A 144,179-nucleotide genomic window follows, 5' to 3' on the forward strand; every position below is an offset into this window, starting at 1 on the left:
ATCCACTTGCACGAAAAGTAAGGAAGCCTTCTAGCACGAAATTCTCCTTTAACAGGAAAATAAATTGCTGCCATTGATGAGGGCCAAAATTAAATGGCGGAAACACCAAGACTACTGTAGATGTTCTAGTCTTGTGATTCCAAAATCATAGACATAGAGACAAACATCATGTTGTGTCAGGTTCTCCAGTCTCTCCACGACTCCTATCAGGACCACAAGCCCTCAAGGCTTTTTGTCTTAACCTTTTAGCATTATTGTATAACTGTACCTCTGTACTTTTTGCAAACTGTATTTAATCAATCGGGCTGTTTTGTCATGCTGGGAATGCTTGATGTCTGGCACACTTGCATGGAGAGACCACTTCTGTTTCTCAGCAGTGTGTCCCTGTCATAACAGAAAGGCCACACGTGGAGCTCATAAAAATGCATAAAATCAACAACACTAAAATAACCATAAAGCTACAATGTCTGAGAGGAGCACAGCTCAGCAGAGTGTGTCGCCATCTTGATCTTGACAGACAATCTTGAGTATTGAGTAAAAAGAATATAGTACAGTATGGTTATCTATACTCCGGGACAAATTACCCATTGGGCCAGTGGGGCCGTGGCACAGGGGCCCTTGGCTCTCAGGGGCCCTTCGGGGAAATTGGACCGTGAGGTACTAGGTTTGACGCCCTGAAAAGGCCCTTCATTGGCTGTTCATTTTGTTAAACTTAGGTTAACACGAAAATGTCACACGCACGCACGGTATGGGGACCCTGCAAATATTACCGGCCCGCAGGGGCCCTCATAGGGGTTAATCCGTCCCTGTCTATACTGTGTACAATTTGCAACAGTGACGAGAAGCATGGCAACAGAACAATTTTGCAAACTTGACGACACTGCCTACTCTGAAAAAAAGTTTGCTCTTTAACTTTCACAAGTGAGTAATTTCACCTTTATCTCTTCTACATTGGTTTCTTGCCTTACATTATTTTTATGTTTCTTTGGTCTCAATCTTTAGAACTCTTTCCGCCGATAGCAGTACAATTAACTTCACTCTCAAATTCAATCACTTAACCTAATCATCCTGGTTGATTGCTGCTGCACATATATTTAGCTTAATGTGTAATTATAATTAATTAGGATTTAGCATACTGATTTGTGGAATGTCATGGTTAGGGTCTATTCTTGAGGAAAACTTGACTCGCTCACTGTATAACGAAATGAAGTAAAAACTTCTATAGACTGAGACTTAGGGAAACATTTTTCCTTTTATTTTATCATGCTCATAAAGTGCTCTGTGCTCAAAGTGCAATTAAAAAGCAAATGTTTTGGTCCTAAGACCTTCGTCAGTGCTATATGGGTCTATTCTTGGGAATGCATTAGCTGGTTAGTATTACATTTCTCTGTTCATCACATACTTCCAAAACCTCCATGTTATTTCGCAGTCACCCAGCCATACTGACTCAATGAAGAGGAATGGTATGGACCAAGGCATCTCCACGGCTGGTATACAGTATATCTGATTGCTTGATAGGAGCTGTTTCCGTCACTCCCGGTTCCTAACAGCTATACAAGGGACATGGCCTGATTATGTCACGCTGGTAGATAGGTAGGTGTTGCCTATTTCAATTCCTTTTCAGGTTGAATCTACTCCTTTGAGACTCCCCCTCTCCCCACCCCACTTCCAGCTGCTACCTGTTCCAGCCCCCTCTATCAGGAAGATGACAGCCCATTTAAAAGCATTTCCCCCACAACAATCAAAATATTAAACTCCCTGGGGAGTCCGCTCCCAGGGACTGTCCCTAATGAACTGTGTAGTCATCAAGTGCAGCACTGATTGATGGTGCAGGTCGTGTGTTCTACTGTAAGGGTGGGATATTGATGTGTCTGATATCGATGTGTCTGGTCTTTTTTGTTTTGTTACCGCTGCTATATGCTGGCAACAACCACAGACTCAGGTGTCATTCATTCTTTTAGACTTTGTCAAATAACAATTTCATAGGCCTGGGTGATTGGGGAGCGGCAAGCACCTGCTGGACAAATGTTTTTTACCAGACAGACAGAGAGAAAGACAGCACAGAGATCATGCCATAACAAGGAAGAGAAGATGTGACCGTTTGTAATGTATCATTCACTGCACTTTGGAAAGTAAATGACAATTGAACCTGTGGACAATACTGTATGTTGCTTATGTCTGCGTACATCCATAATCTCTGAGTGCATCAGTGGGTTTTTGGCTAAGGTAGAAATGTTCGGAACCAACAAAATGGCCACAACATAGTAAAAACCAGGTCCTATTGTATTTAGATGTTGGAATATTGGTTTTCAAAGTAACTAAGAGGACTCGAACCAGGAATTATGGGACAAGGAAAAAGGATTGAAACAACAAACTCAATGGAAGTGGACGCAACAGCAACTCATCAATTTTAGTAGCCTGGTATGTAGTGGACACCAAATTTAAAAGCTATATAGGAAAACAGCATTAACTATTGGAGTTATTTTATTTTTGTGTTTTTCCACTGCTTAACTTTTATTGGTGACTTGTTTGCTGGCCATTGCTGCACTGACGTACATTATGATTGTTTTCATCACTGCTGGACTTTTATTAGTGACACGCCTGTTTTGCACTGCCTTATTTATTTGATCTTTCGCTATTTTGCACTGCACTGGACACTGAACTGAAGTTTACTCTGCACTGCACTTTACGTGTGGAAAAGGGGAATTGAAATGTCAGACTCAGATGTCACGAGAGCAGTGGGCGATGGTGCGCTACAACCTGTAGAAGACTGGTGGGAAGACCCTCCAGAGCTCAGTCGAAAGGAAATTTAAATTATCGTGAAAAAGTGGATGGCACGAGAGATGGAGAATCTGAGGGAGCACAGAAGAAGCAGTTTGGCCACATATGACGTGGTGGGAGAAGATACAACCCCAGGAGAGGATGGCAGAGAGACGTGGCATGAAGGAGAGGAGGTGACCAGTGTCTCCGAGCCGAAGATCCCTCAGGCTCTGGAGGAGAACGTTCTAGAGCTGAAAGATTTCCAACAGGAACAGCTGACTGACCCTGCAGAAGAGGACGGAGAGATGGCTGTGGAGACGGGCGGCTCCTCAGCTCTCGACGTCACATCTGAAGCTGGATATGGCTATGGACGGATGTCTGAGGGAGAAGAAACCGGCAAGCAGGATGCCATGATCAGCAGTGCCAGTTTGGTTGAATCAGCTGTAACGAAGAGGCTGAACAGAGTGGTGAAAGAGCCACTCAGTGGTGAAAGAGCCACTCAGTGGAGAAAGGCATCCTTCCCCATCACAGAAAACCAGTGGTGGAAGAAAAAATGGCACTATAAAGAAAACTGAAAAATCTGACCATGAACAACAAGGTGGCAAGAAAGAGCCACTGAAGAAGAAAGGAAGATGGCATAGGAACCGAAAGAAAAGGAACAAAAGGCAGCCTGCCCAGGAGAATAGGGAACAGGAGGAGAAAGAGGAGGATGCTGTGCCAAAGGAAAGGGACAAACACCTGCTTTGCTTCCTGTGGTGGCTTGAGGGCTACATCAAGACTTCTCCAGACCACTGAGAGCTTTTCTTTTTTCCCATCTTTCCCTTTCTTTCTTTTTTGCAGTTTGACCAAAAGAAGATTCAGTCAAGCCTAAATACAACACGCATACCACATACCTTTGAATAATGTTTTTTGTGTTTGGCTTCTTTTAAATGTATTTTATAATTGTGCCCATACTGTGCACAATTATGGGGGAGTGTAGAAGCCATCCTCACTGTTTTGTATGTCTATTTATTATTATTATTATCACAATTGTTGTAGCCATTTGGCATTAGTGGGCATTGGGTTATTATAAGTTAATTATTGTTTGGACAACAGGGGCATGCCTCCCCAGGCCTAATTGCTTGACAGTCTGAAAACCCACCTTTTCAGACTCCATCATGATTCATGGCCCATAGAACTTATGGGCCCCACCCCCTTAGATAGCATTTCTGTAGACTTAGATAGCATTTGATACAGACTTATAGCATGTTATGTAGACAGCACTATAATTGCATTGTATGTAGTCATACAGTAGCACGTCATAGTACGTATAGCATAGTAGTATAGATGTATAGTTTATATGTATAGCTTCATTATATAGATATTCCACTGTTACTTTCTTAGCTTACGCATGTTTCTTGATAAATGTTTTTATGTGATGTATTCCCATGCTTTTTTTGTTCTTGCTTAATGTAAATCGCTCTGGATTAAAGGAGAATTCCATACTAAATGGTAAATGGTGCATTTATATAGCGCCTTTATCCAAGGCGCTTTACATAGATTGTGCATTACATTCACCCATTCATACACCGATGGCAGCGGAAACCATGCAAGGCACCAACTAGCACATCGGGAGCAATTAGGGGTTCAGTGTCTTGCTCAAGGACACTTCGACAGTAACTCTGGGGGAGCCCGGGTTCGAACTGGCAACCTTGCGGTTCCCATCCAGGCACTCTACCCCTGAGCCACCGCCGCCCCGCCGCCCCGATTGGGTCAATCTGGATACTAAAAGGCTTTCTTACCTTTCTTTGTAGTTGTTACGTACCCACCAAAGAGGTCCAGATGTTATTTTGTGCAAAAGCTCCTTATTGGCGATTTCCCTACCATAAGCCCTAAATGAATTGCATTGAATTGAATGGGAATTGAATGGGGCTATGGGGTGTTGTGCTAATTCGCTTATTTCCATCGCTCAAAATTATAATTTCTTTGTTTATATCCTCTCTTCATAATGTAAATAATATCCCAAGCGGCACACTTTACTACTTCTTTCGATGGAAATAAGCTAATTAGCATAACCCATAGCCCCATTCAATTCCCATTCAATGCAATGCAATTCATTGAGGGCTTATGGTAGGGAAAATAGCCAATAAGGAGTTTTTGCACAAATAACACTTTGGTGGGGACGTAACGACTACAAAGAAAGGTAAGAAAGACAAGAAAGCATTCTAGCATGGAATTCTCCTTTAAGAGCGTCTGCTAAATGCCTAAATTGTAAATTGACAGAGGGTATAGGCCTGGGTAATTGGGGAGCGGCAAGCACCTGGTGGACAAATGTTTTTTACCAGACAGACAGACAGACAGACAGACAGAGAGAAAGACAGCACAGAGATCATGCCATAACAAGGAAGAGAAGATGTGACTGTTTGTAATGTATCATTCACTGCACTTTGGAAAGTAAATGCAAACCAAAATGACATTGAACCTGTGGACAATCTGTTTCTTATGTCTGCGTACATCAATAATCCCTGAGTGCATCAGTGGGTTTGTTGGCTAAGGTAGAAATGTTTGGAACCAACAAAATGGCCACAACAGTAACCATTTATGACCCACTTATAGCAGCTTGACACAGACATTATGCAACACCTGCCTGACATCCAATTATCTAATGCCTGATTTATACTTGGTTGCATACCACCGAAAACAGCAGATCGGAAGATGCGTTGTGGGTTTGTAAATTGGCAATTTAATTGCACGAATTACATACAAAATACAAATCACGTAAATATGTCAGTGAGCAGCTCAACGAATGGCCTGGGGTTGAATCTGTGGAAGTCTTATTCTATTTGATGTTCATCCACTAAAAGCACACAGCCTGGGGCTAAATTAAATATAATACAATTCTAATTCCAGGTCTTATTCTGTATCCAAAATAAAACATTGGAATGAAAATGTTGCCTTGGGGCCAAAGTGGAGGATAGCTTTAATGCATGTCTTATGCCTCCCTAGATACAAAGTCAATTTGTTCATAATGTCATAAGAAAGTTTGAAGAAGATAATATCACTGAATCTTCCCCTTTGGCTCAGGATATTGAGGATTTGTTTGTCAATTGAATTAATCTAGGTTACATAATCAATCTGGACGCAGGAAGATAGAGATGCTTGATTATACCTTTGGTAATTAAAGTAGGGAAAAAAATGAAAGACTGAGCTCTAAGCTCTCTGACACTGCATTACAACACCTGCCTCTATCTGTTGGACAGAACCCAGTGAGACATTGTGATTACTAGCTGCAGGACAGCAACGATTGCAAGTGTCTATTGGTATACTTCTTTGCCGCAGGAGGAAAGTGATAAGCATTGATATTCTAGCACATTTAATCCCTTTTAATTTGTTCGTATTTTACAATTAAGCCTCTTTTAAACTTTATTATAGGCCTGTAATCTCAAGAGGTGTGTAAAAGCCAAACGGTATATGCCATTTCTAAATATAAACAGTTGATACATTATTTTGTCGTAGCTATGCAACTAACAGCAAATCAAATTATTGAGACATTCATTGGTCCTTGGGGGAATGAACGTTTAGTTATCCGTGAGCAGATTGACATGTTCAATACTTTGTTTACTTTAATTTCCTCTGTGACCTTTTCAATGGACATCACATCACACTCTACGAGAAGCTTCGATAATAAAGCAAGTGAAATTGACAATGAATGTGCTTTTTTTAGTCTTCATTATGTTAATTTTCCGAACTCTCAGTTTAGTCTGCTATTTAGACAATTAATTAAAGTAAGATTATTTAATGGACCAAAAGCTCCAAAACAAGATCTTGGGCGTCATGTGTGTGATTTTACTGTGAGTTGTCAACCCATTTTGGGCATCAGTAGATGTTTAATTTACTACCTTTTACTCCACTACACAAGCACAGCATTTGTCATTTGTCAAAATAAATCACACTCAAGTGAAGTGAGGGGTGCTCCCTCAAAAATGTTCTATGACAAATAATAAAAACGGCCAACCTGCAAGACTTGTACATCTGCTATTTCACTATTCTATTTTCACTGATAATGACATTCCCAAAAAAGGGATACAAGTTTGAAAGCTGCTTAGGTGCTCATCCTCTGGAGAGCATGAATGCGCTCAACACATTTCATTTTGAGAATTTTGTTGAGCAAGCTGGAATTATGGGATATCAGCTGGGTTTGTCCTCCAGGGAGCATGAAGGTGCACAGTGTACTTATTGGGATATCTTGTTTGGGTCTAAAGTGTTGGACAGACAGAAAACACAACAGACAACGCAATCCCCACTGCTAGCTAGCAGGGTTAAAAGCTCACTGTAGAGAAAGCATTCGCCGCATATCAGCAAACTCCTCCACTCTCCTTATCCTCACTGTGCAGGAGTTTGTACGGACAGTTGGTGGTCGGCAAAGTGCTCTGCCTTCTGGTGCCAGCAAATTGTTTAATTAGCCATTGCTAATAACACATAACCAAGGATAACCTGTGGCACATTTCCACCCAGACACCATCCGTCATCCTGGGCAGCTTAGCCAGGCCTTGGAGGAGGTCACACACGTTAACACTGTCTGCTGGGAAACTAATGCCTGCTGAAAATACTGCTTTCCCCAGGTATTGTGCACAAAGTAGAAGGACGTAAGAGAAATCACAGTCACCCAAGTGCACTTGGAGCCAATCCACGCTACATTGGCACAATAAGGACATAATTCAAGTGCTGGATAGAAGTGAGCTGCTGATTTTTCGCTCCCTTGCACTTAATCACTTCAAAGCAGAATCTTTAATTTGGGAAACAGAAACCTTGGTCAGACAATCACTTCAAAGCAGAATCTTTAATTTGGGAAACAGAAACCTTGGTCAGACAAACACCAAAACACGTTAACTTCCTTCTGGGAATGGGATCAACCAAATCCACATCAGACATCATGACAAACAACAGGTCTGTGAAAGCTCCTCTCCTGCAGGCTACTTTTAGTAGACAAAGCGTCAAGATAAATCCAACTATTTTAAGTATACACATATGAATGTTACTATACTTGCTACTTGATGATACTAGCCAATCGCAGAGCAATCTGAATCATCCTTCCAGGCTATTCTGAATCATCCTTCCAGGCTATGGTACAGTATTATCCTGATAACTGACCCTGTCTTATCATTATTTTGATACCAGGGCAGGTCTTTCAAATGAAAAGCCCTCCAGCCTTTCAGATAGTCCAATCCTATATAGGTTTTGACCTGGTCTTTGGGGACAGAGAAACAAAGAGGAAATCAATCAGAGATGTTGAAAAGTAAACAACTGCTGAGTGAACCTATGGCCACGTCATAACAACTCACAGCAGCACTCTCAGACAGTATTAATCACAGTAAAGCCCCTGCCAGGCACAGTCATCATCATCATCAGAATGTGACAGTAATACTAGTCAGAGTTGAAAGGCATTTCTGGTGCACACTATTAGAGAATAAAATAAAATGCTGTGCACACCGTTCCATAATAGGGACAGTTTTATTTCAGTCACGTACAGAGGCAGGCATCATGCTGACAGCTGTCAGTAGCCCTTTTTCCTAATCTAATAGAGGCCTGTAACTTTGCAATACCCACTTTGATGAGCAACAAGATTCATTACATCCATGAGTGTTTGGCCAAGATTAAACTATAGGCCTATTTGAAAGAATATTCAACTCTTTCATTGTAATTAGCTAGTCCTTACCCGTTCTAATATATGAACATTATATGTGTATTGATTGGGAGGGAATTGTTAACGGATGAGTTTGAGAAGGCCACAAAGTTAATTTAGGCAAGTGGTGACTCATTCCCGGGGGGGGGGGGTGTATTCCTTGGACTGACATAAATGTGTCTATGTGGCTGAGACATGCACGCACACACACACGGCACATGTCCCAGAGTTGGTTTTGACACAACACACAGCAGCGCCCTGCACAGTACAGACAGGCGGGGGATTGTGAAGGATGCGCGGATTGCGCGTGCGACCTATCGTGAGACAGATCATCAAGGCGATGTTTTTTTTACATTCGGTGCAGTAGGCTATTGTAACATATTGTCCTTGGCTTTTAACTACTTCAGACAGGACATGGCCATCTGCCTGTCTGCCACAGTGCCACGCACTCCCCAGCAGGATGCCTGTGCTGTTTCAGGCTTGGAAGTTGGTACAGACATATCAGACGAACATGCTCTGTGCTGTCCGTGTTTCATGGCCGCCTCAATGCTTTTCCAATGGAAGTCAGTGAAGTCACGTGGTATGACCAAACAGTTGTGTGTGATGGGGGGAGGGGAGGCAATCAAACACAAGTGTTTGGTGAAACCACGTGACATTCATTGAAAAAGCATTGGGGCAGCCATGAAACACAGGCAGAGCACAGCACAGTTGTTCTTTATGTGTGTACGAAGCCTCACCCACGTTTGGTTGAAGTGATATCGAGTGACGGTCGACCATTGCAAAGTTGTCACTATGATATGGGGAGGAAGCTAGAATGAATCCATGTTACTTATCAATAATATCAATATACACTGATATATATTGACAATATACTTATCAATATATGGCTAAAGGCAGCTAGGCTGGAAGCTTGGGGACTGAAGGTGTGTTCAAAGCTGAAGATATATAATAATTATGTTTCCAGTTGGTTCAGTCACATCAGTGTGGTCGCACACAGGTCAGCGTTTGTTAGCAGGCAACAGTGCAGCACTATCTCTCTCTGTTTCTGGCACAACAGCACCACTTCTGCCCCTACTGCTACTCATAGTCGCATACATAGTCACATAGGTTAACACGGACATTGCTTTTCCTGAGTGGTTGCACCACTCAAAAAAAGAAGGAAAAAAAAGTCCATTCGCACCAGTTCACTCGATCGTTTCCATGCAAGAGCCGTCTTCCCCCTCCCTCAAGTGAATAGGCAATTATCAACATATTAGGATACAACAGATATAGAATTATATAAAGTACACAGTAATAACCAAATGTCCCCACACGTGGTCGCAATTGTGGAATGTTACAATTCTGGCCACCGAGTGCAGCAGATGAAATAGGGGCATCACAGACAGGGCGGGGGGTGGAATGTTTAATGCACTAATAAATTAAGTATTCATTCATAATTTGTAAAATTGAAAAAAGGGCTTCGTTAAGACCTCCGTAATATTTTGGTCAATGCCTGTGTGAAAAGCCAGTGAGGAGCTACGGCAGTGTTTCAGACATTCATTCAGACATTGAGTGAATTATAGTTAGAGATACTGTATATCCCCATGAAAGACTAACAGGGGGTGGGTGGGGCCCGTGGGGGTGCGCAGCGTGTTCAAATACGGAGCATGTCAAACAGAGCCACTAAACATGGTGCGCACACAATGTCCTCTCTAATATGGCACAGAAAGAAACATAAAAGACATTATCTAGGCTACACACACTGTATGCATCTATGGCAAGGCGCTGATTATCAAAGCGCAGCGCAGCACAGCACAGCACAACGGCCCGCTCCAACCATATGAACACAATACCTTGTGTTGTGTTCACAATAAAAGATATAGGTCATACGTATAATTAACTTTATAGCAGCCAGCAGCAGTTTGGCACATCATCAGAATACAATTTGCTGTTACCTTCCACGTTCACGATGCAAAGGGAAATAATGACTTATTTTTATTTCTTAATTTTTATCCCACGATTTTGTAACCCATTTTTCACCCCTGTGTCAATGTGATCCTGGGCTCTACACACCCTCCGCCAACCTAGTCCCCAACTCCCCATATATGGAGACATGGGGAGAGCAACGGAATTGAACTCATGCTTCCTTCATGCCTGGTGTCCAAGTTGCTCCTTTACACCTGACAGGGGGTAGTTTCCCTGGTTGGACGTATAGCACATGAAGGAACACGTTATTCCAACCAGAATACCTTTCCCCTCAGGCGCCCCGGCTGGATTAAAGGGGAGGCAGTTTAGAGACCAGGATTACTGCATGTTTTTTGTGAGAGTACCTACCCTAGCCTAGGGGACATGGGGAGAACATGCAAACTAAAAAACGTCACATAGGTCACAGGTGAACAGGACATTGCTGTTCCTTGGAGTGGTTGCACCACTTAAAAAAAGTTTGAGATAGAACGCTAGCTCCACCTATGGTATGGTGGAGTGACAACCTCGTCGATACTTCCAGAGGAAAATGTGTGCGCAGCTCTGCTCGATCAGCGCGCGCTGCTCTCAAGCAGTCACTGTGCTGTGCGCGTCTCACCAAAAGCGCCTCTTCTCCATCACAGCCAGCACAGCAGTGCCAAAAGGCGATTTTATTTTTGTATTATTAGGATGTTTAATTTGTTAGGTCTATATGGAACACAGATTTGTTCCTCGTATCGACGATGTAGCTTCATAATGGGAAGGACTATTGGGAATATTCACACGGAAGGAAAACTCACACATACTGTTGCACTTCGCGCTCCGACTGGAGACAACTAGCTATAGCCTACTACTGCATCGGTTTGAGGCTAAATGCTTTTTTTCATTATCATAACTTATAAATAGCCATTCTTCTGAAACAGCTGAAGTTCTTCAGTAGATCGCTTCAAGACAAGTTGGAGGTAAGGAACGTCAGGCTACAGCCTGCCTATACACAATGATACTCCGATACTTCAGCCTGCATGAACAGATCGATTCTTCACATGGATCACATGCAAAAAGTTTGGTCAAATACATAATAACGAATCTATAGTGTGAATCTAAACGTTCTAGTTTACGATTCGTGTCCAATTGTTTTCCTCCTCAGATAAGTTATAGGGCCTAATTTATTATGCTATTAAATTCAGTTTATTTCACACACAATTTTAACGCAAATGGCTGTGCCACCTATAAATTGTTTGCGCACAGAATTGATGACACACCGTTCTGTGATTGTTTCCATGTCAGCAGAGGAAATCTTGAAAAACAAGAAAGTGGCCGCACACACCAATATAGCCAGAGTGCCAATATTGTATTTAGGACGTAGCATGTAAGACAAATGAAATTGTTTCCATGTCAAACATACTTGATCAGACAAGGCGGACGAAAACATTTTAATCTTTTCACCACCTATCACGGGCTTTTCGTTTAAAGCAATTGGGCGTAAAAGCTGAATTTACAATTTAAACCGAAATTCTAAGATAATTCAACAGGCTATTGATTAGCCCTAGAGAACACCGCATCATTGAATTTTAATGGCCATGAAATTCTGTGGGTTAGTCGAGAGGGAACCTGTTGAACAGCAAATCAATAGGCTACTATCCCTTGAATATGTAATATGGCTACCACACAAATATTTAATAACAGGAATACAATAATGTTAATACCAATATTTACTCACGCACTGTTGATTTGTGATTGAGTCCATTCCTATATCATTTAGGCTGTTGGGGTCCTGTTTTCCATAGTCGATGATAATCTGAAAGATACAAAAAAAGGAGGAAAAAAACAACTTATCAGCTTTGTTTCAACCAGCCTGGCTCATAATACCCAAAGCCTAAGGCATTATCTGGCTCTATCAAAACAAAACTGCAGGCGGTGCCCATCATGACCTTTATACCATGGAAAGTAGGCCTAATGACAAATGGACATAATAAAAATGTCTTAATGATATCAGCATTGTAGCAGCATATGGTTGTCAAAGAAGCATCCCTTGCCTCTTGTGTGTTGGCAAGGACAAGCACTTCAGCTGATCCGCTATACAATCAAGTCCCACTGATTTGAATTTCAACCCTGTCATTCAATTATACTTAGGCTATAGGTTTGAATTTACACTGCACTGTACCCAGCCCTCAATACATTGTGAACATTTAAGAATAATGATAGTTCCACGGTTACTTTACATGCAGCATTCAGATCTAGCCATATGCTAGAGGCAAAAAGGCATAAATTAACATTTTCAACTGAAAAATAAAACGTTTTGTCCCCCCATTTGAAAATGTTGTTTTATGTCGAGTAACAGCCACACTTAGTCGCTGAATTAGCTGCTGCATTGTCTGAAAGAAGGCAAACAAAAAATGTAGTTTTACTCTTATGTAGCCTACCTGTACACAAGATGTAACAATAAAGTACAACCTTGAACCTGAAGCATAAATCAGGCGTTATTGCCACTGTACAAAGAAACAGCCAACCCACAACTACATCAGGCTATACTTGGGTGTAACAGAGCCCACACAGCCCATATTAATCTCAGTTAATACGTAATGAGAACCATTTGGCGTTATATGGAACAGCTTGTGCTGCTGTGAAAGGATATGATGATAAACCTTTGTGTTGAGGCACTTATTATTGTACTGCATATCGCATTCAATCAATCAACTGTAGCCTACTTTTGTAAAATTACAAAAACACACGCGTTCGAGTCAGATCAATTAAGGTGACACGCAATAAACGCCGCTGCCTAAATGGGAGTAGTTATAACTCATTCAATATCAAACAATCATTACCACAAGTCTGTCAGGGTTGGACTACAATGCAGAGGATCGATGGTATCCAGGGTGGGGTTTTGTCCAGCGACATCCGTTATCCTGCTGACAGTGTAGTTCACACCAGGCACTATTAACGTCATTTAACAACCGTGCAGTATTGATATTATCCTTTCAATGTGTGTATAGGTGGGATGCCATAGTTCATATCACAGAGGCAGAGAGAGAGACTGAGGCGGCATCATGGATCCCTGGATCTTCCCCTCATCGCCCCCAAACCTGACAGAGCCCCTCATGTATGACAGCTTCGTGCCGGGCACGAACGACTCCGAACCGAACGGGAACTACACGGACGGCACATTCAACCGGACCAGCACGGCGGTCATCACCTGCCTGTACTTCCTGGTGTGCGCCGTGGGGCTCGGCGGCAACGCGCTGGTCATCTACGTGATCCTGCGCTACGCCAAGATGAAGACTGTCACCAACATCTACATCCTCAACCTGGCCGTGGCCGACGTGCTCTTCATGCTGGGCCTGCCCTTCATCGCCATCCAGCTGGCGCTGGTGCACTGGCCGTTCGGCGCCGCGCTGTGCCGCGTGGTGATGACCGTCGACTCCCTCAACCAGTTCACCTCCATCTTCTGCCTGACGGTGATGAGCGTGGACCGCTACCTGGCCGTGGTGCACCCCATACGCTCCACGCGGTGGCGCCGGCCGCGCACCGCCAAGACCGTCAACCTGGCGGTGTGGGGCTTGTCGCTCCTGGTCAACCTGCCCATTGTCGTCTACAGCGGCCTGATCACCAAGCACGACGGCTGCTTCTGCACCATCGTGTGGCCGGAGCCGGAGGAGGCCTACTACACCGCCTTCATGTTCTACACCTTCGTCCTGGGCTTCTTCCTGCCCCTCGTGGTCATCTGCCTGTGCTACCTGCTCATCGTCGTCAAGGTGAAGTCGTCGGGCCTCCGCGTGGGCTCCAGCAAGCGGAAGCGCTCGGAGCGGAAGGTGACGCGCATGGTGTCCATCGTGGTGGCGGTGTTCGTCTTCTGCTGGCTGCCCTTCTACGTGTTCAACGTCACCTCGGTGACGGGCAGCATCAGCACCACGCCCGTGCTGAGGAGCACGTTTGCCTTCGTGGTGGTGCTGGGCTACGCCAACAGCTGCGCCAACCCCATCCTCTACGCCTTCCTGTCGGAGAACTTCAAGAAAAGCTTCCAGAACGTGCTGTGTCTGAAGAAGGTGGGCGGGCTGGACGAGGTTGAGCGCACCGACAGCCGCCAGGATAAGTCTCGCATGATGAGCGACCCCACAGAGACTCAAAGTACTCAGATTAACGGGGACTTGCAGACCAGCATCTGAAACAGTCTTTTCAGAATTCATTCACACGCACACACGACGACTGGAAGCGGTGTTTGCCTGGAAGTGGTGTCCATCCCGACACGAAGTGCATGTTATGTATCCGTCTTCATTTTCAATTACACATTGTTGTGTTGCGCTGCTTGTGCACACATCTATTGTTAACATATTCATACAGATGTGTGTTGTGCTTGCCTAGAAAACTGTACAGGCTGTTCTCAGTGTATTGACAGACAGACAGTGAAAGGACACTACAGTTAACTGCACACTCTGGACTCGGAGATATGGACTTTTCAAGGACTATATACACAAACAGTGTGTATGGAGTGTGTACAAAGTTGACACAGGTCTGTATAGTCTCTCATGTGGAATTAAATGAGAACATTGTGTGTTAAAATATCATGCAACAATAACATTGTAGATACAACCCTGGTATTGTTGTATTAATGCAGCCCAAAAGGTTGATTTATACTTTGCTGTCTGATGTTGCGTGCCAACGCATTGTGCTGCAACCTGTTGTTGAGCTTGTAGATCTGCTACTTCAGGTGACGTGACACCATTAACATACTCTTCATCAAGTAGAGACACTCTTAAGTAGAAAGGAACATCTAACAACTAAGATGTTCAATTATCACCCTTGTGGCCCCTGAAAAAAAAAAGGGAAAAAAACTTTTTTTTAGGGCTAAGGAAAGTTACAGGTATGGTGTGTGTGATATGAATCAGTAATCATTAATCATATTCCATCATATTCAAGGGCTTTTGGAGAGAAATGAGAAAGACAGCTTAGTCACTTAGTTTAGACGTTAGACTATAGAGCACTGCAGTGGGCAGGTAGGTGTGTGTGTGTGTGTGTGTGTGTGTGGGGGTGTGTGTGTGCGCGCGTGTGTGTCTGTCCGTCCAGCTGGTGCTCGTTGACACCCGTTTATGTCAAGGCAATTATGTTTATGCACTGCAGGTCTACATCTATTCTAAGGTAGCAAATGTCTATAGACATATATTATCCTGCTCATTATTGTGCACAAATGTATTACCGGTATATATACATACATCTTTTTGAGCACAAAATGCATTTTGAGAAACCACAAACTTCCCAGGTGTGCGGCCCCCCACACAGTTGTGGCCCCCTGCCTAATCCAGTTGAATACCCCTGATGTAAAGACTGTTGAATGACTGGGTTTCTGTAATAGAGCTGCATTTCTGTGAATAAGCACTGCTTGGTTTCATGTAAGAGTTAAATGTGAATTAGATTTCCATTTGGATCACTTTTAGCCTTTCGTCAAACTTTCCAAGAGTTCAGTCAGAAATAAATACATTATATTACATTACAAAATACATTGCATTTCAAAAATACAGTACAAATTACACTGATGTTAAAAGACAACAGTGTGTCAAGTATTACAGCGTAACAAAAGTACCTATACCTCTAATCCTCAGTCTACTCATACATCCGCACACCCCCCCTGCCTTTAGACATACAGTACATACACCCATCTATAGTGGACTATGCATGGCAGGGTCGTCCTCTTCCCTGAGCCAGCTGAAAACCTGACCGCATACCAACACAGAAACTAAAACAAAAAAAACAAAGCTAAACATGGTAATGAATTAATAAAAGCAATCCCAGCTATGACGAGTTCCATAATTTAACTGCCCTAAAAATAAAAGATCGGCTTCCCATACTCGTTTTTATTTTTGGTAGAACATGATTGTCTTTGTGTCTTGATCTTGTGTTGATCTGATGTTTCTCGCGAACTTTAATGTTAATTTATTCTCTATGTTTAGGTTTATTAGATGTTTTTATTTCAGAAATCAATGCAAGAGACTGTTTTCTTATGCACTCAAGTGCTGTGGGCCATCCCATTCTGTTATGCAGTTCACCTGTGCCTATTTCATACCCACATCTTAAGACCATTCTATAGCTGCCTTGTTTAGAGTGATCTGCAGTCCTCTCATATCGGTCTGAGCTGCGTTGCCCCACACTGCACAGCAATAGTTTACGTGACTATAAATCAGACTACGGGATATTAGCCTCAATGTCTCTTCAGATAGAAGCCCTGAAATTCGCCCAACCATTCCTGCCATTTGCATTACCTAATTGGTGGTATGAGCTGTCCATGATAATATTTTTTGCATTTTAATTCCTAGTAGTTTGACTTCCGTGACCTCATTTATCTGTACCCCTCCATAAGATAAGTTCCATGGCCCTAACCTATTCCTTGTTCTGTAGGTGCATATGAGTCATGACCATATTCTCAGTGTTCAGTACTAATTTGTTATTCTCTACCCATTTAACAACGCATTTAAAATCATTCGCCAGTTTGTGATTCAGCTACTGCAGTGATTGTGTCGTCAGCAAACGTGTGAATAACATTCAACTTTTAAAAGATATTAATGTGTCAATACTGTACGTTAAAGCATAATATTTAGTCCCATGCTACATTTTATGTTCAGAGTTATGTTCTGAACTGTATTATTTTTGTATTAACCAAAAATGCTGCTAAAATGTAAATCTTGATGTAATTTATATTGGGTTGAGGTACATTTTCGTTTATAATGTTCAAGATAGATAAGGAAAGCTATATAATGTGAGATTACTGGATATCTGTTTTCTATTGTTGGTTTTATTGAACTGCTGCAGAACATGTGCTATTATAATGCTGTAATTTACATGTAAATGTGCTTGGCTGCAAAACACTCAATAATTCAACAGCAAAGTGCATGCAGAGTTGTGCTTTAGAATAATACTGTGTGTCACGAGATGACATAATTATAAATATACTGTATATCATATACTGTATAGTGTCTGTGGGGGGGAAAAACAGATAGTTTATGTTTTGACGAAATAATGGTGAGTGTGTTTCCGTTTCTTAACCACCCAGGTTTGAACCACTACGGTAACATGGTTCACATATACTCTTAAGATTTAACTAGACAATTGTGCGCCTATAAAGAGACCAAAGCTCATTATGCTATGAATGTTTTGTCTGCTCCGCTGTCTTAAAGGTGAATATTTGAGAAGGGCTAGAACACTGACCCCCAAATCCCTGAGGTACTCTAGTGTTCCTTATACTGATCAACACAGTCACCGTCTCCACACATAATCCTCAAATGGCACTTGGTTGATTAATGTATGCACTTTGTCACTTCCCACGTTCAACGATTACACCATGCTGGTGAGATACAGTATAGAACGTTTAATGTGTTCTAGTAATACGACACCCTTGTCCACACCTATATTATATTGTATAGTCATTTACTTGGGCTTTGTCCAGGTTGCCTGCACCAGACAGTTCTTAAGTTGCTCATGCAACATCAAGCATGGGCATCAAGCCCATACTTCAAACTCCATTTTACACATCCCTGGCCGATATTGGCCTAATCTAATGTGTGGACGTGCCATGATTTTGTTTGTTTTTTTCACTTTTTTAAAACTTGTTTTCTTAAAACAAAAGAAAGCTAAAAAAAATAATGTAAAATGAGAAAAATATTAAATGGAAATATTTGGTGCGCTCAGGTCACCACTCCAGTTCTATATGAGATCAAGTACATGTTCCTTTTTAGAGTGGTACACGACTACACGTGTCATCCCTGCATGCTCCTTTGGTTATGTAGCGTTAACCCTGCACAACATGAACACTTTAGTTCAGTCAGTTCATGTGATTCGCCTCCAGTCACCCTATATTTGCATAGCAACAATGACCCAGAGACTTGGTCCAAATGAAAGACTGGTTAGCAGCCACTGATTAATACAGTGCCCTCTCTGGATTATGAATTATGCTTCTGGTTGGTGAATACTAAAATCACCTCTCCACTGAGCTGTGAAATCAAGTACATCTTTTGCATTTTGTCGTTGCTTCACAAAGGGAAATTTAGGCTGCAGACAGTTTACAATAAATTCAAGCTTAAAGAGGTTTTTATCTCACTTTCAAAACATTGTTGGGTCATTTCATCATACTCAGGCTTTTGTTAACACCCCAGACAGTTTTGAAGTTGCTTGATTCAGTAATTTGATATTTATTTTGCTGCCTTTCTCCCTTCCTATACAAACCCATTGTAACAAATCAGCAGCTACTGCTGTTTGAATTCCAACCTTGCTTCAGAACATCCCACTCCACGGACACATGCACACTACATTCAACACTGTAAATCATTCAATTCTCCTGGACAAGCTGAAGGTGATCGGTTTTGATAGTGCATCATTAAACTGGATGAAATCCTACCTGGAGGGAAGAGGACAAGTGGTTGACAAAGGAACCAAGTCCTCTCCCAACCCAGTGCACAAAAGTGCAGGGGTGCAGAGGTTCTCAAACATCCCTATGACACTAAAGACCAAGCTACAAACCTCCCAAAACAAAACTAATTAGACTACTCCTTGGTCTGGGGCCCATGACCCATCTTTTTGCAACCCATTTTGATAGGGTCAGGGGATCTCCGGTATAGAAAACAGAGTTAAGCAATTGAAATTGGGACATTTAAAATTGTAAATGCAGCTTTGCCCTCTATGCCCTACCTGACAAACTACCTAAAAAAAGTGAGCGACTCCCACAGCCACAATACAAGAGGAAGCGAGAACAACGATCTGGTACCACCCACTTTCAAAACAAACATGGGCCAATTCTACCTTCTACAGCACTGCCACCCAAGTGTGGAGTGCCCCGACTCCCTCCCTCAAAAAATGCTAATCCTTGGCGTCCTTTAAAACAGGCCTGAAAATCCAACTTTCAGCATGCCAAAGAGAGAGGAAATCATTACCCCCCCCCCCCCCGTCTAGTGACTACCCCCACCTCCTTATAACCCCTTCTTTGTTCCTCAACCTGTACATATGTTTGGAATTTTGACCTTATATGAAGATATGATTTGTTGTTATTTTTCATGTCATGATTATGAATTGAATACCCAGGACCTGAATGGAAACAAGACAGCAAGGACTTTTTTCGGTGATCCCAGTGTGTTTGACTGTACCCTGTACTGATTACATTTCTGTTTGACTGTACCCTGTACCGAGTACATTTCTGCCAATAAAGTATTCAAATTTCAATCAATCAACTTCAAACTCCATTAGGAGATTATATAGCTTGATTGAATGAATAAACATTTAAAAACAAAATCCACATTTATAGAATTGTTCCAAAGAGTATATTTTTTTTAGTAACAGCATCTATTTAAACGTTTATTGGTGTGTCTTGTTTCAGTGTTCTATAGTAGGCTATTTGTTGTGTTTGACAATGAATATTCCATACAAGATATCAGACTTTATTTGTTCGCTTTACGTGGAAATACTTTTGCCGGTTTCATTAAAATGCATCGTGTTCTCTGTGTGTTATCCTCAATTTCCTCCGGGGATGTTTATGCAAAGACATGCAAGGAGCTAAACAATCCAGAACTGACAGAATAAATAATGAGTCACATTAATCTCTTTGTGCAGAAGCAGAAGAGTGGCCTTTTATGTGCAAAGTTTAAAACATTTCACTAAATGGAATTTGTGGGGATTGATGAAACATCTGGCTTTTTCTTGCACAGTCTAATTTAGAATTGCACACACACACACACACACACACACACACGCACACACACACACACACACACACACACACACACACACAGGTTGTGTTAAGTGGCTTGTATTCCTTCATTGTGCGTTCTAGTTTGACCCACATGGTGGCGCCACAGTGACATCCAAAAGCCATGACAGCTAAATGTCAGAAGAGAAGACGATGTATTGACAAGCAGGGTACTATAATAAAATGCTTGGGGTGTCATTTTTTATAATAAAAAAATCACACTCCGACTTAAATTAACATTGGGTTTTACAGTATATTTGCTATAATTCCAATAATGACCATTATGGACAAATTCAAGGTACGGTAATCGTTTCCCTTCCAAGCATGCATACAATAGCCTGCCCTAACACATGGAATTGAGGAGGCCAGTACACGATTTTAAAAACCATTTATAGATCCATACGGTGGAAGGGGCTCGGGGTAGTTCAAATATCGTATTGCTTGTACCGTCTCGATGTAACAGGATCGGAAGGTCCGCAGGGGGTTTGCCTGGAAAGCCACGTACGGGATGAGGAGATTGCGGAAATCTGAGATGGGACTGTGAGAGAGATGACCTCAAGAGTGTCTACAGTAAAATCAGTCCTGCTGTATAGAGATGTGACCACATAAAGTACAGCAGGAAAAAGGCCCTGGATGGCGTCTAAATAAGAACGCAACGAATGGTACTTGATGTCACATGGGCGGACTACATCAGAAACGAAGGGCCTCCTGTGAGTCAAGGACAAGGTCAGGGAGAGAAGGATGAGGCCGGCTGGGCAGTGGGCACTGTGTCAGGAGCCCACAGACAGTGGGAGCCAAGCCAAGGAACAGCTAAGAGGGGAAGGAGTCCTCAACTCTTGCATTCCAAGTGCTTATCAGGGTGTGTGTGTGTGTGTGTGTGTGTGTGGGGGGGGGGGGGGGGGGGGGGGGGGGGGGGTTCAAAATTAAATATGATTATTTTGGGGGTGCTGATTTATCAATCAGCATCAATGTCTTCATCTTTCGTGTATCATTCTCAAATGTTCAACTCAATCAATATATTGTTTTGAACAATTGCAACAATAGCTTGTAGAATGGCCATTTTTGCTGTGCAAGAGGTAAAAACTGAGAAAAGACAATCCAGTAGAAACGGACAATGATTCAGCTGCTTCCCTGAATGTCCACCACGGTACATCAAAGCCTCGGTGCGATCATTCCAAATGTGTGATTTATTTTCTTTTCATATATTCTATGGTTCCAACCCCACTATTATTGCCCTGTGGCTCAGGGTTCAAGAGGTTCAGCAGCAGACCGCCAGATGATATGTATGCATGTTTGTTTTCAATTTCGGAGCAACCGGGTTGTAATTAGCCTAATATCATTTTTACAAGCACAACCAGTGATATTCCAACATAAAACAGACCACAACACCCTGGTATGTATGTGTATTATCTAGAATCAAATTGTAGACAGCATACTGATTGAACAGAGGTTTACTGCACTGCAGAGGCGACAAACACCACGAGCCACACAGTTGCCATGGAGAAGTTAACACTGATGGATTCAGAGGCAAGCGGTGGCCACATACGTGCAAATTATTTTGCCCTCAAGTGTTTAATTTCAAGTGTTGTGCATTAATAACAAGGTGTCTAACCTTTGCTACAGTTTCAAATTGTGTTGCTACATTCGAGTAGCCCATCTGTGACTGTGCTAAATGTGAGTTGATATGGAAATGTGTGCGTGTGAAGCCATAATTGGGAGCAAATCTCAGATCTAACCCAACCCCAACTCTAACAGAGAGTGAACATGGAGTTGAGGGAAGATAAGGTGCTTGATTGATTGCATTGAGCAAACTTCTAAGAGCACATTCAGCAGAATTGTAATACACTAAGGAATATAATGTATTTGTGTGTGTGATAAGTTGATAACTGAAAGAATAGTTTATTTGCACCCATGAAGGTCAAGGTCAATGTAGCCTTCCTTACCGCCCAATTCAGAGTAGCACCCCAAAAAACTGCTCCCTCACTTGGAGTCGTGTTCCACGCTCACCGAAGGCCAGTTAGCCATGGTACTTCATTCAGAACACAGTTTATTGCTCAGTCACTATAAGTGGCACCAAAGCCAACTCCTAGCTAATCACTTCTGTTGGCACTTTTTACCTACCAAGCCTCCAGGGCCGACAGAAGTGCAGAGCTGAGTCACCGGACCTCCAGGTTAATCCTTAACCTCATCGTTGAGACCAATCTGGCATCTGGATTCTGGAAAGAGCACCAAGTATTCCGGAGGGAAGATTGCAGGAACAAGACTGACACCTCGACTTGTACACCACAGACGGCCCTCGCTTGTAGCCAGAGCAGATTTCTGTAAGACATCTGGGGGCGGCCAGAGGAGGAAGTTATTGCAAAATGTGAAGGTTGCAGCTTGTTCATGTTCAGCATTCCATATCCCAAATCATCCAGAATTGTTTAAAATTCATACATGAATACAATATAAGGTAATTCAATTATAACATCTGATAAAAGTTGTAATACGAGGTACCACCAAGTAGTAATTAAAGTAGATTCAACTAAAGTGTGTAACAGGTGTAGGGAAAAAAGCATCATTGGACAGACATTGATTGTAGCACGATTTGTCGGAAGCATCTGATCTTCCTCTTGATGGGTCCTGCTGGGATGGTGCTACTTGGCATAGTAGGGGCAGTGGGCCGGCCTGTCTGCAGATGGGGCTCTTCTGGCTGTACAGCGCATCCAGGGAGTTAGCTGTGTCAGTCCAGCACCTGGACTGTAATCTCACAGATGGTGAAGTCTTGCTCACTGGTAAGATACAGCATGTGATAGACTTGTCCTTTAACTTAACAATACCATAACAACTGAAGCCATTTCTTTTCAATACAAAAAATGAATGTTAACAGAACCCCTCACATGCTCCTTTGACGATGCCTGTGTGTGTGTGTGTGTGTGTGTGTAGCTCTCACTCTCAATGAATACACACTGCACTGTATAGCAGATCTATAAGCTCACAGTAAAAACAGGAACATGTTGCATAAACCTCGGTGGAATCACCACCACTCCACTGAACTGTGAGGTCAAGTAGACACTCCCCCCTCCCCAATGCCGTTTATCAAATGAAAGGTGTGCTGTCAGGTTTTGCACACTATCAATTTGAATAAACCACTAGTAGTGGTTGTTAGGACTATGAAATGGGTCTGAATGATTTACGGCTTAGGGCTATATGGAAAGTCATTTCTGCTAAAACAAAGTAAATACACAAAAATCCTGAAGGTTCATTCAACTCTGAAAACATACAAATGGACCATTTCTCCCACTCTCTCATTTCCTGCTTTGCCCCACTTGGTGGCGCCACAGTTAAATGCAGAATCCACAATCACTCAGAAGTTAAGTACAGTAGTGTGTACAATGACTGCTTTCACTCACGAGTAGGGATTCACCAATGTATCGGCCACATCGGTATTGGCTGATATTTGCCATTAACGGTCAATATCAGTATCTGCAAATAAAGGGACATTAACCGATATTCATCTGTTAGTAAGCATACATTTTGTGTTGTTTATGTTGGTTATCTGCATCCCTACTCAGGACAAGGAGCGGACAGATGTTAATTTAACTCCTGTTAACCAAATCCAATAACGATTACGGGTATATACAGTGAAATGAAACCGAGAACATATACTACCAAACTACCAAAAAAAAAAAAAAAAAGAGAAGACGCAGAAAACACATTCAGTTTTGTTCTGAGTTTAATCACTGAAACGGACAATGAAGCCGTCCTCTTTCTTTTAGTTTCAGCTGCATCCCTGAATGTCCACCACAGTACATCAAAGCCTCGGTGCAACCATTCCAAGTGTGTGATTTTTTTTTTTTCTTCTTTTAATATTCTATGGTTCCAACCCCACCATTATTTCCCTGTGGCTCAGGGTTCAAGAGGTTCAGCAGCAGACCCCACAGAGGATATGCATGTTTGTTTTCAATTACAGAGCAGCTAAACAACCGGGTGTTGCGGCATTACTTTGTGATGGGTAAAGGCCCTCTCATTTTATACATGAGTAGAATAGATTTAGTTTTTTCCATTAGTTCTTTTAATCCTTTTTTTTTGTATACATACACAACCAGTGATATTCAAACATAAAACAGACCACAACACCCTGGTATGCATGTGTATTATCTATAATCAAACTGTAGACAGCATACTGTCTTGAACAGAGGTTTACTGCACTGCAGAGAGAGGCGACAAACACCACGAGCCACACTGGTCTCTCCGCCAGCCACACAGTTGCCATGGAGAAGTTAACACTGATGGATTCAGAGGCAAGCGGTGGCCACACAGTGCCCACATACGTGCAAATTGTTTTGCCCTCTTCAATACCTCACCCCTTGACCTCCCCCAATGTTTGTTCCCTCAGAAGAGTAACGGGCCGTCTACAGTCAGTCCACACCAAGCACGATAACTATGAATATATCATTTTAAAACTCAAGCGGATGTTCACATAATTATCGTTATAGTGCTTGGTCTGGGCGGCCGTTTACGAATAGATAAACTAAGACTGAGGACTTTACTGTGGCTCAGTACCAAAAATCACGGTCAATGGGAAAAACCGTGAAGCCCAATTAATATTTCATCAAGCGACACGGTCATATATCGAAATATGAATTGGGCTTAAGACGGAAACCATGGCCTCTTCTGGAAGCCTGAAGGCATTACTGAGGGTGAGTAAGATTCATGGGGGTCTGTCACATGCTATGTTGTTATGGGGGGCTTCAATTTGCACAGAGCATTCAAGGTGTTTTTTTTATTTTTATTTATGAGAATGGTCTGCAGCGTTCTCACAGTACAGGACCTTTATCCTAAAGCCTGAGTAATACTCGAGTTGTGTGCCAGTGTCGTGCACCAACAACAGCAGATCTACAAGCTCAATGTGTTGCACTGTGACACACACGTGAGCTTTAAGATAGTCTATTTTCGATGCGGGCCGACACTCAAGTATAACTCAGCCTTAAAGGCCATGCATACAGTGTGTTTTGCCAGAATGCCCCTAGGAAGCCCGCAGCTCACAACAGTTCATCAACAGCTAAAGAGTGAGAGCCAATTTTTATAACCATATTATCTTTATACTGACAATTTCACAAGAATGCAAGAATAATACGCCGCGCCCCCCACCCCCCCTCCCCCCCAAGAAAACAAAAACAAAAATCCTTTTTCTGTACCAGGACAACACAAAGGGACATTATGAATGCACTGCAACAAAAAGAAAACAAAATATAGGACATGTGGACACCGAAAGTAACGGTAACCAAAATTCAAAATCTTGCTAAAAAAATAGAAATTCCCTGCCCTCTCGACTCAGACGTAAAAAACAAAAAAAACAAAAGACAATAATGGAACACGGGCACGCTCAGGTCCAAGTCCGTTTAGTTACCATGGCAGCGCTTCCCCGGCAACTGGCATAGATAGACGTATCCAAGCTCTCCCATGTGTCCTTGTCCTCTTAAAAAATAGATGTATACTAGATTCATACAGTATTTCATAACTAAATTCACAAATGATAAGAATCATAAATCATACCTGTTACAAAAAAAAATGTCCTTTCAAAGTTTATAACACCTTGATTTCGTCTTTTTCTTCTTTTTCTTTTTTTTTTCTTCTTTTGCATTCAGTTCCGTATGCATATGACGACCAACAGTCCCCCCCATCATGATAAGTTAAATGCTTGGTCATTTGAAACAAGAGCACCATGGGAGAGAAATGTGTGAGAGAGAGTGTTTATGCATGTCTGTGTTTATGCATGCGCGCGTGTGTGTGTGTGTGTGTGTGTGAGTGTGCGCGAGCCACGCGTGCGTGTAGGGAGAGGGGCAGAAACAAAGATCAGAATACTGTCAAAATCCAGATGTGCCCAATCCAGAGGACCGTCAGTCATACGCTTAGAACCCGCCCCCCTGCAGCAGACGGAGAGAGATATACAGGTAGAAAGAGAGAGAAAGAGAGAGAGTGAAAGGGAACCCCTCTCACACACACACCACACTGTACATGCCTGGAACTGAACACGTCCAACTCTTTCTCTTTCCCTCTTCCTCATGTTCAGTTTTGTCAAGTAGATGCCGAGAAGTAGCTCAGTGCTTCGTTGTCGTTTGTTTTGAAAGGTTGCATGATTTCACCAGTCTGTTTTATTCTCATCGACTCACCGTCCTGAGGTGGGTGGGTGGGTGGGTGGGCAGAGACTGACTGAGGGGTCAGACCGGTGTAAGTCAAAGAGAGTTTCAAGTAGGTTTGTGTGTTTTGTCGTCTCGTCCCGAGTCGCTTGGGATTCTTTCTCGCGATGAGCGTTGGGTTATCTGCGGTCACCGGTTGCTGGGTAAGGCTACTCGTATTCAAGAAACTGTTTGTGATAGAATAACAGATACCTACAAAGAACAGGAAGAAGAAGAAAAGCCACTTAGAATCGTTTTTTTTATGGTCAATCGTTAATATAATTTGTCTCTTCCCCCATGCAGTCCCCATGTGATGCCAACAGCTGCCCGCCCGCGTCTTTCCATCTGACAGAGAGGCGTTTCATCAAGAGGACATAACACAAGTGGAGGAACATGCTATCCTAACCAACTCTGCTCCCTGCCGAACAGGCAGCATGACCAATCCCAAACCGCCATCACCCGAATTTTTTTATTATTTGTATATTTTCAGGCGACGATCCCCCGCCCACTTTTCGCTATCGCTGGTAGTCGCCGGTCCATAGACAAATAATGCACTTCCAGAAAATTCATCTGGCTGTCGCCCGCTATTAAAACATGTAAAGGGTTCCATTTGTACACCGTCAGAGTTATGGGGGGTCCTTGAAATTAAAAAGTTTGAGAACCACTGTAATCTAAATGGAACAGAGCCTTAATTTGTATCATCAGTAACACCTGTGAAGGAAGTAGGGAAGCGAGGAGGGGATCTTCCGGGGATTCCGTCGTTCTTCCGGGTTCTTGGAAACGCCCCCAGCCACTGCGTTTAGTTTTTACTGAGGTTAGGTTTAGGTATAGTTTTACTGAGGTTAGGTTTAGGTGTAGGCTGTCAATCACAGCGACTGGCCAGTCACAGCGGACCCTCTACGTCACTCTGTACTCAACCAGAGGAAGGAACCATGCTCGCAGTAGGGAAGGGGCCCGGAAGTAAGAAGAGTTATTCTGTGTGCGTAGAGCTCATTGTGTTCATTTCCAGCCAGGCTGGATGCAGCGTGGAAGATTCAAACCACAGTCTCTACAGTGACAGAGGTAACTTTACCCTAGCACCACCCAGTTGCCTTTTATTATCCCTCAACATCAACTGTCAACTGTTTCATATCTCCGTGTCTGGTCATCTTACCCTTCGCTATCCAGGACGTCCTTGATACTGGCCTTGGTGATGATGGCGTCATCACATTTGAACCACTGGTCCTTGTGCTGGCGGATGAAGCTGGTGTAGTGGCCACTTTCCAGTGTGCCTTGATGGTTCACCACCGCAAACAAGGAATACCTGGCAATGCAACATCATGGAGGGTGATTGGGGTTTGGTTTACACGAGAAGAGCTCAAAAACAATTTAACCCATTCTGACCTGAGATCAGATTCTAACAATGTCTGTTTGAAAATGACAGTTTTCTGAAAAAGCTATGTTTGTCAGTCGTTCTTCGATTTTTCAAAAATAGCAGACCTAGAAGCTCGTAGCACGCCACTCGGTGGCGCGCTATGAGCTTATAGATCTGCTATTTTTCAATAGCTAAAGCATAACATAATGATAACACAAAATGGGGTTCCCGCCCAAAATGGGTTAAACACAATGTAATACAACAATAACAATCCTGGACTTATTTCAACCATTGCCACAATCCACAAGTGAGGTTCAAAAGTCCACACAGAGGAGAGGGGGAAGAATGCTATAGTAAAAAATCACATGATGCCAAGTAAAAGGCAAGTCTTGTCAAAATGACACAAATGGGCCAATGCCATGGGCAAAGAAATTACCAATGTTATTAGACTGCAAAGCCCTGGTAAATGTCCTGGAAAATGAAAGCTATTGTAAAAGTGCCCCGTTGGAGGAGAAACCAAGCAGCTTTTAATGCGCTTTAAATTGATTTCATTTGGGGAAAATCACAGCAGGATTGCTCCAGGTCATTAGTGGGTGCAAAAATGGAAACAATTATTAAAGAATCAATCAAGAAGAGTGTTATTACTGTGATGGCTTAATGGCTGACAATGATATTATCACCACATTATCATGATCACTAACGGATGTGTCTAAAAGGTACTTACTTATTGTCGTTGTTTAGAACATCTACCGTCTGTTGATACTGCCCATTCATTCTGCTCTCTTTACTGTGGGAGACAAGATTGGAAAAATAAAACCACACGACGTAAACCAACCCATTGCAATTGCTGAATGGCTATGCAGGCACATTACTGCACCACAAGGTGGCAGGAGTGTATCGTCTCTGACACCTGTACAGGCAGGCCCATGGAGGCCAATGGATGCTACATGCAGGGGTGGGTGGGGCAGCACTGCTGCTCGCTCAACCCACAGCAAATATTTGGTGTGCGTTTGGTTACTCCAGTGAAGAGCATCATCTCTCATGCTCATACTGTATTATGCACAAAACATGGGGAAATCATGCAGAGCCACATTTATACTGGCCAACCGAATACTAGGATTAGAAGTTAAATGGCGAAATATTCGTCATCAGATGGACTTTGAACGTAGCTTTATGTGATGTAGCCGCTGGATAGGAAGAAAAACCAACATTTAACATCCGTCATCGATAGCTCACCTGGAGGCCATGAAGGGGGTCATGTCCAACTCTAGAGGGAAGGAGACGTAGGTAGTGATCTTCCGCCGCAGTTTAGCAGAGTGCTCAAAACGCTGGAGACAGAGAGCATTACACACCTTTAGTTGTACATAATTTCTCACGTTTTCTCGTGCCAATAATTTGTGGCAGAACAACACTTATTCTTGTCATTTTACTCATGTAAAAAAATACTTCATGGGAGTCATCAATCGGATTTATCTTCTTACAGAATTAAAACAAACTAGGCTCATGTTGATTTCACCTCCTTAACGCTGCAATGTTGTGTGTACAGAGAGTGAAAGGGATAGTTAGGCAGGGTAGCTACCCTCAGGCCAGGCCACTGTCCAGCACTGTATTTTCGTCCGAGTGCAGTTTGATTATATGAGGGAGGCATGTTCAAGCTAAAAAGGGGGATATTAAATATGCACTTCACGATGTCCTTACTGTGTCGCCTTTCAAATAACAATAAAGGATGGAGAGAAAAAGCGGCGATGCACCTCGTTGACCCTCGTCGTCAACTCACACATTCAGACAGTGAAAGACAAGACGCTAACAGGCACGGATCAATCTAAAGACGATGCGCTCACAGCCTGTTCCCATGAATATCATTAATAGATTATAGGAAGGATCGCAATACCGAATGCTAAATAAAACATGGGGCAACGGAGGAGGACTGCGCAACGCGCTACCATCCCATCGCCGGGGCTCATGAGAGGCGTGGAGGAGAAGGGACTGTAGTAATCCTTGCACCAGCAAAGGGAATTATGCATGCATGTCGTGACTGATGGGCAAAACCTTGCACGTCCAAACCGGTTTATTTTGCAGGAAATGGAAAGAAATAATAACCTGTTGTTCCGATGGATCAAATTATTCAATCACAAGCTCTTGTTAATACTTTTGGTTCAATATTTATAAAGACACAGGCTGCGCCACTTTCACACAGAAAAACTAAAAACAAATTGCCATTCTACAAGCACACAAATGGCGACACGGTGTGAGCTTGTAGATCGGCTATGTTTGCTACTTTGGTGTGACACTGTTGTAGTATGACAAAATAGAGCATTTATTTACGAAAACGAAATATGGATATACAAGGTTTCTGCCCGAAAGCAGGTGTGTGTGTGTGTGTGTGTGTGTGCACATGCATACACATCTTCTTGGAGCATCAAAGTGTAGCTGTCTGCGGGGCCAATCATGTGAACCAGCAGCGTGGGTGTGACTCACTCACTTTTAGATGGAAACACGCTACGATGGGGAGCTTCTTCATAGTCAGCTGTTTGGTGGACTCCTGGTAACTATGGCAACCACCGCATTTGATTTTGGCACTGCTGCCTAGATGCTCAGGCCGTGTAAACCTGCAGCGCGAGGGGAGAGAGGAGGGAGGGAGAGAGAGAGAGCATTAGTGAGGGAGGTGGGACATAAGAGGGCAGAAGCACACCAAAAATAACCGATAGACAAGCTCACAGCGTGTCGTGGTGTGAAGCGCCGCAAGCTATAGATATTCTATTTTTGGCGTGCGACACAGTCATAGGGCGGATTATAAATGAAGCGTTCCTCGTATAGAGGGAAAGAGCCAAGTGTAAACATTAAATAAAGAGACAAAATGAATTCATGTTCATGTGTATAAGAGCAACACGCCAGTGTGACACGAGTAAGTGTTAGAATGTAATCAGAAGCAACAGTCTGAGCCTGCCTGACGAGTGCTTTCTGGTGCACTCACTCACTCACTCACACGGTCCGTTTGTCTCTCAGTGCGCCCAACCAACCCACAGACATGCTGGTGATACCAGTGCCTCTATCTCCACGGCAACAGCACCCATCAGTCCTGCCTGTGCCTTTAAGAGACGTGCGCTGCAGCAACTAAGGGGTGTGCGAGGGGGCTGCAGCAAAAAAGAAAAAAAGTATGGAGGAAAAGGGAGGTGGACTGGAAAGTGAGGGCACCGGGGTAGGGGTAGGGTGGGGTGCTGCCGGGACGTAGAGTGGGGATGGAGAGGGAATGAAATGAAATGAGAAGGACGAAAAGGAAAGAGATTGTGAACACGAAGAGGTGGAGGCAGAAAGCGGGAGAGGTCACACCTGCATCTTCCCACCCGAGGATGTTAGGAGAGGAGATCCAGGGATAACAGAAAAGAATGGAGGCATAGAATACATTCAACCAGAGAAGAGGCCGATCAAGGTTGGAGAGGTAGAGAGAGAGATACCAGATAGAGGGAATTGACAGAGCGTGGGGACCCCTTTGTCCCAACATACAACAGTGACGGCCAAGATGATTCCCATTCATACAGCCAGCACAATCCAATTACTAATGGTGGTTCTCAATGCATGGCTCAGGGGGATCCCCAGCTAAAGGACAGTCGTTAATCTTCACCAACATTACATGCACAACTAAAACGTCATCATATAAGATAAGGTACTTAGAGTTTTAATAATAGTTTTAATACCGTCCTAAAATACATACATAAGTAAAGGAATTCTCGACCACATGACTGACCATGTTGGACCTCGCTACACGGTGTACCATTCTGCCCCAAGATGGGTCACTGGTGACCGTTACGGTACCCATTATTGTACTCTATGGGAATGCAGGCTTATCTTCTGTCCGAGAGGCGTGAGAAGCACTGGTATTTATTAATTTTCAAAGCCATCTCAGGAATGGTCCCCCCCGTTACATTTGCTCTATGTTGGATCAGAATCCAAGACAGTACCTATCAAACCCGTTCTAGTGACTTCCTCTCCAGAAGTCCTTAAAAATCACATCAATGTTTTCCGATTTGTACATTTAAGAGTGCTGTTGTAAAATGCTGATTTGAATATTGCGAATTTGTGTTCTGTATTCGGCTACATTGAGAATGAGGGCCTGCCGCTCAATTGTACTCCAAATTGAAATAAAGGTTATGATGATGACCTAATCATGTCTAACTATAAAAATCACACCCGTGTGAAGTGATCATACATCATAATCTAACAAGTGATTTGCTCAGACACATATGACGAAGATCTACACTAATACTAATAGCTGAATATAGGAGGGGCTAGTGCCCCTCAAAAATGTTTGTAGATTTGGGTCCTAGAGATAAATATTTTATGAAATGGGGATCCGTATTCCGTGACCCAATGCATATCAAATTGGAGATCTGTGAATTGCTTGTCACATTGATTGATACTACATAAAACACATTGGGTTTTGGCAGAGGCAAAGAGACAGACCGAAACCAGGAGATATAAGTGGAGATCGAGACTTGAGGAGATACACAACATTTTAGATTACCGTAATGGCCTTTTTATTGTAATTTCCCAAAACGACTGTTGGAAAGCTCCAGCTCATCCAAAGTGCTGCAGCCAGAGTACTTACTGAGACAAGAACGGCTGAACAAATTAATCCCACACTTGGCTCCCTGTACCATACAGAATTTGTCATGCATTTATTAGCACTACTTACTATTTACAAGGCTTTACATGGTCTAACTAATCTGATCTAAATCTGCAGTAGCCGGGGTTTTTTTTCTCGTTTTTTTTTTACTGAATTCTGATGATAATGCATGATCCACTGTTAGTGGTGGGAAAAAAATAAATAATATACTGTGTGTGTATATATATATATATATATATATATGTATGTGTGTATATAGAGTGATCTACAACAGATTTAAACAAAAATCACTGAGGAACAAAACACAACATTCTTCAACAAGCTCTAAGAGATGGAGGGAATTTGGTTTCTTTATTAACCCATTTTGGGCGGGAACCCTTTTTCGTGTCTTAAACATTATGTTATAATTTAGCTATTGAAAAATAGCAGAGCTACGAGCTTGTAGGTCTGCTATTTTTGAAAAATCGTAAAAATGTGGCGCAAATCGATATATATATTCTTTCAAAGTGAATGTTCAGGTCTAAATGGGTTAAACCAAAACAAAAAGGAAAAAAAAGACAGCAATGCTTTCCCCGGCCTGAAGGGGTGGTTAGTTACCTGCGCAGGCAGTCTGAGCGTGGTTGGGGTGGTTAGTTACCTGCGCAGGCAGTCTTTGAGTGTGGTTGGGGTGGTTAGTTACCTGCGCAGGCAGTCCGAGTGTGGTTGGGGTGGTTAGTTACCTGCGCAGGCAGTCTGGGAGTGTGGTTGGGGTGGTTAGTTACCTGCGCAGGCAGTCTGTGAGTGTGGTGGACCCAGAGAGGTGGCTCTCTCCGTTGACCGTGCTGCCGTCCCCTCCGGGGCTGAGCGGCCAGAAGGGTGTGGACGAGCCCGGCAGGTCCAGGCTGATATCCCAAAACGGGTCTATCGTCGTGGAAACGCCACTAGAGAAAGGGGGGAGGGTAAAAAAAAGAAAACAAGGTTTTCAAAAGGCGCACAGCCACACACACACACACACACACACACACACACACGCACACACACGATCATCATGCTCCCATTGTTATTTATTATATTGTTTGACATTGGGTGACATTTCGAGCGCCTAGTCCTTCCCCAGACGCTGGCAAGAAGCATGGCTATGTGGTAGAAATAGACTAGCGTGCATGCTTGCTCGTGTGTCACGCATTAGCAATCATGAAGAAAGGATGATGACAGAGGTAGCAATACATAGGATTAAATGCATACTGGTCCCTCTGCATTCAGATGGTGTTTATGTTTGAGTCGGAACAGAAAGAGTGTGCGTTTGCACATAATACACACCGTTCTGCAATTTGCAATTCAATGAAGAGCTCTCATGCAACACTAGCTTGGATTAGATCAGTGGCTCTTAAACGTTTTCATGTCATGGACATGAACATTTTCATTGTATTTTCATGTATTTGGCCGCGGACCACCGGCAGGAAATATTTTTGCGCCAGGGACCCCCTATACAAGATTTGAGTTGTTAAAATGTTTCAAAAATATCAAACCATTTCTTCGTAAATGACTGTGTGAGCTTGTAGATCAGCCATTTATATAGGTTTAAAGTGGTTAAACTGATGCCATATGAAGTCATTTTACAGAGGACCACCGGAAACCATTTAAGGATGCCCGGACCCCACTTTGAGAACCACTGGATAGGAGGAGTCATGCTACTACAGTTCCTACAGCTACCAGCAAGTGGCCAATAAGGAACGGTACTGTAGATGTCGGGAGAGCCAGCCCTGCTGTATTGACCTTAAGAGTATATATATGAATAGAGATGGCACCCGGAGGAAACCCAGAGACGAAATGGACATAGTGGCCGAATTTGGTATTGCAATGCTGGCCCAAACACATGAACGTGCTGGTCCGTTGACCATCATTGCGCACGTTCATGATGACGCCGTTTCACATGTGAACGAACGTGAACGTGTGCAATGATAGTCAACGGCAGCGCGTTCATGTGTTTGGGCCCAATCCATCCCAGAATGCGAACGAGTGAAATCGCCTCACGCGCTTTAGAGCAACGTAATGCAAGTGGATGGGAGGAGAAATGCGGTGGCGTCTCTATTCATATATACTCTAAGGTATTGACCCAGTGTGAGCTGTTCTCAGGAAGGACCTGTGGGATGACTACTCCATCTTCCACCAGGCTTGACCCTTACATATCCTGCAGCCAACATCAATTATGTATAGTCTTGATTCACTATTCCACACTGGTACGATCCGTGTGCGGTAGACAGGCCCACAGGCTGAAATCCTCAGCGTTCATTTATCCGTTTGTAACTCATCCAAAGCAAAATGTGCCTTTAAGGTTGATGTAAGACCTTCTCCCAGAATCCTACAGTTAAATCCTCACTGCTCATTTATCCATTCGTAACTCTGAGAGGCCACACATGTAACCAAATGGACCCTTATGGTTACATTTGTGAATTCTAAAACGGAGGATTTGACTGTGAACTGCGAACAACCCTCCGCATTATAGCTCGCTGTCTGCATTAGGGTTGTGTGCCACATAGGAAAGAAGATGATAAGTGATTATTGGGTTTGCCAGGTAGCGCTAGTCAGGGCGAGATGCTTTTTCAGTTCAGTGCAGCGTGCTAGTGCTAATATGACAGGACAGCTCTACGGGGCAGGGCAGGCTGCCGTCTAGACAACCCCCCCTTCCAGCGGTTCCATGGGGACCAGCCCTTTAACCCATTTAGGACTGAGTCCAGATTCTACAAAATGTCTTCTAAATCATGACACTTTTCAGAAAAACCTATGTTTCTATGTCAGGGTTCTCAAAAGTGTGCAAAAGATTTGCACACCTTTTCACTATTTTTCAAAAATAGCACAGAGTGCCGCACTACGAGCTTGTAGACCTGCTATTTTTTCAAAGTTTAAAATAATGGTTAAAGTGGGTTCAACGCTAAAGCGACACAGATGCGTTCCCGTCCTAAATGGATTAAATAAGGGAGCGCTTGGAGAAGACGCGGGCAGTGGCTCCGGTCCACAGACTCTGGGAGGAGGGGTGGTGACCACACCGATCAACTCCACCGCAGCACAACGACCAGAGGACCAGGGGAGTGGTGGAGGAATGGTTAGAAGAGAGAGAGAGAGAGAGGGAACGCAAACTAGGGCACGGGGAAGTGCTTCTGTGCTGCTCACTCGGTCAAGCTTAATAGGCATCCAATATAAAATGAGCTGAATAGGCATCAAATATAAAATATGGCCCTTTATTTCAGCCACCCCAGGCATTTCTACTCGCTATAGGACACACACACACACACACACACACACACACACACACACACACACGTGACATCTGATTGCCACAAACACTTACTGGCAAACTTGACAAGTGACATCTGATTGCAGGCCCCCAGTGAAGATTTGGTCAATGATGCAGTTACAGTGGTTTGGATTGTTGGCCTTCTTCCCGTTGTCGTCTCCTGGCGAGCAGAGAGAAATACACACCAATAACACACTCAATTAAACAGACCTCGTTAGCGCCTCTGTTAAGACTCTCTCATCTCTTTCTCACTTTCCACAATTCCCTTTCACAATTTCCCCCGCAGTGGAGGAGTCTGTCTGGCACTTCTACACTGGCCCGGACCTTCTCATCCAATCAGTTCAAGTCTTACTGCAGGGGCTGAGGGTGAGTCAGCCTGCTCCCGCGCTGCTGCGGCAGGGCCAATGCCAATTGACATTCCCCACACTGCTTGCATTGCTGTCCCCTTGGTATATGCTTTTGTCAGTCTCCTTCAGTGTTGTCTCCAAGCTGATGTAATGGTGCTGTGCACTATGCGCAGGTGTGTGTGTGTGTGTGTGTGTGTGTGTGTGTGTGTGGAGGAGGGGGGGTACAAGCATACAAGTTCCATGTATCCAATCAAATCTGGCGTGTGTCACCATGATACATCTTCTAGGTTTCCCTTGCAATTCGTTAGTCATGTGGAGGACACACAATTCAATCAATGAAAATATAGATTACATTTATATACTTAGTGTGTATACTGTATACATACACATGGAATATATACACACAGACTCAGAGTGTACTATAGAGGGTATGGGCATGCATAAAGTGAGTGGCAAATACAGTGGCAAAGTGAGTTTAACGTTGTTTAATGCAATCAGATAGGACTTTTCTGTTTGGATGTATTGGCTGTCAAGGCCAGAAAGTAGTTTTGTCCTTCATAACTTCAGTGTATGATGCCGATGTCATGTGCATACCCCGCATGGAATTATTTATTTTTGTGTTTAGACACCAGCTAAGGCTCTTTTTAGCTTAGGGAAAAGACTTGCTCCTCCGACAGACAGTGACACACTCATATTAGGTTGTGGGACTTGTCACGGTGTCAACTTCCTGAAGATGACAGAGCCTCTGCCAACAGTTTTGTTGGACAAATATGAGAAGGTGCTCTGGACAAAAGTAAATTAATATTGCACATCCTCCATCAACCTCTCCCTAGTGCGATGTGGCTTGACTTCCTTCAATACTGGAGGACATTATCTTTTATAATTTTTATCCCACGATTTTTCACCCAGTGTCAATTATCGAATGTAATCCTGGGCGCTACACTTCCTCTGCCAACCTGGGGGGGGGGGGGAGGGGAGGAGCGGACTGCCCTCATGCTTCCTTCTATACATGAGGAGTCCAAGCTGCCTCTTTTCACCTGACAGGGGAGAGTTTCCCCGGCCGGACATAGCACGTGGAAGGAACACGTTATTCCGACCAGTTCCTTTCCCCTCCATCAGGCGCTGGCCAGATTATAAAGAATATTGCAAGAAAATCATATTAAATTATTATTTCATTAAATTAACTATAGCGTCCGTATTTGAGAGGTTTTGTGTAGAGGGAATAAAGGAGGAGACGTCTGGGGTACCCCAGTCAATGTGCATATAGGGTTTAAGTGGAACTTGCTGTGATTGTGGGAGCGGACGGTCCGCTGCTATGTGCTTCCAAGAGAAATTATGGCTTTAAGCTTGCGCCTACGATTGGTCAGCACTGCACAAGCACGCTATGGACTTTTCTGATGGGGTAAATGCGGGAGGAGGTTGAAGAGGTGAAGCTTACGGGTGGTGTCCCCTTTGCAGTGCCGATGCAGCACGTCCAGCGCTGCGATGAGGAACTCGTGGGCGTCCTGCTGCTCGTAGCCGGCTAGGTGGCGTGCGTGGGTCCACACCAGGTGCAGCAGCCGGAAGGGAATGTGGGGCGAACGGTGGCCCGAGTAGAACTGGAGGGAAACAAGCGAGGGAGAGAGAAAGAGAGAGAGAGAGAGAAAGGGGTGAATGGTAGAACAGGACGATGATGAGAGGAGGTGGGTTAGCCTATTTTCCCCCCCAGGTGTTACTGGTGGTAACGGTGGCTTTCTATATTGCCGTCAGAATCACAGATGGAGCTTTATTCGTCACTTTATCCGCTACAACACAACGCCTGAACCTTAACCGCTGACGTTTATTACACAACTCCTTTTCTACTATGCCCAGAGTGTGTTCCTTCCACCCAAAGAAAGCTGATCCATGAGCTCAACTCTTGCTTGCAGGCTATTTTGGGCACAGGACACTATCGTATAAACCAAGTATAAATCAGGCTATAAACCCGCTAAAGGCTCGTTTATACTTCAAGTCACTTGCCCAAAAACCTGCGATTTTCGTAGGAGAATGCAAAGTGAAATGCGAAGGGAATGGAGCGAGAGCATCCATCTGTGGCGCCTGAAGAGTATTGGGGTTGCCATGGAGATGAGAATGAGTGACAATTCAGGTCAGGGTCGGGAGATGTGCAGAGGAGACAAGCAGAGTGCAGGAGCTGGGCGGGTGCTGATGCTCCTGCGCAGCCGCCAGCCAGCCACGGGCCATTAGCGGGAGAGCACGTTCAATTCTGTCACCCTTGAGCGCAGGAATGTGCAATCGCATGTTGCGCGCACACACACACACCACACACCTTTAATCACCGCCATTCTCTGCCAAGTTTGATAGTTAGGAAAACCCACATTGACTGTCAATCCTGGAGCTTACAGACTCTTTGGTCTTGTGCAAGGATGACATACCAAAGACACTGCAAGACGGGGATAGGAGGGGAGAGCGTCGCTGATCAAAGTGGGACACACCTCATCCGCCATGAAAGAGGGGTGTGTGCGGGCGTTTGTGTGCGTGTGTGCCCGCGCACTTGTATTGCTATACTTGTGAGGGCCAAATGTCCCCACAAGTATAGCAGAATCTGAGAAATAGACAGGGTGGGATTAGGGTTAGTCATTTAGAAGTTAGGTTTAGGGGTTTGGTTGTAGTTATGCTTGATTCATACTTAGTTGTGCACGCACACACTGTGTCTCTGTGGACACAGACGCGTGGAGCAGGGCACCATAAACAGTTTAAGAAGACGTAATGTATGGGATCACAAACAAGCCATGCCATTAGAACGGGTACTCTAACAGAGTGTGTTGGCAAACACGGCATAGCGCTGTGTGGACGGGCTCTGCAATTAAAACAAAGGTTGTGTCTCGTTTGAGGAGGCAGATTTGCCAACGTATTTTCTGCAAAGACTTTTTGATCGTTGTCCTAGGAATGACCCCAACATTGTCCACCCCAGTCAAGAGCTGAACACTCAATAAAATGACTGCCTGCTTGGATGATGAAGGGTAAATTACTGCGGCTCAGCCAGTTGAGACAGGAGTGGAGCCCCGTGAGGTGACTGATCAGTGTGAGCTCAGGCTATCATTGATGTTTCAACACATTACTGCACAACACGTCTATCTATCTCTCTATAGATATATATTATATATAGGGGTGCAGTCAGGCAGAAATCTTATATCGCCATGTTTTGTTTTTGTCGTTTGGAAATGAATGCCCATCTTCATCATACAAGAGTGTCACACAAAAGGTACTGGAAATAGCCAATCTACAATCGAAACATATTGTGAGCTTATAGATCAGCTATTTTCACTATTTTATTGAATGATTTATTTTTATAACAATAAAAAGGCAACTGTAACAGATTTCCTGTACTCACAGGGAGCTGTCAGTGGGCTGTATAAGAGGCTCCGTTTGAGGAGGTCTTATAGTATCTTGCCTTATAGGCGTTGGGGGGGGGAGGGAGTTGGGAATAGTTAGTAACTTGAGCCCAGTGTTTTAGCTAGGTACCTCCTTCTTATTATTCCAAATACTTACTCACAATATAGGATACTTACTGTATGATATATTTACCTGTAGTATTATTATATTCTTAACCCATTCTGACCGGGAACCCATTTTGGTGATATCATCATGTCATGCTTTAGCTATTGAAAAATAGCAGATCTACAAGCTCATAGCGCGCCACCGAGTGGCGCACTACGAGCTTGTAGGTCTGCTATTTTTGAAAAATCGAAGAACTACTGTGACATTTTTTTAATCTGATCTCAGGTCAGAATGGGTTAATCAGACCAGTGTGTGTCCAGTGGAAACCTCGTATGAATCTGATCTCAGGTCAGAATGGGTTAATCATCTGTGTGCCATACTTTATAGGGTGACGTGACGACGTGACTTAACGTCACGCCGTCGACCGTTTCCGTGACAACAGAACGGTTTCCGCCCAGACAACGACAATATTTAGGTATTGTGTGTGTGTGTGTGTGTGTGTGTGTGTGTGTGTGTGTGTGTACACGGAAACGAGAAGGTAAGAGAGGAAAGAAAGCGAGGCAGTGTGGGAGTAGTAAAAAGGCACCAAGGCAGCCATTACATAATATTCAGGACCAAGAAGGAGTTTGTTGCATTTAAAATGTCTTTACCGAGGAGAGTGTGGAGAAAGCGATTGAGAAGAGGAAAGTGGTCAAATAGAATCAATTACACTCCCACATACATGAACTGGCATAGGACATGAGGTCAAGAGGCCCTTAGATTCCAATACCAACCGAAATGCCTGATTGTTGCATTATGCTCTAAATTGACCTGATTCTAGTTCAACAAAGAATATAAAATCTTGTCATTTATCCATTCTTTCCTTCCAGGTATATTTTTATATTTTTTCTTATTCTCGCTCCCTGCCCTAGACTCGACAAAAGAGCGCAATAGTGACTCAGCCTTCTGCAGTGGGTTACATTCTATATTTTATTGAGGGGAAATCTGACAAATGTTGGCAGAACATGCATTGGGTTATAACCGGAGCCACATGCTTCCCCTTTGTGTGTGGATGTATGGGGTCCATTTGTGTATATTTGTACACGCTCAGAGTTAAATTAACAGTCGTGATTTTACTGTGTATATCCGCAAACACAGACACCCAGATGGTTTCAAATTGTTTTACAACCCATATGAACATTCCAATCATATGATCTGTCTCCTGTCCTGGTTATAACATTTTAAGTAATGTTAGGTTAGCTAGCGAGCTAGCTATCTATGTATAGAAGATAGAACATATACTGTACATGTATCATGCTGACAAAAACAGAACCAGGAAAATGCATGTTTATGGCCTCCGTCTCCCCGACCCAATACATTGTATAGCTATTATGTTAAACTGGTTGATGATAGCAAACACAGTTAGCCTGATGCCAATCTGAGAACCCATCATCACAAAATAAAGGAAAAACAGCACCCTCTTTTCCTTTGAATATTGACAGAATCAAACAGTCTGTCTCGAGAGACTAGCTTGAGTGTTTTTGGGTGTTTTGGGTCGTCTTGTAGCAACATCAGACCGTTTGGAATGAAAGCACCTAAACAGCAGCCTATGGAGTACGCAGGCCGTGCATCTTACCTCCTGAAATAACTGCGACATCTCACACACCAGACAGGAGTTTGATTGCATTTCGCACTTGTGTCTGTCAGAGAGGAAGAAGTCTCGCAGCAGCGGCGTGTGTGTGAGGGCCTGGACGATGCAGTTCATGAAACACGTGTTGCCCAGGTTTATCAACCCCCGTAAACCTGCCAGAAGGACAAGAGAATATACAGCAGAGAGAGAGAGAGAGAGAGAGAAGGACCACATGTCAAATGGTATAAATCAAGACATTGGTCCTGATTTGCACAACTGATGCTGATTGAATGGAAAGGAGGAAATCGTCCACTGAAGATATTGGCTAATCTCACTCGTTTCCCAGACCAGTAGGGGCTTTAGCTGTAGCTATTAGCCAACCTGCTTATTAGCAACTGAAAGAGTGACATATATCGTTCACTTAAAATTGATTCAAAAATAGAAAGTGTCACACTATGGCATGACACTATAGTATGACGAAGTAGGGCATTAATGTACGGAAAAACATAAAACGTTGAAATATGGAGATTCAAGGTTTCTTGCCCGACAGCAACAATGTGAATTTAAAGGAAGCGTAGTGCAGACCAACGTGGTTTGTTTGACAGTTGCGTCTTCCAATCAGTCAGAGTGTCTGCGACCTAGAGCAAAAAAACGAAGCTGTGAATTGATTTGGGGGTGTCAGATGGAAAAGGACAGGATTTCTGTGGCTATTTCGGTGATTATGAGGACCAGTGAACCGTACGAGGAGTCGTCAACATGATCCTGGGTCACTTCCAATGGGAACAGGTTCCGTTCCATGGTGGAAGGAAGAGAGGCGTCAGCTGGGGCTTAAACGCTCCCTACTGTAAAAACAGCACAACAGCTGCCATCAACCGGTCTGCTGCTAAACAGTCAAGGCTACGGACCAAGACAGAAGGGGATTGGTTGGGATTGAATGACAAATCGTTGGACTGGGGGACAGACGAAGACGAAAAAGTGAAAAGCTTATATATACACACAGAGACACGATCAGACACAGAGGGCATTGGAAACAAAAATGACAGACCACGGAAAGTCAAGTGAAGGAAAGAATAAGATGTGCAGAGAGAAAGAGACAGACGCGCTGTGGTGCTGATCTCCCCCCTCTGCGTATGCTTGGTCTGTGGGGGGGCGGCCCGCTGCTGTTGACCTCTGCTACTCTACTTCACCGCATGAGTGACCCCGGCCAGACACACACACACACACACACACACACACACACACACACACACACACGAACGATAGGATGTGATCACCAACCTATGGTACAGTTTGTAGTGATTTTCCTCCGCTTTGGATTGTGCCGTAGTAATTCTAGCTCCTTCTTGGTTGGCTCCCATGTTGTGAATTTCTCTCCTATGCCTGTGGACGCACACAAGACACACATCACAAACCTTTAACCCATTCTGACCTGAGATCAGATTCATACGAGGTTTCCACTGGACACACACTGGTCTGATGAACCCATTCTGACCTGAGATCAGATTCTAAAAATGTCAGTCGTTCTTCGAATTTTTCAAAAATAGCAGACCTACAAGCTCGTATCGCGCCACTCGGTGGCGCGATATGAGCTTGTAGATCTGCTATTTTTCAATAGCTAAAGCATAACATGATGCAAACACCAAAATGGGTGCCCGGTCAGAATGGGTTAAGGAGGCCCTGAAATACGAGGCAGCCGTACAGTGGAATGTGACGTATTGAAACGAAACAAAGGCGAACGTATTGTACCTTGCAGTTTCCAGGCTTTCCTCTGTTCTTCTTTGGCAATCTGCTCCATGTCTTTGTCGTATATGTAGTCTTGACAAACAAAACAATATATTCCACCGTATAATAAGTCTATCGCTGCAGAGAGAGAAAGAGGAGGGGAGGGGGGGGGGAGAGAGAAAACGCGAACGCACAATAATTACAAATGGATTTTTCAACTGCGATGCAATACACCTAGGGTTTTACTTCACTGTGCCACGTCATTGGTGCCTCCCGCCCGCCCTGGCCGGCCTCCAGACGGCCTTCTCTGCCCTGCATTTTCCACTCACAGATCTATCGATCGGGGACCTTTTATTATGTTTTTTGTGTTTCCATCTCGACACCTCATATTGTTCAAAATCACAAGAAGCCACAAGGCAAGCAGCAGGAACCGGCTGATGCGTGTCCTCCTTCACCTCCACCCACTCCGCTCTATCAACTGGGATTTATACTTGGTTGTGCATCGCGTTGCGCACCACAAATGGCTCATCTACAAGCTCACACCGTGTAGCGGCACAGTGCGTTGTGAGCTTCTAGATCGGCTATTTTCGGCATGAGACACTGGCACGCAACCATGTATAAATCAGGCTTCATTCTCTGAGGTCCACACGGCGGCAACAATACCTGGCTTCTGTTGCCATAACAACCTGTTTTTAGTGGTACCGGTCATTCATTAGTCGTTTTTTTTTGTTTTCTGGCAATTGTCAGATTGTTTTTGCCGTTGCCCGTGCTCAGAATGATGAAATCACACTAGGGAGTATGGATGGATGTGGATGAGAGTGTTTGCCGTACATGGGTCTTTAAATTCACCGGTATTATTATTATGCGTGTGTGCCTGGACTAACATGTTGGCAGAGCAGAAATAGTGTATGGGAGAATAAATTTGCTTCATACAGGAGTGTGATAATGTCTCATGGTCATTTCATGTCATCTTTATCTGCAACAACCATGGCCACCATTCATTAACAGCCAGATAGCAGGCAGCATGCAGAGAGAAGGCGACACAGACCGAGTATGTGGTCCGCTGGTTCTCAACATGGGGTCTACCATGGGTTAGTCTCTCGTAGCCAGACAACTATTCCACAATCTTCGAATGCTATATAGAGCGTCGCAGTCCCGCCCCCTACCAGGGCCCAGGAAATTATTCTCTTATTTATTTAAAGACGTTTACACCACGGACAAAGCCAACTCTTGTCGTGACAAATCATGACAACAAACAAAAAAAATTGGGCCGAACAAATAATTAGAAAGAAGAAATGAACGGCAGGTTACAACACTTTTTTGTTGTCGTTTTTCTTCTTTGGTCCAAAATATTATGTTTGTTGTCCTGATTTGTCACGACTCGAGTTGGCTTTGTCCGCGGCGTAACAGTCTTTAAATAAATACCTTTTAAAATGTCTATGGGAAAAATGCATTGGGAATCATTTCCTGGGCCTGGCGTCGTCATGAAAGGGGGTGGGACTGCGACGCTCTATAGTCTATATAGTCTGGAACTACACCTCCCGAAATCCGAGTAAGGAAGCTGCCATTTCCGTTCATGAAAATATATTTTAAAATATCTTTAATTTAAAAATGTTATTTCCTTTTCTGCTAAACAACAATCTAAATACGCTTAGATGATTTCTGTTTATATTAGGATACATTTGCACGACTGTAAAGACGAAACGGAAGTCGGGAGGAGGCCCCACTTACGCTTTATACTTTACTCATGATAGAACTTCCGTTGCTCCAGAATGTATGACGGAAGCATTTGGAAACTGCGAGAGGCAACAGTCTGGCAACGCGAGACTAACCATGGGCCCCAGGTAAAGTAATAGTTAACCCATTCTGACCTGAGATCAGATTCATACGAGGTTTCCACTGGACACACACTGGTCTGATGAACCCATTCTGACCTGAGAACAGATTCTAAAAAATGTCAGTCGTTCTTCGATTTTTCAAAAATAGCAGACCTACAAGCTCGTATCGCGCCACTCGGTGGCGTGATATGAGCTTGTAGATCTGCTATTTTTCAATAGCTAAAGCATAACATGATGCCAACACCAAAATGGGTGCCCGGTCAGAATGGGTTAAGAACCAAATGGACCCTTAATAGCCTGTAACTCTGAGTGTACAACTACAAATGTAACCACATTTGGCAACATCTGTTGTACACTCTCAGTCTGTGGTCGCATTCATTTAACAGTGTAAAATGGGGTCGAAGGGATAAGAATTGTATCAAACAGGTGTCCGCCCATAACCTATTGCATATCAAACTGGGGGTCCTTGAAATTAACTGGAAAACCATGTGGATCTCAGGGTCCACATATAGAAACAGCGTGGCTCCGATGTGGATCTGGGAATTCATGTGACCAGCATGACATCTAGGACGACGTCTCTATGACATATGACACTCCAAATGGTTGCAAGGTTTCAGTTTGATCAGTCGCGTATTTACTTCCCATTTCAAATGTTAACATTTGTGGTGGCACTGCTGTGGCCTACTGGCAGCATGGCAAGTTTAGTGCTGATCGGTCCAGCTGTTTGCGAGATTAGCTCCGGTGAGATACAGACGGACAGATGCGATGTCACTGGCTTGTTGAGCCGAGTGGGGATTAATTTGATTACAGGTGGAGAGGAACAAGAGCTCGAATGCCAACAAGGCTCTGGTGGAAAAGCTCCGGGCTAATTAAACACCATGAAGTCCTGCATACCCACTTGAGAAAGAAACAAGAACGCCTCACACATGAACATGTGCACAGGCAGAGGGTAACATGAGAATTACCTGTGTGATGTGATGCTTCTGAGAGCCCATCAACCCCCCACCCCTCCTTACATAAGATGATTAGCATTAGCCAACATCTTTATTGTCTCTCTTTTTTCCTCTAGTCCCTTTATCCTTCATGGGATAATATCACAATCACATATTAGTTCCTTTGTGAAATGTTTGGGGGCTGTAATTAGGGTTATGTGGGTTGGGCTTTTTCTCCATAGCAGCTGTGGATTTAGGAGGCATCAAAACTACCGCTGTTTGAAGGGACTCCCCTTCAAACAGCAGTAGTTTTGATGCGGCTTAAACCACGACATTTCGGCTGGCTACGGTGCTCCCAGTAAAATGGTAATGCACGGTGAGGTTGAGTCACTATAAAAGCTAAGAGAGGTAGAGGGGGCGAGCGCTACAAAAGTAATGCTGTAATCCCTTCCTGATGATGGCTCATGGCTGATACGGCAGAAGCCAGTGAACTGTCCCAAGTCAACATGAAGCCGTTGTAATAGTAATATTGGATCCCCAGTTTGATATACCATTACACATTACGTCACATGCCATGTAGAGTGTTAGAGAAACAGTGATGTGCAATTGTGCATACACCAATGTTGACAATTCGGTCTCCAACTTAAACAGGGGACTACTTTGTGGGTTCTTAAGGTTCTTAAGCATAGCTGGAGTGACGCAAACTCTTTCTAGGCTGCTGTACAGGCTCAGTCACGGCTCACCCGTTCATAGGAGGTTTTGGTGCTAGGCGAGGATGGCAGAACTTACCTAGGTTGTGTCGCTTGTTTTTGGCGTGCTCGTGGATGTGCTTCTTGGTGAAACATCCAAAGAAGACGCAGTAAAGACAGGAGTGGAGTCGGTTCAGGTGGGCGCCGCACATGTGACAAATACACGACTTGGCCTAGAGAGGTGGACAGAGCCAGAGAGGAGAAGGGAGATTGAGGGAGACAGGGAGGGTGCGGGGAGAGAGGAACGCAATCAGTATGTAATATATATATATATATATATAGGCTACTGCAGCAGGACCAAGCAGAGCATTTAGAGGGACATAGCTAGCTATAGTAGGGCAGAGCGATTTCTCTGCCTGCATGCTGGGACTCATCATCCAGTCAGTCACAGAGTCACAGCAGTTTGAGGGCGTGGTGTTCTATTAGGACTGATGGAACGGCAGACAAGTAGATCAACCCCATGGGGTCCAACAGAAACAGCATGTCACCCTTTTCTCTCACTTACATACATGTGTGCGTGCGTGTGCACACACACAGACAGTCACACACACACAGTCACACACTCAGATAGGATTTCATGCATGGGAGGGTAACTGAGGAAGGCAGGGTGAGTCACACACACACGAATGTTAATGTAATGTATGTGAATTTGTTCGAATGCAGCAGTCAGAGCGACTGGAGGATTTGCAAATTAGAAAGCCTCTCGTGTGTTGCAAACTAAGCTACTAAAAATGAGCTCTGAACAGGCATTCACAGAAGAGAGTGATGCAGGTGGTGCGTAACAGTGAAATGGAAAAGCAGAAAGTGTGTGTATATTCTTCATGTCTCATCTTTAAAGCTTATATGTCCGTGTATGTATTGTACATATGAGCGGTAGAAGGAGATGGAAGAGGAAAGGGATCTTTTGTAGATGGGGGAAAGCTCATTATATTATACTAAGGTCAATGTGAAAATTCACTCCACACAATATCACGATAGGTGGCTTGGAGAGGAGTAGCCCATTTGACACGATCATGTGAAGAGAAGAAGGTAGGCAGATGAACGGCGACATCTCTCATAGGACGAACAAGGTTAACAGCAAACAAGCTTACATTCCTGGAGAGGAATGCAATATGGCTGTTGTGTGTGTGTGTGTGTGTGTGTGTGTGTGTGTGTGTGTGTGTGTGTGTGTATGTGTGTATGTGTGTGTGTCTCTCTCTCACATGTGCAAGAATGGCCTGTGTTTGCTTATGTCATACATGGAGGCTCCAAGAACAAGAGATATGAATAGACCATAGGACCTCTGGTCCCACTATAAAACCGACCCACGTGCTGCACCTACTCTCTCTCTCTCTCTCTCGCTCTCTACAACACAAATCCAATTCCCCCTGCATCTAGCAGGTTGTCACTGCAAAAGCATCCAGCAGGCACTCGGGTTAATGAATGCAGCAGCACGTGGCGGATGGGCGAGCTGGCAGGCAGGCTAGCAGGGGCCGTCTGCTAAAGACCACTCGAGGTACTGGACAGCCGGCTGCTGCTGAACTCGGAGCCTTTAATTACCACAGAGGCTTTGGGAGGCCGTCCTTCAGAGCATCGACTGATGAGTTGTCGGGGTGGTGGTGAACACTGACTGTGGGGTTCCACAGCTCTAACGGTTAAGAAAAAAGAAATTGTGACTGGGAAGCATGTGGATGGTTATGTCTATGTAACCATAGATATATATAATGAATATATCTAGAGGGCAGATAACCCTACGAGACCTACAGACATACATGCGGATGTCACCAACAGGAAGTGGAAGCCTATTGCTGGCAGCCAACAAACATTGCCTGCTGTAACTACATCTGCTTCTACTTGTGGTATTATCTTCTGCTCTGCCTCCAACCTACACATTATACTATAGACACCATTTATTATACTGTAGATACTGTATGCCAAATATCTTTTTTTTTTCATCTCACACACACACTAGTGCTGCCAGAATTGGCCAAAAATCACCATGTGGGTTTGGATTGATTAGAACGGCTCGAATGTCGAATTTATACATTTTTTATATAAAATATTGCAGCCCAATATGCAGTAAAACATTCTCTTTTCTATCTCTATATGCATTTGTTTTTTGTTTAAATCAAATTAAGGTAGGCTACAAGATAATTGTGTCACAGTCACAGAGGGAGCTTCACCGCAAGAGGCAAGAATCCCTGCATTGTTTTTACATGGCGTTGTCATCGAGTCTCACTGTAAAGTGTCTGCTTTGAGTGCTTCACGACGAGATTTCAGCTCGACCCTGTTTAACAGGTGGTGACGATCAGAAATCAGCAGAGAGTGAGCGACGTTTGCGCCACTATGTATGCCGAATTGAAGTCCCTTTTTTCCCTCCCTGGAAATTATAAAACGTCTGGGTTTAAGAGGTTAATATTTTATAACCAACACACAGAAGTAAAGGCAAAGGGTGTTCAATAGCACTGTTTTATGCAATAAACAACACAAATCTAAAACCTCAAATTTAGTTAAGTGGTTTCCTCCCAACAGAAACGATATACATAGATCGTATTACTACTAATGCAATATAAACATACATTTAGTTTATTTTTTCTTATTACTATGCAAGATACACTTAGTGTTGTCAGTGTAGTGAGTGAGCAAACGTTATGTTATTGACACAGGTTGCTGTTGTCTTTCCAGCATGTGTGTGTCAATTCCTGGATGAATGTGCACACAGGCTTTCATGTAAAGTTGCAGCATGCAGCATCATGACCTGAACAACAAAATCACATCAAAAGGATGTAAATCACATCAAAAGGATTTCTCTCCTTCTGACATCATGCACATTTTACACTATTGTTTGGTCCAGAGGCAACAGCAACAACGTGGTTACAGGGGTTATTTATATTTGAATGTATATCATTATTATTTCAGTAGTCATCCTCTGGAAAGACATGTTTTGTGCACATTATAGCAGTAACTGATTCACTTTTTCAGCTCTACCCCCACTGGGTGGGGGGGCTTTAACTGCCAGGACAAGTTGCTTTAAATGCTTTTCTCTGTGCAAGCACTTTGATGTTGTCCGTTTAAAGCCACAGTAGTTTCCCACATTTTGAATGTAGTAATGTTCAGCAACTACAGGCTGACAATAACCATTAAATCGTGATCTCAATTCTTGTGGAGGGAAATCGAGATTCACATTTGAGCAAGAATCGTGCAGCACTACCCCGGGCCCCGGCAGTGAGACGTTTGACAGGGAGGACTTAAATTCTTCCAAGTTGAGCTCTCCAACAGGTGTCCATACTAGGGCTGGGTGCAATAACCGCCAATTGTGTTTATTGGGATGCCCGACCAAGCGACAGGAGGATTGGAAGCTCTAATCTCTGCGGTGGTGGGCAGAAACTTCCCTGTGCCACCCCGAGTGCCTTATTCTTCATGAGAACTTATGTGGAACATTGTGAACACGACATCTGATCTCATCCGATCATTTTAATTAGTGCTCACTGTTCATAATTAAATACTTCATGGGAGTCGTCAACCGGATTGATTTCATTCAGAATGAAAAGAAAATAGGCTCATGTTGTCACTGCTTTCAATGTGTGTGCATAGTGAGTTCAAGGCAGGTTAAGCTGAACTTTAAGCATCCCTTAGCTTAACTGGCCTGTTGGTTCCGAGGCAGTGGGCACCGTTGAACATACAAACATGCGAGAGCTGTCCCTCTACAGCAGGGGTGCCCAAAAGGTAGATCGGGTGCCCAAAAGGTAGATCATGATCTACCAGTAGATCACAAAGGCTGTGCAAGTAATCACATGATGCCCCTAAAAATATACAATTTAAATTTAAAACAGGCATCTGCCACTTGAAATAAGGCGACTTGACTTTTGACATAAAAAAGGGCCTCTCAGCTCAAGCCTACAATGCAAGATCTATGTGTTTTTTTAAGTGTTGCGCACAAACCTCAGTAGCATACAAAGTTATATAGGCCTACTATAAAAAAAACCAATTCCATTTTCACCCTTCTATATGCGACATCAACGCCATGCCACTATTCCAAAAGGTAATTTTTTTTTAAACTATTTTCAGCAAGATAGCATTTTTTGGGTGGGTAGATCTAATTTAGCTGGGCATTTTGAAGGTAGCTCTCAAGTCAAAAAAGTATGGGCGCCCCTGCTCTACAGTCTACACACAGTAAACTCCTCAGTGTTAAGAGTGGTCTGGTCTAATCCAAGCCCACTGGGTGTGCAGGCCTGTCATGATGACTCACCCAGTGGGCAGGAAGAGTGAGAGGCGCAGGGGAGGTGGTGTGAAGCAGTGTGAAAGAGACTTGAAGTGGGAAAACTATAGCCAGCTTTGCCAAATGTATCCATTTTCAATCCCCATTATACTGGGTGAAAACTGAGTCAGTGCACACCATAAGGAAGACGTCGAGAGACACAGACACACACAGTTATGAACCCAGCAACCCTGTACAAGTACCGTGTCTACCTATAGACATCTGGTGCCTAGGAACCTAGGGATACAATGCCAGAAGAATATAACACCACTGGGACAACAATGCTGAAGCCTTTTGTGCGACTAACAGAAGAATTTTAGCCGCTCAGTTTCACATTTGGTGTAGAGGGAGAAGGCAGGGGACCTAGACGCGCCCTGGGGGACTTTGGTCAATTGTGCAGTTACAAAAAAAATAAAAAACAGGAGATACCAGATACAGTCCTGCGTAACCACCAGATACAGTCCTACGTAACTCCTTCACGATACTACTGATACGCACAGAGACAACGTATAGGGCTAAAACTAGTGATAGATATTCATGTATGATCGATATTCAATTCATGCATCGGATTCGGTATCGGTGCTAAAAACTAATAATCGGAAAGAAACGACCGATTATTATATTTCTCATAAATGCGCAAACATGGTGAAACAACCACTTTCATTGAAAATCCGGTTTTGATCAACTAGAACGGTGCCAGTAGGGCCTCTACAGCCCATTGGGCACTGACCTACTTGGTACGATGCAAGTTGTAAATGAATGCCCCACCCAGATATTATGTCTGTCTCGCTTTTATGCCCATATATGGAGTTCTTTCACTTCTTTGTAAGGCATGTCCAAATAGGGAGTATATGCAGCCAGCTTGTGGAGTTCTGTCAGGTCCAAATATGGAGTGCTGTGAGGTCAGAACAGGCCAGCTCCATATATGGACGCTGGGCATGGGCCCGGTCCAGAGCCCGGGCAGAGGCCTTTATGGCACGGTTCTGGACAATTACACACACACACACACACACACACACACTTGGTGCATTCATGTTTGCACTGTAGCAAAAAAAGGTGCAATTGATGGAGGGGGGGGAAGTGTTACTGAAACGATGTTGGTGCTTCTTGCACCAACAAAAAATAATTTAACTTGAATTAATCGGCTCATAATATCGGCTATCTGCTTTTTGATTGTCCACTAATCGGTGATCGGATATATCGGCCATAAACCATATCGGTCGATCACTAGCTAAAACTGGAACTTGGAAAAAAAACGTAGGGTGATTGGTTTCCAAAGCAATATGGGTTAGGTAGGTTTGTTAGAAGCCGCTCTTGTCGCAGTTCTAGTCCACACTGAAAGCATTGTAGATTCTGACATATCAGTAGGTGGAGATCCCTGAACTTCTGGCTATGTGAGATTGGATTTATGTAGCAATTGTCTGCAGTGTCTGCACTGTCTCTGCACATATCAAAACGAATAGTTCCACTTGGAAAGAAGAATGCATCATTCTAGCAGCGATAAAGGTATCTATACTATACAAGTCAAGACCACACGGAGCAGCAGACACATGCTACTGTAAAACACACACACAGCCAGTCCCACACACAGACTGTTTTGGCTGGGCTTTTGTTGGCCATGGGTGGATTGTGATGACAGTGCAGTATAGAGGACATTCATAGCTGCAGACACTAAGCTTTGTTTTCATTTAAACTGACCTGTTGGCAAGCCAACCGTGTGTGTGTGTGTGTGTGTGTGTGCAGACTGTCTCAAGCCCTTTTTTGGGGTTCCATTTTTAGGCCCTCTCAAGTGTAAAATTCAGTATACTACGTTGCACTGCGTTGTCGCTCTTTGAAAATATCAGATTTTCAAGATGACACAAGCTCAGAAGTTGTCTTTAAAATCTGTTATTTCAGATGGTTACATTTAATGATGAAGCATAAATCCATTAATTCACCCCAAAGGAGAGATTGTGTTGTTTCTCCTGCAATGCACCAGGACGCCTGAATCAAAAACAAGAGGGCATGCCAATACCACGCCTTGCTCGAGCCTCCACCCCTTCTCCAGGGTAGGAAATCCATCTCTCCCCCAATATCCCTCTGGTTCCCATGCTCTCTATTCTTCCTCAATGTCAGCAGTCCTTCGTCTCCCCGCCCGGGGCTTTTAATGTACCATTAGATCACCTATTGATCAGCCCACTGGCTCAGATGACTGGAACAAGTGTCAGATAGGTAAGCGCTAGCCAGCTATGGTGCTGGTCTGGGCTGCCCCGTGTCCATCTGGGATGGACTTGCTGCCAGGCGGGCAAGGTCAGGCTTCCCTTTCTCTGCCCGGGACAGTGACCCCCAGATGATGGTGGTAGAGGTCCTGACGAGTGATGACACATTAGCGCACTCGGTGTGTCCCCTATATGCAATATTGTGTGGCGGGTCGCCACAGTAATAAATTCGTTGCCAACAAATAATATCATCGCTTTTATCGGCAACTAATCGCGGGTGTTTGAGGGGCGCTAGGCCCTCCTATGCCCAGCTTTTTGTGTTTGATTGGCTGAGCAAAGTACCGGTACATATTGAGGATAAAAAGTGAGGACAGAAAAGTGAAGACGGAAATTGCGATGGGCCGGAATGAGATGATGTATGATGATAAGAGTGTTTTTTTTGTGACCCATCACAGCTGTTTTTCCACTTGTTTTACAGCCCTAGCAGTGGCTAAACTAGCTTAGTGTGTGTGAACCCTTTTGTTTCCCTTACAATCTGCAGTTGTGTGTTCATGTGAGGTAAACAAAGATGGCAGCGCCCTGTTAGGCTGTGGCAAGATCAGTACTCACGGCTGTCACTTGCAATGCCAATGCAGTTAAGAAATGATTATCTGCAATATCTGTACAATGGACTTCACTAGGCTTTGGTTAAGTTCCACAGTGTAATGCGGAAGCATTTGAAGAGCAGGGATGCAGTTGCATTATCCAGCGGACCTCGTTATGGTTATGGCCTTGTTAGCTTTTAGCTCGCTAGGAGTGAAATAAAATAAAAATCACACCTGTGTGAACCGAGTGGTGCAACTCATGTATACCTCCTCTGCTCATCATTCAGACATGCATTCATATTATTCAGACAGAGCTGAATTAGCAGATTTGAATGCCATCAATGCATTGAAAAGGGACAAAAATCACGTTTAATCAGAGCATTGAATGCTGCAGTAGACAGACGCGTCTACTAACCTACCGCAACACAAAACGTTATATTGTTGAAGTTTTGGGTCAATTTAGTAGGCTGCATTCTGTGCGTTGGTTGATCATGGCTACAGTTGACAGAGAACACGCGTGTTGTCCGACATTACTAACCCCAACACTAAATCTAACCTGAACTCTAATCCTATCCTCAGTCTTAACAGGGCCACGCAAGTCCCCTAACCTCAAATCAGTTTTAACCAGACACGCAAGTCAACCCCAACCTCATATCAGTTTTAACCGGCCCTAACCGCATATCAGTCTTAACTGGCCACGTAGTCAGTTGACTACGAGCAATATCGCAGTCAAAACAGTAGCCGTGATCAACCACACAGCCTATCGAGATCTTGGTAGGTCAGCACTCAGCAGACGGCTACAGAGAGTCCGAGACCATTCGATGCTCCGATTAAAAGTGATTGATGGCATTGGAAACAGGCGGCTGATTGGTGATGTGTCTGGGCATGACTGAGTAGAGTCTGTGGTGGTGGTGGTGATGGTGATGTGGACAGAGGACTACCTTCACCGTGTGCACTGTGCAGTCCAGCTGCTGCAAAGGACCGACCGTAAACTGAAAGCAGAGTTAATGCGGAGACTCCATTTCTTTACTCAAGTAAAAATATCAATACTGCAATGTAGTCACAGCTGGGTGAGATCCGAGCCTCACATGTAGTGTATGCTGTGCACACACACGCACTTTGTCGACACTGGCATCATCTAGTATGGATGGGGCGGTTAACAAAAAATAAACCAATAAATATCAATTTAAATATTATGCAGAATTCTAACTCGCACAGTACTGCGCTGCTTTGGCAGTGCCACACGCTCACTCACTCAGTCTCTTTTTCAAAGTGACTGCCAGCAGATCTCAGAACCAAGCACATCTAGGTGCTGTCAACCGCAAGTGTGTACACATTTTCAAATAAATGCCCAAATGCCATCTCTAGCAGTCAGACATGCATGAACAGACAAGCCCCACAATCCTCATTCTTCATTTATGACCAGCATACTTGCCTGTACAATCACATGTAGGACTGGGCGATAAGACTTCAAAACAATAGCACAATTATTTCAAACTTTTGCTTAGATTACGATTAAATACAAGATTTATATATTCATTTATATACACACTCGTCTCATCTCCTCTACATTCCTCCCTTGCTCCCTGATGCTTGCCCGATCATCATCATCCATAGTCTCACTGTCTGAGCAAGCGCTGACAAGACACCCTAAATACGATACGGTTTTCTTTCTGGGCTCTTCAGATCTCCTTCCTCCATCAACACCATCGATACAGATCTCATACAGCAGACAAACGCATGACATGTAGTGTACAGTGTACATATACGGTCTTCATATTCCGACCTTGTCCCAGTGATGTGTGGGGAAAGGAGGGGGTGCGGGGGTGTGGAGCGCGTATAAACGTGACCCCATACTGTCACGGCAGAGTGCTACGATGACCCCATGGGCTGCACTGGAGCGTGTGCCTCAGCCGGTGGGATCTAGCGACACACACTCCCCACGGCGCCCACACACACACTCCAGGAATGGAGATAAAAGAGAATAGAATGTGCATAGGGTGGATATACATAGATGCTCAGAGAGGTCGCTTTGATGCTGTGATCAAATGGGGTGCGTGATGCTCCTTAGGAGAGAGGAAAATCTGAGGAAAAAACAGTCATTAGAGAGACGTTGGGCTACAGATCAGAGGACCATGGCAGTAGAGTAGTAGAGCGCAAAAGAAGAGCAAAAGGGCTTCAATTTGATTACTGAATATGGAGAATTAAGACAAAATTCTTAATTCACCATAAATACCTTGTGGCCAATTTGCTCATACTCGGTGAGAGCAAAATGACCAAAACGAATAGTGCAAAGCAAAGAAAAAGCACACAGCTGCAGTATATTCCAGCTACCTCCAGCATCACAAGTGTGGCTGATGGAGTTTCTTTCCTTTCTCTTTATTTTAATTTGATTTATTTACTGATTGATCGACTTTTCACTTTCACATGTAAATGAGCCAGAATTAAGGCTAATTTCCATCTGTAGTCCCTGAGCAGGCTGTTAAAAGTGGTAATATAACTATGAACTCAAAAACAGACATATCAAGACAAGACATCGAGACAAGTAAGCATAGTACATGTCAGAGTCAGGAGATACCAGTGACAAATAGCTGATAATTGCTTAAGGTTGAATTTGAAAGTCATAATTGGTGGTCTCTTTCATTTCCACACATACACCATGGTGACTTGACTTCATTTTAAATAAAACACAGCAGGTTTTCTACTATTGTATTCAATATGACCGCAACTCATGCAAAGCTTTGCCAAAGGACTTGCTACCTGCTACAACAAGCATGCACAGTATTACACAATACCGCCATAATTAACAATATATGGCCAAAGCTGTGATCAAAGTAAACAATGTTTGCTGCCACTGCTATTATGACAATGGTGCGGTTTTGCATTCAGAAGACGCATGAATCTGAAGCAGACTTGCTAAGCACACTTATGACATCACTGTTGAATCCTTGGTATCATTGTTCTAGCAGGCACGCATGTCACTCAACACCACCAAACCTACATTTATCCAATTCACCAGTGGGCGGAATTAAAGAGCAGCACGCCACATTCACAAGGACTGGGAGGAGGAAAATGCAGCAAAACAAAAACAAGCATAAACCCCGACAACAAACAAGTAGGGAGAGGGGGCTGATCAGGCAGAGCGGGCAGCATATCATTTATTGTGTGTGTACTGTGTACACGCAGATGGTTAACAGTCCCACTTCAGCACAACAAAAGGCTGCATGATCACTTTTCAAGTCTCACAGCTACCAGATGCCCTCAACCACAGCCTCTCCGGTGAATGAAAACACACACAGATGCACGCACACACAGAAGACCAGGACTACCGACAGGACTATAGGCCCCATCCCATCCCCCTGGGCCCAAATCTCCTGGCCTATCAGATCACACGCAGGCCACTTGTTTTATATCCCCATGACACTCAGAGTCCACAGACAGAGCCCAAAACCAAAGCAAATTAGCCACAGGAAAATCTATAAGCGCCAACTATTGGTAGATTCTAGATGGGCCATTAGTGCAGCAAGGGGCCTGTAGCACTAGAGCTAGGCCTAATTAATTCTCCCAACCTGGGTGAAAAAAGCAATGATCTTCACCTTTTTCACAGGGGTAGAGAAAAAGCTAGCAAGATTGCCGCTTAAGCCTTGGATTTGAACAATGGGGAGTAATTGAGTGTCCACACTATAAGTGATTGATTGCCGCTTGGTTTTGGGCCCTGTTCGCCCCTGGAGAGTGATTGACATCTCATTAGCCAGATGGTAGAACTAAAGGAGGGCTGGACTGGGGAACAGTCCGATTGGCTGGCTGCAGCTGTGACTAGCATGCCATGCAGCGGTGACGTCTGCCCAGGGCCTTAAGGACAGGCACATTTAAAGTACTCACATTTGAACAGGCAATACTGGAGAGATGGCTTGAGAGATTGTGGTTGGGGAGGGGCCGGGGGGGGGGGGGGGGGGTGATTCGATGCAAGTCAGGGCGTGAATTTGACCACTGACCAGTTAGGATAAGCTTATCCTAAACTAAATATAAACATCTGAACGAACATTATCTGGACCATCTTCCCACAATCCCTTCTTCATACAAAACAAGAAAGGGAAAGCCATGCCAAGCTAATTTTACCAGGGTGGACTTCCTTGATGGGTGACATCACTATACTGAATGTGAATACGGTCAGGGCTGATTTAGATTTTCCAACATTCAGAAAACAGATTTTTATAGATAAATACGGTTTTCTACATTTATGTGAATTTCCAGAATTTTAAATCATCTGTTGCCCGGCCTCGTTGACCCCAGAGCTTTCTCCTTCTCCTTCAACACCAAATCTCTTCGCCAAAATTTGCCAATCTACAAGCTCAACACCTAGACAAAAAGGGGGGGGGGAAATCACACCCTTGTGAAGTGAGTGGTGCAATTCCATGTGGGGGTTCCCGGGGGGGAGGTCCAGACCCACAGGAACGGACCCAGGGTGCCGGCCCGGTTCCGGCGAGCCGCCCCGCGTCCGGAACGGTAGAGAAATGACAGTTACCATGTGGGGGTTCAATTTGTGCCAATTTCTTATCTCCTTGACTAGTGCCGGTCCACAGTAATAGAAGACCTCTACACAGCATGGCTGTTGGACAAAGCCCTGGGCCTGTGCCAAACAGCACTTTTCCTTAAAAATGCCTAGTCTCCTTTTGTCTTCGCCGACCTGAAAAGGACAGGACACCATGGCGGATCGCATCCTCTACGCCGGCCAGCAGCTAAATCAGAGGGAATGTCAAGTGCATTTCACCACCATTCTGTGTCATTAAAGTTAGGAGAGATATGAGGCCTGGGAATTCCAAACAAGCACACGCACAAACAATGCTACAGAGTTGACTATGGAACGGAGATGTTTGGTTTATGAGAGGCTGAGGTCACTATCATTGTGAGAGGGAGCTCACAGGGTGACAATGACATGGCAGGCCTGACATTACAATGGGACAAGGAGATTGCACACAAAAAATCCTCAGTGTAACTGACAAATGGACCCTTGGTTAAATTTAACCAAATGGACCCTAATGGGTCCAAATGGACCATTTGGGTGCAGTTCTGTCGAGTTAATTAACACTGAGGATTTTCCTGTGGACCCGTTCCCATTTCTTTAGCCTGAATCACTGGGGGCTGAGTCACGCTGACAGATAGCCTGAGAGCCACATCAGACAGCGCCGGAGAATGAGTGAGAACGAGCACGGCAGGAGTGGGTGGGGGAAGGAGGGCTGGCTGCGGGCCAGAAGCCAACGCCTGACATCACCCAGCCCACTGAGTGGTGTGCACGGAGGCAGTGCCGGGATGAGGGAAGGGAGGAGGGGGCCAGGGGTGGTAGTGGGAAGATGGGAGAATGGGAGGATTAGACATGTGCCTGTGTATCACATGGGAGCTTACAATGCTATTTGAATGACTATAAAACTGCTATGATATTATAATAGAGTGTGAATCACACTCTGCCTTCTGTGCATAAATTGGAAAGAGGGTCACATTTGTTTTTTCATAAGTAATGGGTTATGCATTTCATTTATATTCAAGACAAGGCATGCAAGAGATCACTGCTAAATTGTGGATGTCATAACTTAATTTACATACATTTACATTTCTTTGTATAGTTATATTTTATCTGCCTTTTGCAATCTTTGATTACAAGGGCAAACAAATGTAATTTTTTTATGTTCCTGGTATGTTCAATGTCAAAAAACACAATTAGAATTGTTAACCGCAATGATTTGTGTGACAATCAAGTCGTGGCAGCCCTAGAGGAGGAGTGTGGCCTGTGTGAGGAGGCTGGATAGATGGAGGAATCTTCAAACGTATGCTGATGAGTCGGGGGAGCAGGCCTGTGGAGTGATGTGATGGAGAAGGATCTGACAGAGAGATCTGCTCACTGCACAGAGATCAGGTGCTCTCCCTCTCCGGGATGAGGTGTGTCTGGGCGCGTGCATGTGTGTCGACTCGATGATGGGGCCAGTGGTTGTAGGAGAACAGGAGGGAGAGGCATATGAATATTAAGCCATGTGATGGGAGGGAAGCAAACAACCGTTATGCTTGACGGTAAATGCATATTATATCCACCTCCTCCCACATACTTAAGTTAACAGCAGTCTACGAAGACATTGTCTCTCTTGCTCTTATTGCCCATCTTCCTGTTCTCCTTAAACTAGAAACAAAAAAAGAGTCCATTCAGTCGCCTCTCTTCAATCACAACCCATTCATCTTTAATCAAAGTGACAGTGACTTCTTCAAAGAAGCCTTGGTTGTAAAACATCGCGCCACCACACGCCCATCCCTTCTCATCTCATCCAATTTCCACTCATTGTAGTATAATGGCTATGGGTTAACTGCCAGGCACACTCCTTGAAGGTGTCAGTGTTTTGGTAGCAGTTGGCACACTGGCAGCTCCTCAGGAGGATACTAAAAAAGGCACAAGGAGAGTTCTTAAAAGACAAAAATGGAAGGGGAGACCGGAGAACACAAAGTAAATAACCAGGAGCACTGTGACTATTCACTCCATCTCTGCGCCTCCTTAACCATTCATAAGCTATAAATTATGAATGGAACTGGGGTTGGATGAAGAGCGTAGAGGAATGAACTGAACCGCGGAAAACCGGGGCAGCCTTCCAACCATCCACGCAACTCTGCACTGGCAAGGTCTGCTGTGCACTCTGCTTAAGTGGCACTGACCAATCTCATGCAACATGAACCTCAATTAAGAAAGAAAACATCAGGAAACAGTTCAGACAAGAAGGCACACTCCAACTCATATATGTGTCAGTCAAGAGGACACACACGCGTGCACACACACACACACACACACACAAGTGAGAGTTGTACCATGGGTGACGTTAGAAGAGGGAAGTAGTTCAGAACTTTGCTTCCTCCTCTTGTGATTAATTTTACACAAGAGTATCTGCAAATTTGCAATAAGAGTACAGTCACATCCATCTCGAACCCCCTCTGTCTACGAGCGAGAGGTATGGCCAATCAACATCCCTCCGTTAACTGCCAGCCCTTCACACCAGGCACACCTCACTGAGACATAATGAGACGGAGAGGCAGGAAAAGAAGCAGGCGGCATCGTATTAGAGTCATTAGCCTACCATTTCACACTCATTAGCACAGCCAAGGACAGAACAGTATCCTCTATTTGTTTTTCCTCACCATCTCACTTAATAGGCCATCTTTTATGCACTGCTCAATTTGCTTTAATTGTTCTGTCCAGTGTCCACAGGGCATTCTGGGACCGTACCTCCAACAAATAGCAACTGGGATAGCAACGAAGAACAGTAATGGCGCCAACTAGCAACATCAAGTATTTCTCAGAGACAAATCGATACAAGCTCATGCAGAGAATATTATGAAATCTCAAATCAGACCAGCAAGCCAGTCTCAAGAAAACTAAAGAAAAAAAGAAAAATCACCATTCAGCTACAGTGCCGCTAAATAACCTAGGGATAGGAGATATGCTAAGCCATACTGGCCTGTGTTGTCATGACTACAAACTCATACAAATCTGGTATTTATTCCACCATTTGTTTCCCCACCTGGGATTTTGGACAACGCATACAGAGCAGGTGACAGATTTATTATTTTTGATGCTCCTGCACATCGACTGGGAATTGATTTTTGCTGGAGGCAGCAAGGATGACACCTTGCAGGGAGGTTGTTGAGGATAGAGCGAAAGCAAACAGGAAATGGTGAAAGAGGGAAGAAAGTGAGGCAAAGAATGAAAGAGATAGCCTAACATGCCTAACATGCAGCCAGAAATAAGTATTTCTCTAAATGGCTCAAATTTTCTCAGTGTCTGCTAGCTAGTGTTCTCTATTTGATGCTGTTAAAACTACTACGATGTCAAAAATAGGCCTAAATGACAAACATTCAGTGATCTGCCTCTGCCATGATCAGCTTGACCTTTATGTCATAATGTCATGCAATCATAAATGCTGCCAACAATGGCAATGAACAGCCTTGTGCAGTATTTATTCAAGCAATATGTCCCTGTCATGGCGAATCTTCAGAAAGAAACATCAATATAATTTAAAGCTTTTGAGCTATAACATAATTTAACATCCTAGTTTATAGTGAGGGCACAGACACTCACTGTATAATATCATCTTAGTGCCAGTGGCATTAACAAAATGTCCACATCATGGAAAAACATTTCTCGAAGTGTCTCAAAGGCTGGGGCATGCCGTTAGGTGAGCGGAATCGACCACATAATTACACCCAGGTTCAATCCATTCTGGAGAACTGTGCTAGTACATAGTACATACATGGCCTTCTGCCGATATCCGACTTCAGTTCCCCGTTTCTCTACTCTATCCTATACAACCAAGGCAAAACCTGTCTAAAACTAATCACACAGTGACACACTATAGGGATAAAAAGAGCGGATTTGTCGCAGACCTGGTGACGAGGCCGTCACATTATGATGATGAAACCGGAAATCAAGCCATGCTCTGGGCTGCTAGGGCCTCTGGGAAAATGAGCTCAATGCAAGTGCAAGTTTGTTTGGACTACAACATGCTGTGGAGGCTGCTGCCGTTTTGCATTGTAATGGCGGCATGTTTTTCTCTTAAACAACAAATCGGATGAAAGCTGCAAATACTTTGGCGTATGCTCCAAAGGTAATAAGACAATCTAGGCAGCGTAGAATATTGGATTAAATAGCAGGGAACACAGGTTACACAGTAGAACTATAGAAGATTATTTAATCAATTAAATTATAGCGCCCAGTCAATTTATAGCAACGGAGCACTTTTACCGACGGACCGGATGTTGTTCCGGATGTGGCTGTAGCAGCTAGATGTAGCCAAACCACTCTAAAGGATGTGGCTGTAGCAGCTAGATGTAGCCAAACCACTCTAAAGGATGTGGCTGTAGCAGCTAGATGTAGCCAAACCACTCTCGATGCGATCGACAACAGGAGGTAAGAATAAATCTAACGCGACTAGTGACTGGACAGCAGAGGGCTGTCTAACACAGGATATTTTTTTTATAATTAGACGGGATGATTTAGATTAACGTTAAGATTTTAGTTGTCGTGTACAAATTGAATGGCAACTTCCTGTGTGTTGAACTTATGTGCATCGGGTCAGCTCTTAATGCAAATATGTTTTCTAAGTATGAATAACCCAATTCAAGTCATTCATATCATACTGTTTCTCTCCATCAGTGAGTTGCACACTGACACTGTAGGCACCCAGAGTAGAACAGCCAGCCACAAACCTCAACAGGTGCAGGACAGCTGTTCAGGATAAAAATAAAAATGGGTACAACAAACAAATGCACCTTTTGAATGTGGCTCATTAGTCACTTCTAACCATCTTCGTTCAAACTTTTGCTGTATTGTGCGTTGTCAGCTAATCACAGTTCTATTTTTGTGGAGTGACAGTCAGTGCAGGAAACAATTACATTTTACACTGATTTAAATCTATGTCAGTGTGCCAGCCCTTGCAATATGATCCATCATAATTATGAACGAAAACAGACAAAGTATTTTAAATAATGTCATACTTGGTAATTAAAATAACTAGGTCGGGCCACTATTAAATACATGCTATTACACTAGAGCAATACAATGGCAGCAAGGATAGCTGGGCCCAAAACGCAAAAGATTTTCTCATGCATGGGTGCATTGAAATGCTGGGATGCTCTGCTCTCTTCTTAAAAGCAACAAGGCTTGGGGATTATGTTAGTTAGGAAGCCTGGGGGCTTGGTGTTCATGCAGCATGCCATAAGGTTAGGTGAGGCATGGACAGCACTGCAGGAGGCAGCAGAGAAACGTCACTGAACTAATGAAACCGACTGTTAATTTCTCTCAGTCTTAAAGGAAAACTTAATGAAATTATGTTGTCAAACACATTAAACATTATCGGACATATGGAATGTACCCTTATAACATGAGAACGTGTTTGACATAATTTCACATCAAAGACATACTACCGGTATTTAAGACGTAGGCTATTTTTGCCACATAATATTGATCTCACATCCGAACAATGGAATTTACAAGTTTAATTCACACTATTGTTTAACTGGGTACCATATCACTGCCATGTTCCTTTCATTGACACATTTGATGCTAAGGACAGACCGTCCAATTAATTAAAAACACAAGGTGCTCTAGACAAGTATATTCGTCTCAAGGCGTTTAATAGCGTTTAATGCCTCGCTATTTTCCATTTTTGGAAGTGCTCCAGTTGCTAGGGGCTCACCCTAGCAACATCTGACATATTGAGCCTACAACAAAGTATGGCAGCCCCCTATATTACCCCCTTCACATTCAGTAGATCCTGTGATATTTTGTGGCCAGATGTCATTTTGTGAGTAGGACTATAGTAAATAGAAAAATGAATGGCTATAAAATGTTGTAAAAAAATACAGACTTAGCCCCATGTTCGAATGCCCCCACCCACCTGGAGAAAATTGCTAAAATCACTAAAACGAAAGAAAGAAGCAAATGAAAAACAATTAACAAGGCGCCATCTCAAGCGAACTTGAGCCACGAGATACACCACAGAGAAGCACTAAAGTGCGCAAATTGCCCCCCAAGGCAATGCCAACACCAAGCAATATTTCCCACCACAGAGCAAAGCTGCCAATTTTGTGTGATATCAGGTAATTTTGTGTGATATCAGGTAGGAAAGGTCTGGGCTGGGATGGGACAGAGTCCCCAGGATGGGACTGAAAACCATCCATATGTTAAAGGGAGTTTCCCCGACACCACTGCAGAAAATAAAATAACTAAAAGTTGTGGGGACAGGGATAGGATAATAGGACCAGGTGGATGATTTGACCTTGAGCCAAGACAACGATCACCCTTATTCAGTTACAATGAAAGAGACCTTCAAACCTTTGTCACATGCTGATGAATTTGCCTACCTCTATTGCTTTGTCCTGTTTGCATAACAGATGGCTACAAAGTTCCACGAATCAAGACGACAAACAAGACAGCAGTGTTTGGTTGGGGCAGAAACAGTGCTGAAACAGTGAGTCTTTCAAACAGACCACAGTCCAGAAGAGACTAGGGACAATGAACCCGAATTCCTCTCACTAGCCACACAGTACTACAAAGACAGAAAGGAAGTATGTCCCTGATTCAACTGGCCAAGCTCAGCAGTGAGAGACAAAATACCTTAGCATGTTGCCATGTTGAAATTAAAATAGCTAACAGGCCCTCAATAGTGAAAACTACATATGATATGGTGGTGCAACATAATCTATTACAGGAATTTTAATGCATAAAAGCTGGGGTTGCATATTTGGTCCATTTCAGTTTTCTGTCTTCAATCTACCTGGCTAGAATAAACAGAGGGCTTTTATATGGGAAGGGGTGGGCAAAGTGATCCTTTGCATGTGGTATTGGTGGATTTTCTGAGCCATTCTCTGCATGCTCCTGGGTTTGCCGAGCTGCTGTAGGCTTGCCCAGTTGGTTACCTCTGGGAGAGATGTTCCCATTGTGCACACAGCAGGCTTCAAAGGATGAGCGCATTAATTACTTTAGAAAGAGGACTCAGACAATGGGGCAAAAAGCAATGTTAATCGTTATTGTACAGAGGAAGAGGGCACACATTCGGTTAAATGTGAAGCCTTGTCACCAAAATACAGTACAAAATAAATAATGTCATTGACCATCCTGCCCGAGTTATTTTCTTTCATGAACCCATTTAGTGGTCAAGTACACACTACAGTTCTAGACTGTTCACAATAGCTCCTCAGTCGCATCCATTTTGCCGGCTGTAACAGTCAAACACATCAGAGACGAGAACAGGACCCGTTAGTTCCACTAAAAATGAAATATCTAGTACTCAAAACTAATTAAGGCAATGGAGCTGAGGAACACAAAGTGGAAGAGCAAGAGGGAGAGAAAGCAAGCGGCTATTTGGTATACTTATCCACTCTACAGTACTTATCAGTGCAAGGATGGAAAGTTATCAACTCACCAGTAGCGTCCGTGCTGCGTCATTCTGATGCACCTATCCCATCAAAATAAAAATGTATGACACACATGTAAGATGTGCTGGCTGGGATTGCCAATCAAAGCTCAGTCAGCTGATAAAAAACCCCCTACAAAAATGCCTGTGCAAACAAAGCTCACATTGTGAATGTGATTTACAAATCTGTCAGATATTTCTGAATTAGCAATCTTTGTGACCTCCTCTGTGTTAAATTATTTTTAACCCTCGAGTTGAAACGATACAAATGTAAACATTTGGACATTAGAGTTAATACTCAAGATGTTATAGTTCAGAGAGTCAGGGTAGAAAATGTGACCAAGGGTGGATGAAGCTGATAAAACAAAGCACACAGACACTTAATTTGTCTTGGAATAAAGACTGCAGCATCACCCTAAGGGGGTGACAAGACAGCTCGGTGTAGATATCTGATAACATTACATAATGAGGCGGAGGAGGGAGAGTGTGGGATTAGATTAGAGCATCAAGAACTGGAAACCAAGGAAGGGTCAAGGCAGGGCTGACGCCCCAGCATCCCAACTTGGGAAGGAAGATGCCGGGGAAGCACCGACATTAACGTGGCCTCTAAACGATGTGTGTGCCCAGAGGCAGTGTGCTACTATAGGGCTGGGACACAATGGGTACAATTAGGGTAACGTTAGCTTGATGTGGTCAGAATTTACAAGCCCAGATTGGGCACCCAGCTAACAGTCATGACTCATGGGCATAGAAGCAGTAGACTGGCTTTTCCTTCCTACACGAATAACTGGTGCATTGAGCTCAGCCAAAGTTAGCAAGCAGAAGACAGCTCGTTGTCTTAGCTATTTTAGCAAATGACCAACTACTGATGAGGCTGACACACACACGTCAGCCAGGCTGACTAGCTATACCGGCAAATCTCTACCAGCAAGTCCTACAACACAGTTATCAGCCCAAACAGGGTGTGTGAGAGTTGGTTCAGTGGTTGTGTGTACGTCCTTCACGTGGGGTGTCGTCATGTTTGTGCAACAACAATCCGGTTTTGTGTAACATTATTCATAACAGTTCCTGTCTGTCTGTGTGTTTGTTTTTTGTTTGTTTTTCTTTACCTTTCGTCTCCTGGTCTCAGCAGTACCACTCCAAACAAAGCATTGGTAAATGACCCGTAGATTTTGTTTCCAATTATCCACTTTATAGCCGTTCACATGGGAACACCCGGCCGGACTCATGACAGACGCAACATTCAGTTTGGATGTGGACAATGAAAAGTCTCCCGGTAGAACTGTCTGTGTTAGCTAGTTGCTAGCCTAGCTAGCACCACCAACTCTCTGTCCAGAAATGGTTTCCGTTTGGAACTGGGACAGCCGAGACAATATCCAAGATACGCTTCGGGCATCTGACAAACACGCTTCTTTATTAATTAGGCAACTAGTTAATTGTTTAACGAGCTGGCTACGAGGAGCCTCGGCTAATTGCACGCTGTAGTTTTATCTCCGTTACTGTTTTGACAGTTGCCTTTTCCTTTAGCTCCACTTCCACTCTCTCACGGTTAGCTTTAGCTTTCTTTTTGTAGCTGCTAGCCTGCTAACAAGCAAACCACGGGCTCCACAAAGGCCCGCCTACCGGACACGTTGATTGGGCGAGACTAAAAAGACGACGTCAAGACATGGGTATCAGTGGGGTGCGCGTGTTATGGCACTCGGTACATCCTGCATCTTCTTCGTTAGTTTTGCATTTTGCTTATTTTTTTCGCTGTTATTTTGTAATATTGTAATAGATTTGTTTCTGTTAATATAAAAATGTAATAATTAAAAAATATGAATACAAATTATAATGTGTGGGGGAAAAATACACATATAAATACACAACACATAATAAACAACACCTCCCCCTGGGATTCAAAACCGATCAAGCTGAGCCCCTCCTCTCTGCAGCAAGAATGTGATTTTTAAATAAACCAACTTGGTTGTACGATTGGTGACAAAGAGCCGAATATACAAGCTCACAGCGTTTTGCGACGCGCTGTGAGCTTGTAGATCGGCTATTATCAGACGAGCCTTTTCTTGAATGGGCGTCGTCGCAGAGAAATACTGTGCATCGGCATTAATTGTCTCTATGAATCAAGAATCAGATGATGTGGTCTACTAGTGTTCAAAAGTTCTACCATACCGATACCATACCTGTGTGTGTGTGTGTGTGTGTGTGTGTGTGTGTGTGTGTGTGTGTGTGTGTGTGTGCGCGCGCGCGTGTGTGTGTTTTTACTGAAACGTAAATATAATTGTTAATGTTAAGGTGTAGAAACCTGTATTAAGCAAATGCAATATGTTATCAGCAGTCAAAGTCTGACATCTAGTGGATCTATTTTGCATGTGCACTACAGTTACTACATTACATTTGCAGCAGCCTGGGTTCCAGCCTGAATCCTGATTTGCTGCGTTCCCCGTATCTGAAATGTCAAGTGACATGTAGATGTCAAGTTACATTACAGCACCCAATTTCCACAAAATTAGAATATCATGGAAAAGTTGGTTTATTTACATACCGGTAATTCCATTCAAAAAGTTTAACTTTCATACATTATAGATTCAGTGCACACAACGTAAAGAATTTTAAGTATGTATTTGTTTACAAAATGTTGGCTTCCAGCTCATAAAACCCACTAAAACAAAATTTCAAAAAATTATAATACTGTGAAGAAATCACCATTTACTCCTCAGTTTTTGCAGAGCATGCATGTTTTAATCTGAATGCCACATTAAGAAATTAGGTTTCCTTGATGCTTGCTCTGAGCTCTTCTTTGTTTTTGGGTCTGGTGCCCCTCATTTTCATCTTGACAATACCCCATAGATAAGATTCCCAATGGGGTTTAGGGTTTAGCCCTCGTACAAGGATTATTTGACTATGCATGCACCTCCTGGTACCACAGCACCTCAAAGGCCCTTAAAACAAGGCTCCAGACTTCCCAAAACAAACTGGTCAGGCTCCCACTTGGCCTCACCCCCCAAACCCACCTCACCCCTGCCCACTTTGACAGGCAGGAATGGCTTAGGGTCGACAACACAGTACAGCATCTTGCAATGGGTCTGGTCCACAAGAATCGACACACCAGCAAGATGCCCATGTAGGCCTACCTGTCTAAATACTTCCTAATGTCAACACCCACAACACCAGAGGGAGTGCAACGAACCATTTGCAACCCAGATTCGGCACAAACAAGGGACTAAATTATTTTCGCTCCTGTGCCACCAAAATGTGGAACGCCCTACCAACAGTCATTAAGACATGCGAATCCCTTGACTCCTTCAAAACCGCTCTCAAAGGGCACCTACGGACGGCTGCAATTCAAAACTGGCCCCCGTAAAATCTGAATCCCCCCCACCACCCACCCCTTTTTCCCCTCACTGTATATGTTTCTTTTCCCTTTTTACCTCCTTTATGATTAATTCCTGTTCTGTTCTTTGGCTATATAGAAGTGTCTATTTGTAGGTCTCTAAATGTTTTGATGAATTGAACAAGGTGGACCCTCTTGTAAACAAGTGTAATGCTTTATTGGGTCGTCCACTCACAGTGAACAGTCTTTGTATTGAGTTTGGGCTTGAAATGTACTGTAATTCTGCAAACTGTTAATACATATTTCAATCAATCAATCAGAGTTGGCTGGCCAATCAAGAACTGTGATGGCATGGGCATCAAACCAGGTTGTGGTGCTTCTGGCGGTATGGGCAGGGGCCAGGTCCTATACTGGAAGATGAAATCTGCATAAATCTGCAATCTCCATACAGATCCTCAGCAGAAGGAATCATGGAGTCCTCTAAAACATTCTGGTAGACTGTTGCGGTGACCTTGGATTTAAGAAAGCAGAGTTTACCAACAGCTGCCCTGGACATTTCATGACTGACTGTGGATATGTCACACTGGACCTCAAGCAGCTTGGATTCTGAAACTACCACATTCAGACGTATCCGGGACATGGGCTACAAATGTCGGGTTCCTCGGGTCAAACCACTTCTGAGCCTGAGCCAAGGAGAAGAAGGACTAGACTGTTGGCCAGTGGAAGTGGTCCAAGGTACTTGTAACTGCTCCCAAACCATCTTTATCCGTGGCAGAAATATGACACCGTTCCAACTGATCTCACTTAAGGCTTTTTATTTCTCCAAAGTGATGACCGTGAAAAACTGTAACAAAAACATAATATACTTTTAAATACAATGAAATATGAATGTCTTTGTCAGTCCTGATGTCCACATTATTATAAAGAAGCACAATGATATGTACACAAACACAATGAAATGTAAACAACCAAACAATATAATGGCAATTAAACTTTTACAGAAACAAACAAAACAATAGGGAACGTACCGTATGCGCCTTCTGTACAGATTATTTAGGAGTTCAGTTAAGTTCTTTCATATTATTTTCTCTTCTCTTATATTCTCTTAGTCATGTCACTCTGACATGAGAGAGCTCCTCTCTGCAGCTCTGTTCTTTTTGTTCTGCTCTGCCAGCTCACACAGGTGCCATTTAATGCTGCCTCACTCTACTCACAGGGCTGGATGGAAATGAGGTGTTTAGCTGCATAGGTGAGCCTAATTCAGCCTGCCCCTGAACCAGACAAAAAGACCACAAATAGCACTATCTCACCATGCATTTACCATTAACATAAACACACATAATGTTCATATATACATTTCCGGAAGGTAAGCAATAAAATAGCAATATAAAATAGAAATAGAAAAATAGAAATAGAAAAATAGAAATAGGAAATACAAAATACCCATCGCTGGGACAGTTACAGTACTCTTTTCAGATGAAAGTAAAGTGTGCATTCCATTTGGGAAATTTGCCCAGTCCTTGAAAAACTGGCTAATGGGCAAGCTAAAATAGTGCTGTATTTAATATCTATTTATTATGTATTAGTTTTGTTTATTGATCTATGATGATGTCATTGTAATGTCCTTATTGTGATTTTAGTCAACGCATGTTCTTCCTATACCATATGCTGTATTTATTTATTTGGACCACAATGGAATTAAGTCTTTGACTTTTTGTGCAATCCTGACAATGCTGTACTGCTCTTTTGAACTGTATCTTGAATATATAAAATAAATCAAATCAAATCAAATCAAATCAAATCAAGGTCCAAGGGTTTGGAAGAAGACGGGTGAGGAACAGAGGAACAGTGTCCATGATAATGTAAAGTTGTATGTTCATGGCATATATTCACATATTATTAGACTGTATCTAATCTGTATACTGTGCAGGCTTTGCCACACTCCTAAATTGAGATACATCTATACTCACTCCAAGAAATTTGAGTCTTCATTGAATGTATTCATTTTAATTTAATTTGACTTTAAAGTGGTCTGACTAGTAAAAACCAAGACTAAAAAATCCCTTAGTTAATTTCAAGATGTGTCTGTTAATGGTCTGTTAGGACATTGTAGAAAAGTGTAGAAGATACATTTTCAGAAAATGTCACTTGGGGGCAGTGCAGTCCACTTATCCAATATATAGCTTTTTAAATTACAGTACAATATTCTAATAACATGTGCTTGTCATGGCTCTCGAAATCCTTTTGAGCTTTTCTAAATAATATTTAAAAATGTGTTAAATATATAGTAACTTCAAGAGAAGTATAATGTATAACAATGACATGGCTCAAACGATTATTTCCCAGAATACAGTGGACAAAAGTTGTGTCTCTATCCTATAATTCTCTATAGATCTCAAATCAACCCTGGTTAAGCCTGGACTGATTTATTTTATTTTATTCAGCTTCAGGCAGACTGCATTCCTATATGTATTCAATGAATGATAATCACAAACAGGAGAGATTAACACAGCACTATGTAACTTTTTTTTAATGAATACGAAATACAAATATGGTAGAGTTAAATGCAATATAACTAGGGATGCACCGAAAGGGAAATTCTTGGCCGAAACCGAATACCGGATATAGGAAACAGTTGGCCGAAAACCGAATACTGAATATGATTAATATTATATATTTTTTTCCCTACCATTGCGGTCATGGCCGTACCTTAAAGCGAACTGATTTATGGCAAAAGAAATGGTTATGGCAAAACTTAACTTAAATAATAATCACTATTATGGGTCCATAAAACATTTATTCAGCACCTTTGAATGCATTAATTTCATACACTATTCTGTGATATATTTTTTGCCTATTCGGGCCGAAACCAAATAGGCTGAAAATGAATTTTTAGCCATTTTCTGCCGAATATTTTCTGCAGACGAATATTCGGTGCATCACTAAATATAACTTATACAATTGGGATGGTTGTATTTTGTGTCCCTGCTCTTCTATTGAGACATTTAGCCTAGAATGTGTCAAAGGTCATGTCTCACCTTGACACACAGGATCTGATACGATCTGATATGACCAAGATTCAATTTATCCTGAGTGAGCATGCAGGTTCTATTAGCTCAATAGTAAAAATGTCAGCACTTGCACATCAAACCAGGTTCAAATCCGGGATAGAAAGAGGAAAGCTACATAGTGCAACTTTAAATGTATATTATTGCTGATAAAAAAGGTAAATTAGTCAAAACTAAATCAGTAACTATCATGTATGCTTTACAGACAGACAGACTTTAACAGTCAAAGAAATTATGTTTCCTATACATACATAGTAGATTGACAAGTGGTCTGTAACTGTAAATAAACAAGGAAGGTATGTCTCATTGTGGGAGTCAGTCTATTAATCACTGATTACTCACAAAATGCATGAAGAAACATGTTGCTGTCTCTTCTAGCCTTAAAGAATTGCCAGACTGTCACCTCAGCAGTATTGTCACGGGGGCTGCATTCTCTGACGCAGGTCAAGCCATTCACAAATGTAGTTGCGTATTTGCCCAAACAACAAACACGTCACCCAGGAAGAAAGAAAACTCTCTGAATAACAAAAATGAACAACTTCAAGCGGAAGATTAATAATTACTTATGAGGTCATGTTTACGCATTAACCTTTAACTCAATAAGAAAAAATCAGCACCTAAATAGCATGGATAATTTCAGCACTGCACAACAGGTGATAAGCCAAACACAGTATGCACTGCAGACTGTGCAGAGTAGACCTTCATTGTGAGTGGCCTCCCACCATGTTTATATTCACTATGCAGTATGCATGAAGAATAGTAAGTATATCGCACATTATAAGCTGACTCATCCTGTGACTCATAGGAATGTTTGAGTTGTTTATGACCATTTGTATGATGACTCTGATGAGTGTCAGTATCAGTTTTGTGACGTTTGACTAAGTTCTGTAAGGCACAGCTCAATAAATGCTCCAAATTGTGCCTAGTTTCTATATATAAATTATGGAGATACACTGTCCAATTAATTATTTTTGTTTATTTATGCATTACATTTATAAGTTAAATGAAAGTTAAATTTGTTCATTCAGAAAGACAGGCAGGCAGGCAGGCAGGTTTGAATGTGTGTATTCTTCTAGGCTGCACTGCAACTGTGTAACTCATCATGACATAAATAAACTAAAACCAAACAGAGGGAGGGGTGACATACAGCTTGAGGAATATGTGGGCTGGCGGAGTTGAATCACTTACCTTCTGAACACGATGCTCTGACGGTTAGGTCAAGCACACCTCTCCAGGTCAGGCAGACACTCTGCAGAAGCCCTGCAGAGTGTCCAGACCAAGGTTCGTGTGGTAAAGTGTGGTGTGGTAAAACTTACAAATGAATGAAAACTAGAATCGAGCAATATTTAATTAACTGAAAAGAAAAAAAAAACTTAGCTTTACAAAAAAACGATAACTGAAAATGTACTGTGTGGTTTACAAAATTAAAAAGTTAGCTAAATAAAATTCATCAGTTTTCCATATAAAGAAGATCGATGTACGATAATATCCTCCAATCTGTGCCAGTTTTAACTGTTTTCAAATTACACATTATCTTTTTTAACCTTTTTTCTATCTCGCACCTAACAATAACCCATAAAGTATTTTCTCAAAATACAAACTAAACTAAACTAGAAAACCCACTTTAAAAATGTATTAAAACTAAACGTACATTGGAAACAAAATAAAAATCACACCCGTGTGAACTGAGTGGTGCAACCCCCCCCCCCCCCCCCCCCCCACTCCTCTCTCTCTCTCTCTCATTAGCAGGCACTGTCTCTCTCTCTCTGTTTCTGACAACAGCGCCTCTACTGGTACTAATAGTCATACTCGTGCTCACAGTCACATAGGTGCATGCGTGGTGGGTGGGTTAACGTCACGGACATTGCTGTTCCTTGGACTCAAAAATAATGAAAAGACTGGACACCCTGCCCTGAGTCGTCTGCTTGACTTCTCCATGTCAAGCATAATGGCTTAGGGCAGGTGTAGGGTGTACCGTGTATGTAGGAGCTGACCAGGGTAGTAAACAGTATTGTGACCAATATAAACCTAATCCATTTTGCCCACGCGCGGGATTTCATTAGATGAAAACAATGGCACTTGTGACTCAGACACATTGTCAATTCAATTCGAGGTGGTAGCAAAACCATCAGCGACAGGCAGTAGCCCCCGGACAGTTGCTCCTTGGGATGCATTGACCACTTAAACCCTCTATTCCTAGTAAAAACAGACCAGAGTTGCAACTGTTTTCACTCCACACCACACCACACCATATTGACAAAAATAGAAGATCTAGAGCTTTGTAGATCTGCTATTTTTGCAGAATAGGGATGCTCTGGTTCGTACTGGAGCTGCAGTGACTCAGGGGTAGAGTGGCCGGTAAAGCAGCAGGATGTTCGATCCCGGGCTCCCCCAAAGTTAGTATCGAAATGTACTTGAGCAAGACTCTAAACCCCAGGTGGTGCCTTGCATGGTTTCCTGAAACAATCAAGCCAATTAGGGAAAATGTGCAAATCGATGAAATTACATTTACTAGTTTGATTGCACCGGCGCTACATGTGGTAAAATATTGTTCATGGCAGAAAAACATGTCTCTTCAAAGCACAAGATTTCTTGACTTGTCCAGTTGAAAAGGTGAAGATGTGTGGTAGTGCAGATTACATAATTCAACCCAAAGCCCTAACAGGCTGAGGCTCCCAGGGGCAGTGGGTGCTGGATCGAAGAGCATCAGCCTCGCTAAGGCCTTTTCCTATTAAATCGTGCGTGCGTGCGTGCGTGCGTGCGTGCGTGCGTGCGTGCGTGCGTGCGTGCGTGCGTGTGTGCGTGCGATGTGTGCGTGCGATGTGTGTGCGTGCGTGCATCTAAATTAAGAAGAACTGCTGTACTTTCAGATTTGAATCACATTTAAAACCATCTCAAAATTAACACAAATCTGATTAACAAATCTGATTAACAAAAAATTAACAAAAAATTAAATGTGTTTTAAGTTGCTCTTCAGACTTGATAAAAATAAAAATAAATCTGATTCCAATCTGGATATAGGCCATAGGCCAATAATCTCATTTGGGCTGCCAGTATGAACATAGCCTAAAGGTGAATCTGAAAAAAGCAGCAGTCAATTTAAACTCCAAGAATGTATAAGGGAACAAAATCCAAAAGGACTTTTATAGTTTCAGGTTCCATTTGTACACTCTCATAGTTAGGCTACATTTACACACAGGTGAGCCACTTCTACCATATATGCTCTGCCTGGTCTAGAGACAAACCATGCTGTTTGTATGGTTCAAGGAAATGTAAATGATTTTTACTTGTTCCCATTTGAACCACAAAAAAGGAAACGAAAAAACGTGTAACTCAGACGTCAAACAATGGGAGAAAGTTAAGAATTAAATGAGGATCGTGTCCAGGTGACAGGCTACAATAACTTCCGATGTTGGCTAACAATTGACAGGAAATATTAGAGGGCAGAGGCTACATAACAGTCTTGCATAACAGACAGAGATTGAAAAGGACAGAATTCCTAAGTTGTTCATATAGAGGTGATCTCTCTCTCACTCTCTCTTTCTCTCCATCTATCTCACTGAGGTATTCTGCTCAAACATTCAATTGAATTCACTTGTACGTGTTGTGTTAATTCAAGGCCTTCATTGCTTCACATCCAGATAATAATATTTTGAAATGTCACTAGGGGCATAAATGGGTCATTGAGTTAACTTCCTGTACGTACTGCATGAAAGAGCTCTGGTGAAAACAGCTGAAAAAAGCCAACTTCCAACTGCAGGGTTTTCTATCTATTAACTAAGGTCTGTGTTCTCATTTACACATGATCAGCAACCAAAGCTTGGCAATAATTAATGGTTAAGACTTAAACAGGAAGCTGATGTTAACTTATGAGTTTGGGAGCTATAGGGTCCGGATGAAAATATCATGTGTAGTTATGAGGTGCTACGACCAATGAAAACAAGCAATACTTTATAAAACTTTATAATGCTTTATAAAACCAAGCTACTGAGTTTGTAACGAAAGGTTGGATGAACAGTGAACACACAAACATGTGAACAAAACATTATGTCTAGTGAAGAACATAATCCAGATATGGTATACAAAGATTAACTTCCTTAGGAGAATGATAATAATGTATAACCCAGTTGTAAATAAAAAGATAAAAAAGCTAAAACTAAATTACTACAGTATAGACAAGTTTAAGAGGGTTTGCCATTACACTACACCTTTCCTGTACAACAACAATGATTCCGTCTGCAATTTATAGAGCACTTATCGAAACAAATTTCTTTGCATGAAACAGAATTAGGGCAGTAATATTTGTGTAAAAGAACAATAAACGTACAAACAAGTACACTTTAGGAAATTAAAAAGAAGACACCGATTATGGCTGTGCTCCTCAGGCAGGTCAGAGTCCAGAAGCCCTGACAGAAAACGTACACTTGTCTTCAGCCTTTGACTCAGGAACAACTGGCAAAGTCGAGTTCTGTACAACTTGAAGCTTACTGTGTGCTTCTTGCCTAAGGCTTGTTAACACACCATAGCAGTAGTCAAAATGTAACTGATTCTTATTATATTCCTGAGATGATAAACTTACTTGAGCCCATCTCTGGTGGTACACAGAGGAGTCGCCCAAAAAAGGGGGGGGGGGAAGACAAAAGTGGAGTGAAATATTTATATTACTACAGGTAGTTCTTCTGACCAAGCAGTGGTTGAAATAGGCTCTCCTTACACGTTGAAATGGGCATGACAGGCAGCATACCTAGCCATTAATGGACGATTTGAGAACGGAATAATCACATTCGAAGATATCCTCAGTTGTGCTGATTAGTGATTACTGATTAGACTGAGTTTTGTCAGAGCAGCAGCATTATTGGCTTAGGAATGGAACAAAAAGGGCAGTTATATATGCTCCTGTATTTTAACTAAATAAATAATAAATGTTATTTATTATGGTGGTACATGGAGAGCCAAATATTTTCTTAGGTGGTTCCTCAGTATAAAAACGCAATGGTTTACACAATAAAGCATAGTTATTCTCACAAACATGAGAATCAATTTCCAGTCTTAATGTGCCCATTCTCAACCGGGATCTTTTGTAATCTACTGGCACTTAAAGTGGTCATGGTCAGGTTACAGAAAAATTCCCAATGGATTTTTCTTTTGCATGCAACAATGTATCCAAGTCGAGTATAGATGTGACCCACTTTTCACAAAACTTGTGAATGAGATGTCAGAACTTTACCAGTGATATAAAATGCTATAAGGCACATTCTGCCCCGCACACACAGATTTGGGTCATAACCTAATTCTATGGCTTTCAGTTCTGTACACTAAAATTGGAATCGTGCCTTTTCTGTAGCTGAATGAACTTCCCCTCTCTGTAAAACTGTCCCCCTCTATCCCTATCTTTAAATCCCGTCTAAAAACACTTTTTTATTCCCAAGCTTTTACCCCAGAGTGAGTTATTTATTGTTTTACTGTTTTTTCTCCACCCTATTGTATATTTGTATCTCTATAATATGTTTTTTATCTTTGACGATTTTGTGCACTTTTATTTGTGTTTTGTTGTGTTATGTTATGTAAAGCACTTTGGTCAACTCTGTTGTTTTTTTAAATGTGCTCTATAAATAAAGTTTGATGGATTGGAACTGAACACATAATAAGATTAGCAAGACCACCGCCTGGCATCATCGTCAAAGCTACTGCTCAGCTGGAAGTGTGACTGAGGAAATTGTTCAATTAATCCACATCTAAACAATCACTGTATAAAATCTCACTCTAGCTGCATGGCATTTGTTCTTCGCTGAATGAGTCACAGTGGTGGTCTCTTTCCAGCGGCGGCTAATGAGAAATCTTCCCTACAGTGCCCACCAGGTGTGTTGTGTTTGTTTGGGGGCAGGGGGGAATGGGATCAGCTGCTGCCTCAATCCATTAATTAGAACATGTAGTGCAGAAAATATGGGTCAGGAAGGATTAGGAGACCAAAAGAAAATGTCAGGCACCCTATAGAACAAACTACGGGGATATTAGACAGCTGCAGCTAGAGATGATCATACACTTGTTATGCACTCACGTTGTTGTGTGTCATTTGTAAAGACAATGCTCTCTTCTGACACTTTGCAAATGGATTCATACTTTTATTCAGTGGTGGACAAAGTATATGCTCATCATGTAAATACTCAATTGTTCAAAAGTAATTCCGAAGTACATTTTCAGAAATGTCCAGAGATTCTTTTTAAAGGAAAAAAACATTATTTTGTTTGTAGATATATATCACTATATTTGAAATAGTGCTTAAGTGATTAGTTAATTCATGATATATTTTTTGTAAGTTTCTGTTCCAAGAGTCCCTTCCTAGAAATGAAGTGGACTCAAATGTACAATATTTCTATTTGAAATGTAGCTGCAGTCTTACTGCAGTCCACCTCTGTACAGTTGGACAAACTGTAAAAGCCATTTTCCATTTTGCCTTTGGAAAAAGATGAATACATTTCACAGGCCATGACACTGGTTCATTGTGTTACATAACCCAACTATTGCAGACAAATGATAAGACATACCTCATTGTGATAATAAACGTTTGGTAGGCTTTGTTCAAGTTACCGGGCTTATGACTTTTGAAATGGGGTCAAAGAGGATACAGACATGTGGGTCACTGGGGCCCGATGTTACAGAGATATAGGTCATATGTGGAGGTAACTTAAGGTGGACTGGGGACTGCCCACCCGACATCCCATTAGTAGCCATTATACTCAGACTACCTGGCAACGTATGTATTGGGCCCTGAAGGCGTTGATGATCTACCTACATTTACCATCTTGTTAAAAAGGATAATGATGAAATATGTGTGCACAACCGCACATTATCATTTGCTTAATCCAGGATTGGAATGAACGTGAGGAACTAAGCAAGCAGGAAGCGTGGGTTCATGTTCAAGTTCATGTTTAAACTTCATGCCTGATGCATTTTCCAGGTTTTCAGGTTTTCCCTTTTACCTTATTATTAATCTATACCCTATTTGACATGAAGCAGCCAGGTGGAAGGGCAAGGCAGAGCAATACTTCACAAGCTGCAGATTCACGCATAGCGTGTTTGCAACTTCACTTGCATGACCTGAACATAACACGGATACTAATCTTAATGTCAACATTGGTGACTTACTGCAGTGCATTAGCCTATATATTCACAGTCAGCCTGCACATTTCAACCACGCCATGTTTGCACAGGCTGCCCAGGTTCCAATCCACACGACTCGACACGAGAGCCATGGCACATGTTCTGTCGCACTTGCAGACATGTGGGCTGGAGGTTAGTATTTAGCTACTGAGGGGCTGCTAGGTATCCAGATGATAAACGTGTATATTACACATTTCTCATATCAGGGACAATTTTGTGGCATAGACTCTATAATGCCACACTCTATTTATTTTTTTGGAGTGGTGCAACCACTCCAAGGAACAGCATTAATGTCCGTGTTCACCTATGTGTCCGGTTCACCTATGTGACAACATATGTGTTGGTTAATGAGCACCAGTATAATGAGTAGGCTACCAGTAGGGGCGCTGTTGAGAGAGAGAGAGTGCTGCACTGTTGCCTGCTAATGAGAGAGAGAGAGTGGGGGGGGGGGGGAGGGAGTTGCACCACTCAGTTCACACGGGTGTGATTTCTTTTAGATAAAGTGGTTTATATCTTAGTTTTCATTTAATCCTTTATATATCCTTCCTTTTTGTGTAATACTTTAGTTGCAGTTTTATCCAACTTGTGTAATTTACACTCCCCATCTGGAATATTGTTGCCTATGTTAGCCTATATCATATTCATTGAATGATTAAGTCTTTGTTTTGATAAAAAAAAACAATAGGTGGCGGTCCAAGTAGGCTAATATTAAGTGGTCCAATAGAAGACCACTTTCAAAAACTGATTAGCAAGAGCCCTATTTGAAAAGATGCACAATTCAACGCACGTAAAGCTCATTTACAATGATGCTATGTGACGGTGTGACCTTGTAGATCAGCTATTTTCCTAATAAAACAGGGCTGAAGTGTTTAAAGTGTTCCTCATTTTGCTGGGGACCCCCTATGAATCCCCTTGAAGTTTGAACCATTCAGGCCCAGGGACCACAGAACCCACTTTGAGAACCAGTCAACTGCTCCTTCATCATGGCCAGAGCCTGATCATGACCATAGACTGTATGACCCATATTACATGCGACATAGCAGCTGGAGTACATGATCATTGATGACGCTGTTTACATGCGCCATTACATCAGTACTGTACTGTGGAGAGAGGGAGAATAGAATGATGGCTGTGGCCCAAACAAAGCAAGAAAAGGAGACCCTTGATTACTCATTGCTGCCGTTGGTTCATGATATTATTAAATGGTAAGTAAACGCACATACACGCGTGCTGAATCTTTATTGCCCGTCATGTTGGAAAGGTTGAATTCTATTCTAAACATGGCTGTGTGTTTCTCCCATCGAAGCTGGCGATGCTAACTCGCTAACTTGTTAGCTCACAGGGATTCAAGCCAAAACAAATCTCAGCTCACGACTTTTTTTCCCCCTGTGGTTTGTGAAACGGTATGAAGTCCAACACATACTAGCGCCGTGTTGGGGTATCCTAAACAATTTGCACAATATGTATAAATAGAATTATGATTTGAGGTATTATCATTCAACCATTCTATGATTTCTATCATACTCACCAGTTGAAGAAATCGCATGGTTCTGAATGATTCGGAACATCCGTTTACAATTAAGCAATGAATGGAACAGAACAGATTGATGAACACATCCATCTCTATGTTTAATAAATAATAATACTAAAATGTCTAAAATCAGTCGTGGCGAATCATAACTTAAACACATGAGCTCATTGTAGCGGATATGCAAGAATCACAACAAGATAGATTCTTGTAAATGCCTGAAAGTGTACAAATGGAACCAAATGAACCTCTATGTGTAACTAGAGTGTACTAATGTATGTTCTACACAATGAAATGTTTATTTTTAGTATTTAGAATGCTAATGGCACAAAAGCATAATAAACAAAATGGCACTGAAGCATAATTAATAAAATGAAAAACAGCGCAAGTAAAATATGTATATTCAAAAAGGAATGAGAACAAGTATAACTTATTTACTCAAACCTCTAAATAAGTAAATAACAAACAAGCTTCCTTCCGTCTCTAACACCTACCTATACATTTTAGAAATAGAGGAATGGAAGCGCTGCAGGGATCTGTTAGTGGCTCTTAGATGGGTGCTCTTTGGTGATACAGGTAAAACCATATAGACAAAAGGTATCCTTCCTCCAAGTAGTACTGCTTGTAAAAATGTGAGTTGCAGACTTGAAAAGAAAATAATGCAAGGCACTCCGTCTTTGGTGAAACATTAAATAGTTTATTTGATGATGAGCAAGGCAAATAAATAACAGGACCTACGCGTTTCGACCAAAAGGTCTTCGTCTTCGTCTATCTCACCAAAGACGGAGTGCCTTGGATTATTTTCTTTTCAAGTCTGCAACTCACATTTTGACAAGCAGTACTACTTGGAGGAAGGATACCTTTTTGTCTACCTACCTATACATGTTAAGCACTAGGGGTTTCCACCACGCCTCAAGCCTATGATCGGCTGGTCCGGTACATGACCTAACAAAGATCTTATAGTTACATGGAAACGTTGTCCTTTTTACTTGCACTCGGCTGCATAAAGGCTTAAGTTTGCTCCAGTGCCTTCCTTCTACCTATTAGTAAATAATGTAACTAATGAATGACAACATATAATCAAATCACAAGTATGTATGTACACACGTACCACAGAAAATATACTTAGCCTATGGACAAAATTGTCTGTGCATGCCTCTAATCTCTTATTTCTCCATTTATCTTAAGCATGGACAAGGACAGCCAGTATGTCCATGAAGAGCTGGCCAAGTTGAAAACCAAGCTCCAGGAGTCCCGGGAGCAGATCAACAACATGCCGGGGATTGACACCAGTCCAGCGGAGCAGCAACAGCAGTTGGCCACCCTGAGGGAGCAGGTCCGCACCAAGAACCAGCTGCTACAGAAATACAAGAGCTTATGTATGTTCGACGTCCCAAAGGCGTCATGAACCAGACACTGCACTGCAGCAATATTATGTACGCTTGACGTCGGAAAAAGCATCACGGACCAGTTAATCCCAACTTCATCCTTCGTCGCACAGGGGTGTGGCAACGCGTAGGAAAAAAAGAACACCTACAAGCTCACAACAACATATCACGGACGATGCGAGTGAGCTTGTAGATCTGCTATTTTCAGCGCACGACACTGTCCTGCATGTGGCAGAGCGTAATTAAGGCTTTGCTGCTTCCTATATGAGCCCTTATACATAAGGGCTTATGTATCTTGGTTGTCCCAAAAGAATCATGAACGAGATAGATACTGCAGAAATATAAAAGTTTGTGTTTGACGTCCCAAGAGCATAAACGCTCCAACTGCAAGAGACACTTGGATATATTCAACTTGTAACTAAAAAGGGATAATGTGATTTTGACACTGGACTAACTGAATATGTTATTGAATGAGTACTGAAGATCCTCGATGCACAATTAAGCACATTGAGATTCAGTTAATAGCTTTTCGGTGTTCTGTTATGAAAGTTAAATGTATGTTACAATTGTTTCTATGAATAGTTCAGTGATTTCCCATTTTGTATATATTTTGTAATAAATGAAGTATTGCTAAAGAGATGACTGGCATACCCTTTATGAACTAGAAAAGGTCACGATAGCTATTTTTCTTTTGTCAAATATTTGGCATCAGCTGAATTGTGTTATAGCATTACTATCCATTATTCTGCCCTTTTGGTGTGAACCTAACATGAATCTCATTATTTTTATTCCAGTTGATTTAAAAGAATGCAATTCATTGTCCCTAGAAGGCAATAGTAACTTAGTTACTGAGTTAAAGATGAGACCTGTTGTGTAATTTAATACTTGATGAAGCAAAGGGTCTGCTTTAGATGTTTCTTTATGAGTTGAATTATTGGACTATCCTATTGCATAGCAAAAATGTATCCAATATAATATTATATAGCATATCCCTTTTGATGTTTGGGTAATGGGGACAAGTACTTTTGAACATTAGGGTTTCCTGTTGGATGAAAGTGGGGAGCAATGACATGAAATGTGTCATCTATAGTTCAACATTCTTTTACTTGGAAAGAGGACAGCAAAAACATGACATGTTTAAGTTAAGTGTTTATTTTCTCCATAGATTTTTTAATGCAAAAGTAGACATTGACATGAATAAATATACATTCGGAATACATTTTGTTCATAATGCAACACACAATGAAGTTCTATTGTTTTTACAAAAATACCAAAATGTAAACAATTTCTGGCAAGTGGCACGCACTTGTTAAGCTCAGTAGGCTAATACATTCTCAGTAGAGGCAGTTTTTTTTCTTTTACAGCTGCTATTCAGAACATTATATTCTGAACCTGAAGCCACATATACACAGGGATAGCACTCTCAATCTCTCATCAGTCTCATGTCTGTCCAATGTGTCCATGGACATGGTCCTCTCCTCAGTGCCATTGGAGCACGCAGCAGTCATTACTGCATGAGGCATTCATCCCCACATTGGGTTGATTTCCCCTGTTTTAGGCTGCTATTGATAAGTACGGCGGAACGCCGGTTTAGCAGTAAGTAAAGACATCATTTCAAAGGCAACAACCAAAAAGTAATCAGCAAATGACGCACCCCTTCTCTTTAGCTTGGCTGCCCCCAATAGCTTTCTCTTTTATGTACATCAAGTCACTGTGCACGCTTGGTCTCCGAGCGAAGGGCGCCACAATCCCAAATGCGTCGCCGTCTTTGAGCTTCTTGCTCCTGAAGGACTTTCTTTGCAGAACGTCACAAAACTGCACGGACACTTTGCGGTGGCGATCAGGGCTCATTTCGTTGGGAAGTTTGGCCATAGTGAAAAGCGCCTGAAACATCTGGTTTACGTTAGTGTTCCTCTTTGCCGAGATCTCAAAGTATGCGCATTGCTCGTCTCCTGCGACTAGTTGCTCGATCTCTTCCTCCTGGACCTCGCGGTAAAAGTCCCGGTCACACTTGTTGCCGCAAATCACGAGCGGGACATCCACGTTTTCCTTGGTTTTGTTTTTCAGACACGACTTGGTCTCGTATATCTGACGTTTGAGGCGCTGCACCTCTTGGAAGGAGTCTCGGTTATCCAGACTGAACACCAAGATGAACACATCACCTGGGAAACAGAAGACAAGACAAATTCAGCTGACTTGCACGCGTGGTTTTGTGCATTAAAAAATAATTGCATCCGTTGATTTGACTTGGAGTTATCAATTGTGCATACTTAAAACATTGTGATGATTGCAAGTTAAGAAGATCAACTCACCAGTAAGAATGGATAGTCTCCTCATAGCCGGGAATGGATGATTTCCCGAGGTGTCCAAAATGTCCAGCTGGTACACATCGCCTCTGATGCTGTAGAATTTTCGGTGAAAGTCCTCAATAGTCGGCGTGTATTGGTCATCAAACCCCTCGTTCAGGAACCGAGAGATGATGGCTGTCTTGCCAACTTTAGTAGAGCCCAAAATCACCATCCTGTGGCAATTTTTGGCCGGGATATCGAACTCATTATCCGACGGTGACATTTTCTTTATCATGTTTGCAGGAATTGCACCCAGGGTCTGAGCAATAATCTGGAGGGTAGGCTAAACCCCTTTAGAACGCTGGATGCTAGAATGGTGGCTGCTCAGTGCTCGTCTTTAGCGGCGCTGCTGATCTTTGGAAGCGTGGAGGAGAAGATTGGCTATTTATGTGCAAACTGTGCAACGCTGGCCGCGCCTCTCCGACGCGTCATGCATTACGCGCACTGCCAGTGGTTTGGGGAGCAGGACCAGACCCGCGCGCGTCAGCGCGGAACATTCTGCCACAGGCAGCAACGGGTATTGCTGCTGCAGACAGTCTTGACAGAACAAGAAGAGCTATATGTTGTGTCGACTGTCGAGATATGAAATGGAATGATTTATTAATAATAATACAAATAATAATAATAAGAATAATAAGAATTTGTTAGTTGTTTAATTATTATTAAACAACAGACTGATCATCTGATGAACGTTTTGTTCCCCTGCTTGGCTGCTTGTATACTAATACTTCTGTAATTAATTTAGAAACAGATCTAATATCAATCATGGCACAGCTGTAGTACAACTTTGTGTCATAGTCTAATAGCCTATATTTCACTGATCACAACAGCAGCATATCATAAAAACAGATGAATGCACACAGGAGTGAGTCATTGAGTTTTGGATCATGAGCTGAGGGGGGCGCAGTCGCACTCTTGTATGCATGATGCCAAGTCTATTTTTCCCACTGCCCGGAGACAGATGTTTTCCCTCTATTCCTCTCTTGCGCACAGGTAGGCTAATCTCATGGATACAGACCGTATGTATGCACAAATTAATCCTGCGCACACTTTTGCTTGTGAGGTGAGGAGCGAGCATGGCCATGGTCTAGTCGAGTTTTATTAGTCTAGACCAGTGGTTCTCAACCTTTTCAGGCCATGACCCCAAAATAATCATATTTGAACTTCTGCACCCCCCCCCCCCCCCCCCCCCCCCCCCCACACACACACACACACACACACACACACACCCTGACAAGCATGTGGAATTGTAGTTGAGGCAGCAATTTAGTTTGTTTGACTCAGTTCCACAATTAAAAATAGTGTGGAAAAAAGCAGATCTACAAGATCACAATTAATGCCTTTTCACAATTTTTGCTGAGTCTTTCTTATAATTATTTTACAATTTGGCCAGTGATTGGCCAGTCTTATAGTTTGTTGATTACTTGATGCAGTAATGGTCTTTTACTTTTCTTTTTAGGCCTATTAAAAAGGTCTTAAAAAAGTCCATAAATTCCTTAAAACCACTGGTCTAGACTCTAGTCTATGGATAAGAGTCTTCAGGTTAATTTACAGCCCACTTAACTGTTAAACTATAAATTTAATAGGCCCAGAACCAATCGAAAGGAGACGGAAAACAAGCCCCATGAACAGGAAACCTCCCAATGCCATGGTAACTATAAAAGGAGGTGTTGGAATCATGGCACAATCCAACAATGTGAATATGGAGATTCGTTGGACTCATTCATTTTCCGACCATGGAAACCCCACCGTCACTGCCAAACACACCAAATGCCCCCTACCAGGTGGTCACAGAGACACCGACCAGACAGAGACATAAAAGGTCACAGTGAACCAGGTGAAGCACCACTCCCTGATAAAGCCATTGGATCCAACTTGTATCGAATGTGGCGTGAATCAAAATCTAAAGATAGATGTGTGTGGTACCAACCATTACTTGGAAGTATAACAAACCTGGGATATTGCTGTAGATTTGCCATACTGATATTCGGAAGACTGGGTCATGTGAATAAACTGACCATGAGTGGCCTAAGAATAGCTGGCAATTGGCATGACAAGGAGCAAAGCCAAACAATTAACTTACCAAATACTGTTTTGTTTCGGCTGTTATAGGCAGTTTGTCTGTGTGGAGGAGGAGGTGCCATGTGTATCCTTAAGTGCATGTGAACTGTCAATTCCCTTATATTTGTTTCCTTGTAAAATTAATTGTAATTTGTGGAATCAAATAAAGAACTTGAACGCTGCTCATCCATTTACCACCTTTAACCGCTTGTACTACTGTCCTCTCTGATTTGATAAAGATAATTTGCCTTCAAATCTAATAAATAAATAAATAAAACAAAATATAATATTTATTAAAATCTAATTCCTGCCAGACAATTTTATTTTATTTTATTTTGTCATGGTTGTAAAATAACAGGGGGGGATGTATACCTGTAGTCCTAAAAGCTAAACACATGCAGTAAAACTTGAGTGTTTATGAGAATGGGTGCTTATATAACTATAAATATAGTCTCATATTTGACATTTGTGGTGTGTGTCAATTACCTTATTTGAAATTGGTGAAATTTGACTTGCTTTTTTTCATTTGATGGCAACTTGACAACACTGCTGACCTTTCTGAGTTCTCTCTGGGCCATGCATGATGAAATCAGATAGGTGTACTTAAGCCTGAATGTTGTGGTCATGAGTGTAGAAGCACTGCGCGTTTGACCATTGGTCAGTAATTAGACCACTGTGTTCCCAAGCGACGCTCGGGACACAAACGTGACGGGTGGCTTTTCAGCAAGACATTGCAATAGCACTAATAATGGAGGGACGACCAAAGGTACTTTACACCTTCCTCCAAATGGCATCGCTCATTTGAGCTGTGGCGGTGTGCGGGTCTCTCCTTCTTCCTTATAACGTTAGCTGTACACAGTGGAATCCTTTGTACTACTCTCTGAGTAGTACAAATGGGACCCAAAGGGTGAATTTGAACTGTCCTTCTATTTGCTTTGGCGCTCCAATCGTCACCAAACATGGCACAAATTCTGTTCAGGGGTCACAATAGTCACACACAAAAAGCTAAATTGTACACAGGTGGGGCACTACACAGCAGTGTTACATAACATCAGTGTCTAACATTTCAAATTGCCATAACTTGTAGTGAACATTGATCTGATCAGTGCAATATAGTACCGGATTTTCATAGTAGCCGCCTGCAAATCTAGTTAGTTAAATTAGCACTGAGGATTTCGTTGGAGCTACATGTATATGCACGTGTGCTGTTTGTTGTTTTGTCCCCATTAGTCCTCCTCACTGCAGTGAAAGCTACTCTTTCTGTAAGCTTTAAGCACTTCACAATCAAATAGAAATTTGCTATTCACCTCTATGTTGGAAAAATAATGGCCAAAAATTATTAATTAACACTCTGTGACTCAGAGTTGCAACGTGACAGAATGACTCAGTATGAACTGTAACGTTTGCAATATGTGATACAAAGAAGCGTTGGCAAGAGTTTAGCTTGGATAATATTATTCATTTGAATGGTTAAAGAGGACCAAACATTAACATTCACTGTGAATGTTTCTGAGGAACTTCAGTGCACAGAACTCATGAAACATTATGGATAGTCTTCACGCACGCACGCACGTGCACACACACACACACACACACACACACACACACACACACACACACACACACACACACACACACACACACACACACACACACACACACACACACACACGCGCGCGCGCACACACACACACACCCGCCACAACCTGGCTGAACCCCCTTTTCTCCTGTTTCCTTTCCCCTTATCACTCTCCTCATCTCCCCTCTCTAGCTCTCTCCTCTTGTCACACCTTCCACATCCTTTTCAATAAACAACCTACTTATAGTCTTGACAGCTAGTGTTCTGGTCTGCCCGGTGAACAACATCAGACTATTTTATTTAGGCTACCTTGTCTTACAGAGCATTAAGCCAGGGGTTCCCAAAGAATGAGTGAAATACAATGTGAAAATTATTACAAATACATTTTAACCATGATTGTTACAAAACCTATACAGCCCTTGGATTAATATTAATTATGTGCGGGCAAATGTACACCAAACGTGCACGTTTATGTGCATAAAATAACCTCCGAGTCAATGGCAGCATTATTTTGGGGTCACAGGCTGAAAAGTTTGGGAACCCATGCATTAAAGGAGCATTCAGTGATTTGGGTGATTTGTAAAACCCCCCGGTCCGCCCCGGTAACAAGATGTGCACATGCAAGCACTACAGTGGGGGGGACACGCAACAGGGCAACAGCACGCACATCAAGGCCTGCCCCTGCTTGATCATGATTGGTGGAAGGCTGGGCCAGCTATAGCCAAAAACTAAACCTATGGTTTTTTGACCCCAGGGGTTAACTGGGGACAGGGAGGAACTCCTTATATGGTCAGCACACTATATAGTAGGGAGGATTATCATTTATTTCTACCCTTCTATGTGCTGTTTTACTTTGTTCATTCATGTGGAATGATTCACACATGCACACACTTAAGCCCTCATAAACGCAAACACATAAACACCTACTGTATCTCCCTGCTATGCCTTTCCCATGATGAAGAGTACTTCCAGCGAGAAAATACTCAGAAAAGATTCCTGACAACCCCTTTTGACACCTTTCCTCAGGGTTGCTGCATGCCGACACGTTCACCTCAACACATACGTATGTAACACATACATGTACGTACGACGTACGTACCCCAACACACTGGCTTCTGAGGACCCAGAAAAAGAAAATGGGAAGTTTGAGTGTGCGACTGTTTTATGTTTAAGCTTGCATTAAATGGTAATTGAACTGCATTTACGTATATAATAATTAAATTAACTTTTAATATGGCCCCTGTAGCGCATATATGGAGTAGATTGGCAGCAGAAGGTCGTCCTAGGTCTCTTGTCTTTCATAATGTGTGTATCTGCAGGGTCATTCCACTTTACAGATCCATTAGGGAAATGACAGACCACCTGGCCATTATTTAACAGTGCTGAAGTGGTTAAACTGTTCCGCATTTTGTTGGGGACCCGGCTGCAAGCCTCTAATGGAGCCATGGTGGTCTCCGGACCGCACTTTTAGAACCACCGATTTAGTAAGTGAGTGAACACATTTCCATGTGTCAGTGAAGATGAACTGCAACAGTCCTTTAGGCTGCTGTGATTCTCTCTCTCTGATTCTAAGGAGCTTGGCCGAAACGTGAGTGGTAATGTTATTTTATCATGGTCCAGAACCTTGGAAGGCTCAGACAAGGTCAAGAAATATATGGTGCCATAGATAGATACCTTTATTATCCCTATTCGCTAAGATATGTCTGAGACAGCCACGCACAAATTCACAAAGTCCAGTCAAGCCGAACAACACATTTTGATTGCTTTAGTTTACAATGTAGAAATGTCAAATCAGTAAGAAAACAAGAAAAAACCACACACTCAGAGAGGATCTAAGAGTGTGGTACTTTACAGTGTAGTACTTTAAAAACAAATAATACAACAATAAACTCATATCTGTATTCAACAGGTAGCCAACACAGTTGAAAGCATATTTTAACTCCGACAGTGAAAAAACATTGAGTCAACCCAGCGATCTGAATTCACTGTTGTTGTTGTCAATTAACTGAAAAAGAGCATCAGGGACAAAAAAAGGGTCTCTGGCCTGTATGTTGTTTCTGCTGCCATTTCTCATAATAATAAATGCTGCAAACCAGCAAAATAATACTTCCACAAACACAATGTGGTGAAACATTGATCTTACATGGAAGTGATGGCTAATTCTGGAGCAACAACAACAAAATCATAGTTTAATAAACTATTTAATTTATATGATTGACTGTATAGTTTGTTTTCATTCAGTGGCACGCACACACACACGCAAACCGTTTCTGTGGGAGGTGTTCATCTAGTTGCGGGTTAGCGCTGGCGTCAGTGGCGTGAGACCTGATGGGGTCGCGTGTGAGATTAGGCAACATTTCAGTCAAACTGTTGAGTGAAGTACAAGGCTTTAGCTCCTGATACAACACTCTCATGTTTCGTGGCCAATCACAGCCCTATAGCTTCCACGCAGGTTTAGTGTACCATGCAGCTGCATGTTTTGATTAACCAAATAAAGTGTCAACATCTATTATTGTCTGGAGCACGCTACCTGATAGAGACAAGTGCACTTGATGTAAACTACTTTAAGCACTATTTGTCATACGATGAATAATGAAAATATAGCTTCATAACGTGTCATGACGCGACCATAGTATTCTTGATATTTTATGAAAATGTTGAATTTTTGAAATGTTTAGATTTTTACGGGGTACTTTTATCACCTATTGCTATAGTAACAATATGGATGCCATGTTGAAACTGGTTAATATGTGAAGTGGATTTCTTTAGCAAACAGTAACGGGAACTATTTTCATCTACCTGGTAATTACAATGTTTCATCTCCTACTTTTACTGGTAATTTCAGCTGTTAGGGAGATGGTGCGCCAGAACTCTTCTAGGAAGGTTTCACAGGGGAATTGCCAGAATTATCCAACCATCTTCTTTTCCAATGTCCTGCAGTTGTACTGAATACCAGTGAAACTGTGGGCCAGTGAGTTCTCGTCATCATCCTGACCTGCCTGTAAATAATGGCCAGGTGGTCTGTCAATTCCCTAATGGATCTGTGAAGTGGAATGACCCAGCAGATACACACATTATGGAAGACAAGAGACCTAGGACGACCCTCTGCTGCCAATCTACTCCATATATGTGCTACAGGGGCCATATTACTTAGATGAGGTTAGAGGATGTTTGATTATAAATGAGCATGCATGTACAGATAAAGAACACACCGTTACTGGGGAATCCACTCAAAAACACAATCTCATGACCTTAACCATGCACTTAAACCCTGTATAGGCCTACTGCAGTTGGCCACAGACAGTATACTTGGCCCCCAGTATGCGAAGACCTGCTTAGCACACTGCGCACCCCCTGCACCTCTGCCTCCCAGTTCTTCTGCCCCTTTTTCCATACGGTTGTCACGTTTTCCTTTTACTTTATACGTGATGTAAAGAAGCTTCCACCCCTCAACACCAACAAGCTCACAATGCATCACGTCACGATGCATTGTTACTGCATATTATGCAGCTCTGATTTCCAGGTCGTAGGCGTTAATTAAGTGATAGCGCCACCATCATGCGCAATCCATATTATCCAAGTTGTGCTGAACGCAAACACGTAACATGTAAGGCTTAAGACTCGCCAGCATATTGTACGCATTGGGGGAGTGTTCATATGTTAATTAAGACTTAAAAATATTGTTTTTCTCTTTTGGTCTCACCACTTACAGTACCTTAACGCATGGAAAATAGCACAGCCTGCCCTCTTGCGTTGAACTTTAAAGGGAATGGCAGCCGATACTCTGATTGGTTTGATTATAGTAACGGCCAAACACACCCATGACTAATTCAGGTTTTTGTACACAATGTACACAGAAAAAGAGGAGTTCAATTATTATGGCCTGAATTACATTCTGTCGGGCATCAAAGGCCTCGTTCAGAACAACAGGTCTGTTACATCTAACAGCTGGTGAATGTTACTGCCACAGAGTGATCTTATAAATGCTCAACATCAAACACCAGCAAGCCACAACCCTTTACAATACCGTTTACACAACTAGCCTATAACATAATAATTAGGTTGCACAGAGACAGAGAACAGACAGAGAGAGAGAGAGAGGGAGAGAGAGAGAGAGAGAGACAGAGACAGAGACAGAGACAGAGACAGAGACAGAGACAGAGACAGAGACAGAGACAGAGACAGAGACAGAGACAGGTAGAAACTGAGCTACACTTCTTTCCTATAACTGCCCACTGTACCAAGACATCAGAGACATACACTTCCCACGGATTACAATAACCCAAGGAGAGTTTGAAAACATGACTAATGACAAAAAACTCTCATATCTGTTGGGTGTACAACAATGTGCAAACAGAGCAGCAAGATGTGTGAGCTGCTGCATGTGACAGGAGAAGGATGTCAAATGGAATACAACCACCTTAAGGAATACAAATCATTGGGTGTACTGTACACTGTTTATACTACTACCGTTTACTGATTCAATTCAGGGCGTGTCATAATCCATAAACAAAATAGAGAGAGAGAGAGAGAGAGAGAGAGAGAGAGCTAGAGAGTGCCGTATCTGAGTGCCGGTGCCGGAGAATGCACTCACTCCTTCTGACAAAATAGCCAAACACTCAGTGAAATGAGCAGATCTACAAGCTCAGAATGCCTTGGTGAGCTTGCAGAACAACTAGAGGATATTTGGTTTAGAAAATATTTGGCTCTCTATGTACCACCATAATAAATAACATGTATTATTTATTTATTCAGTTACGATACATGAGCGTATACCTGCAATTTTTGCAGAGGGAGCCAAGTATGTCGACAAAGTTATGAAAGTGCACGCAGATGTGTGATGTCCTATACTATAAACGTATAAAGTATGTCCTAAAGAATAATGCGGCTTTAGAGATATCTGATTCAGTGACTACAAACATCCTAAACATCTTGAGAAATTTTAATATATTTATTTGAATTTCCCTCTGTTTAAATTTAAGCCAAACATTCAATTTAAATTCCCAAATGACCTGCCCCCATGCATGCATGGTGAACAACGCTAACATGGAGTACATCAGGCACCTTTCTTTGGAGATCTTCTGGGCATTTTTTAACCTTTAGCGACAGTGGAGAGAGACAGCTAGTGAGAGTGAGAGCTAGATCTGCTCAGTGTTTGGCTATTTTGTCAGAAGGAGCGAGTGCATTCTCCGGCACCGGCACTCAGATACGGCACTCTCTCTCTCTCTCTCTCTCTCTCTCTCTCTCTCTATTTTGTTTATGGATTATGTATCCCAGAATTGGGATGCTATGTTCCAGGTTAAAGATAACAATCTGTCCTGTAGCTCCCCGAAAGGAAATGTATTTGAAATGCCAGCTCCACTGGCTACCTGTTAAATTCAGAAATTCAGAATCAGAAGATTTTAAGATTTTATTATTTGTTTTTAAAGCCCTAAATGGTTTGGCCCCCCCTGTATTTATCGGTCCTCATGGACCCATACTCCCCAGCCAGGGCCCTGAGGTCAGCTGACCAGCGGCTCCTGACCGTGCCAAATTCTAATTACAGGTCCAGAGGCGACCGTGCTTTTTCAGTGGCCGGCCAAACTCTGGAACTGTTTGCCCCTACATATTAAGTCTGCCCACTCCTTAAAGCCTTTTAAGTATTAGCCTTTTATATCTTTTCTCCCTGGCATTCAATGTTGTTTGACCTAATTCACCTGGCTAAATACTTGTGTTGCTTCAATGTTGTTTTACTATACTGTTTGAGTTGATTGTATGCTTGTTATATGATCTTGTACAGCACTTTGGTTGACCTTCTGGTCTTTGTAAATGTGCTCTATAAATAAAGTTTGATTTGATTTGATTTGATTTGATTTAGTAATGCAATGAGATACAGCAAGGTCGATGTGGAATTGAACTTGGGACACGCTGATCAGAGCATCGTGCCTATTATGGTATGCACCCAAACCATTGGGCTCTCAGGTCGGTCGCCCCGTTTCTCATAACACAAGATGATCTCCTCTCTGAGCTGCTGAAACATCGGATTTCACAGAGGATTAGGATTTCATAACACAGCATACGAGCCTGCCTTGGAAAATGATATGCAAACACACGGGCCGGCACTTCTCATTTACTCTGTATTGTTGTTTACGTCTGCCCTGTCTGGCCAGATTGCACTCCTCTCTGTGGGATGCCTCTACGGCTGGCTGCTGAGACTGTTACCGCTCAGCAGCCAGCACGGACACTCCTACTGTTCCACTAACCAGGCTGATTAGTGCACATCCTATTGCACTAATCGCATGGAAGCCATGCACAGGCATGTCCACTACAATGGCCTTCAATTTGAGACCTCCATTCAATGTGCTCGTGCGTGCGTGCGTGCGTACACAGGTACACATGTGTTTGTTGATCTCACAATGTTTTTGTCCTTTGTGAAACAGTTTCTCAGACATGTAAACAGGAAGTTAACTTCACGCACGCACGCACACACACACACATGCACGCGCGCATCATCAAATAGTTTGATGTGTAATATTCGCCAGCACATACGTGTATGTGGTATATACGCAGGGAGGCGAGGTCGTGGGAGAAGGTCTAGCCGGTGCTCCTGGTTCTTGGAATATGAATCATTCCTCTTATTCTAGCTGTAGATGGAATCAAACATGAGTTACATGACCATATCAGATTCATTGTTCACATCTGTTTGATGTGATGCAACACCACACTGTACTGTAAGCCCAAACCAATGTCAAGGGCGGTGGAGCTAATTAGAGAATTCACTTTTACATTATATAAGATGTCTAGGTTCATGTTCGTAAAGGTCTCGGGGCTAAAGCTATATTTGACTGCAGGCAGCTATTCATTGTGTTTGGTGAAAGCGTCGCCGCTCAACGTGTCTCTCAGATGAAAAAGAACATACTTTCCTACCTACTAAATGAAAAAGAACATATGTTCCTACCTCCACTTTCTTTCATTGGCTTATTCTCAATGCCAAGTACACAAAGAACACATAATTGAGAAATAGCGACGACGGTACCTCCTTTTCATATAAATTGTTAATGTTCCCAGTGCACTGTATAGCTGCTGCTGCAGATAGACACACTCAACACTGATCTTGAATCAATCAGACTGTAGCTTAGAGAGGCAGTCCACTCAGAGCGTGGGTAGATGGTCTGGAATCACGGCTATAGGCAAAAGTCTATGTTTGTTTTTACAGTTGGTGTGTGTGTGTGTGTGTGTGTGTGTGTGTGTGAGACGTGTGTGTGTGTGTGTGTGTGTGTGTGTGTGTGTAATGAATTGCATTTTTATAGTGCTTTTCCAAGTGCTCAAATCGCTTTACAATGGTTCATTCATTCATACATTGGGAGGTGAAGCGGCGAACAGTCGACGCCAGCGTCCTCACTTCCCACCCCCAATCCAACCCTTGATGCTGAGTGTCAAGCAGGGAGGCACTGGGTCCCATTATTTAGAGTCTTTGGTATGACCCGGCCGGGGATCGAACCCCGACCTCCCAGTCTCAGGGCGGACACTCTAACCACAAGCCCACTGAGCTGGTACAGAAACAGACATGAGTGGAGATCCTTTGTTGCTGCCCTAAATGCCAGCCAGCATGAAGGTAAGCACCTCTCAGAGTCCCGTCCATTAACCCCAGCATCCCTATTCTGGGGGGGTTGTGGACATTCGGCACAAATTGTAGTTCTTTGTTGCGCCGAATTGCGAGCAGCTTGTAGATCTGCTATTTTTGGCGGAGCTAGGGAAAAACACCGTCCCAGGTAGTAAAAACCAAAAACGAGCGCCATTTAAATACAATTTGCCAGGTGAACGGCTCAAGAAGACTTGAAAAGATAAAGATGAAGATGAAGAATAACCTGCACTCTTTCTTGTACTTTTTAATAATACATCGACAGTATATCGACAGAAGGTATAGCTGTAACTTTATAGTTAGTAATATATCAAATTATGTTTTAGCTAAAATGACACAAATGCTTTCGTGGTTAATCAGATCTGCAGCCAGTGAAACACAGAGTGTGCAACATTAATGCACTGATCCACCATTTAGAATGTGACACACGAGAGACGCACGCACGCAGGCAGGCACGCAGGCACGCACACACGCAGTAAAATGGTAAAAAGGTTAAAAAAAAAAAAACCTCCCCCTGGCCAGCCGGGGCGCCTGATGGAGGGGAAAGGAACTGGTTGGAATAATGTGTTCCTTCCACACGCTACGTCCAACCAGGGAAACTCCCCCCTGTCAGGTGTAAAGGAGCAACTTGGACACTCAGGCCTGAAGGAAGCATGAGTTCAAGTCCGTTGCTCTCCCCTTGTCCCCCATATATGGGGACTAGGTTGGTGGAGGGTGTGTAGAGCCCAGGATCACATTTGATGATTGACACAGGGGTGAAAAATGGGTTACAAAATCGTGGGATAAAAAAAGTAAAAAAAACAGAAACACGTTAAAAGAGAGACATTTGTCTTTGTCTGATTCAATGCAGTGGATTGTGTGAGTGTGTCTATCCATATATCAGCTGTAACAGTGCATTGAGAAGGTTCAGCTGACCTGGAACACACACTGAGCTTTCTTCCTGCAGTCAAAGATATAGCTTTGAGTTTTGACTAAGTTTTATTTAGCTAATTATATAACCGCCTTTGACATTGGGTCCACAATCTCTCTTCAGGGAGTATAGTGTGGTGTTGCATCACAGGGGGATTTCAAACAGACGTGAATAATGATATAGTCATGTTCGATTATGTGTCCATCTACAGCTGTAAGAGGAATTTAATTAGAGGTCGTGAGAGGTCAATAATGCACAAAGCAACGTCGGAGACTAACGAAAACGGGCACTGCACGAGCTTGTTGCGCCTGGCAGTTATGTCATTTTCTTCTTTGTATAATCTTGGATCTGTAGGTTTGCATGTGGATTACAATTATTTATTCATTATTTATTATTCTTATATCTAAAGATATAAAGAGCATGCTCTCATGCTTTCTGGTTTATTTAGATTCACATACTGTATACATACATTTACTGTACACATTTTGTGTATCTATGTAAATTGTTTACATAACATATTGTATACCATACCATATAACTGCTACTTGCCTTCATGCTTATGCTATCTTACTTATATATGGGAAATCTCACATGCAAGTGGTACTCTATTACACATGTAATAGAGTAATGTACTCTATTACACATGAATATCGCTATTGGGCAGACACCTTGTTTCAACTTTTCACGTTTTTTTTTCCTCTTTTCTTGTTTTGTAAAGGGCGAGGTCGCGTGCACGCACCCGCCTGGGTGACAGCAGACTGCTGGGCGAGCACTGGCACTTTGGAATGGGGGGTCAGATCAACATATTCGCCATGGGTGACAGCAGACTGCTGGGCGAGCACTGGCACTTTGGAATGGGGGGTCAGATCAACATATTCGCCTGGGTGACAGCAGACTGCTGGGCGAGCGCTGGTGCTTTCTAGAAATCAGAGTGCTGCATTTAATCTGCTAAGCCTTGAATCCTGAATAAATAAATAAATTCATTAATTAATTAAATCACACCTGTGTGAAGTGAGGGGCGCTCTTATCATCATACATCATCATACATCATCTCATTCTGGCCAATCACAACTTGCGTTACTTTTGTCTTCAATGATTGTGTTTACACACTTTTGTCCTCACAATGTTTACTTGTTCCTGTGTAGCAATCTCTTCAATTAATCACAGGGGACAGGGCGTAGTATTCATCAGCCTAACATCGACTACAGACCTGCTCCCTATGCTATAAATATTCTTCCCTGCAGTTTCTGAGAGCCTTTTTCCCCCCCATTAGCTTAATTGCTTAGCTAAATGCCACTATAGAAAGTCGCTTGTGGGTTTGGCCTTCCTGAATGTGTAAATATACAAAATAAGCGATAGCTTTCACACACGGCCTTAATTGACCTCAGCTGTACATGTATCAAGACCTTTGTGTTCGGCACAACAGCAGATGCAGGGTTGCCAAATGTCCCTTGAAATATGGAATCGTCCCTTTATTTGTAAACTAAAACACGTGTTCCTTATTGAACTGATAAGGTAAGGTACACACATTGTTCCTGGCTTGTAGATATTTGGGCTAATTTTCCCCCAGAATATGGATGATGCTGGGATTCAAGTGCTTAATATGATATACAAAGAAACTGTACATACAGTATACAGTGAGAAGATAAGATATCTTTTTTCTGTCTTATTTGAATTTCAGGTAGTTGGCAAGACTATTTACAGCCTTAAGAATCCATTTTCACGCAGGTTTACAGGTGCAAAGAACTGGGTGAAATTTGTATTTGGAATAGAAAAGAAAGATACAAAAGGAAAGATATGCGTCACTCTCGGGACAAAGAAACCTCTTTCTTATTTTCCCATAAATGAATGCCCTATTTTATACTTATATACATATAGCTGTGTCACGTGACAGGGCTGATCTACAACCTCACAACCCATCACAATGCAACGTGTTGTGAGCTTGTAGATTTTATTATTAATTTTTTTAAATATTGTTTTGCTGCGAAAACATTTTCACGCATAATGGCAAAAAGCAACAAAAAAAATCCAGGTTGAAAGTGGTTAAAATACTGGGTCAAATTTGGCACATACCAGTTAATGGCCAAATATAGGCGATGTAGAAAAAGAAGGCTGTCAATGCCTAGTGGGTCAGTTTTGGCACATACAAACAAGGTTTCTTTCAAATTTGGCACATACCTACATTTATATCTATTGTATTGAGTATCTCAACTTAATATAGCATCTGATTGATGGCAGAAAAACAAAGATTAGAAATTAATTCAGTCCAAAAGGGGTTAAGTCTGTCTGGGTTTTTTTTTTAAATAAATAATTAACCAATGAAAAATATTAACAAGGGCTTGTGTAACTAAATAATAAGTACATACTGTACATAAGACCCATTGGAACACAGGTCCCCCCCCCATTTCCAGTTATGGACATACAAGTGTAGAAGTCTGTTGGCACAGGACATTGTGATGTTCTCTGAACCCCAAGAGAACATTTGATTGCACACACTTGAGTACATGCCGTCATCACTGGTAGCATCAATATTGAGGTGAAGTAATCTAGCCAACAGGTGAAAGACACTTTACTGATAACCAATGCCCTCACACAAGACAGATATGCAAAATCATACAGTGTGAATCAACCCTTGCAATCACTTTTTTTAAGTCAAGGGCCGAGAAACAGTGGAGATGTGATTACAGTCGTCATTGCATGCAGGTAGCATCAAAGATCGAGGCCATGGAATCTAGCCAACAGGTAAACAATGCCCTCTCACAAAACAAATCATTACTGGTGTGAATCAACGCTTGCAATCACTTTTTAGAAGGCATGACAAGGACCAAGAAGAACAAAACTTGGACAGGTATGTTGAAATACACTGCACAGACAGCAATCAGTATACAGACAATTTTGCCTGCACTCTCACTTGAACCCTAGCGGAGGCCAGGGGTTGCTCGACTCACAATGACTCATTCTACATTATTCACCAGACTATCCTTCATATCCTCGTTTGACCACATGTTTATGGATAGTGGCTTATAGTGATCAACATGCCATGCCCGAGCCGGCAGGAGAGCAACTCGGTGCACTCATTGTTTCTCTAACCTCAGGGAACCTGGCTATTAGATTACTGCCGAAGCCCTACCAGGAACAGGCTGTCAGCGCTGATGCATATTACAATATATCAATACACCTGGAAACTTGTGAAAAGAAGAAGTGTAGTGCTTTGCTGGAGGACTAATATTTATCAGAAAACTACAGTAGGTGCGCTTTAACCACCGATTTGTTGACTGAGGTCATCTAAGTCTAGATAAAAATGTCCTCACAGACAGATCGGCAAAGTCTATTGAAAAGAAAAAAACAAACAACTCAAATGGTTAAGAACCAAAGCAGACTAGGCTTCCATGCACAAAGCAAAGCACCCTGACAGCTCAACCCAACATGAGAAGACGTATTCCAGCCTATGTCGACTCCCCATGAAGCCTCCCTCAGGGAATGGATCCTACCCACCCGTACGACTGTACAATTAGGTTTTCTACAACTTGCCCATAACTATAAAGGCCTATATGTGTAATCTAAACACTCACAGAAATGTTTTATGATTAAACTCAAATACATCTTGGGTGATGTAATAACTCAATGACAATTTAAAACATATTTTTGGTGAACGTTTGCTCCACATAGGGACGCTATAGGTTTCATGTTGTTAAGAAGGAAGGAGGGTTCAGCTCATCACATGGAAGGAGACAATTATAATAAAAAAAAATCACACCCGTGTGAACCGAGTGGTGCAACTCCCCTCTCTCTCATTAGCAGGCAACAGCGCCCCTACTGGTACTCATTATATGATGCTCATACATACATACAGTACATACATAGGTGAACGTATGGGTGAACGTCACATACATACTGTAGGTGAACACGGACAAAGCTGTTCTTTGGAGTGGTTGCACCACTCAAAAAGACTTTAGCAGAAATAACACAGTAAAATCCGGAGTGCTGATTTAACATTGAATTTGTTCTCCGAATCTCCGTACTGTCACATATTCTCAGGTGAGCGGAAGATTCATTAACTTTACAGTCGAGGTTTCTGTCACAGTACTCAACATTTAGTTGAGTGAACAGCATGTAACGTGTCTGATGAAACGCCATATGTGTTAATGAGAAGAGAAAATGGATCACTAATGTCTGCACTTCTAGCATGATGTTATGTTGTTATGAAGAATGTCTTTCTTCACGATGAATATCAAAAACTGCGCTATGTACTGTATGTATCCTTCTGTATTATTTGTGAGAGAGACATAACTAACAGAAACAAAAACACTGATGTGAGCTGACACTTTACTAGACTTTAGCCTTCATTGATGAGATTAAACAGTTTTCCTTCGCTACAGGTTTACAATTTGCAATGGCATTTTATTTGTGTTTGTGTGTGTGTGTGTGTGTGTGTGTGTGTGTGTGTGCGTGCGTGCGTGCGTGCGTGTGTGTGTGTGTATACAGGTATATGTGTGGTTGAGGGTTGTGCTGTGTATAGACCATCTTGACCTGTATTTCATTAGCCTACTACTTTGACACCACTAGCCACCTTGTTGACATCAACATGTGTTCATGGTCAGGTGGCTGGGTTTGTGGTTAGACCATGCCCTCAGGGATCCCTGGTTCTTATGGTTGTGGAGCCTGATGGAAACTGACAGAAAGGACTGTCGCAGTCACTCTGTGATGTGCTGAAGACAGATGAGTCTAACTCCTCATCCCAGAGTAGGGTGACCAGATCCAAACTGTTCATTTGAGGGACAGAAGTATCGCTTGTGTGGGACAAGTGGGAAGTTGGGTCCCCCCATCCCACTTGTCCCACACAAGCGACCATAGGCCTATTGGCCATCATTCTCCTTTGGTGTTTCACATTTGTATTTGTATGCTATTTTAACAGGCTTAAAACACATCTTGCAGGAAGAGACAATGAGAGAGCTTTACAACAGAAGGCCAACTATTAGGGGACTAAACTATTCTGGCATTTGAACACTGATGCAATTGCCTGCCAGTCACAATGTGGGACAGGGTCTCAATATGTGGGACAGTGACACCTGAAAAGTCTTGGAAATGAGGGACTGTCCCACACAAAGAGGGACATCTGGTCACCCTATCCCAGAGACCATCATCATAGAGGGGATGGTTTCACCAGCATAAGTCCAACTACAGAGCTAGCCTTTCTAACCTGCTTGTTCAGTTTGTTGGCATCGCACCTGTCCTACAGTATGTAATGTTGATGTTACCCAACTTAACCTCGTCACCCCAGCATGCCACTTTTACTGCTATTTATATTGTTATTTTAAGAACTCCGTAATTATTGTCTCCACCAGACCGAAGGCATGGGGAGAGAGTATGTTTTGCACTCTGTATGTCCGTCCCTTTGTGTGTGTCCGTCTGTCCGTCCGTCCGTCCGTCTGTGGACAGCTAATCTCCGGCACCATTGGCTTGATCGCAGCCATACTCTGCCACAGCTGAACCTCTGCCCCACACACACACGTTTATATTACTCCTAATTTTTTTTTCCAAACATCACATACACTCCTATCCTCCTGGTGGAGACCTGTGCCCAGAAGGGCACTTTTTCTAGTTGATTCTCTTTAATGTTGAACGTAGATTTCTTTTGTTTACAGCGTGAATGCATGCATGTTGGGAGGCAGCAATGCTAAACAGATTGTTGACACCAACATGTGTTCAGGTGGCCGCGTGTGTGGTTTAGAAGCAACCTCTGGGACCCCTAATAGTGACCTACATTCACCTGGTGCCGTATGTACAGTACACGAGCCAATCATTGCATTAACACGCACAAAATAGAAGAATATAGATGACTGTAAGCAACAGATTAAGATAATAGTAGTCGATTACATGGATTATTTACCAGGTCGACAGGCCAGGAGGTGAAGACTATATGTTTTTTGCCATTACAGTGAAATAAATTCTGCCTCTCCTCACAGCATGTACATTCACTGTATGTGTGTCGTTCTGTATTGTTTGTGAGAGAATCGTATAAGCAACAACAATAAACAACAATACATTTACTAAGTGAGGTGGGCTTGGTCAAGATAAACAAAAATTGGTCATGCTACTACTTGGCCTTACTCCGAGAACCCACCTCACCCCTGCCCATTTCTATAGGCTGGAATAGCTTAGGGTTGACAACAGAGTACAGCAACTTACAAGATTCGCTACACCACCAATATATAGTCCAGTGCAGTACATGTTTTTCAATGTTTTACTTTCTCTAACTGTATAACTTCCTGTTTTTCATAGAAGTGTATATTTGTACGTCTTAAATGTTCCCATGAATTGAAAATGGAGGACCCTGATGTAAACAAGTCTTAGTGCTTTTCCTGGATATACTCTCGCAGTATATAGCAGTCTTTGTATTGCCTGTACTTTTTGAACTGTACCCATTCTACAAACTGTGAATAACATTTGCTATCAATCAATCAGCCTCAATCAGCTCAGCTGGGATCTGGCTTGCTTTGCTGAACACGCATCATACAATTAAGTCAACATTTGGATCAGGATGTTGTTGCCTATGTCATGTCGTGCCCCAGCAGCAGATATTTTCAAGAAGACTATAGGCCTATATCTATCTGAAAAAGTAATTTTAGCCTTCATTAATGAGATTCTGTTTTCCATTGCGATTTAATTTAAATTAAACCTTGGCAACATTTAACATGTACCCCTTCTTATCACATTGTGAATGTATGTTGGGGGGCAGCTGGGCAATGCTAAGCAGATACATTTTGCACAACACCTCCTCTTGAACAGTTTTTCATTACCTTGAGAGTAGCCTAGTTGACACATAATGTCCATGGCCTGGTAATTGGGTTCGTGGTTTATAGAAAACATCTTCAATCCTTGTCGGGATTGGGTCGTCTTTGTGGTTGTGAAGCCCGTTGGCTACTTTTCTTATAAAGAAATATTCACCCACTATTTGTACCCTGTCTCTGTCAGGAACACCTCAGTATTTGCACCCATATGCAGAATAACCCAGGCAACAACGACTTGCACTAAACACTTTTATTTAAACTCAGAAAACCCTCCCAGGGTAATATAACATAAACTTCCACTCTTGGGAAACACAGTGTTATAATAGAGCAACCTAACCAATAACACAGAGTCCCTAATATACCTCCATGCTCATTAACCAAAGTCTCTTCAGCTTAGAAGCGCAGGTGGACACAGTCTCACAATCAGCCAGGGGAAGGGAGGCAACAGATGGGCAAAGGTAGGGACGGCGGTCCAGGCGTAGTACGTCCTAGGACAGGACGTGACAGTCTCAGTCTCACTGAACTGTTTCTGCTGCTACCATCTGGCAAGCGATACTGCAACCTCAAAGCCTAACAGGCTCCAGAGGGCAGCTTTTTTTCCACCAAGCAACCAGACTTACCAACAGTGGTCTATATTGCCTGTCTGCTTGTTACACACAAACACTCACATGCAGCTGTGCATAATGCAGTCAGACACAAACAGGTAAACAACTACTATACATGCATAAGGCACGCAGGACCAACACACAGAACACCTTACACACAATACACATTTTTATTGTATAGGCTAAAACACATCCCACCAGTGCCGGTTCTAGGCCTTTTGAGGCCCTAGGCAACATATTATACAGAGCCCCCCCCCTCCTGCTTTGCCACGCCGGATAAAAATTGTAAATTTGCCATGAAAATGCTTCAATCTGGTGCACTTTGAGATCAAAATTAAGAAGCTAGGTGGGGGCCACATATGTTTATAAACAAATCCCAAATGTTTATAAACAAATCCCAAATGTTTATAAACAAATCCCAAATGTTTATAAACAAATACCAAAATGTTTATAAACAAATCCCAAATCCCATGAGACTTGGTCCTACCCCCCCCGACCATGAGACGTACTACAGGTCAACTGGTAGTGGTCCTACCCCCCCCCCATGAGACTTACAAATCCCAAATGTTTATAAACAAATCCCAAATGTTTGTAAACAAATCCCAAATGTTTATAAACAAATCCAAAAATGTTTATAAACAAATCACAAATGTTTATAAACAAATCACAAATGTTTATAAACAAATCACAAATGTTTATAAACAAATCCCAAATCCCTTGGTCCTACCCCCCCGACCATGAGACTTACTACAGGTCAACTGGTAGTGGTCCTACCCCCCCCCCATGAGACTTACAAATCCCAAATGTTTATAAACAAATCCCAAATGTTTGTAAACAAATCCCAAATGTTTATAAACAAATCCCAAAATGTTTATAAACAAATCACAAATGTTTATAAACAAATCACAAATGTTTATAAACAAATACCAAAATGTTTATAAACAAATCCCAAATCCCTTGGTCCTACCCCCCCGAGTGCCGGTTCTAGGCCTTTTGAGGCCCTAGGCAACATATTATACAGAGCCCCCCCCTCCTGCTTTGCCACGCCGGATAAAAATTGTAAATTTGCCATGAAAATGCTTCAATCTGGTGCACTTTGAGATCAAAATTAAGAAGCTATGTGGGGGCCACATGTGGCCAGTAGCCCATGTAAGGGATACATGAAAAAAAAAAGATCTTCTCCCTGTGACGAGGCCCCCTCAGTGGTTGAGGCCCTAGGCGACCGCCTAGTTCACCTATGCCTATAGAACCGGCCCTACACACAGGCATGAAGAAAATAAAACTAAATATAGTTGCAAGCAGCGATAAGACGGGGCCAAGCAATAAGAAAAATCACACCTGTGTGAACTGAGTTATATGTGCTCAGTGTGAATGGCCCTTTTAGGCTGCTTAACAATGCCACTTTAGGTCACCCAGCGGTATTGCAGCTGTTCGTACCCAAAACAGACCCCAAATACACCCGCTTAATGTGCATATTGAATATAGTATTTTTCTTATTGCTGCATTACTTGTATTGGGCCCTCTTATCGCTGCATGCAGCTAAATATCTATTTACAAATTTCTTCATGTTCAAAGTGACAGATGGGTTCCGCTTGAGTCATGTATAAACAAGTTTTAGCCAAATGAGGCATGAGTTATGCCTGTTCAAAGTGCTAGTTATTGCTGATTGCAGCTATATTTATTTTACAATTTTTCACATGCAAACTTCTCTTCAACTGGGATTTCAGATAATGGTATATAGATTGTATGTAGAACGTTTCACGCAAATTGCAAAAAAGAAATCCAGGCAGAAAATCATGTTTAAGCGTTTTTGAAACTGCTAAAAATGGTGGATAATCTGAGGGTGGAGCTTACTGGTCAAAATAAGTGACAGATGCGTTCCCCATGAGTCAAGGCACATGTGATTCAGACATTCCATATGTTGATCTCACCTCATCAAACCCTGTACACTCAAGACATGCTTCATATATGGCCAGTACAGAATTCATTCCATATGTTGATCTGACCCCCCATGCCAAAGCCCCAGCACTCGCCCAGCAGTCTGCTGTCAGCCTGTCACCCAGGCGGATGCGTACACGCGACCTCGCCCTAAATTGTCGCCTTCAGGCGTCTTACTTAGTAATACGTCTTCGGTCTTAGTAATACGCTTAAAAATTGATAATATTCAGATAGTGTACCTGAAAAAAATTCTTAAATACAATTGTACTTCATTACTGTTCACTAAGTGTCATTCCAGGGGATGCACATGTTTGTAAAATGTATAAAGTAGTGGACAGTTCACTACTTGAACCCCAGTATCCATATTCTGTGGGGAACATTTTCCAAAAATAGTGGAGAATATAGCTTTCTCTGTGAGCCTTTAGGTTTTCGATACAATCGGCATGGTGAAGAAATTTGGTGAAGAGGGAAAAAAGTACAGTTGCAACTCAGGAGGTCAGTTTTACTAATAATTATAAGGTTTAAGTGGTTAAAGTAAAGCATGAAAACTGTTAAGCTGTTGTTGTTTTTGTCATTTCTTCCCCCACACATAATGCTAGACCTGGTGCTGTTTGCAGACATAATCCAAAACGGTAGCTGTGTTAATCAGGTTATGCTTATGATGATTATGACAATTAAATAGATTTAAGTGTTCATATGACAATTTCCATGTCCAGAGTAATGTCATAATATTGTCATAATCGAGTTATTACCGTGCATGTAATGTCTAATGTGAAAACCATGGCCCTTAGGCCCATAAAAAGATTTTTTTTAATCACTTAAAGGACCATTTCACTTTCAACCTTAATTTTAATTCATTATGATTGGTCTTTCATTATACTTGTGCTCATTATAAGATGACACCATTTCTGTCTACTCGCGCTGACAATGAAAATCCAGGCAGGTTTGGTACATTCAAACTAAACTTATTTTCTTATTACCGTTATTATTTCCAGCATGCTAGCATTCCTGGAAGAACTTGAAATCCCCATCAATGATGTCATTGGAAGGCAAGTTTATGAGCTCTGCCCAGCTCTGACACAGTACAGGTTTCTGCTGCCCAGAGATACATGTTTTCACAAGCGTCTTATAGCAACACGAGGTGTTTTTAGAATGTTAAATTCATAAATGTATAGCAGCCTGCTTCACTACATGTTCGTGGGTTGGAGAAGCACTGTCTCAGTGTCTCTGTCGGTGTACCGTGTTTGACATAATATGGTTTTTCAGCCTATATCATACGAGGCGTGACAGAACACGACTCAATATACGAGAAGGGCCATTCAAGGCTCTCTTGTCTCTAGTCTAGTTGGTAGATTGAATTGCATATAGCCCGTGTAGAATGGTCAACGAGAAACAGATGCTACGCAGGGTAGCATGAATATGTGATGTGGAGGGCTGGGTTCGCTGACCAGTCCTATACATATATATAACCCTTGATAAACTTGTTAGCTCACATTGGATAGCAAACATTCATGATTTGTAAAAAGCTCCCCAGGCCTGAGTAAACGTTCAAGTATTATTTCTGCTATTCCCTTTATTAGGCTACACATCAAAATAGAACAGTGTGTGTGTGTGTGTGTGTGTGTGTGTGTGTGTGTGTGTGTGTGTGTGTGCGTGCTTGAGAGAGAGAGAGAGTGTGCGTGTGTGCGTGTTTGAGAGAGAGAGAGAGAGAGAGTGGCCTATTTACTGATAAGATTACTGTGCCTTTCATATAAAACAGGTGTAACGGGTAATCAAATGTAGCTGTGTGACGCCTCATCCATGCTCTTTCATTTCGCATAGATTTTCTTTGGCTGCTTTGAAGATGAAACACAAGGGCAGCGTACATGTAGCTTTGTGGAGCTGCTTATTACTGACATGGCTGGATGATTGGCCATATTACATAACCATAGAAACAGACCCCCATGTATGTGACATCATGATTACAAGGCACTGCCACAGATAAAGTAAAAAAAAGATCAGCACCAAGAAAATCACACGCACGCACGAACGCACACACACACATTTTATCTTTTTAATCTGTTCTGAGGAAGGCGTAAGCATTCTCGATAAAATATGAGAAATTGCATCTGAGTCAGTATACTTGCATCATTAATTTTGGAGTGAAGCCTTTTTCCACATTGGTGGTTTATAATGAGTTAAGTTGTCATCGTCTGATGAATGGCCGAGATGCTCCAAATGTCATGTGCACTATGGTGTAAGGTTTAAGGATCCTTAATACTTGTGCAGACCTTTCCTGTTCTTAACAGCTGAGCGCCCACTGCCTTAACCAAGGGCAGTATCCAGAGGCTTTTCTTTCTTTAGGGTCTAAGTATTAAGTATGACTCATAAAGTGTATCCAGCATGGAGGCCACCCACAGTTCTAACCCTGCTTTCCTTCACTCTGCTGCTCCGACAGGTTCCAAAGAAATGTCACAGTATACGTGTCACAGTCTGACATAATTGATTGACTCACAGATGACACAGAATTTCACTGATTGAACCCCAGGATCCATATTCTCAGGGAGGTGGGGGGGGGGCATTACCCAACATATAGCAATCTACAAACAAATGTACCGACACAAATGCACCGCCGTACGTAGATCGGTTACAGGGAAGAGATTTGGTGTAGATTTGTAGTACATGTAAAAAGCAGTCCATGTACAGCTAGCAAACTCAAGTGGTTATAGGTCAACAATTCACCTTTGAAGCTGCATTAAGCCAGAATGCTTTTCTCCATCAATCGCTTTTGTCCTTGTCTTCTGTTATATTTTACTTCTTTATACTTTATATTTTAGTGTCCGATGGCCTATAAACTTTCCTAATATTGCAGAAAGATGTACAGTGTTCACGTTCAATCACACAACTTTCCAATAAACATTGTAGATGTGAAGTGACTGTAGTGTTTATTGATTGATTGATTGATTAATGTGTGAATTGCTTAAGCTGCCTGTCTGAACAAACAGAATGTCCATTTTTATGTGTATCTTCTTCAATATTAATGACTCAAGTCATCAAGGAATACCAGCCACAGATAAGTAGATGAATATTTATAGTATCTGAGAGGATAATTGCTGCGTTTGCCACGTTGATTTCTCAATGAGAAATAAATCAGCTTATCTGACATACAAAGGCAAACTAAATACATTATGTACTGTATATGCATTATGCATAATTATACAATTGGCATGATTGTATTTTGTCTCTCTGTTCTTCTATTGAGACATTTAGATCCAGTGTCTAAGTGAGACATGACTGACACCATCCTGTTTCTGGTTTGACACAAAAAGATTAATTTCATCCCCTGAGCTGAGCAAGCAAACAGGCTCTATTAGCTCAACGGTACATTTTTCAGCACAGAAGAGCTATGTTGGGCTACATATGGTGCAGCTTTAAAACTCTATTTGTTAAACGTACTGGCCGCTGCCTTTCTATTGTAAGAAGACAACAGAGAAGTCCTTTGTTCTTATAGAGAAATGCAGAACAAAATGAATTCTCGACCAACCATCGGACACTGGAACCATGTTGTTTCCACAGGCTTACACCAATCTACTGAAGGACATCTGTGATTGCTCCATATTCTAGAGTGACCCATCTGTCTGCCTTGCAGTTTCCTCTCTATTGCCTTAAAACTGCCTTATAACCTAATAACCTGCCTAATAAAGGGGCATGGTGGCACAGTTGGCACTTGGCAGTGCTGTCGCCTCACAGCTAGAAGGTCCTGGGTTTGATTCCCGCTGGGGACGCTGTGGGCACTGGCGGCGTGTTCCCTCCTCCGCGTCATCAGTGCCCATACCCGAGGCGGGGGTTGGCGAAAGGGCCTTTCTGTGTGGAGTTTGCATGTTCTCCCCGTGTCCCCTAGGGTAGATACCCTCACAAAAACATGCAGTAATCCTGGTCTCTAAAACTACCTCCACCTGGCCAGCCGGGGCGCCTGATGGAGGGGAAAGGAACTGGTCGGAATAACGTGTCCCTTCCACGCGCTACGTCTGGCCGGGGAAATTCCCCTCCGTCAGGTGAAAAGAAGCAGCTTGGCCTGGACTCCTCATGCATAGAAGGAAGCATGAGGTCAGTCCGCTGCCCCCCCCCCCAGGTTGGCAGAGGAAGTGTAGCGCCCAGGATTACATTAGATAATTGGCACTGGGTGAAAAGAAAACTGGGTTATAAAATCGTGGGATATAAATTTAGCCTTATAACTGCTCCTAAATGTCCTGTTCACTATATTCCAGAATGCACAACAACTCAAAAAGTGTTTATCAAGTCTTGAAAACACACACACACACACACGCACATGCACTCGCACACACCTCCTCTGTGTTGTAGGCCTATAGCCTATTTTGGGATTGTCGCTGATCAGTCAATGCTTTCTCATTGAGACGCAGAACAGAACAAAACAGTATAGTTTGTATAACAATCCTTCTCTCGCCCATGTTATGACTATAAATAAAAGCCTTCCATCCACTCACAGCCTTATAACATGTATGTTTACTCAATTAAATCAAAGTATGTTCCTTTATGAAGGAACGATTTGTACAAGGCTTTGCAACAGGCTACATAATTGTACATAATGACGCATAATTGGAAAACATTGCATACATTGATCATGATTTAATCATCCTATAATGAACTGTACATCCACCTGTCAGTCACAGGCTCAGAGTTTGCACATCTGTGGGTCATGTGAGCGTTCTTCACGGAATCATAAATACGCTGTAATGGAGTGAGATATCACTTCTGTAAATTGAAAGGGGACACCATGTAAACCACTTGTTGCCATGTATGTGGTAGGTTAATGGTAACAGTTAATTGTGTCCACCAGGCGGAAGGCGTGGCCGAGAATATGTTTTTCCCTGTCTGTCCGTCGGCTCCATCCGTTCGCCCCTCTGTGAACAGCTATTCTCTGGCAACGTTGGCCCAATTGACGTCAAATTGTGCACATCATACTTACAGTAAGTACTGTACCTACTGTAAGTTTTGAGGTATTACTACTTTACTTGCGTATTTCCAATTGCCAGTAGGCTACTTTTATTTCTACTCCACTACATCTCAGAGGCAAATATTGTACTTTTACACCACTACATTTATTTTAAATGTTTTGTTACTAGTTACTTTGATTATTACAGTATATTAGCCTATATACATTAAACACCGATCTACAAGCCCACAATGCGTTGCGATGCGACACATTGTGAGCTTGTAGATCTGCTATTTTCAAAAGATTTGTATATACATTTAAAACTTTGACATGGGACAGTGGACATTCTACATTTAGATGCCAATACTTTTGTATACTCAAGTACATTTTGAATTCCGGACTTTTACCTGTAACGGAGCAGTTCTAGATTCCAGTATTGATAATTTTCCTTAACCCATTCTGTACGGGAACCCGTTTTGGTGTTGGCATTATGTTATGCTTTAGCTATTTAAAAATAGCAGATCTACAAGCTCATAGCGCGCCACCGAGTGGCGCGCTACGAGCTTGTAGTTCTGCTATTTTTGAAAAATCGAAGAACGACTGACATTTTTTAGAATCTGATCTCAGGTCAGAATGGGTTAATCAGACCCAGTGTGTGTCCAGTGGAAACCACGTATGAATCTGATCTCAGGTCAGAATGGGTTAAGTAAAACAATGTAATACTTTTTCCACCACTGCACATCACATGGATTGGATGGATGCACATCTGTATGCCTAGAGCAGAACCTCTGCCTGGCTCAAATCATTCTGATCGGCCTGTTATAGTGTCACAAGACACTTGCAAAACATCATACTCAAAACAATTATTCCTACAGAATTTGTCCAAACATCATGCAAATAGTATATATTGTCATGAGATCAATACGGATCTGTCCGATTTAACATTATATTCCATTCTGATTGGCTAACACTGCGGCTTCCAAAGTTTGCTGGAGTGGTCCGTTCTTTAAATCATGAAGCATGAGTGATTGCCGCGAAACTTTGCATGGACATTCCCACTATAGGCCGAGGAAGAAATGCCACCCTTTTCACATTGGCTTATTGTTGCGCCACCAGCTGACCGATTTTTGCAAAACACATACTTTTATATTATTCCTGTGGTTTGTTTTGAACAAAATGTCTTAAATCATGAATTGCAAGATTTGCATGAATTGAATTTCAGCGATTCCACTCCTCTGAATTCCGAACATTGCATCGATGAGCACTTTTTCTAGTTACTACTATCTGTAAAGTAAAATCCTTAGTAAAAAAATAAGAAACAAGAAGGATACATTACTTCAATATTAAAGGAACACAACTGTAAAGTAAAACAATAACTAACTATATGAAACAATGAACACAAGAAAACACTACACGAGACAGAACGAGGCACGGATCGTGACTAGTTTTCCTCAATCTACATCAGGGATGTTTTTGTCAGGTATCCACATGGTCAACACTCCACACCATCTTGACTTGTTCTGATCATGTGAGATTGTACACAGCTGTTACACATTCCATGTGATCATGTTGATTACCAGTGGGTTGTATAACGATGAGGAAAAGGAACGTCACTGGCCCTTTATGGTGCAATAAAGGCATCTAACTATAGCATCGGAGCCCTCAGTGTGTGAGCGTGCTTATTTTTTATTCAGTTATATCCACATGGTGCCATTAACCCATTCTGACCTGAGATCAGATTCATACGAGGTTTCCACTGGACACACACTGGTCTCATGAACCCATTCTGACCTGAGATCAGATTCTTAAAAAATGTCAGTCGTTCTTCGATTTTTCAAAAATAGCAGACCTACAAGCTCGTAGCGCGCCACTCGGTGGCGCGCTATGAGCTTGTAGATCTGCTATTTTTCAATAGCTAAAGCATGACATGATGCTAACACCAAAATGGGTTCCCGTTCAGAATGGGTTAACTCATAAGAATTATCACTGTTCAGACTATTAATATGCATGCATGGGGACATGTTAATTGGTGCCTCAGGACAATTATAAATTCTACTCACTGCAGCTGTGAGCGTGTGTGTATTCACTCTGTACACAGACATAAACACACATACAGTGTGTCCCCAGTGGGGACAACAAGAGACAGACAGACAGACAGACAGACTCCTCGCCTCCGACAGAGCCACAGCGTAATAACTCACTGTTCTTTTCAGTGGGTGAACAAAGGCCTGGAGAGAGATGTAGTGTGGATATGGGCTGTGTTGCCTTTCATAAGCTCAGTGGCCATATCACTGCACCTTCATGCTGCTATATAAAGCATAATTAAAGCGCTGCACATTATCCCTGCAGGCAGGGCTCAGTAAGAGGAGAAAGGCATTGGAAAAGGTTAGGGTTGAACAAGAAAGGGAACGCTGAGGACTGGCCAGCTAACCCTCACAAGAACACACTCGGCGCGCACGCACGCACGCACGCACAAGCATGCACGCAAGCACTCACACACAGACACACTCCGACACACATGCACACGCGTATGCACACACACACACACACACACACACACACACACACACACACACACGCATGGACAGGCTGTTCTCCCCACGATACAAAGCAGAACAATCTGACCTGTGTGTGTGTGTGTGTGTGTGTGTGTGTGTGTGTGTGTGTGTGTGTGTGTGTGTGTGTGCGTGTATGTGTGTGTGTGCGTGCGTGCGTGCAGTTGAGCATGTATTTGTACCTTGATTCATTTTTCCAATAGTGTTCTTCTGCATCCTAACAGAACAGCTGAGCTGCACACACACACACACACACACACACACACACAGTTTCCGTGCTCTCGTTCTGTACATACATAGACACAATGCCCTTTTTCCATTACTTTTGGACATGACAAGAAGAACTGTGATCTCCTTGCTTTGGACACTCCCTCCTTCAGAAAGCACAACACATAACTCCCAGCGAACATTTATATGCAAGGACAGATGAGATAACACCATGCACAATGCTCCGTCTGTGGTTCCCTTTGGACAGATGAGATAACACCGTGCACAATGCTCCGTCTGTGGTTCCCTTTGGACAGATGAGATAACACCGTGCACAATGCTCCGTCTGTGGTTCCCTTTGGACAGATGAGATAACACCGTGCACAATGCTCCGTCTGTGGTTCCCTTTGGACAGATGAGATAACACCGTGCACAATGCTCCGTCTGTGGTTCCCTTTGGACAGATGAGATAACACCGTGCACAATGCTCCGTCTGTGGTTCCCTTTGGACAGATGAGATAACACCGTGCACAATGCTCCGTCTGTGGTTCCCTTTGGACAGATGAGATAACACCGTGCACAATGCTCCGTCTGTGGTTCCCTTTGGGGACAGATGAGATAACACCGTGCACAATGCTCCGTCTGTGGTTCCCTTTGGGACAGATGAGATAACACCGTGCACAATGCTCCGTCTGTGGTTCCCTTTGGGGACAGATGAGATAACACCGTGCACAATGCTCCGTCTGTGGTTCCCTTTGGACAGATGAGATAACACCGTGCACAATGCTCCGTCTGTGGTTCCCTTTGGACAGATGAGATAACACCGTGCACAATGCTCCGTCTGTGGTTCCCTTTGGACAGATGAGATAACACCGTGCACAATGCTCCGTCTGTGGTTCCCTTTGGACAGATGAGATAACACCGTGCACAATGCTCCGTCTGGTGCCATGCCATTATTCCGACCTCCCAATATCCCGACCTCCCATAATTCCGAAAAAAGCAAATAATTAAGAACTCCCATAGGTCCGACATCCCGTTTTCCCGACCCTATTAAACCCATAATCCCGAAATCCCATTGTTTCGACCGCCCATATTAAACCCATAACCGAAATCCCATTGTTTCGACCGTGCCCAACTATGAGCCTCGCGCACGAGGCAACCGTGGGCAAACGCTCACGCACCACGCTCAATGCCTTTTGGATAAGTGTTTGATTTTATTCTGCTGCTGTTTAACATGTATGTCCAATAAAAAAATGCTATTCCTATGACTAAGTGTTTGACTTTATTATGCTGCATGTTTTTACATTTCTGTCCAGCAAATACATATCATGCGTTGGTGCCATAGACTGAGAGCGATGAGACGCACGGGGGCTGCTGCAGAGCAGAAATGCGCACGGAGCGCACGCTGCGCACAGAATGCTATCCCTTAAAATAAATGTTTCACTGTATTCTAGGCTGTTTTTACAGGTTTTTACTAGGCTACAGGTTGCCTAGTGGAGTGCGATCATGCACCAACGCACGAATGAATAGTTTGTCGCAGAAATGTAAAAACAGCCTAGAATACAGTGAAACATTTATTTTAAGGGATAGCATTCTGTGCGCAGCGTGCGCTCCGTGCGCATTTCTGCTCTGCAGCAGCCCCCGTGCGTCTCATCGCTCTCAGTCTATGGCACCAACGCATGATATGTATTTGCTGGACAGAAATGTAAAAACATGCAGCATAATAAAGTCAAACACTTAGTCATAGGAATAGCATTTATTTATTGGACATACATGTTAAACAGCAGCAGAATAAAATCAAACACTTATCCAAAAGGCATTGAGCGTGGTGCGTGAGCGTTTGCCCACGGTTGTGGCCTTGTGCGCGAGGCTCATAGTTGGGCACGGTCGAAACAATGGGATTTCGGTTATGGGTTTAATATGGGCGGTCGAAACAATGGGATTTCGGGATTATGGGTTTAATAGGGTCGGGAAAACGGGATGTCAGACCTATGGGAGTTCTTAATTATTTGCTTTTTTCGGAATTATGGGAGGTCGGAATATTGGGTGGACACCGCTCCGTCTGTGGTTCCCTTTGGGACAGATGAGATAACACCGTGCACAATGCTCCGTCTGTGGTTCCCTTTGGGGAGAGGAAGAGAGCGTCTGTGCGAGAACAGATTACAGCATCGCACATTTAGTCATGAGAACATGCTATTCCAGCGCTGCATTGGCTTCTGCTCTCAACAGGGATGCTGCTGGTTAATCCTATTAAAGTGTATAGATGGGTTATAGACAGTCATGGGTGGCAATGGAAAAGGATAACAGCTCATTTCAGATACAGACACACACAGTGACGGTACCCATTGGGCACCGAGGCACATTATATTTTTCCCTTATTCATTGTGCATGACGCAGTGCACAAAGCAGATCGTTAAGTTAGTGTTTATTCATACACTTGTCCACCCGGCTATCACTGACTTCAAATGCATTCCAATTTCATCACATCGCTGCAGTTTGCTTCCCAGTGTCTACAACGTAACAAGACTTGTTACAGTCCATGCACTATCAGAACAAAACCAGTGGCATTGTTGACTGTTCGATTGTCTAGCAGTAACCTCCATAGTGCATTCTGATGCCTCTGTTCCTTGAAATTAAATAGTAACTGTTAGCAAGTTTAGAACAGCACTATTTTGTTTAAGTCTGCCATTGCACAAAATATGTAAAAGAAAAGGAGATAACGGCACAAGGAGAAGACATCACAAGCCAAAAAACGTCCTTCAAAACAGAGTTTTGAAATACCTTCACCCTGGAAGGACATTTTCAGGGGCCAAAAACACATTTGCGGGTCGATGAAAGGCCCAAAGGCCCCGTCTGTCCGTGCAGCTGCCTGTTCACCATGCACCACGGTCTGAAATAACATATCTTTAAAACTACCAGCTGGATTTGACATGGAAGTTTCTGTCCAGCTTTATGAACTCTAGTGCAGGGGTTCCAAAAATGTTCAGCTCAAGACCCAAAAGATTAGTTTTATCGGTAACACCTGTGAAGCTCTAAGTGAGAACAGGCTGAATAGTTATTTCCAAAATGGCGTACAGTACGTATGTATAGAGCCTATATGGTGAAGAACAATATGCCACAGTGCTGGTAGCGTATGTGACACTGTCAACCCTCACTGTTGAGATGAACAGTTTTAAACACGTGTGTGCTCGCATGTTTGTGTTTATGCATGGTGTAGGACCTCATAATGAGTGTCCCTACATGTCAAATTGGTCATTATGGCAGGAAGAGTGGTCCTATGTCTGGCGTGTTTCAATCATCCCACACAGAACTGAGCACATACATGAAGCCATATCTGACGTCTGATGTAGTTACCCGGATGATTCACACTTGGATACATGCACGTGCCCCGGCACACATTGTTGTAACCCATGGCACTGCGATACACTTACATACAGCCACACACACGTACGCACACGCACCACATTTCTTTTAAAACACAAGTTGCAGCGTCATAGTGTACATTTTAAGAGAATCGGTCCATGGCGACACCTTTTATTTTCAGACTGTGGAGTGAGTGGAACTGCACTCCTGCATGCATGGTCTTGCTTTGTGCTTTCCAAGAAGCACGTGTATAGCAGCTTTTGATAAACAATGAGATCAAACCAGCCATAGTCACATTCCCTGAAGAGTAAAGGCAATTATCTACTACTACTGTCATTCAACAATGTGGATATCAAAATGTCTTTGTTGAAGCTCTTAGTAGAGCATGCCATGTGACCATGTGTGGCAGCAAAATGTTGTTGTGACCTGAAAGTCTGTGCAACAACAGCTAAACAATATACATACTGTAGTAATAATAATAACTAGAAAAAGTGTTCCTCGGAGCACAGGTCTCCGCTAGGTCAGGTAGGTTATTGTGGGCCAACAATGTTCGGAATTTGTCAATCGGTCTGGAATACGAGAAAATTAAATGGTGCATTTATATAGCGCCTTTATCCAAGGCGCTTTACATATAGATTGTGCATTACATTCACCCATTCACACACACATTAATACACTGATGGCGGCGGAAACCATGCAAGGCACAAACCATCACATCAGGAGCAATTAGGGGTTCAGTGTCTTGCAAGGACACTTCGACACTAACTCTGGGGATGCCCAGGTTCGAACTAGCAACCTTGAAGTTACAGTACCACTCTACCCCTGAGCCACCGCCACCAAAAATTGGTCTGTCTTGTAACTGTCGGTGTTGTCGAACTAAGGCCCGTCGGACTGTTAGGCCTCAGTCACCTGTGTGTCTGCTGTGTCCCACAGCTCGCAAAAAACCAACGTATGCCCCGCCATCTAACCGACTGTATACACAATACCAGAAGAATAAAGAATTTAAATTTGAATGCAGTCATTAAAATAATAAAAAAGTCTCGTAGTAAAGAACGGATCTGTCTAGATCTGCATGCGACTGCTCCTTGGCATACATGGATGTACAGTACACTTCAGAACCCGTAACAGATTATGGTCTCCAGGGTAACAGGCTAGATGTAAAGGACTCTGTTTAACAAAAAGGACGAGGGAAAAAAGACGCACGCACACGCACACGCACACGCACACACACACACACACACACACACACAAGCTGTGAGCTCAGATTTTGGGGCATTGGTAAGTATATCATGTTGGTCCACAAAGTAAACAATATCAAGAGAGTACTAAATAGAGTTTATCTTTCTGTATCACCTCAAATGTCAAATGAACTATATGTTAGTGTATCAGGCTATGTATTTAGTGTATTTAGTGTAATCAGGCTTTAGAACATTCTACTCCACTGACATATGCCTCCTCTATTTGATCGACCACATCAAACATGAGGTGGATACTGGCAAATACTGCGGCATGGTCAAGCTGGACCTCCCAAAAGGCTTTCGACACTGTAAACCACTCCATACGGATTAATAAGCTAAAAGCAATTGGTTTTGATAGCACATCAGTGACAACAATAACTTTCTTTACACCTGGGAAAAACTGAATCCATTCTCTTTGGATCAAATAGTAAACTCAGCAAGGCAGACGGCTTGGGTGACAATTATATTATCACACGAAAAGATGAAATTACCTATTTAGGTTCCATCCTGGAGGCAAATCTTTCCGGTGATAAAATAAAATGGCCAACAACGTATTCAAAAAAGTCAACCAAAGAACAAGATTCCTGTACACTGTACAGGATCTCCTCATTGGTCAACAAAAACACCTTGAAGACCCTAACAGTAGCCCTTGTACAAGGTTTCCACCCCTGCAATGGGTCTGGTCTACAAGATACACTACACCACCATATACCCATGTACCAGCTGTCTTTAATGTCAACGCTCACAACACCAGAGGGATTTCAACAAACCATGTGCAACCCCGATTCGGCCATTCCTATGCCACTAAAATGTGAAACGCCCTACCAACAGCCATTAAGACATGTGAATCCCATGAGCACCTACGGAGGGCAGCAATTTTAAACTTGCCCCTGTAAGTTTAGTCTGAGCTGCCCCCCCCCACCACCACCCCTTGCTCCCCATACTGCACATGTTTTTACTTTCTTTATATGATGATATTCCTGTTTTCTTTTAATAGAAGTGTAATTTGTATGTCTCTATGTTCTGATGAATTGAAAATGGTGGACCCTGTTGTAAACAAGTTTAATGCTTAATCATGGATCGTCCACAAAGTAACAGTTTTAGTATTTTGTTGTAAGCTACCCATTCTGCATAATGTAAAATACAAATTTCAATCAATCAATCAATCAATACTGTTTAGCTTGTAAAAACAGATTGACGTTTACCGTTCCCCAACATAATAGCACCGCCCTCTAGTGTCCATAACGAATCATAGGTCTGTGTGAAAGATTGATTGATAGCTGGATGTTATTATTGATGATATTATTGGTTAATGTTTTTGTTTGACTGGAAGTAATTAAGATTGGAGTTCTGATAGAGATACTGGTACACGAACATTGCATCTTTTAATCTTCTGTTAATTATGACTGCAGATATGCTCTAAAAGGGTGAAATTTCAGCTCTGATAATAGTTGAAGAGGCAAGGCAACCAGTCACATTTTGCTGTGCATATCCCACAGTGTTCATTCAAAAGTGGGCAAATGTTCAGTGCACAGAAAAGGATGTTTGTCTCATCTGCCTATAGAGTGCACGGTGTGTTTAGACAGCGTCAAAGAGTGTGGGCAGACAAAATAAGCTGAAAGGCAGTTTTTATATGATAAACTATTTATATAGCACTTTTCCAAAACACGTTTACAAAGTGCTTCACAACACAAACCAAACAATGGCAAACCTTAACCACCTGTTCTTTTTAAATGACAAAATATGATTGCAAGCAGTGGGGCGTCTGTTACTGAGTTGGAATGTATTAATAAGTGTTTGAAAATGGTTGCATTTGAGGTGCCTGGTTATAAAAAAGGTGTCCTGCTCCCACATTGCATTCAGTATTAGTTAAAACAAACAAGTGTCGTTTTAGTTATAGCCTGGCTAACTCACATCTCCTATTCTATTGCATTTCTATATATACAAATTGGGTCTTGGATTAATTATAATAATCACCAACAGTCAGTGTCTTCAGTTAGAGACTCCCCCCTCCTCACTTTCAGTGTCTGGCAAAATGCCTCTCAGCTGGTCAACTGGCTTAGAGACGTTTTTGACATCATGTATCATTTGATTTGACAGACCTGAAGCCCGGTTGGAATGAAGAAAAGCCATACAATCAACCATCAATGACAGTGAGTCAGTGACTTTACTTTCAACTGATTTCACAGATCTCCACATCCATGAAGCAGGCCGTTATACCATACTACTGAGTGGGCAGGTCACAGGTAACAATATTCTTGACACCTTTTCAAATACATACAAACTAATAAGTGCAATCTTACTTCAATCTTATGTTAAACAAAACATCATGTGTGATCTAAGTACATAACCAATTTTAACCAATAATAATGACATGCTGACCTAGCTGTCTTGACAATCATTCTTCTAATCTACACAGAGCTATGATCATGGAGGTCCAAAAGATGGAGTTGGTATCCAAGCATGGCCTGTTCTTTGATTTCAATGAAACTTGCTCACTCAGCCGATTCATTATGCTAGTGTTGTTCTCCTACGTTGCTGCCGCACATTACAAAACAATCTATCTTTAAACTTGATTCAACACCTTACTGTTTTGTATGATGTTTTTGTTTTACTTTATGGACCGATGTGACATCCTGGCGGGTCACGGCGGTCTCCAATGCCCAAGATCAGTCCTGATAGCCGGTTAACAGACATGCAGAGCAGAGCAGAAATCACATTTGGCAGATACCCACAGGTGTTGCACCACAGTGCACAGTGTACTTAAAGCCAAACGATACCCCCACGCGACACGCCCACAGTGAACAGTACGGCACATACAGTTCATAATGTGGTAGACATCTTGCTCACAAACAACAGGTGATTGTAATGAAAGGTGGTTTTCATTGTGCAGCTGGATTCTGTTCTGGAACGTGTGCCTCTTTTGTAGAACAAACAGTTCACGAGAGGCAACAAACGTACCATACATTTGTTGATGAATTGCAATACATCGAACCAAATAGAAAGTCCTCAGGATTATTTTGTGTACTACTACTGCACGTCCATGTTGTTTAAACGTTTTTGACTAATAAAGAATCCAATCAATCAAAACATATATAGAGATGTCTATGTCTGGAATGTATAGATAGATTTAGTGTAGAGAGACAGGAAACCAAGGGCAAAGAGAGATGACAGAAATGCAAGACAAGACGTATTTGTCAGATTCAAACCAGAGAGACCACAAGGAGTACTTACTGGCTCACCAGACAGTAGACACCCCAAATGTTCCATTAATTCAAACACCATCAGCCTGTCATGTTCAATTCCTGCTGGGCTGAGTACAAAGAGAGGGCTAGCAGCAGCCCAATGGCTATAGGGGTGGGCTAATTGGTGGTCATTAGCAGCAGACACTAGAAATCACACAGGGAAACTCAGGGAGACTCAAACCTGCTGGCATGGAGTAGAATAGTAGATGACGCTCTTCTCTCACCAGCTTCACATCTGGATCTCTGCTGAATCTAAATATAGCCTCTTGTACTTTCTGGATCTCTGCTGGATCTAAATTTAGATCCAGCAGAGATACAGAAAGTACAAACGGCTATATTAATATAGCCTCTTGTACTTTGTACATAGCTGCCATATACTGTACTGTACAATAGGAGTGAGGATGTTGGAAATTGCACTACTGATTTTGTATGACTAAAGGATCTGAGGTTGCTCAGTCCGTCGGCCGGTTGTTGGTCTGTTGGTCTGTCCAACACTTTACGCACAAACAAGATATCTCCAGAACTGGCTGGATCTCCATGGAAATGCCGGTGTATCTTCTATCTTGATGTTCCACAGAACATGCACTACTGATTTGGGGGGGGGGGGGGGGCGCAAAGATCAAAATCTAATGGGCGGATTGCCATGAAACTTGCCGAGCACATTCATGCTCCCCACAAACCTAACCATTGAGTGACCCCAATCACCCCATGCTGACCTTGCCTCTTGGACCACCCTCAGGCCATGAGGTCAAGGTATCTCACAAGCTAATAGGCATATTTGATATTGGTCACTCTATGGCCTTTCCTCTATCCCATGTGATTATCCCCTAGCTGTGACATTTATTTTTCTTTCATGCAAATCAGATTATCAGGCTTTTATTTTATTTTAAATAGTGTAAAATCTTAACTTTTTTATATAATGACATACCCAAAATAGGTGTAACATAAGAACATGGTTAAGCTTTTCTACTTAACCAATGATGGACAGCTATGTACTTTTTCCACCACTGACCATTTTAACAAGCTGGCTCAAATCCTTCCTTATATAAGTGGGTCACTAGTCACTAGCACAGACAGTCACTAAACAATGGGCACAGCTTTCACATGAGGAGTCGAGACAGGTTATACTGTGTACGTAGTCACACGTGATGTGTGTGTGTGTGTGTGTGTGTGTGTGTGTGTGTGTGTGTGTGTGTGTGTGTGTGTGTGTGTGTGTGTGTGTGTGTGTGTGTGTGTGTGTGTGTGTGTGTGTGTGTGTGTGTGTGTGTGTGCGCGCGCGTGAGTGCATGTTTACATTTGTCGCCTAGCATCCACAAGGGAATCACCAAGCTGTACGTGACCCACTGGTAGCTTGTTGAATGAATGAAAATGAAAGTCACCGGCCAAGACAGTTTGAAGGTGATCACATTTCACTTTTTGTAGAATATCAGGGGTCGGAGATGGCATTGTTTTCTCAAGATGAAACTAATCCCCAGTGTCAAATGGAGGGCAGAAGATGGAGAACGAAGTCATTTGCAAGGAAGTCAAAAATACAGTGGAAGTCCTAGAGTTGCACGTGCGAGAGGTTAGGTGTTGATACTGTACCATCACATGCCAAATACAGAAAGAACACAGAGGAGGTAGTTACTGTACTCAAGGTGAAAGTAGCAGTCAACCATTTTAACCCCAGTAGGCCTATTCCGGAGGGAACACGGATCTACAAGTTCACAACGGCGAAGAGAATTGGTGTAGAAGGGGAAAAACAACAGTATAGGCCTACAAGTACACATGTAACTCTTGTCGGTTTGATGAAAAATGTAGGGTTAAAGTGGTTATGCCTGATTTATAATTTGTCGCGTGCTGGTGTTCCACGTCTGTGTCCTGTGCTGGTAACGTGGCAGTGTCCTGCGGGGGTGGAAAGTAACTAAGTACATTTACTCCAAACTATTGTATAAGCACAATCTTGAGGTGTTTTTTTCCAACAATTTGACTTCTATACTCCACTACACCTCAGAGGCAAATATTGTCCTTTTACATTTGAAAACTTGTATTAGTTACTAGTTACTTTGTAGATTTTGATTATTATTACAAAACATACAGTAACCACTTCAGCCCTATATACATTTCAGCCATTTGAAAATAGATAGCCGATCTACAGTCTCACAATGCTCACACTGTCAAAAATAATTGCATTCATTAAATTTCATACATTGTGAAAACTTGTTAACCCATTTTGGGCGGGAACCCCTTTTGTTGTTAGCATTATATGTTATGCTTTAGCTATTGAAAAATAGCAGATCTACGAGCTTGTAGGTCTGCTATTTTAGAAAAATCAACGACACAGAAACATAGCTTTTTCAGAAAACTGTCAGGATGTAGAAGACATTTTTAGATCTGATGTCAGGTCAGAATGGGTAACAGGATATTCTGCATAATGACTTATGAGTAGCCTATACTTTCTACTTTTGTTACTTGTGTGTATGTGCTGGTAACAATACAGCAGTGTCCTACCATGCAGTGTCATGTGCTGCAGCAAGACATACTGTACTCAACTGTACGTGGCCCATGCTTTCAGTGTGGGCCACTATCGTCAGTGATTGTATGTGAACTTATGGCTAGAAACAAAAGCAGCAACACTATGAGAGGTTGACAACTTGACATGCAGACAGGTGAGCGAGTTAGAAAGAAAGAAGCGCAGAAGTCAACGGGCATACTGACATCCAGACCTTTATAGCAGAATTACTCATCCTCTAATAAACCCTATTCTCCTCTTGTTCTTCTATACAAGGCAACGCAACAATCTATTCTAATGCTACCAATCACAGCCTATCCACGGCCTGTTCTCATGTCTCCTTTGTCTCCTTCCCATCATTCAGACACACACAAATGTCGAGCAGCAGGTCACTAAAAAAAAAGACATTTAATAAAATCTATTTGGAGAAGAAAATTATATTTAGATTTGATTGCTAATGTTCTCTCAAAATTGCACAATTACACAATCACACACAATAATGTATAAACTAGGTCGTAACTAAGTGGTTAATCGATTAATTGATATATAAACGTAATTTTAGAAGAAAGAAAACACGCTTCTGGATTATTTCATCGAAAAAGGTATTAAGGAATTATCGCTAAAGAAAATAATTGACAGTTGCAGCAAAGAATACGTTTGTTTGAGTAGTTCCAAAGCAACCCTCTGGATTCATTATGGTAATCTGAACTGTTACGCGGTGACTCACTTTATGTGATAAAGAGGCGGAAACTTCGGTCCAGGATGAACTCAACCACCCTATAGTATATTGTAACTGTTTCATGGAAAAACTGTCAGAGTGAACAGAGGGTTCAATCAGAGCTCATTTGAGAAACATTTCCGTTCTTTTTTCCACCCCATTCCTGATACACAGATACATATAGAATACATTTATCATTTCCCTCTTCTCACACGCGTTCCGACTCTATAATGAACAAAGCAAAATGTCCATTAAGAACATTCTTGTAACAGCTAATTGTCCCAGTGGATTCCATGGATTTACAAGTGGCACATGTGCTAACAAGAGAGGAAGGAAATCATACGTGAGGATGGATTGGAGTGGAGAGGTGGAAGAATTAAAGTATAACAGTGAAATCTACATCCGAGAGCAATTATTGGAGGAATGAACGCACGCACACATGCATACACGCAACATAGATTATATTTTCTGTGAATGGCTTTTTTTTTTAGAACAGATTATACTGTTCAGTGACACCGCATACTATAGAATAAAATAGTAAGATGAAAAATGGAAAACATCTGAAAAGACAATGGCATACAGTCAACCATATCAGTGGTATCCTGTCTATTAATTGTTTCTACTCAAGTAATGGACAAGGGGAAGCCAAACCTTATCAAATTGTCTCTCCCTGTTTCTCAGGAAATACCTTATTCTCTCAAGATGAAGTGTACTAGTCATTTCATTTAGTCAATGCTTAAATGCAGGAGCCTCCTCCTTTTTCCAGTGCGTCAAAATTCTTTTTTTTGCTATAATCAGACCATATGAGAAGAGTTGTTTCTGTGCTCTCGTCAACATAGGCATGGAGTCTGACAAACCCAGAATAATTAGTACAGGATCGGGGTCAATATAAATACTCAAAATCAGAGAGCGTCTCAAATATCTTAATCCAATATCTTTGTATCCGAGGGCAAAGGGCGAAGCTGTGAAGAAGATTTGCATCAATTGCATTACATTTGTCACAGTGCGAAGAAAATTCTGGGAATACTGTATGTTATGTAATTTTAATTTAGAATAATGGAGTCTATGTATGACTCGAAACTGGATAAGGCAATGTCTGGAGTTGATAGAGCACGCATTAATTTCTTCAAGGCTCATTTTCCCATGCCAACATAATAGCTGATGTAGTAGTGAATGGCTTTTTGAGAAAATATCAACTGAAATATGGTAGCAAAGTTGGTTGCAAAGAAAATTCAGGGGGAAGACTAGACACATTTACTACTTCTCTTCAAATTCCACTTTTTTTCCCCTCCAATCTGTCCTCTGGGGCAGCTGCTCTCCAAAAGTACTATGACCTATCCCATTAAATTTTCCTCGCGGGAACATTATAAGCTCTCCTGTTATGGATGCATTTGTATGTTTATAAGGCTGGAGTGGACAATAGCCCATTGAGTAGTTGGGACTTGGACATGGATTCATCTGGCATCATGGAGAATTGGCTACCACAGTAAGCCACATTGTTTGTCCTTCCTTCCATTACGCACTGAAAGGCTTAAGTGCTTTTCCCCCTGCCCTATTAGAGTATGCACACCTACATGTATCACTGGCACCATTTGTCTAGTGCAGAGTTCAGACACTTGCAACACCTTGACATATTTATGGAAACAAAAGAGATCCAATGCAATGATCTGGTTGATGATCAGAGGTCTGTTTTGTTGTCGCGTGTATATCCCACTTTCTTCTGTGCACAACAGGTGCCACAACAATGGACTAGTCGCCTATAGAATCCCACACAATGACTCAGAGCGATGTTGTTAGGTATAAGTAGCCTAAGGCACTGGAGCATCTCAGACAGTTTGAGCCTTTTATTCCACAGGGTGCAAGCAATAAAATGTTTCGACGTATCCGTCACATCTTCGTCAGGCCATAGCCCGAGGGGGCAACACAGTGAGGCCTAAGTACAAACATGGTACAGGGGCAGGCCCTTAAATTAACCAATGTCACACAGCCAGCAATAATTGGCTCATACATATTTTTCACGTGGAGTTCTCCAAATGTGAATTAAGCCCTGCATTTTAGGCTATACAGAGCGATGTTGAGTTTCAGACTGATTGAATATATAACTTTAATTTGTTCATCTGAATATTGTTTATGAAATTTCATCCAATCCCAATAGCATCATATTTAAAAAAAAATTATACTGATTATTCCCATCAACTTTCATAAAAATCACTTGGAGTTTTGGAGTTATTTTGTGCAGCAGGAGTGATTACAATACTAGACGACTACAATACTACTATATTAGATTGTGACTTAAGGCCTTGAAACATGCAGGATGTTATCAATATCAACGTGCAATGTCAATCTTTTTGGATAAAACATTTGATTTGGAGCCGTCTGTCATCATGTTGGTCGTTAATGTCAGTTGATGTTTTGTTTTATGAAAAAGTTGTCTAATAATTAGACATAATTATTGAAAATACAGAGAAATGAAGGTAAATTGAGAGAGAAAGAGGGAAAGCAGCAGAGGGAGAGTGATACTAAATGTTCCAACTGATGAATTAATGGTGACTCTGCTACATGTTGTGCATGCCATCCCCCATCGAGCAAGGGAAGTCAATTAATCAGGTGAACGTGTGAAATGCCAAGCAGGCAATATCAACTGCCTCTGGTTTCGCCTGGGAGGCCATTAGATTTAACTTCAAGATGCTGTCAGTCGCCGCATGTGGACGGTGGATGAACCATGACCCAGATAAAATCCAGCCAAAGCACGACTCCTACAACTACAATGTCAAAGTTGAAGGGGACTCAGCTGTCTTAAATGCCCTTTCCCCTTTATTTATTATTTGCAGGGAAGCTGCAGTGTAAAAATAAAAACATCACAGATTAAAATATTGAGCACTCATATGACTCAGAGGCTATTGGTGATGTGGTATACCTTAGGGAGGCTTACAGTTGGGTGCCACCCTGTTAGTGAAATGATTGACTTGTGTCCATGAATAATCTGCAGTCAGTGCAGGACAGTAACACTTTTACTTGTCTGTAGCCTATACTTTACACATTTATTTAAAGGTTAAAGCGCCATATCCACTATAGCAAGGGTCTCCCTGGCTCTTCAGCCCTTTAGTAAACAGAAAATAAAAATGTCAGCCAATCAGGAAAAATTACCCATTTATCAGCCTCAATATTATACTTTGCCAGTTTTTTCTCGAAAAAGACACAAATATTTACAGGGGACAAAAAAGGAAAAATGGAAAAACAGGGAGATAGTGTACAGTATCCTCTCATATCATATCATACATCTCATATCTTGTAATTTTCTGACATATATTTTGTCAGTCAATTTTTGACATCGTCAATGGCAATGTGGCATTCCACATTTTGGTGGCGGAGCAATAAACTGACTTGCCCATTGTGCTAAATTTGGGGGGTACCATTTGATGCTCCCTCTGGTGTTGGAACTGTTGTTGTCACTCACTCTGGAGAGTTCGACAGATATATGGGCACTGTATCTTAAATACCAGTCTATACCTCTACGCTAAACCTCAGCCTGAATATCTTTTTGTTGTAACCAACCAATTGTAACCATAGAATAACAATGTCTTGTGAGGTTGATTTGTCCTCACAAATCTATTTCTCAAATTCTACTATACTGGCCCTCAGAAATAGGACAAAGACAAAGACAGAAATGCACACACACACACACACACACACACACACACACACACACACACACACACACACACACACACACACACACAACAGAGAAAATGGGTCTGTGAGTCACCATGACTGGTGGCAATAATTGCACAGAGAATGATATTTCAGACAGCTAAACTCACAGGACCCGACATGTGCTGCTGTGTGCCACGTCTTGCTCTCTGCCTATATCATGCGTGGGCAACTTTGAAGAGGGACCACTATTATTTCCATATACTGTCGGGCAGAAACATGTTATGTCTGTATTTTTGTCATTCTATTCTATGCTATTTATTTTATTGGAATCCTGAAAAGGAACATTATATAAAAATGCAAATGCATTTTTATTCATGATAACTTTATGAACTTAAATAAAAATATATTGGACATAAAAAAAAAGGCAATACAATTTTAATACTATAGGCATTAAGCTACGAAATAAATAATATCTAAGCTGAAATGAAATCAATATATAGCAGTATTCTGATATTAACCTGCATTAAGTGAAGGTGAGGGCCGGATGTGGCCCCTGGGCCGCCAGTTGCCCACCCATGGCCTATATGATCAGTTTCACTCTCTGTAGTGAAATAGAGGGTTGTAATTGATGGGCCAAATCCGGCCCATCAATCAAGGGGGGCTAGTGTATTATGGTGTGTGATATGAAATGTGAGCTTACCAAAATCACAGTAATCCGGACGGGGCTAAATTGGGTTACTGACAATGCTGCCCCCTTATATATTTAGTTGAATAGCCCTGCACTAGAGCATTATCCGTTATCTCATCCCCCGAGTATGACATAAAAGCATAAATGGCCCAAAATTGCACAGTCATTACTGGGCAATCCATTCTTTTTGGTTCCAAAATGTACCTCAGTACGGTCACAATCTTTACGGTCACAGTGTGTGATAATGTTATATGATAAATTACATAACTGGGTTGTATTTTAGAGAAATGGCAACAAAAGTCTTCAAGAAAGTCAACCAAAGAGCAAGATTTTGGGGCAAGATTTCCTCGGTCAGTACTAGGAACACACTGAGGAGGAAACTAGCTGGAGCGATCCAATGTCATTTTGAGTATGCATGCAACTCATGGTACTGTAGCACCTCAAAGGCATTAAAATAAAAAACTTCAGACCTCTCAAAACACGGATAAGGTTACTAAACCTCACACCTACAGTAACAACTGCTGCACATTAGGGTGGGATGGCTCAGGGTACAGGACAGAGTACAGCGGACCACGCCGGACCAGTGCCCATGTAGACAAATCCATGCATTGCCCTGTAGGCCAGGTGTAGCTATTGCAGTGTAAAGTAGCGCTATGGCGCTATTGTCGCGCCCAGGGCAGCCCTCCGTGGATTCATCTAAAGCCTATAGCCTACGCCGCCGACCTGTCAAACTACCTCAATAAAGTGAGAGACACACACACACACACACACACACAGGCACATGATCACCAGAGGGAGCTCCACTCATCTCGTTCAACCCAAATCCAGCACAAACATGGGGTTAAATTTGTTCTACTGTTACTGTTATCGAAAAGTGTTACGAAGTATTCAATCAACCAAACAGGTCAATGAGGTCATTATATTCCTCTGGATACAGTACTGTACAGTATGTCACTCACTTTCCAGGAACCCAATCTCCTTCCCTGTCACGTGCCTGTTCAGGGACATTGCCTCCGGAATGTCCTGGAGTTAAGCCTAATTTATACTTTGTTGTACGGCAGTGTCACATGCCTGCAAAAGGACCCCTTTGTCCTCAAACAATGGCACCATTCCAGAACAACAAACCTGCTGCCCAAATTCACTCAGCGAGTGCCAATTATCCTTTGGACAAGTTTACCTGTCTCGTCTGTTGGAGTTATTTTGTTCTATTCATTGCCATTATGTAATGTTCTGCAAATGGAGAAGTGTTAAGGTCTGTTAATGGCTGTCTGTCTGAACTCTGAACACCATGTAAACAAGTAGCCTAGCAAAAAAAACGCAAAAGTTATCAGCTCATAGTCAAGTCATTAAAGTTTTGTGTAAAAAGAAGACAGCTATGTTTTTGAGTAAGAATGAAAGAATGAAAGAATGAAAGAATGAAAGAAAGAAAGAAAGAAAGAAAGAAGTGTTTCAGAGGAAGTGTCACAGGACTTTTAATATGTTGTTCCGGTGACTTAATAGAGTAATAACAATATGGTTTGCCTGGACTAGTTGAGCGCTGCAGTACAAGTTTACCATTCACAAATCAAGCTATACACAACACAGCTGCCTGCATTTCATCCTAGCTCTGGTCCATATCCTGCTACCCTAATAGAAAGGGGTGCATGAGCACCTGGCCGTTCATTCGTGCTCTATCTCCGACCAAGCCACACTTCCACCACACATCTCTCTATGCAAAATAAAACCTGCACACTCCCACAAAAGACATAGACTACATTGCATTCGCCAAAAATGTCTTATTTACTGTTTAAATATTACTTTTCTGAAACACGCTATTCTTGCTCAACCTCAACAGCCTACGTCAGAATCGTCATGTTGGCGTCTACTACGCCAACTACGTTCACTTAATGGGGCCAGTCCTTCACAGTGACACACGCGTTACATCAACCACGCGACCGGGATGGTTTCTACCTCTCAATGTCGTGCCTACTCTACACTGCCATCCCAAGTCCCCTCCCCCTTTCACTGCTCCTGTGTGTGACCTGTGAACTACTCTCTGACTGCACTGTGGCTTGATTTATATGTGCGAGGTGGAAATGTAATGCACATAAATTAATTATAGGTCCAGCAAGCAAATCATGATTGTCTGTTTGTGCTCAATAGGTCACCATCACATTCCGATTTTAGGTGTTGTGTTTTTTATGACATTTATTTTGGCCAGTAGTTTCATATCTATCCTTTTCCCTTTCACCAACACAGACCATGCTAACGGTGTTAGCGCGTTAGCATCACACAGCTTACAGCGTCAGTGTTGCATGAATACTTTCAACCATGACAATGCCGACTACTTTTGCTACACACACTTCCCAAGGATTATGGAGATGTCTTTATTTATTTTTTAAGGTTGAGAAATGAAATAATTATGGTCGTTTCTAATCTCAGCATTTCACAAGAGAAAGACGTGGATGCCTTTCGCTGCTGTTGCCATGTCTCATAGAAACAAGTAAATAGGTCTATAAAAATAATCCCAAAACAAGCGCATATAACAGGGGTCTGTAACCTATTTTAAATGAAGTGCCATGTTTTCATTTTCTAGATAGTCAGTCAGCCACAAGCTCACATCACAACAATAATCCATGTAATAATCACAATAACAATACTAATAATAATAATCATAATAATAATAATAATAACAATAAACTTCTTTGTAAACTCACTCATTTACAAACAAGCTCACATCAGAACAATAATGCATGTAATAATAATAACAATAATAATAATAATCATTATAAGAAAAACAACACTAACAACAGTACAGTACAGTACAGTAAAGACGTACAGTAAAGTACAGTACAGAGGACAACATTACAGTACAGTGCAATACTAAGGAGTGCAGTACAGTATTATAATAATTTATAACCCATCCGTTACTACATGTGCAGGGCACACTACTGAGTTTAGACTTTTTATGCAGGGCCTGGGAAATAAGGCAGAATCTTTTGTTTGTGTGTAAAAAAAGGGAATATCAACAAAACATATCTGTTTATTGTACACAATGCAATATTGAATGCAATGATATGGTGTGTCCTGTAAGCCCATGTGGGCTGGGCGCCTTTGGTGCATGACACAAAAATAAAGAAATCTATCTATCTATCTATTCAGGCCCATCCTGCTACCCTAATAGACAGGGGTACATAAGCACATGGCCGTTTATCCAACAGCTTTCTCCGACCAAACCACACTTTTACCAGACATCTCTATATGCTAAATAAATTCGCCACACTCCCAGAAAACATATAGACTACATTGCATTCGCCAAAAATGTCTTATTTACTGTTTAAATATTACTTTTCTCAAACACGCTATTCTTGCTCAACCTCTACAGCCTACGTCAGAATCGTCATGTTGGCGTCTACTACGCCAACTACGTTCACTTAATGGGGCCAGTCCTTCACAGTGACACACGCGTTAGATCAACCACGCGACCGGGATGGTTTCTACCCCTCAATGTCGTATTTGCTGCGCCCTTCTAATGCTGCGCCACGCCTACTCTATACTGCTCCATAGACAGCGACTCGAAGTCGAACAGCAGCAGCAGCTCGCCTCCGTCACAATTTAAAGCCCACAGCACTGCACAGCCCCACACCCAAATGAATCGAATTAATGAATAAGGCGCTTATATCGCTTTTGCTCAGTGGATGGGACATTTACATTAAAAGCTATCGGATAGACGCGTGGACAACGGCATGGTTGTGTGCACTCGGAGGGAAAGGTTCCATATAGCTTCCATGCTAGCTGCTTCAGACACAGGGGAGGGGAGTGAGATGGCCCGCCTCACGGGACTCCAGTGCGAAATAGCGCTTATGCAACAATTACCCTAAAAACAACACCACAACTCAATGTCATTGTGAATAAGAATTTCGAGCAAAAAAAATATTTTTGGAAGGACACTTTCAACCAGTATGAAGCTAAATGTGGAAGCCGTGTGTGTCACACCAAAACGGGTGACCTATATAATCCTGTCACGCCGTGCATTCTGTGCTTGCGTGCGCATTTCCCAAATCTCAGTCATTTATCCACACATCGCTCTCTGTGTGTGTGTGTGTGTGTGTGTGTGTGTGTGTGTGTGTGTGTGTGTGTCGCGTCGCCCTCCAGCTGCAATTGCGAGTGTGCGCTTTGGCAGACTTTTTATGCAGGGCGTGGGAAATAAGGCAGAATGTTTTGTTTGTGTAAAAACAAAAAAGGGAATATCAACAAAACATATCTGTTTATTGTACACAATGCAATATTCAATGCAATGATATGGTGTGTCCTGTAAGCCCAATTAGCCCATGTGGGCTGGGCGCCTTTGGTGCATGACACAAAAATAAAGAAATCTATCTATCTATCTATTCAGGCCCATTCAATTAATCTATCACTACATTAGTTGCCTGTTCAAAACTAAACTACACTTTATGAAATCATTGTTGCAGCCTACAATTTACAATTTACAATTTAGGCATTTAGCAGACGCTCTTAATCCAGAGCGACTTACATTAAGCAAGAACAAAAAAGCATGGGTATACATCACATAAAAACATTTATCATGAAACATGCGTAAGCTAAGAAAGTAACAGTGGAATATCTATAATGAAACTATACATATAAGCTATACATCTATACTACTATGCTATACATATGTACTATGACGTGCTATGACAATAGCACATACAATGCACTTATGCTGTCTACATAACATGCTATAAGACTGTATCAAATGCTATCTAAGTCTACAGAATTGCTATCTAAGGGGGTGGGGTAAGTGCTATGGGCCATGATGGAGTCTGAAAAGGTGGGTTTTCAGACTACGGCGGAAGATTGGGAGTGATGCTGCAGTTCTGACTGCAATGGGAAGTGCATTCCACAGTTTTGGAGCCAGAAGGGAGAAGAGTTTGGGACGTGTGGAGTGTTGTCCCGGCGTTTTTAGTGAGGGTACTTCCAGCTTCCCTGCGTTGGCTGATCTGAGTGAGCGGGAGGGTTTGTAGGGTTCGATCATACTTGCAAGATATGGGGGAGCCATACCTTTGGTTGCTTTGAATGCCAGCATCAGAGTTTTGTATTCTGTGCGGGCAGCGACCGGGAGCCAGTGGAGGGAACGGAGCAGGGGGGAGACATGTGAGAATTTTGGCTGGTTGAAGACCAAGCGAGCTGCGGCATTTTGGATCAGCTGGAGAGGTTTAAGTGCACAAAAGGACACTACACACATATATTCAGGCCCATTCAGAACACATTTCCCAAATCTCTGATTTATCCACACATCGCTCTGTGTGTGTGTGTGTGTGTGTGTGTGTGTGTGTGTGTGTGTGTGTGTGTGTGGGGCGTGTGTGTGTGTCGCGTCGCCCTCCAGCTGCAATTGCGAGTGTGCGCTGTGTGCAGGGCACACTACTGAGTTTAAAAACACAGCTGAAACATGAAGTGGAGTCTGTCAACTCCTGCAATTTCCTTCTTCCCATATTGCGCTGCAACGACACTGGGATGAGCCCGCCGAAGGCGGGCGAAATTCTAGTAGCTCTAATTCTAATACCTTTGCATTAGAGCTATGCTACTCTCGACTTCCTGTGCCCGCATGAAATGCAGACCAGCCTCTCGACTGTGGGGAAAATAAAAAGAAAGTTTTCGCTACTCACCAATACAAATACTTTGTGTGATTACAAAGCCTACTTTCCGCAGTGGACGCACTCTGAGCCCCCACCACATGTATAACATGCACTTTTTTGGCCATAAAGGGATTTGTTTTCACCGGAAGGAAAAATCTTGTCTATGGGGTTTTCTTTTGGTGAGGGCACAGTGGAGTAACTAAAAGTATTTTCCTTCTAGCTAGAATGCTATTCTAGCTATTAAATGTTATTAAATGTTTAGAGGGCTTGGGCCATACCCTACTGTCTTTCTTAGAAAGAAAAAGCAGTGATATTACGATGTGGCCACTGTGCTATAAAGGTCAGTGGCTGACAGCATTGTACAGGTAAGCCTATTACTCTTAATTATTCAGGCAGAGAGATCACTTTGTGCCTCATTGTAAATCCTCATAGCTATAGTTACCGGCGCAAAGGACATGTAAAGTATCGTATACTGTACGTCTGCCTCTCTCTCTCTCAACTTTTTCAGTGTGTGTGTGTGTGTGTGTGTGTGTAAGAGAGAGAGAATTGGTGTGGAAAATGTAACACTTTGTTTGTTAAAGTTATTTTAATACCGGGCTGGGTCGGGTCGGGTCGAGTCGGGTCGGGCTGGGTCGGGTTTTGTTGTTTGGTTAATGATTGGACCATCAATGATTGGGGGGAAAAAAATAAAAACGATGGTTGAGCAGTTTTTTCAGTTACGTCCAGAAATCGGACAATTCATGAAGGATGAAGGGAGATTAAGTGAAATTAAGAGTGTGGGAGGAGAAGCAATACTGTCAAAAAACATCCTGTATAATTTCCCCACTTTGCTGTCTGTAAATGTCGACAATGGAAATAATGACAAGTTGTCAACATGCACAGATACATGGGGGAAAAAAACCTCACAGCATGGCAAGTGAGTTTCAGAATCGTTTTAATATTATATAGAATTGAATAGGCTATAAAATTCCTCAGTAACATATCTCTGTGAGCAGGCTTTCTCTGTAATTCTTTATATAATGCTTTTCCTTCCTTTTATTTTTTGCTTTCATTTATCTTCTTATCGTCTTCTTTTGCCTCGATGTATGTTTTTATGCTCTGTGATGTGAAGCACTTTGGTTCGACCTCGGTCGTTGGAAATGTGCTGATTTGATTTGATTTAATGAATATCAATAGATCCAAACTGTGCTCATATTTGACACACGGACATCTCAAGGTCATCTAAATGAGTATGACATTATGAAAGTTTCAACTGCTCAGAAACTGGTCCCTGAAGTTGATTAAAGCAATAGATGCCAAGGGTCTGGAAACAACAAAAGCATGAAGTAAAAACAGTATTTCTGAGATGTTTTGAGCTGAGCTTTTACTGTTGGGTTATTTTTTCCCCTTTAAAAAAATCGATTATGCATACATGAAGCATTGAGTGTCATTATTTTTTATTGACATTTGAACTGCTGATATTTTTGCAAATTTGCAGATGTAAATCTCTGCTTAGACAGGTTTATGTCTTCACTTCAAATTAAATTATTCTCCTTTCAAATGTTTTATTGGGGCTCCTTATTACATTGTTTGTTAATAATTTAAGTAGCTAGTCTTCTTCGGCCCTACAATTTACAATTTACAATTTAGGCATTTAGCAGACGCTCTTAATCCAGAGCGACTTACATTAAGCAAGAACAAAAAGCATGGGAATACATCACATAAAGACATTTATCATGAAACATGCGTAGCTAAGAAAGTAACAGTGGAATATCTATAGTGAAACTATACATATAAGCTATACATCTATACTACTGTGCTACACATATGTACTATGACGTGCTATGACTACATACAATGCACTTATGCTGTCTACATAACATGCTATAAGTCTGTATCAAATGCTATCTAAGTCTACAGAATTGCTATCTAAGTCTGTATCAAATGTCTGTATCAAATGCTATCTAAGTCTACAGAATTGCTATCTAAGTCTGTATCAAATGTCTGTATCAAATGCTATCTAAGTCTACAGAATTGCTATCTAAGGGGGTGGGGTAAGTGCTATGGGCTATGGGCCCTCACCCCAAAACGAGCTCGACACACTACGTATAGTTTCACCCCGGGGTACATTAATCTATTGCTTCTGCTCAATTGCCCCACAATCTCCCCGATATTGATAACGCGGGTGAAGATACATTTTGTTGTCTTATAATAGCGTTCATAATAAAGGAAGACTGAACACATAAAATCCTTCCTCCTGGCCATCCTAAATTTTATATCCTGCTACCCTAATAGACAGGGGTACATAAGCACATGGCCGTTTATCCAACAGCTTTCTCCGACCCAACCACACTTTCACCACACATCTCTATATGCAAAATAAATTCGGCACACTCCCAGAATACATATAGGCTACATTTCATTGAAAGAAATGTCTTAATTACTGAATAAATATTACTTTTGTCAACCACGCCATTGTTGCTCAACATCAACAGCCTACGTCAGAATCGTCATGTTGGCGTCTACTACGCCAACTACGTTCACTTAATGGGGCCAGTCCTTCACAGTGACACACGCGTTAGATGAACCACGCGACCGGGATGGTTTCTACCCCTCAATGTCGTGCATTTGCTGCGCCCTTCTAATGCTGCGCCACGCCTACTCTATACTGCTCCATGCGACTCGAACAGCGTCAGCAGCAGCAGCTCCGAGCCTCCGTCAGAAAGGCTGCCCACAGCACTGCACAGCCCCACACCCAAATGAATCGAATGAATGAATAAGGCGCTTATATCGCTTTTGCTCAGTGGATGGGACATTTACATTAAAAGCAATCGGATGGACGCGTGGATAACGGCATGGTTGTGTCTGTGCAATCGGAGGGAAAGCTTCCATAATCCATATAGCTTCCATGCTAGCTGCTTCAGACACAGGGGAGGGGAGGGAGAAATAGTGCGAAATAGCGCTTATGCAACAATTACCCTAAAACACAAACACCTCAACTCGATGTCATTGTGAATAAGAATTTCGAGCGAAATAATATTTTTTGGAAGGACACTTTCACCCAGTATCAAGCTAAATGTGGAAGCCGTGTGTGTCACACCAAAACGGGTGACCTATAGAAACCTGTAACCAGCCTCTCGCACTGCCTGCGAGTTGGCTCCGTCTAAGGCTCCGTCTTATGAGCAAATTTAGAACTTCCGGTCTGAGAGCTAGCAGATTTAAGACATCCGGTTGCTTTCAGAATAAAATAAGGTTATTTAATTCGTTAATTAAATAATTTTTACATTACATTATTACTATTATTATTACATTACAGTTATTGTAAAGACACACATTATGTTTCTGTGTAAAAATAAGTAATTAAATAACATAAAAAAGTTATCTAAATGGATAAATGCTATTCACTGGAGTGCATGGACTTTATAAAGTGGACACTGGACAAAAGACGGCTCCGCCAGGCAACTATCTGGACATACCCACGCGTTTGGGAAGATGTCCTCTACCACCCCACAGTCTCCGCTAAGCGGGAGAGGTGTAAAATTCACAGCAGCAGAGCTTCTACTGGGGTCAATGCAAAAAAAATTACCGTTTCCGGACCCAGAATGGACACTGGACAAAGAGGCCTCCGCGAGGCAACTATCTGGACATACCCACGCGTCCGGGGAGATGTCCTCTACCACCCCACAGTCTCCGCTAAGCGGGAGAGGTGTAAAATTCAGAGCAGCAGACCTTCTATTGGGGTCAACACTCAAAAAAGTGCCGTTTCCACACCCAGAATGGACACTGGACAAAGAGGCCTCCGCGAGGCAACTATCTGGACATACCCACGCGTCCGGGGAGATGTCCTCTACCACCCCACAGTCTCCGCTAAGCGAGAGAGGTGTAACATTCAGAGCAGCAGAGCTTCTACTGGGGTCAATGCAAAAGAAATTACCGTTTCCGGACCCAGACTGGACACTGGACAAAAGACGGCTCCGCGAGGCAACTATCTGGACATACCCACGCGTCCGGGGAGATGTCCTCTACCACCCCACAGTCTCTGCTAAGCGGGAGAGGTGTAAAATTCAGAGCAGCAGACCTTCTATTGGGGTCAACACTCAAAAAAGTGCCGTTTCCAGACCCAGAATGGACACTGGACAAAGAGGCCTCCGCGAGGCAACTATCTGGACATACCCACGCGTCCGGGGAGATGTCCTCTACCACCCCACAGTCTCCGCTAAGCGAGTAAATGGGTGCTTATATTTCTATGTGAAATGTGGTGATGCTGGCATCACAATAGATGCCAGCATCACGCTGCCTCCGTCTAATAAGCACATTTACAACTTCCTGTTTGGAAACCGAAACAGATGCTTCTGACATTTGCCTGTGCGTGCTTAATCGTTGTACTTCTGAACACATTTCCCAAATCTCAGTGATTTATCCACACATCGCTCTGTGTGTGTGTGTGTGTGTGTGTGTGTGTGTGTGTGTCGCGTCGCCCTCCAGCTGCAATTGCGAGTGTGCGCTGTGTGCAGGGCACACTACTGAGTTTAAAACCACAGCTGAAACATGACGTGGAGTCTGTCAATTCCCGCAATTTCCTTCTTCCCATATTGCGCTGCAACGACACTAGGATTGAGCCCCCCGAAGGGGGGCGAAATTCTAGTTTATCTAATACAAGAGCTATATGAAATTGGCCCTATACTCCATTTGACATGATTAATGTTGGCTAACTACTAGATCATATACACAATAACCTGCAGTTTCTACCTCTACATTGTTATGTTCAAATAAAACATTTGCTGCAAACGCAGACACGTGTCAGATTGCTTGGCTGCAAGTCTACAAATCCACCCCCAAACGGTATGCAAATCATTACTGTTCAGTTAGTGCCAGAGCACATAACTGAAAACAGGGTTATCTATTGCAAACAGCTGACTTGATGGCTCTCAGTGTATAGCTCAACTCATTGCACAATCCAGAATACGAATATGGTTGTCACGTCTTCTGCTTCATCATGCCTATATGGCTGTGTCGGTTCCTCACAGCAGTGTCAGCAACTCACAGTATAACACGCCCTCTCGTATGTTATTGCTTAAGTGCTGATAAATGCAAAGCGCTGTGGCTTGTGCCTGTATCCATGACAACAGTGAATTGGATGGTGGCTGTTGCTAAGCACTGGTTGTGATGGAGAATCGTAGATTCGTATACTACTAACGAAGCACTTTCTGTGCCCCCAGTTAACTTCTTTTCTAGTCAACCTGCATATCCTCTCGACAGAAAGTCATGGTGACATGATGCCACGCACGGGGGCAACCAGGGCAGGCATTAGTGTAAAGTAACCATAGTACATTTACTCAAGCACTGTACGCAAGTACAATTTTGAGGTACTTTTCCTTTCATATAAAGTAAAAGTATTTCCAATTTTCAATACTTTTACAATTGCTACATCTCAGAGGCAAATTTTGTACTTTTACTCCACTATACAATTATTTGGAAACTTAAGTTACTAGTTAACTCATAAACCACCCAGTGTCCCACTGGGACACGGGACCAGGGGCTAGAAAAAGGACTGGGCACAGGACTAAACACTGACTGGCAGGGACTGGGCAGGGCAAAAACACAGAAAAGACTACACAGGGAATTCACACAGGAAAGCAGGCGGGCAAACACACAGACTGAGGAGGACGGCCAACATCATATCCCCACCTGGTTTTTGCCACCAGTCTGGCAAATTCAGGGTCCGTCTTCCAATAGATAGCAAGGGAATTCAGAAATTCTGGGTCCTCATAAAAGTCTTCCCTTGTAACACCAAAATCGTCCCATGAAAATGGCAGGCAGGGCTGGTGACTATCTGCCATGGCAGATGGCTTCCTCAACTTACTCAAAATAGGCATTTTACTCCAAATGCAAAAACAAAAAGCAAACCTCTGTCCGCTGGGTCCAGACTGGCTAGTTCGTTCTGTCACAGTGCAAAGGCAGGAGTTTTAGGACCCAATAGCAGACAGATAGGCACAGGCAGATGAGCTTCAATGCAAGGTTTTTATTCCAAAAAAAACCTTACTACAAGGAATACAAGGAACTTGAAGTACTTACAGTACACTAGGAGACGGATCGAGTTACATCATGGATACACGAGGAGAACACTACTGACATAAAGTGACGAACTAGCAAGGGAACTGAACAAACAGGGGAGTATAAATAGACACAGCCTAACTAGGCACAGGTGAAACAAAACTCAAAATCAAGACAGGGATTGGCTGGGGGACTAAGAGGACACAACACACAGGTGGAAAACAAAGACTAATCAGACAAGGCAGGTACAGAACTACATATCTCCATATTTTAAAATATCAACTTACCCTTTTCCCCTTTTTTTGAAAAATAATTTGGTCCCTGGATCCTAGTTTTAGAGAGTAAACTTCTCATTGATACACTTGATTTTGTGCAGAATTTATGACTGCACTTCCGACATGTGGCAGCCTTTGTAATCAATGATTTTTTTCCTTCTTCATATATAGACAGCTTCTTTCCACAGCAGTAGATTCAGCTTGGGGGCATCAATTAGCTTGTTTGAAATGGCACCACTATAATATATGATTTGTAATAAGCACCAAATGAAGGGAAACTCTGATTTCCCACGGGGGCAATGAGAGTACCTATTTAAGAATTTATATTGGCCTTATTTCTATTTTTGGCATGCATCAATATTTGTGCATGGTATATAATTATCTGTCAAATATTTGAGTAATAGCGGCCTGGGCCATGGCTCAGTGGTCCAGGCACCTTAGTTGGCTGGTAATCCAGTCTGGCAGTGTGCCGTGGGTTTGACTCCCGATCCCGACGGCCTTTACTGCATGTCTTCCTCCCCATCTCTCTCCCATTTCCATAAATAAATATAAAATAAAGGCGAAAGCTACAAAAAAACCCACATTTAAAATATATGAGTAATGGCATAATTAAAAAGTCAGTTAGAGTGTGAGAGAGGTCTTTAATAGATTATAATGAATTCATAAAATTCACATTACACGTGGATTGTATTGTGTGTTAGTGAGAGGGACGTACATTTTTACTCTGGCTAGTCTCTATGGAGACAGACAAGCCTGAAATGCCATTGTTAATTCACACGTGCAGATCTTCATTAAAAACAATGTGGACCTCAGACTTGACTCCAGGGTGGATCTCAGACAGATGTGGCCAGCCTGTGAAATGAGTCATGCATTTTCAGCCAAATCAGTTATAATGATTCCATTAACATTTTAAAGTTGAACATTTGAAAAAGGGTCAAACAGGTACGGTCGCCTCTAAACCATCTTGCCCCTCGATTTTTTTCCACCAACCTCGCGCCGACCGATCGGTCTGACGGTTCTTGTATTCTTTATTTAGTTTTACTGAGAATAAGGTTCTAAGAAATAAGGTTAGGTTTAACTGTTAAAGCATAATTTTCTTAGGTTACTTTAGGAATACCAGGCTGCGCAGTTCCGATGGCTGTACGCCCGGGGTGAGTTGGTAAAAGGGCGACTTGTTTGCTATTAAAACAAATTGTGGAGGCCACAGAAATACTGCCACTCATTTTCTTTCCACTGGCAGTATGCACAAGACAATTAAAGACATTTGGCACTGATCGGTCCAGCAGTTACCTGCTGGTAACATACCTCTGCCCACTTTAGTGGAGTGGAGGAGAGAGCTCTCATTGTGTCTGGTCTTCAAGATCCTAGATGACTCTGTTCCTAAGTACCTGCTACTGTATGCTACCTGCCCAGAGTGAGGGGAAAGGAAAGGTACTATGTTTACCCAGGGTAACTACTAAGCTCAATAACTTGTTTACAGCCAGGCCCTGCTCATAGAACATTTCATGGTAGGGGTTCAATGCCTTGTCCAAGGGCACTTCAGCAGTGGTAATTTTAACCTGCCGGTCCGGGGATACGAACTAGCGACCTTCCGATATCAAGACCGCTCCGCAAACCGTTCGGCCACCGCTGCCGCGCTGGGATGCTCACAGGTACTCAACCAGAGGAAGTTAATGTGATCTTGTTCCCCCCAGTTTCAGGACACTCAAGTGAAAAAATGCTTTTTACTACATAGCCACTACTCTGTGGAATGCACTCCCTCCAGCCCTGAAATCCTTAAATTCTCTTGCAAGATTTAGGAAACCTTAAATCATGGCTCCATCTTCACACTAACTGGTCAGTTAGCTTACGACCCTGGGTACCCCATCTCCCATGCTCTGGACTCTTCTCTCAGGGTACCTTTTGTCCTATATGTATAGCTATAAGGATTATTTTTCGTGGTTGTTTTGTTTGTACAGTATGTTTGTGTATAGTTTCATGTTACAAGGTGTCTAAGTCCATTTGGCGTTTTTTTTAAATGCCGTCATTTTCTGTTATTTTCTTAAACTGCCAATAAAGTATTCTCTCTATCTATCTACAGGCAGCATGTAGTCACAGTCAGAGTGCCAAAATAAACCAAAATAAATGCATCCTTCAAAAAAGGGCATCACTCAGAGTCACAACACATTGCGATGAGTAACGTTGTGAGCTTGTAGATCTGCTGTTTTCACAACGTGATAACAATAACGCACAATGAGTATATATAAATTCAATTTGGCTATAGGATATTTTTGAGAATTAAAATTCATGCATTTATAACCAATATAGGGGACGGCAGGTTTTATATGGTTAAACTGAAGCACAAACATACATGTAGTCACAGAAACATGCCGTGCGCTTATATGGACAACAAAGTAGCAGTGGGAACCAGTTTATGTCTTTGTTTTTCACAAACAGGGCATACAAGTAGAGTGCCCCTGACTATTTTTAGGGACATGCCGGCATGAGACCTTTGGAGGGACTAAATTGATCACAATAATGACCTGGAGCATCAATTCACTACTTTGACTCAATTATCCGTCCACCACCAGCCTACAGCTCTACTATTACTGCATTAACCCACATAAGGAGGACTGTTGTGACTGTTTCCTTGAAATAACCTCGGATATGGTATCCTGGGTATTGAGGACAGAGACAAAAATAGTTGCTTGTTTGTTTATGTGTTATGCCGAGTTTGAAGTCGGTCGGTCCCATATACATGACTTTGGGCATAGCGGTCGGATTTTCAAAGGAAAATTAAAACGAAGTAAGGTAATGTAATGTATGAATGTAACGAAGTGGCCTACAATCACTTCAATACTTTAATAATAATAAGTGAACCTAAAGCCTCAGTTAAAGAGGCACCAGCTAATATCTTTAGCTGCTGTCTTTCTGAAGGTGAGAATTGCATGACTTGCAGTTTTCTACAAAGCATATCTCAACACTGCTTTTCCATCCATCCTTCCATCCGGGGACAGAAATCAGACCTGTCCCAGATGAAATCAGAACCCAGGAAGCACGGTCAGGACCTGGAGAACGTCATCATGACGTAATCCGGCTTGCTGGGTAAATCTGTGTCGTTCATGATGTAGCCCAAGATCAGAAATGTATTTGGGCCATAAAACATTCAATATTTTGTAAACCAAGACAGGGAGCCAGAGTAAAGCTGCTAGAACTGGAATGATGTGCAACTGAAATACAAATGAAGTGGACCACATGATATGCTCCACTTTCTTGGTATCAGCTGTGTTCAGAAATACTGCATCTGTCTGCTTGTTATTGTTAGGGAGACTCACTCACTCACTCACTCACTCACTCACTCTAATAGTTGACTGTTTCCTTGAAATATAACCCCGGAGAAACACTGTACATCTAGAAACACTGAGACCACTGTACATCTATTTGCTGTAACTTTATGCATGGATTAAACTTTAAGTCTGCTATTTATTCTGTATTCATCCACGGCTGAAACTGCAATCACAGATTAAAAGAGGAAAAGAAAAAAATCATTTCATAAATCTTTATGCCAGTATCCATAAAAACAAGTAACCACTGGAATTGATCCAGCTTGCAATTTTGTGGATTTGTGTCATTCTGTAAAAGTGACGCAAAAGCGCCACTTGTTGGTGAAAAACAGAACTGTCCAAACAGTACCTCTGTATCACCAAATATATTTAAATAA

General features: G+C 42.5%; 4 protein-coding genes across 8 annotated transcripts; 2 read left to right on the forward strand and 2 right to left on the reverse strand.

Moving 5' to 3' along the window:
• Window positions 1-13,410: 13,410 nt before the first annotated feature.
• Window positions 13,411-14,526, forward strand: LOC308323811 (somatostatin receptor type 2-like; the record flags this gene model as incomplete). Its single annotated transcript, XM_080775655.1, has 1 exon — window positions 13,411-14,526. The coding sequence occupies one exon, from the start codon at window positions 13,411-13,413 to the stop codon at window positions 14,524-14,526; it is 1,116 nt and encodes a 371-aa protein (XP_080631781.1).
• Window positions 14,527-23,801: 9,275 nt separating this feature from the next.
• Window positions 23,802-66,684, reverse strand: LOC308324742 (ubiquitin carboxyl-terminal hydrolase 22; the record flags this gene model as incomplete). Of its 5 annotated transcripts, none has more annotated exons than XM_080776987.1 (14): window positions 66,245-66,684; window positions 65,145-65,177; window positions 46,212-46,344; window positions 42,677-42,790; window positions 42,209-42,310; window positions 40,937-41,103; window positions 37,283-37,442; window positions 35,552-35,654; window positions 32,985-33,143; window positions 30,082-30,208; window positions 28,836-28,927; window positions 28,324-28,386; window positions 27,399-27,548; window positions 23,802-26,458 (listed from the first exon to the last, which is right to left on the reverse strand). In XM_080776987.1, the coding sequence occupies exons 1-14, from the start codon at window positions 66,362-66,364 to the stop codon at window positions 26,416-26,418; spliced, it is 1,566 nt and encodes a 521-aa protein (XP_080633113.1). In that variant the 5' UTR covers window positions 66,365-66,684. The 5 variants fall into 5 exon arrangements, with proteins under 5 accessions (XP_080633113.1, XP_080633112.1, XP_080633115.1 ...); XM_080776986.1 differs by having other exon boundaries at window positions 35,552-35,657; XM_080776989.1 differs by lacking the exon at window positions 65,145-65,177.
• Window positions 66,685-79,788: 13,104 nt separating this feature from the next.
• On the forward strand, window positions 79,789-82,240 carry med9 (mediator complex subunit 9). Its single transcript, XM_080775408.1, has 2 exons — window positions 79,789-79,900; window positions 81,412-82,240. The coding sequence occupies exons 1-2, from the start codon at window positions 79,818-79,820 to the stop codon at window positions 81,629-81,631; spliced, it is 303 nt and encodes a 100-aa protein (XP_080631534.1). The 5' UTR covers window positions 79,789-79,817; the 3' UTR covers window positions 81,632-82,240.
• A 525-nt stretch (window positions 82,241-82,765) lies between these two features.
• LOC308324219 (dexamethasone-induced Ras-related protein 1-like) lies at window positions 82,766-84,303 on the reverse strand. The gene is made up of 2 exons (XM_080776212.1): window positions 83,924-84,303; window positions 82,766-83,773 (listed from the first exon to the last, which is right to left on the reverse strand). The coding sequence occupies exons 1-2, from the start codon at window positions 84,192-84,194 to the stop codon at window positions 83,250-83,252; spliced, it is 795 nt and encodes a 264-aa protein (XP_080632338.1). The 5' UTR covers window positions 84,195-84,303; the 3' UTR covers window positions 82,766-83,249.
• Between the last annotated feature and the right edge of the window lie 59,876 nt (window positions 84,304-144,179).

The sequence above is a fragment of the Protomyctophum bolini genome (genome assembly GCF_963924005.1).
Source record: "Protomyctophum bolini genome assembly, chromosome: 11".
NCBI lineage: Eukaryota > Metazoa > Chordata > Actinopteri > Myctophiformes > Myctophidae > Protomyctophum > Protomyctophum bolini.

Coding starts and splice junctions, on each gene's coding strand:
- med9 (XM_080775408.1), top strand. CDS start 79,818: ATGATGGCTGTGGCCCAAACAAAGCAAGAAAAGGAGACCCTTGATTAC. Junction 79,901..81,411: donor GTTCATGATATTATTAAATG/GTAAGTAAACGC, acceptor ATTTATCTTAAG/CATGGACAAGGACAGCCAGT.
- LOC308324219 (XM_080776212.1), bottom strand. CDS start 84,194: ATGATAAAGAAAATGTCACCGTCGGATAATGAGTTCGATATCCCGGCC. Junction 83,774..83,923: donor GAGACTATCCATTCTTACTG/GTGAGTTGATCT, acceptor TCTGTTTCCCAG/GTGATGTGTTCATCTTGGTG.